At 39.3% G+C, this 144179-nt stretch overlaps 1 protein-coding gene across 1 annotated transcript; it reads right to left on the bottom strand.

Annotated features, from left to right (window-relative positions):
• Positions 1 to 53706: 53706 nt before the first annotated feature.
• LOC149300876 (CD166 antigen-like) lies at positions 53707 to 115074 on the bottom strand. The gene is made up of 17 exons (XM_089484460.1): positions 114736 to 115074; positions 90692 to 90742; positions 90497 to 90587; positions 67993 to 68093; positions 65890 to 66109; positions 64298 to 64362; positions 63740 to 63827; positions 62516 to 62698; positions 61533 to 61660; positions 60154 to 60283; positions 59555 to 59667; positions 58667 to 58799; positions 58027 to 58160; positions 57388 to 57520; positions 56870 to 56908; positions 56126 to 56231; positions 53707 to 53794 (listed from the first exon to the last, which is right to left on the bottom strand). The coding sequence occupies exons 1-17, from the start codon at positions 115072 to 115074 to the stop codon at positions 53707 to 53709; spliced, it is 2142 nt and encodes a 713-aa protein (XP_089340586.1).
• Positions 115075 to 144179: the final 29105 nt, after the last annotated feature.

Raw genomic sequence — 144179 nt, 5'->3', positions numbered from 1 at the left:
AGCACACACCATACTTTCCATACATTCACTCACAGAAGCACACACCATTCTTTCCCCTTACAGTCCCAAAGAAATGATGGTAAATGATGGTAAAATCACTTTTACAGCAAAAATAAGTCTTGCAGTAAAAATGCAAGGCGCTCCAGGGATGAGATGGTTACTCACGTACCGCACAGGCTAAATGGCTGATTTTAATAATATTTGCAGTTCATCAGGATTTCAAAAATTTGCTTCCCTCAACCGTTGGCTAAATTTAACCCCATGATCAAAGGGATAGTGGGATTAAAAATTAGTATCGGCCATTTTTAAAAAGGGAATGTGACTTTTTATAGCTATATGATCGCTGTGGTAACATTGGCTACCACAGTGATCGTTTAGCTAGAATACGTAAACTTTTTTTTTTTTTTTAAGTCAAACTACTTTATGTTTAAATAATTTAATTTGGGGGTCTCTAGGCAATTTTGATCTTTTTTTATCTGCCTTTAGAGACCCCCAAATCATTTTTTTTTTACATTTTTATTTTTTTAACTTAGTATTTTTTATTCTTATATATTATTGTTTTACAAGCTAATTACCTTTCCAACGGTATATGTTGGGGGTCTGTAGCTGCTTAGATGCCTGAGATACAGGCATCTAAGCAGCATGCCCCCATACCTCTTTAACTGACAATTGTCAGTTGTTAATAAAGTTGCGCGGTGACGTCATCGCGTCATTGCGCGAGACGTCACCGGCCGTATCGGGTGGCCCCGGTGATGCCCTTCAGTTTGAGGGGCAGATCGCCGGGGTAGGTGGTGATGGAGGTCCACAGACCTCCATCAAGGTAAGATAGTGCTAGTGACGGCATGGTGCCGTCGTTAGCACCTGACTGGGACTGCTAGCGACGGCACCATGCCGTCGTTAGCAGTCAAGGGTTTAAAGTCCCATTGCGGGACTGTCCGGGGTGGCTCCAAATTCGGTGGGGGGGCAACAGGGGGGGCAAGGAATATCCTAGGGGGGGCAATTGCCCCCCTGTAGCGACGCCACTGTGAACAATCTCTTCTATAAAGACATATTTTCCAAATTAGGCTTGTTGGTTTGGATAAAAGATGACTATATAGGGACATGATTACCATACACAAGCAGGTTAAAAATGCTATTGCTTCTCTGGGGATCATTTCTCTCATAGAACTTTAAGGATAACCTTGAGGCATCTTCAAGGGTTAGAGAAAAATTGTTCTTGTAATGCAAAGGAAAATTCTTTTTACAGTCAGCGCGGTTAAGATGTGGAATGCAGTGGCAATTTAATTTTATGGACTTTAGGTCCCTTTTTAACCTATATAACTATTATTGCCCATGTAGATCTGTTTGCATTTTCTTCCTTTGGCCATAATATCATTTCTAATACTATCAAAAGCCAGTGTACTTTTCAATTTACATATTTGCAGGTTGTTTCCCATAGCACAAAGTCATTTGTGTAATGTGGATTTATATACTAACGCTCAGGAAGCTTGAGGGACAACACTAACTTAAAGTACTCTGATCTCATCCTACAAGCTCAGATCAACAAGAAACATTCCATCATAAGCGGCTCTCAAGTTCAACTTGTATTGTCAGTCTTTCATTGTTCTTTCTGTAAGTCTATCATAAGTCTATTATAGTAAAATAGTAGTTTGTACAGTCCACTGAATGTTTTTATATGTTCCATTATACAGATGAAAGCATTGATTTGATTAATAATTGTAGGTTGTACAAAGAAAAATATGTAAAAAGGCAATGTTTTATGCCTCAGGATCTGATTACAAAGATAGAACAATTCAATTCAACTAAGGAGGATATCAGGGTGCAAATATTGATTGCTGGCTTGAATTTTACCTAGATTCCATCTTTATTTTTCTCAAATGCACTAATCGCGTCAGTCTCATAAGCCAGGATTGGGAAAGAGCCAGAACAACAACTCATCTCGTTTTGGTTCGCAATGTAAAAGGCAATTAATTCATAAATTAAATACAGATGTTGTTAATCTTTTTGTGTAGTATTTTATTTTAGTATATTGAAGAACGTTTAAAAAGTAAGGTTGGTGATTTAGGGAAAATGAGAGGCAGTCGAATGTGTCTGAAAACATATAAACTGTTGTTTCCTCTGCCTGCTCAACTTAGTGGCGTCACATAACACAACATTACATGACCCTGTGGTAGTATTTGCGAGCTGCTATAAAGAAAGGTGAGTATGTATGAATGAATCAATGCATGTTAAACTGTGGTGTTAAAGTGAGTGTATGAGTCAGATTGGTGTCAGAGTATGTGTTACACTGGCGCTCAGTCGTGAAGCGCGCACCACGGCAGATCGGGAAGACGGACGCCTCCCGCTCCCACCACAGGACTCCGGCAACAAGGTAAGTAAGGATAGGAAGAGGGAGTAGATTATGAGAAGGGGCGGGGGGGGTAGATAATGAGAAGGGGCAGGGGGGGTAGATAGTGAGAAGGGGCAGAGGGGGGAAGGCAGTGAGAAGGGGCAGAGGTGGTAGATAGTGAGAAGGGGCAGAGGGGGGAGATTTTTTTCCTTTCTTTCTTTTGGGATGGGGGCGCCAGAGGAGTAGTCCGCACAGGGCGCCGGAACACTTAAGGCCGGCTCTGCACGCATTCACTTTACCACCACAGTGTATACTCTGACACCAATCTGACTCATACACTCACTTTAACACCACAGTTTAACATGCATTGATTCATTCATACATACTCACCTTTCTTTATAGCAGCTCGCAAATACTACCACAGGGTCATGTAATGTTGTGTTATGTGGCGCCACTAAGTTGAGCAGGCAGAGGAAACAACAGCACCCCAGGATAGCCTATACCTATTAATTATTAGTGTCTTAGATTACAAAACATTTAAATTAGGCACTTATACAAGTAATATCACAAAAATCATTTTAATCCAAGTTGAAATGAATGTTTTAGCCTCACAAATACCGGCACCACACAATATAGTCAATTGAACCAATTACGTTATTGATATACAATTAATTAATCATAAATAACCAAAAATTAAAGATTAATATATTTTTTTTAAAAGCTTATAAAATCAATCATTTCTATAATTCACAACAATGTTGGTTAAAAAGTGGTAAATTGGTATGAAGCAAGGAGGTTCACAACATCTTATGGTAACTTCCACGATATTTCACAATCTCCTCCGCCTCATTTTACACTTGGAAAATTCTTACTGAGCATTTCATAGTTTTGCAATAAATTAACTAAAATCTGGTTTTCATTTTCACATTTAAAGAAATGTACAGGTTTAAGATAAGATGACTGCTTTTTATTTCATTAAAAAAAAAATATTGATTTACATTAATCCTAAAACACTTAATTTTAGCCTTGGATGAACTGCAATAAAATAAGCAGGAGTATAGCAGCGACAGCAGGACCAGATTAACCAAGAGACATATGGAGCAATTACTTTAGAGTGTGCTCTGATTGGCTGTTCAGCCTCTTTCTTCTCCACTTTCTTCACAGCAGGGGCCTCGTCTTGCATCAACCAATGAAGGGCAGCTGCTCTTCATTGGTTGATGCCAGATGAGCCCCCTGGTGGCGACCAATAGAATCACTCTTCCGGACCTTTAAAATCCTTGGGCCAAAGCTTCTGCGTATTGTTACCGCAATTAACATATCAATACCGGGGTATTCTTTATATAGAAAAGACAGAAAAGGCAAGAAAGGGGGAGGGGTGGCCCTATATGTGAAAGATAACATAAAATCTAACTTAACACAAGTTGGTGAGTCGGTTTGGGTTACAGTACAATTTGACAAAAGTAAAGGTATGATTTATAGACCTACTAGTGGAGGAAATCGCTAAAATGACAGTGAAGGGGGGTGTTATAATCATGGGTGACTTTAATTTTCCTGATGTGAACTGGAAAACCAAAGTAGTTGGTTGTGCCCAGGGTGCAGATTTTCTGAACTCCCTACTGGGATTATCTTTAAAACAAGTAGGTGAGGAGCCAACTCGTGAGGAGGCCATATTGGACTTAGTTTTCATAAATGGAGATTTGTTAACGGATATTTCTGTAGGTGAAAGTTTGGAATCTAGTGATCATCAGTCTGTGTGGTTTAATATACGAATAGTGACTCACACAACACCAAAACAAATTGGATTTTAGAAAAGCTGACTTTTCTAAAATGAGAATATGTGTAGAGGAGTCATTATCAGACTGGGGCAATTTAAATGGAGTTTAGGAGAAATGGGATTATTTAAAAGTTGTATTATTGACGATAACAGAAAATTGTATTAGGCTGGTCAGTAAGAGTAAATAAATTAAGAAACCGCTGTGGTACTCTGCAGAAGTGGCCAAAATTGTAAAAGACAAGAAGTTAGCCTTTAGTAAAAAATACCCAAAAAAAGGAAGATAGACAGATCTATAAAATTAGGCAGAAAGAAGCAAAGAAAGTTATAAGAACTGCCAAATCACATGCAGAAGAGAGAATTGCCCTGTCAGTAAAAAAGGGAGATAAAACATTTTTAGATATATAAATAAGAAAAGGAGGAGTCGGGCAACTACAGGCCAGTTAGTCTTACATCTGTAGTGGGGAAATTGATGGAAACAATGTTAAAGGAAAGGATTGTTGAACATCTGAGGTCACATGGGTTTCAAGATCAAAAACAACATGAGTTTACCTCAGGAAGATCATGCCAAACGAATCTTATTGATTTCTTTGATTTGGTGACTAAAGTAATTGATCAAGGTGGTGCAGTAGACATTGCGTACCTGGATTTTAGTAAGGCCTTTGCCACATAGAAGACTTATAAATAAACTTATTTGTGGAGGAATGTTGGCCCACTCTTCTTTACAATGTTGCTTCACTTCATTGAGGTTTGCACGCATTTGTTAATGCACAGCTCTCTTAAGGTCCCTCCATAGCAGCACCTTGATTTTTTTTCTCTTTCAGCCATTCTGTAGATTTGATGGTGTGCTAGGGATCATTGCCCTGTTGTATGACCCAATTTGGGACAAGCGTTCGCTGTTGAACTCTAGAATATATAGGGCTGTGCATTATGGCCAAACATTTCCACTTTGGCCTCATCTGTCCAAATTACATTGTTCCATAAGTCTTGTGGTTTGTCCAGATGCAATTTGGAAACCTAAGCCGTGCTGCCATGTTCTTTTTTTTTTAAAGACAAAAGGTTTTCTCCTGACAACCCTTCCAAACAAAACCCTTTCATACTTGTTCAGTCATTCTCTAATTGTACTGTAATAAGGTTTGACATGCTAACTGAGGCTTGTAAAGTCTGAGATGCAACTCTTGGGTTTTTACAATTTCTCTGAGTATTTCACAGTCTGACTTTGGGTTAAATGTGCTGGGACGTCCACTCCTGGGAAGATCGGCAAGCGTCTAGTACAGTGGTTCTCAACCCGTGTATCCTCAGGACCCACATTTGTCTTTGGTCATTAAGTCGCAACCCAAAAATAACCTCAGAAAAGATGAGGGAGTGGAAAGGCTGTCTGCGGGCTGCAGCAGGAAGAGGGGAGGAGCAATCAGAGAAAAACCTTATTCAGCTCCCACTAGGAGCAGACAGCAACCGCAAACCAATCAAGCAACTTGCTTTGCGGTCGGAGAGTAATGCTAAAGTACATGCTGGACCGGAGGCTGCCTGATGGCCCTGATTGTTGCGGCTGCGGTCCTGACAGCCTGCTGCTTGCGGATTGCCGCTGGAATGTGTAAGGCAGCCCCAGGAAAGTGAAATTTTCCTGGTATGCCTCCAGTCCGGCCCTGACCCTCCACGACCCACTGAAGACAGGGTCGCAACCCACTTTTGGGTCACGACCCATGAGTTGAGAACCACTGGTGTAGTATGTTTTCGACTTTTAAATAATCTCGCCGTAGAGTGATGGATTTAAAATTGTTTGGAAATGCTTTATAATCCTTCCCAGATTGATGGGCAGCAACAATTGCTTTTCTAAGATCATTGCTGCTGTCTTTCCTCCTTGGCATTGTGTCAGCAGACACCTGAATGGTCCAGATGAGTAAACTGCTAAAACATTGGCTTTTCTAGAGGTGGTCTCACATGCTGATGATCAATTAATCAAGGGCATTTCATTACTATGGAAGCAGTAAGGTGTACTTATTTTCTCACACATGGCTTCTCTGTGTTGGCTTTATTTTTTGTTGAATAAATCATGTGCTTTTTTTATCTCATGTGCTGTCTGAGGTTGTATTTACCTAAATTTTACACATTTTTTTTTGAGAGAGTTATCAAGCAAGATAAAGACTTATATCACAGAAACTCAACTTTATGAAGACAAATGCCTGTGGAAACAATTTATATAAATCAAAGCTGTACTTAAAACATGTTTTTTGGAAATTTCAATTAGATTTTTTATATCATTTTGTGTTATATATGGAAGCTGTGAGCTGCAATGGATGGTTAAGCATATCCTGCCTCCAGAGGTATGTTTGAGTATGAATTCCAACAGTGCATACGTAAATATTCTCTTCGGAGAATCTCACAAGCACTCCTGTGAACACATGCATGAGTTCACAGTATTTGTTCAGCCACTAAAGCTGTATCAACATTTTGGAAACAAGAAACACACCTGGAAGTATTTTTATAGTCAAAAATCTTGAGAAATCACATTTTTTCTACACATACGGCCATGTTTTTTGTTTTTAAATGGAAATACTACAAACATATTTAAAGCTACAGTTTGGGATCACAGAGGGGAGAGCAGGTTCAGGAAGCAGGCATGTTTAAAATCAGGGAGCATCAGGCAAAACATATTTCTCGAGGTGTTTGCAGATACTCCTAAATCTGGAACTGACATTAAAAGTGTAGTTCCTCTAACTAAAACTCCAGACAGTTATTGATGATTGAATATGGGGAGTGTTTGTGTACATGATTTCATATTTGTAAAACAAAGTGAAAATCCAAATATGTATGAAGATCTAAAGATGTACAGCTAATTTTACCCTGAAGCACTGTATACGTCTACAGGGATACCTGTGGCATAATACACTTGCTGTATATCTTTAGACAGCAATTCTTTACTAGCAAACTCCACAATACAGATCTTAAGAACTTCTCCTGTGCCCCATAATGCATTGTTTCAGGATACCCACTGACTGCCAGATGGAGGTTGCATGGGACATCTGGTTACCCTGCCCAGAAACAGGCCACAAGGCCATAGGGATAGACCCATCAGCACACAAAAATACATAAGAGCAGTATATGTAATGTTTGTATTGGAGGGTAAAACCTTCTCAATATTCGCTGTTACTGTAAATTAGCTTTAAAAGATTTCAAATCTGAATGTCAATGGCAATACTCATACAACTTTTTTTCCTGTGTTACCATATTTTTATTTTAACTGACACCAAACTAACAAATTGTGGATTATAAATGTGTTTTTCCTTCTCTGTGCTAGTAAATATACATTTTAAGTAAATATGAGTTTTGATTTAGATTACATTTTAGCTGTGAGATCAAACTAATAGGTTTTCATTTCAAATGAACAGCAAAATGTATTATAACAAAAAGTGCACAAAGTATTTTTTGTAATGAAAAAAATCTTTCAAGACCTTTATAACAGCCTTTGTTATACATGAACATTTTGTAATCTTTATGAATATAATATGCACCTGTTTTTCTAATGTTGGCACATGAAAATGAGTTGTGCTCTTGCACAAACAAATCCTAAGAGCACAAGAGGTTCCAACAGGAAATCTAAACAAAACCAGTGTTTTATATTCTGATCACATGTGCCAACGGTATTTGGGCAACATCCTTGTCTATTTGCCTAATCCTTCTCTGTTCCCTAATTGAAATAATCTATGTTTATATTTAACTAGAATCACTGGTTTATTCCTTAAACTATGATTTAGATATGCATTCTACATACTTAATATTGTTTAATAATTATAGCTTTCCTCTGTATTAGTTATTTTGTATTTAGGCAACAAGTGGATGTTTTTATTTAAAAACTATGTGTATATATACGTAATATAATATATTCTTAAAAGATATATATATATATGTGTGATTCATCAATATTATTGTCACAGATGGGAGTGGTGAAGTGATATATAAACCATATTTGATGTTAAAGTCTTTTGTCTGACATTGTCAGCATTTCAATCACTAAACAGAAACTCATTTTTCTTTTGCCGTTTTTCTATGCTCCATAATGGAGTGTGGTTTTAGCTGAGTGATGGTACCTTAGTGATTATTTTCCTCTATTAGGACCTTCTGTGTATCTGGATATGTCATTGTGTGTCTGGATATGTTAGTGTATGTCTGGGCATGTTAGTGTTTATGTGTCTTGGCATGTTGGTGTGTGTGCCTGGCATGTGTCTAGATTTGTCTGTGTGTGTATGTGACGGGGCCCTCCATCACTGGGACCACTGGAGAGGCCTGATCCCTTACGAAAAAATTACTGCAGTTTTTCTGAAGTAATACTGCTGTTTTTTGGACATGAAAAAACTGCAATACTGCACTTTTACTGCAGTATTACTGCACATTTACTGCATTTGTACTGCATTTGTACTTCACTGTACTGCAGTTGTACTGCAGTTATTTTTGTACGGAAGTACAAATGCAATAAAGCTGCAGTACATTGAAGTACAACTGTAGGTTTGCAATATAAAAAAAAAAGTGCAGTAAATGTATTTATTACAGTGAAGTACAAATGCAGTACAACTGCAGTAAATGTGCAGTAATACTGCATTAAAGTGCAGTATTGCAGTTTTTTCATGTCCAAAAAACAGCAGTATTACTTCAGAAAAACTGCAGTAATTTTTCGTAAGGGCGACTGCCAGCCTCCTCCCTATTGACTATGGGCCCTGGGTTTGTAAAGTCTTCTGTGGCTACCCCCAGCAGTATCATCTCATCACTGGCTGAGGGGATTATCTCCAGCAGACAGGCAGGATTTGCAACCAGGGAGTGACCACCATTGTTTTAATTTAATATCAGACCCCTCCACCCCATGGTGCATTATTATGTTGTATAAATCAGTCTTCCTTTGGTTTTACCCTACACTGAGTCTCGGCTAGTGACTGGGGAACCGGGTAAAGTGTGTTGTCCCAGGCTAAGGGAGCACAAGTGGAGGTAGTCGGTCGGACTAGCCAGCTCCGTGACAGTGTATATCTGGGTTTGTTAGTGTGTGTGCGTAAGTGTGAGTGTCTGTGTGCACATGTTTAAGTATGAGTGTTTGGTTGTGTTAATGTGTGTGTCTTGGTTTGTTAATGTGAGTAGTTATGTTGGTGAGAGTGTCTGAGTACGTTAGTGTAAGTCTCTGTGTACTTTAGAGAGGGTGTCTGGGCGTGCGTTTAGTTTGAGTGTCTGAGTATGTTAGTGTGTGTCTGCTGTGTTACCTACCCTCCCTGGTGACTATCCAATTGTGATTTCTTTTGAAATCCAATACAAGTATGAACTGGTACACTTTGAGATCAGATGGTTCAGAAGACCTAGTAAATTAGAAAACAAAGTCATTTCTGAAACATAAAATTCTCAATTGTAAAAAAAATCTAAAACTACAAAACAGAAATATATGATTATTCTGGGAGCCTTTTTGATATAACTTGGTGTTCTCTTTGCATCTGTTTTTTTATTAGTTTTAAATGCTGGTATAGTCTACAGACTCCCTCATGTTGTGTGGGAAAACACAAAAAAGCTCTAGTATTTTTAAACTGCAGACATTTTTTTAAATCTGTCTCCTTCATGGTTGAGATAGCCACAAAAGTCTTGTTATGGTTCATGCTATGAATAGTTTGTAAGATTTAGAGTTTGTTTTGTATAAATCTGGATACTGTGTAGACTTTTTTGTCATTTACATACTTAAATATTTATACACTACTTTATTTATATCTACTTATTCAAAATAGCATTGCTTACATGGAAATAGCTATCTCATTTACACAAGCTATTGTGCTGAGCCATTCAAGTTAATATATACTATATATTGTGACAAAACCTATTTTATCTGAGGGCCACAAAGTTACTTTTCGGATCTTAAAGCATGGTCCTCCAGGGCAATAAGGCTCAAGAACATCAATATTCTGGGGAACTGTTGACAGGTAAATAAAACATAAATTCTCCAAAACCAAACTCATAATATAAAGCCTAGCACCCAATCCCAAGGAAGCAATACCTCAATCAGCTCATGGATCTTCTTTCAGGTCCTCTCTTTGCCCTAGGAGCACAAGATAACTTTCTCTCCACTCAACAGTCTCCCTGATTGTGAGGTTTCAGAAAATTTACATGTCCACTTCCTGCACTTGTCTTAACACCTAATATGTGTTAAGACATGTGTGTGTTAAATATTTTCACTGTCCCCTAATGAAACAATACTACAGAATCTGCCTCTGGGGAGACTAATTAGCCCTGGACCTTTAAGACCAGTGCCCATGTGATGAGCAGTTGTATACACATGGCTGCATGTTCCGTTCTTAAGCAGGTACAGCATATGACCAAGTGTATCCATCTGCCCACCGCAGACTAAAAGACATCATAGCCAACAGCCCACTTGGCATTTATCTGCAGGGCTGGTGTTAGTGCCAAGCAAGTCAGGCATCTGTTTGGGGTGACCAACTCCTAACATGCAGAAGTCTCTCTGGTACCTGACAAAGGGTGCAATGTAAGCCTCCAAAAGAGACCCAAGGCGGCAAGACTGGTATGAGGTGAAATTTGATCTAAGGCCGCTCCTGTTTGCACAGTGAGCCAGATGTAATGCCCGACGCCGTATTATACAAAAAATAAAAACTGCAAGATTAAGACTACTTCAAACACATCTGAGATTTGTAAAAATGTAAAACATGGTTGGGATACACTGAATCTTTTTTAATCTGTATTTTGTATTCTGAATAATTGTCGCTTTGTGTTAGTTTATCATTTTAGCTGTTTGGGAACCTGCGTGTGTGTCATTTTGTGGTTTTGTTAACAAATAGTTTGAGGGTATCTGAAGACTACAACATGGTTAAATATACTAGAACACACTTTGGGCCATGGATATCACAGCATTAATTTCCTCTCTTGTAGATTGAAATGCTAACAGCTAAATTGAGTGCATTAAATGGTATTGCTGAATATCTAAATTAATTTTAGCCTGAAAACTGATATGGATTTTTTATGATCTGTGATTGTATTTAAGGCTTTTGGATAGTTCTGAACATCCTTAATAAATAGCCAACAGCATTATTATTAAAAAGGTCGCCTTAAGTGCCACGTGTCTTTACTCTAGTATGCCATTACTCTGCCCTCAAATCACATCTCTAGAAATGAGCAAATTTGAGAGTAAGCCTCTCATTAGCTGGCTTTCTATGTAATTGACAAAGTCTTGTGCTTGCTGCAAACAGGTATGGAATTTTAGCTGCACTACCTGTTCAGCCTTTCAGGAAAGTGTTAACATAGAAACATCTCAAATTGCGATTTAAGATATTTACACTTCAAAAGAAAACAAAGAACAAAAGACTTCCTTCCCACACCTTGTTATGTCTGGTCGCCCATTCCAGGACTTTGATCAAGCACCAATGTTTATCTACCGAGGGAGATACTGTGGGTGGTGTGTGGGGGATGCCACTCCTTTCTCATTCATGAAGATATTGGCTGGCTCTCAAAGTTTGTTCAGAAATTAGACTAAAATTTGGTTTACTAAAGTAGACCTGCTGAAAATTGCAATCAAAGATAATAATTTGCTTCTATTGCATATTAATCATCTATTAAAATCCATACTTCCCAGTTGTCCCTCATTTGAAGGGACAGATCCTCATTGGGAATCAAATCCATGCTCCTCTTTTATACAATCACATCTCCCTTTTCTAGACGCTTGGAATGTTTGGTGGATATGAATCTATCAACATTTTACAGCCCTAAATGTCCCAGTAATGTGTATTTAATGTGAGAAGACATGCATATAAATTTGTGTTAATCCAGTATTTTGCTTTTGTTCTGAATAACAAAATTGAAATTATACATAATGAAACTACCCTCACTGGCCACTTTATTAGGTACACCTTGTTGGACCCCCTTTTGCCATCAGAACTGCCTTCATTCTTCATGGCATTCTTTCTACAAGGTGCTGGAAACATTCCTCAGAGTTTTGGGCCATATGGACATGATGGCATCACGCAGTTGCTGCAGATTTGTCAGCTGCACATCCATGATGCGAATCTCCCACCACATCCTAAAGGTGCTCTTTTGGATTGAGATCTGGTGACTGTGGAGGCCACTGGAGTACAGTGAACTCATTGTCATGTTGAAGAAACCAGTTTGAGATGATGTGAGCTTTGTGATGTTATCCTGCTGGAAGTAGCCATCAGAAGATGGATACACTATGGTCATAAAGGGATGGACATGGCCAGCAACAATGTCGCTTTAAAAAGTAGATCAGCAGGTTCTGAAATACTCAGACCAGCCTGTCTGGCACCAACAACCATGCCGCGTTCAAAGTCACTTAAATCCCCTTTCTTCACCATTCTGATGCTCGGTTTGAACTTCAGCAAGTTGTCTTAACCACGTCTACATGCCTAAATGCATTGAGTTGCTGCCATGTGATTTGGCTGATTAGCTATTTGTGTTAACAAGCAATTGAACAGGTGTACCTAAAAATTAGCCAGTGAGTGTATTTCTCTGCAGTATGTGCTTTGAAAATGACTATTCAGCATACAGTCACTTTAGACTTTAAATTGCATTTAAAAAAAACTCTTTAGGTAATTTAACTATTGTTAACATTGTTTTATCATTCAATTCTAAGTTAATCATTTTATTATTTGAAATGGAAGTTGTCTGAAGAGTTTTATAAAAACTTTTTTTCTCTTTCAAATAGGTTGGTTTATAGTGGAATAAGTTTTACACTAGCAAAGTATAAAAATACATCTGAACTTTTCAGTAAAGTACTCTTTAGATCCTTCAAATATCAATTCCAGGATATTTTAAGCGCATGAACTTTGCATGATATAAAAATTCTTGATGGAAAGAAAACTTCTCTAATGGGTCACAAAGAAAAGCTTCCTCTCTGCATCTTATATATTAAACAAGTTTCACTCCACTTGACCGTTTGGCTTTAGGCAGATGGATTTCTATTTATGTCACTTATCATTGGCTCCCTTATACATACACACATATATATATATTCATATATAAGATTGCACTTATTTGAAATTCTGGTAGGATAATACTTGATTTAATAATACCCTAAAAGTTGTTTAAAAAAGATGATAATTTCAATATGTTTATAGGAATATTTTAGACCTTTATTGATACATATCCAAAGAATTCATAAAATATTAACAGAATGCGGCCCTTGCCCAGTCTTGGTGTCTTAGGTTTTAATGTTGCCCAACAAACAGGATTGTAAGGACCTGGTGTTGTTAGTGTCAGTCCAGTATGCAGAGGAGTCACAGTATATCCACAGAGCATCCTGCGAGATCCAAGTTCAAGTCTGGTCCAATGGTACAGTTGCAGAGGCAGATCCAGATGACAAGCAGGCATGGTACATCAAAGTAAAGGACAGACAAGCATAAAAAAAACAAAGATACAAAAGAAACATACAGGATAGCTCTAGGACCTAACACGAATGCAACAGGTAAACATGTGAAGATTAAGTTCAGATTAAGCATGTCACTACTTCACAGTACTTCACATCAGCAACTGTGATAGTTGCCTATAGAGAAATCGGTAGTTTTGGGTGTTGGGTGCAGAGGAGATCACAGATTTCACTCTTACCGACCCAACATTAAAGGAGCGCAAAGTCTGTTCCTTCAGACCTCTGCTTCAGCGCTCCCTACTGCTGTAAACCGGAGATTGATGCTGTGCACCCAGATATTATGTCATATCCCAGCACTAAAGCCACATGCACCATCAGGGACACTAAACCAGAGGTTTAAAGAAACTTCATGCTTCCACCACAGGATTTAAAGGAGAAAAAAGGAGAGATAGAAAGGTAAGATATGGGTAAAAGGAGGGGGGTAAATGAGAGCAAAAACAAAGAGGTAAGATAAAGAGAAAAGATGTGATAATGAGATAGAAGAGAGATGGAGAGAAAGGGGTAAGATAAGAGAGATAGTGACAAATAAAGAAAAGAGATAAAGAATAGGGGAAGGGTAATGAGAAAGTGAGTGTACGTTGATGTTTTAGGACAGGTGTGTCTAAGGACCAGTAAGCACATGGCTGCAAGGTCAAGTGGGAGCTAGTATGTTTGTGTGTAAGTGCATGCGTGGATCGGCATACATTTGTAAGGGCATTGTAGATGTAATGTCTATCCATAATGTTTTGGGCCTAAAGGGACTAGAATGAGTCACATGTTTAACCCCGGAGCACTATGTAGGATTGTTTTAAATAAAAACAGTTGCAGTTGGCAATGACATGTGACAGCGTGACCAAGTAACCTGCTCCATATCAGACGGAACAGAGCAGGTTACTTGGTCGCGCTGTCACATGTTACTGGCAACTGTATCCTAAACTTGAATGTGCACATTGAAGCAGTCAATGTTTCTTATATGTAGTCTTTCAAGCTCACACTATTGTAAAAGGGACAGTTTTATAACTTTGGGTACTGTCAGAAAGCCTTTCTTCTTTTGGAAGTCCCTTTGTCACTCTCCCCAGATTGTTTGCTCCTCTCTAGGTAAAATAACTGTCTGCTGTCACTGGCGGAGTCACTCATACACCCAGGAAAAAAATAGTACATATAAACAAGCAGAATCAGGTATAAAAAGACCCCCACTAAGTATCCATTATTCCACCTGTAAACCTTAAGCTTTAATCAGCCTTTTGTATAGTCTATATATAGTCTGTATAGCTTTATGTCTATTGTACACGGGGGTAAATTTCCTCACCGTATTAACTTCTACTACTTCTGTTAGAATGCTGTTCCACCACCATCTTAGTAAAGTAGCATTTCATTACATCAAAGTATAGAAATACTATGCTGCAAACACATTAGGCACGCAGATCACAAACAAACTTCTTAGTACTCACAATTCTGAACAACTACTAGCCTATCAAATAATAATAATAATAATAATAATAATAATAAAATAAATTACTCTGAATGTATGATTGTTTTGTTAGCTATTACTACATTAAAAGTATAATTTAAGTTATTTGAATAGCATGCACAAAAAGATTCATGAATAGAGTTTAATTGAATGAGAGCATTTTGTTCCTTGCAGAACAATAACATGTTCTAAGGGTTTATTATGTACTGAAATATAAAATTGTGTAAATTGTATTAATCCTGGATTAATAATACTCTTTTTCTTAAAGAAATGTGCGCAGTTGGAAAATGTGGCATCTTCTTTCCTTATATAGTAAAGTAAGTCTAGAAATACATTAAATTAATGCATAAAACTCTCCAATGCACTCAGGGGCGTTCCTAGAGTATTTGGCACCTGGGGCGGATCCTGTATGTGGCACCCCCCCCCACACACACACTTTAAAACTGCATAGCTTCTACCATTATACACCAGCGCAGACACTGAAGGTGGTACAGCATAACACTTACTGTTATCATTATATACTGAGGCAGACATTGACGGTGGTACAGCATAACACCTTTCACTATATACTGAGGCAGACATTGATGGTTGTACAGCATAACACCTACCACTATATACTGAGGCAGACAATGACGGTGGTACAACATAACGCCTATCACTATATACTGAGGCACACATTGACGGTGGTACAGCGTAATCCCTATCACTATACATTGAGCCAGACATTGACAATAGTGCAGCATAACTCCTATCACTATATACTAAGCCAAACATTGATGTGGTGTAGGTCTACCACTTCATTAGTAGTAGGGATGCACCGAAACAAATTCTGGACTGAAACCGAAAATGCAGCATTTACCTGGCCGAAACCGAATATGACCCCCCCCACCATAAAAAAAAATCTAACACTTTTATTTAAAGTAAGTAACACACCAAAATAGGACAAAACAATTAAATAACAATATTAATATATATATATATATATATATATATATATATATATATATGATTGTTAACAGCAATCACATTCCTGTCATGCCCAGGCATACGCAGATTCCAGGATGTACTCGCAGACTTGGCATGATAGGAGTATGATTGCCCTATCTACCCCTTCTCACTCCCTTTTGTCCTACCTACCCCGTCTCACTCCCTTCTCCCTATCTACCCCCTATCCCCCCGCCTCACTCCCTTCTCCCTATCTACCCCCTCCTAACGATCTACCCTCTCCCCCTTTGAAGTTCACTTACCTTTCAGGAGTCCTGCGGTGGGGGTGCAAGGCCTCTGTCTCCCAGCTCTGCCACTGTATAGAACAGTATAGAGTGATGGGAGTTATGATGTACTAGAGCATAATTATATAATGAAAAATACATTGGAAATTGTACAGCATAACACCCATCACTCTCACACACTTACCAATCCGCACATATACCAATCCACACACATACCAATCCACACACATACCAATCCACACACACACCAATCCACACACACACCAATCCACACACACACCAATCCACACATACACCAATCCACATTTATACCAATCCACACATACTAATCCACACACATACCAATCCACACACATACCAATCCACACACACCAATCCAGACATATACCAATCCAGACATATACCAATCCACACATATACTAATCCACACATACCAATCCACATACATACCAATCCACACACATACCAATCCACACATACACCAATACACACATATACCAATCCACACACATACCAATCCAGACATATACCAATCCAGACATATACCAATCCACACATATACTAATCCACACATACAAATCCACACATACCAATTCACATATATACCAATCCACATATATACCAATCCACACATACCAATCCACACATACACCAATACACACATATACCAATCAACACACATACCAATCCACACACATACCAATCCACACACATACCAATCCACACATATACTAATCCACACATACCAATCCACACATACCAATCCACACATATACTAATGCACACATACCAATCCACACATATACCAATCCACACACATACCAATCCACACACATACTAATCCACACATACCAATCCACTCTCACTCACTGAATGCTTTCCTACCTTTCCTCTTTTCTCCTTACAGCTTCTTTTCCTCCTCTTCTACAGTTCTTCTGTCTTCTTCCGGGTCAGAGGGCACGGATGGCAGTGGGCGCGGCTTCAGTGTTGTGCGCCGGGATCTGACAACAAATCCCGGCGCACAGCAGCTGTTGCCGCGCAGATCGCAAGGGAGCGATATCGGAGGTCTTTAACAGACCTCCGGCTCCCTTGAGTGATTTGGGTTGAACCCGGCTTAAAATCACTCAAGGGAGCCGGAGGTCTGTTAAAGACCTCCGATACCGCTCCCTTGCGAGCCTGCTCCTCCAGCGGCGGACATTACTGTCCGTCTCTGGAGTGGTGCCGGGTGCCGGCAAGTTGGCACCCCCCTGATGAGCGGCACCCGGTGCGGAACGCCCCCCCCCCCCCCCGCCCCCCGCTAGGTACGCTACTGAATGCACTTACCATGAAGCTTAAACCAAGAAAACCAAGAGAGCAAATTTTGTTGATCTATCTATCGATCTATATGTTATGTTATATTTGTTAAATGTAGCCTCACCAGGGAGGCTACAGTATAGTATATAAAGGAGCGACAGCACAAGGGTTAAAAATTCTTTATTTTGTGAACTTTTAAGAACTGATTGTATTCTGTACTGAATAACTTCTGTTCAGGGTTGTGTATGAAGTGTGGCCTGCAATGTCTTGTATATCCAGGCTTAATAAATAGGTTAGGAAGGATTGTACTTCTCCAAATAAAAGGTATCAAGTTGTCTGCACCCAATGTGTCAAAGAGTGATATTGTTGCTCTTTGTACCAATTTATGTACTAAAGCTTAGCAACCGCTTATTCAGCTTTGAATAACCTGGATTTTCTCTTTCCCTTTTAATACATGTAGGTTAAACAGGTGGGCTCTGGAAGCAGTATTGTATGAAATAGTATTTACAGCATGCAAGGTATAACATTTTGTTGTTTTATAGATTGGGGTTAAGAAAGTGAAGTGACTTTTAAATTGTTTAAAATGTTGTTCCAACAGTTCTGCTTAATTTAATACTTTTGTAACTAAATGCAGCATTTGTTTCAGAGACTGGCTATAAAAAGGAATGGTTTGCAAGATAAAAATAACATGAGTGACTAAAGAATCTCAATGTGTTTAGCTTGGAAGAAAGAAGATAGAGGGATGATGCAATAGGAACATTTAATTATCTTAATTAATTTTATAAAAATCATGGAAAAATATTTAAAAATGGGAGAAATGATAGAACAAGAGACCATAATCTAAAACTAGAAGTTAGTTGCAATTGTTTTGCAACCAGGTGTGTACATCTTAGAGTGTTGTGCGTTAATGTTTCTATTAATTGGGTGGGGGGGTCAAATGGAGACCTGGAGTTACTTGCCTCCCCGGTCCAGAAGGCGCAACCCTGTTGAGTCACAAAAAAGTGACACGAAGGTATAATAATCGTGCCAGTTATATTATTTAGATTTAAGTAGTGAACCACTTAGATTGAAATACGAATGGATGGCTTGCATACTCAATGAACATAATGCTTCATTTATCCACTTGTGAGATAACTCCAATCACCCTCAGCCAAGCTGATGATAGAAGTTGTAATCAACAAAAACAGTTTTAACAAAAAGCTGGCACACTTGTGAAAATGTCTCTTTTTTATTTAAACTTTGTTTGTGTATTATCATTTAACCCTTTATTTTCTGTGTGCCTATCTATCTAGCTTTATTCTGTGTGCTGTTGCATGTTGCCTGCAGGGCCGGCCGAAGACTTAACGCCGCCTGGGGCGAAGTTTAAAATGCCGCCCCCCGCCGACGCCGGGGGGAGGGTGTTACAGGGTCACCGTACCCAAGGCTGGGTACCCCTGTTTGAGGGCTGAGGAATCACCAATCAGTCCCTCATACGGATAGCGCTCAGCTATCCACGGATCATCCAGACCACCATTCGTAGCAAACCAAGAAGAACTCTCTTTATTACAAACACACAGAACTTTATACAATCTCAATGCAATGTGTACCGAACCCAACCCCCAATCCCATCAGCCACATCCCATCACAAATCCCATCAGTATACAGGGGATGTATCAGGTGAGGGGATTACAGAATACAATGAGTTCCCCCACCTGTGTTATCCCCCCTGTAGTGCGGGTGCCGTCTGGGCAGACAGGGCTGTGCTGGCTGATTAAGAGCCCCAGCCAGATTATAGGATCGTCTCTTTGAAGGCTGGGGCTGAATCCACATCAGTCTCTGGGCCGGTTACACAATAAACACAATATAATATATTACCGGGTCACGGTATACAGAACCGGACACAAAAGTGCTCCGTGACCCGGCTAAACTTCATATGAGCCAGCTAGCCTGGCCCTGTCACAGAGGGGCATTATCTACCCCCACCCACCGGTACTTACCCTTAAACAGTCCTGCGGCGAGTCTCCCTGTGCTGCCACGGTGCCGGCTTGTAATGCTGAGCGCCGGAAATTCACGTCACTTCCGGCGCTCTGCATTACAAGCCGGCACCGAGACCGAACAGGGAAACTCGCCGCAGAGGAGAGAGAGAGAGGGGCGCCGAGCGGGTAAGCGAAAACTACTCGGTGCCCCTCTCTCTCTCCTCTGCGGCGAGTTTCCCTGTTCGGTCTCGGTGCCGGCTTGTAATGCAGAGCGCCGGAAGTGACGTGCCGCCCCTTCTGAAGTGCCGCCTGGGGCAATTGCCCCAGTCAGCTCCATTGTAGGGCCGGCCCCGGTTGCCTGCCCTGTAGATTCAAAAACTATACAAAAACCTACGCATGTGGGGTATTTCTGTAACCCGGAGATGCAACTGAATACATTTATGTGGATTTCTCTGCACTTACATTCAATCTGTGAAAGCAACATGGGACATTTCTTGAAAATGGCGACTAAATCTCATTACAGCTCCCTTTTGCCAGAGATTGGTGACCAACTGGTTGCATGATAAGTGTCCAAATACTCATAATAAAATGCCATGGGTTGTCTTTGCCCCCCAAAAATATTTGTGTGGGTATTTTGAGTTGGTGGGCTGCAAATTGCCCAAAATAACACTATACATGTTGGTATTTTTTTTTTTTTTCTAATTGTAGACACTTACATTAATATATTTTGTGGTATTTTGGTAAATTGAACTGGTTTAGAAACGGAATAATATTAGAAAAAAAAGTGATTTATACTAAATGTTGGATATACCTCTAAAAATGACATCAAAAGAAAGCTCTATCTGTCCTTAAAAAAACCCCCAATATATATGTGTGTGGGTGCATGGAAACTTAAATATTAGAATCATGGTTAAGGAAAAGTAGTGTAAAAATGCTAAGAACGTCTCAGGTTTTTGGGCATAAAACACCGTTAGAAGAAGGGGTTCAACATGCATAAAATATTAACATGGCTACACTTAATCTAAGACAAGAACCAAGACAGATTATGGTTTGAGACGTTACAGTAGAAATAATGGGCATTCTAGATGGGCCGAATGTTTCTCGTCTGCTATCAAGTCCTCTGTTCCTTGACATTTATTAATGGACAAAAGCATGTCAAAGCCCCATAAATATAAAATATCATGTCAAAGATTTGAATTATTAAACGAATAGCTTGCTCTCAGAAGAGATCTGCAGCTTGATCAAATTATATGACTTTAATTCCACAGTGGTTTTAAGTCAATAAATTTGCTGAAACTCTCAACGCAGTGCATCACCAAAGATGTTGATCATTATAATAAACCCATGATTCTTATTGTTAATAGCAATATATTCAATTATTAGTATGTAAGGCTTTTTGGTAAGGACAAACTCTTAGCAATGAGGAAACCATATGATTTAATTAATATCAATAAATTAAATATTTGACAAGTAAAAAAATTAGAAAGCAGAGATCTATAATTATCTAAAACTATTGTGCAGTTATTTAAGGCCACAATGTTAAAAAAAATCATAGTAATTTAAAAAAAAGTTTATTGTTTATATATTCCTCTTTAATTTGTATTCTCTGTAGTAGAGCTATCTTTTTTTTTGCACTTATAGAACTGATTTTCTTGGTGTCATCCTGCTCTACATGATAAGTAAACTCATAGGAATTAATTCACCCAACTCAAGTAAATGGCTTTCAGTGCCCACATAGTCTAAATATATTTCTATACTTCTGGCCTTTTCATATTGATTGATTTTTTATGCTTCATCTAGTAATGTTTTCCCGTATTCAAATTTTCTCTAATAAGAGAAACTTCATGTGCTGGACACTGAGGGTTATTTTGATTAGCTTGCCATACGCTTGCGTGATTTGCACTGTGATTACATTGCAATATGTAAACGAGAGTGGGGAACTCACTACAGGTGAATTTCTAATAAAAATTAGTAAAGAATAAGAATGGAAATGACACTCTGGTACTAAACATGTTCTTTCTTACAAATCATACACTTATAGTTTTCCATTCATATATTTTTTAATGTAATATTTTTTGTATTGTGTATAAAAGTTTGATTTCTCATTCCATTGTGACATCCGATTCTGGGCCCCTGGTTAAAGTTTGTGTCTTCTGCCACTGGTCTTTGATAAGATACAAAACATCAAATAAGCTGAGATTTATAAATGTCATTTGTAGGCCAACCATGAGGCACTTTAAATGTACATAGATAAGAACATTAAACCATAAAGAATGTCATTCATGCTGCTTTAAATACCAATTTTTAAAGCCATGGTGTGCACAAAGTGGGGAATGTGATGTGTAACTGTCCCGAGTTCAGACATTCCATCCAGGTTCCAGCCATTTAAGTTCATTGGCAGCTGCAGTACCTATGGACATTTGGCAAATATTTTCCAGTTTCCTCATCTTATCTACAGTCTCTACCCACTCTGATAGTAGGGACCACTCTGTGGTCTCCTAATGAATTCTCCTATTCTTATTATTTCTGTCCATTTAGTACGTATATTTTATTTATAAAGGAATGCACAGCTCTGTGATAAAGATTATCTACAGATGTTAGTGTGGCTGTTGGACAAACTAAGGAGGACATGGAGTTGAGGGCATCTGTGTTAAATGGCCCCATCTATCGTCCCTTTGATGCGGTGAAGTTGTCCTGTCCCCTTAGCAGAAAAACACCCCCAAAGCATTATGTTTCCGCCTCCATGTATGACGATGGGGATGGTGTTCTTGGGGTCATAGGCAGCATTCCTCCTCATTCCTAGGCAAGTTGAGTTGATGCCAAATAGGTCGATTTTGGTCTCATCCGACCACAACACTTTCACCCAGTTCTCCTCTGAATCATTCAGATGTGCATTGGCAAACTTCAGGCAGACCTGTACATGTGCTTTCTTGAGCAGGGGGACCTTTCAGGTGTTGCAGGATTTCAGTCCTTCAAGGTGTAGTGTGTTACCAATTGTTTTCTTGGTGATTATGGTCCCAGATGCAAGATTGACAAGATCCTCCCGTGTAGTTCCGGGCTGATTCCTCACCATTCTCACGATCATTGAAACTCCATGAGGTGAGATCTTGCATGGAGCCCCACACCTAGGGAGATTGACAGTTATTTTGTGTTTCTTCCATTTGCAAATAATCGCACCAACTGTTGTCCACCCTGAAGAAATAATTAAGATGTTCTCTGAAGATCCAAAAATCCGACAGATATACCATAGCCATCTTTTCGACACCAAAGATTATTCTAATTTTAAATTAAATGCACACAAAAAGTGAGAGAAGGATCTAGGTATAGAAGTAGACTTAGAAACTTGGAATAGAGTAATAGTTAACTTACAAAAAAATATTAACTGTCAAAATCTTATTGAACTTCAATATAAGCTTTGACATAGATGGTACTTAGTCCCTGATAACTTACGCACATTCAATTCCTATACAAATACATGCTGGAGATTTGGTTCAGACATTTTGTAGTATGGTAAATAGCACCCTAGAGCATTTGGAAATAAATGGCATAAGGCAAGACAATATATATTTTCTCATGTTTTAATTGCAGCTAAAATAATTATAGCCAGACACTGGAAAAGTAAAAAAAAAATGCTCTTTGGATTGAGCTTAAGGCTCAAATCGAACATCAATTATATACGGAGAAAGGTATCCTTATGGGGAAATGTAATATTTAATACATTTTATAATAATAATAGTATAAGAGAAAGGAGAGAGAAAATAAGATGGAGGAGAGGTGGGGACAAAGGGGAGAGATAACAAAAAAGATGATAAGTAAAGAGGAGAGAGATAATGAGAAGGAGTTGGGATAATGAGAAGGAGGAGGGATAATGAGAAGAGGGAGATATATCGTAATGAGATATTGGGTAGATAGGGTGATATAAAGTGAAATAGGAGGAAAGATAAAGAGAAATTGAAGATACGAGATAAAGAAAATAGGAGACATTTTCCATTCTGTCTCCAAACACCTGTAGGACCTTTGGAGTTTAATTTACCAGCCAGTTTTCTCTGGCATCACAAGGCCATTAAAAACTGTAAATCTAGACTTGTGTACAGTGTGGTGTCATGTGCAGGGCCACGCATGGTATTCCAGATTTCTGTTACTTTTAGACATTCATATTGTCTAGTTTTGTCATTTTGCATAGATGGTTTCTGAAAGCACAAAAGAAATTAGGGTTTTAACTCATACAACAGGCAGAAGACATTCAATCCAGCTGAAGCTTGGATGGCTTTTTTGGGGCTGCTGGCAACTAAGCTTTGTGCTGTTGGATTTAACATGATTCAGCAACCACTTAGGATTGTACTGCTGCAGACATATTATGGATTGAATAGAGACATGTATTCATTGATTTCTGTCTATACTCATACAAGTGTTCATTTCTTATATGCAACTGCCCAATATAAATGTTCTCATTTTAAAATCACTACATCAATAAATGTCCCCAGGTAGTCCGTTTCAGAAGATAATAAATCTTGCGGAGGAAAAAAATGATTCACTTGATTTATGTTTAAAATTTCCTTTAATTGTTATCGACCTTTGCGGCCTGTTATGACTTTCAAAGTATATGTACCAGAGTCTGTCTCATGGGGAATAATGTCTGTATCCTTCAGCAGGAGATACGGCAGACCTCCAGCAAAATGATAACAAGGCCCTTTAAAATGTCACAGCAAAGTGCAGGCTTCTGCTTTCTTTCTTCTCAAAGTAAAATGTCTCAGTGTATAATCTCAGTTTTAGTTACTTCAGCTGTTTCCCATTTTCAGGTGGCGTTGAAATGTTTGTTTTATGTATCCTTGCTAACCATTTCTATTCAAGGGTGCCTGGAAACCCCTAATCTTATCATGGTTTCACTCTATCATTCTGATAAAGAGGGCTCTCAGCAGCATTGAGTATTGTGAGCTTAGGGCTGGTATATGTATAACCCATGTTATCTCAACCCTTTATTTTATGCCCCTTAAGAATTCCTCCTTAAACTTATAAACACGGTTGTATGGATGGCTATGTTGAGTCTCTACACGTCATATATGTGTGATCAAACTTAGTTGCAAAAAAAAACAACGGAGGTTCTATGACTGTAATTTCATTCAAATCCCCTTCTTATAGGGAATATTTAGTAGAAACTCTTCAGAATCTGCAGGTACTCTGCAAATTAAATGTAATAGCATACTGCTTAATTAGTAAAGGGAACATATGAACATGAGTGGTAATTCAAGCCAACGTAGCATTGAGATACAACCTTTTCATCACTTATTAAAATGTTTAATTTAATCCTATACAGACACAAGCTCCCAGCCTCTGGTTAGATTAATACATTTTAAAGCACAAATAGTGAAATTAATAGATTCTTATATTCTTTTCCACTGCCTGTCAAACCCTCATAAGTTGGTGTGGTATTGCTGTAAAATCCTAGAAATTGCACAATAAAATGTATTTTTATAAAGTTGCAAGTGGAGATTGGTCCCAGTGATATAGTTCAGCTTCCACTTCACAACATCATCAAGCTGTGTGCTGTCTCAGTGAGAGGGCAAGAGACACAGCTGCACATAAATCAATAAGTAAAAAGCAGACAGGCAGCCCGCCAGCTGCAACACAGTAGGGGAGAAGAGGCACCTCCATAATACAAGAGACTAATTACACTCAGTATTTGCATTATAAATGCAGATATGGAGCAGAGTGACAGAATAGCTACAAAACAAGATTAAAACAAAATCATAATAATAAAAATGCAATTTCTAAGAACTGGTAATCCTTGGCAAAATGTCTCTAGTCTCTTTTCTTGTTTGCAATCCATGAAATTTAAGGACTTTTCCACCTTCTCTTAATATTTCTGTAACCAAATACAAAATTAGAAATATTGTTCCTAGTACATAATTAATATAAAAAAAGAAAAAAATGCTTATAGAAGGCTGAAATAAAAGGTTTGCAGAATATGGTTATTTAGAAACATAATTTCTAACTTTGTTTAATGCCCAACGCTTTCCCAAAACATAATTCTTTAATCATGTAGACTTTTCCCTAATGTATAATTTATACTTGGAACACTTAATTGTCATGAGACATGAAAACTCTTACTGATGTGCTGGTGCCATATCAACTGAAAAAAAACAATTTGTTTTAACATTTTGTTTCAATTTAAACTACAGAGGAAATGAAACAATTGATAAGCATAATTGAGAATTCAAGTAATGTTGGCATACTGTACCTTTAATTTGAAGGACTATAGTATGCCTTGCATTTAAAATTAAATTCAGTTTGATTGTTATGACTAATTACTAATTATAAGACAAGGCATGATCAGAAGGGGTGGTTCAGTGCACACAGTGCTATAAGATGCAGGATTTCTTTATACCTCCCCAAACCCAGATATTTCCTGTTGAAATGACATTTTTCTCTTTCTCCAATACAAAGTTATATGATTTTTTTAAATATATTTTTTAGATTGTAAACTCGTTTGAGCAGGGCCCTCCTCACCAGTTATCTTTGTAAGTCAAATTGTTATGTTACATACTACTTGTTATGTCCTGTCCACCCATTGTACAGCGCTACGGAATTTGATGGCTCTATATAAAACAATAAATAATAATAATGGATATGCTATGATTCACTTCTAGGGTCAGATATCTGCTTGCCAGTGTACTGTAAGTCATGGGTCTGTTCACAGAGGGTCAAGGAGATCAGCTACTAGTGTTGATAAATAACCTTGTCACTCTCCTATAGGCTCAGACAGCATTCCACCTAATTACTAAATGGTAAAAGTAAAAAATTAACAAACCAGCCAAGGAAACAAACTGAGAATCTTTTTCGGTACCATGGGGTACAAAATGTGGTAGAAACTCAGAGATGCTGAACTCCACTTCTTGAGGATCATGGACATACTAGGATTTTACATTGGTCAGTGAAATACAATATGAGCCAGTCAAAGAAATATAAAAGCATTAGTACAGTTGTGGCTCTCTGGCTGCTAATTTAGAAGGTTATATAGTAACATAGTAACATAGTTCATAAGGTTGAAAAAAGACCAAAGTCCATCAAGTTCAACCTATATACATATTGTGTCCCTACTGTGTTGATCCAGAGGATATGTGCCCTCCAAAACAAAAGAATCAGAATCATTATTATTTTGCCACATTTTACCTTATATAATAACATTTATTAAAACCATAAGATATGTTGCTTTAAATACTTCCATACCATAACGTTTGTATAGTTATTATATTTAATAGGTTAAATAAGGGTAAATGGGCAGCCTATAGCTGGGGGAATATGTGAACAGAAGAGAGTGTTCTATCTGCTGTATTCTATTCTCCCAGTCACTTTATTGGCACAGTAACAACACAGACTATAGGAAACCAGCCAAGGCTAGTCTTGGACCTTGTTAGAATTCTAACTAAAATAGCTATGTGGTACATTTCTGAAACTTAAGTGGATCACGTTAAAGCATAGTAAAAACAAAAAGTGACCTTTTTTACAGTGTGTACACCCTCATATACATCTGATATCTATGAGCCTAGATGTGACAGGCTCTATACTTGTGAGTGTATTTCTAAAGGGGGATTATATGATATAATATCATATACCATAACATATAGCACGTGGTGTTCTGCACTATTATGGTTCCTATCTTTCCTTACATTTTAAGTGACATATGATAACCAAGATATTGAATTTTAAGATAAGTGCTTTGTTTACCCTTTTCTTGAGCACCCTCACTCTGCACTTAAATATCTTGTATTGTATCTTGTATACATGTAAAAAAGGGAAAACAAGGATTGTGTTAAACAAAGACCTGATGTTATGTAGGATTTAACCAAATTTGTCTGTGGTCAAGTGGAGTGACTACTATCGAGGTTGCACTGACCTTTATGCTTTTTGAGCAGTTTGGCTTATTCAAAGTTCTTTACACAGATAGTTTCAGATACAGCCTTTTCTCCTACGTTCTTTGTTTGTTTTAGAGATTTTGTCTGAATCCGAAAGTTGTCCTGAATCTTTTTTTATCCCAATGTCATGTGTGTTTTCACTCCTCCTAAACTTCACAACTTTTGATTGTAGTGATATAGGACTGCCTTTAAGGTAACTGTCAGTTGGAATAATAAGTATGGTACATTATTTAAATCAGGAGGTCATTTCTAAACCACCTTTAACATTCTGTTAAATTCCTAAAGTAATTTCTCAATTCCTCTTTTCATTTTGATGGAAAATCAATAAAACCTTTTAATTGGAAAATGCTACAGTGCATGTTTCTACACAAGCCAGAAAATTACCTATCACTTTGTATTTCTATCTTGGTTTTGCTTTATCGTAGTGGATTTATAATGCTACCTGCATCTATTTCATCCAAAAACTGTGTATCAGTAATACTAAGCAGATTGTCTCATATTTTGAGCAAAATAGTGTTTATTTGCTCCATAAAATAACTGCACATAAATGAGCAACATACCATCTTCCAAGACATAGTGTTATAGATCCAAAATTGGGTACTTATATGGCGAGGGACCCCTCAATACAGCTTGCATGGAGCCTTAGAATTTTCTGTTTTTAGCCATTGGGTCATGTCCAGTGTTCCCGCTAAGCTGTGCGCTTGTGCGCGCGCACATAGCTTTCAGAGGGAGCGCACACGAACAAAAACCCTACGTATAGATTTACAAACAAATTCAGCTGAAGGATTTAGGACAAGAGGGAGGCAAGCTGGCCATGAAACAAACCTCATTTTTCTGAATTCACAGGTACTTGTGTGCATGCTTCTGGATTAGTGGACCCAAAGACAAAAAGGAAGTAGGTGTTTAGCTTGGTCATTGGTTCACATTTCTTCTCTGTTGATGAGCTTTACTGAGGCAGACACGGGCTATGCCAATTTAGCCAGGTTTATTATTCTTATTATTTATTGTTTTATATAGTGCCATCATATTCTGCAGCACTGTACAATTGGTAAACAGGACATAACAAGTAGTATATAATATAACAATTCAACTTACAGAAACAAGAAGTAAAGAAAGCCCCAGGCGAGAGCATGGAGCAAGAGGGGCGCATGACTGAGGGGACGTCAGGCAGCTCTCTCTCCCGCTCCCCTTTTCCTGTTTTGCAGAAAGATCTGCTGAGTCATGCTCGGGGGGCTGTCAGTCAATGTTGACGGCCCTGAGCTGACAATGATAGGTGGGCATCATCCTACTGTGCTTAGGGGTGGGTTTCACTATATATATGGGAGCCCACCCCGTTTAGGTCACTTTTTCAATTTACCTGGAAAGCTTTCCTTGTGCTGGGGAGCTTTTCCTATTGCAATTCCTCTTTACTCTATTTGCTCTACTTGCCTGTTGGTGCGATGGCTGTTCCCAGTGTGGATGCCTTGCTTCAGGACCTACGGTCCCTATCCGGGGGTTCCAGCGATGAGTGGCTCCGGGAGCGTCTCTCCGGTATCCTGGCTGAGGCTCCTGGTCGAGTGGATGCTGCTGCTGCTGACCCTCCGGCGGGTGTCTCTTCGGCTCGTCTGCGTGTCTCCAGGCCGCCTGTGCGGCTCAGTCCCGAGCCTCACGGCGGTCAGAGGGGGCGGGCGGCTGTGAGCCGGTCTGGCGCCCCGCTGGGCCCGGCGAAGGAGAGGAACCTGAGGGCTACGAGATCTTGGCTTTCTGCGAGGCCACGACGCTCGCCTGCCCGTGCTGATCCGTTGGAGCGCTCCAGGAGCTCCGTTTCTGATGAAGACGGCGATCCGAGAGGTTCCGGTGCGGCTGCGGTGGTTCCTGAGCCGGTTGCTGAGCCTGCTGTTCGGCGCAGCGGGAGGAGAGGTCCGGCTGCTGTTCTTCTTCCGGAGGTGAGCGAGTCACGCCCCGGTGCGAGTGCCCGGGCGCCATCATCGTTGTCGGGGTCTGCCGTCGCCGGGAGCGTGGTTTCCAGCTCCAGACAGGCACTTCCGTTCCACGCTGCATCCTCCTTGACGCGCGCGGGGTCGTGTGAGCGCTATCTAGTGGCGGAACGCTCAACTTCTGTTCTGGGAGCTGAGGCTTTTGATGCTATGGGTACACCTGCTCTGTTGCGACATGGTCCTTCACCTGCGCCCGTTTCTGAGGCTACGCCTGTTGCGCCTACCTTGCACGGCACTCCGGCCGCAGGTGAGCATGTTTCCCCTTCCCTGTTTTCTTCTATTCCTTGTTCTCTGCAGTCTGTTGGGGGTGCTGTTGGGGATACTGGGGTTTCTTCTGGGGCTGCTGGGGGTGCTCCTGGCGGGTTTCGGGATTCGGCTCCAGTTTTGTCGCAGCTGTTGGCAGGTTTTGGGGAATTATTGGACAAGTGCAGGCGCCAGGTTTTGGAGGCTGCTCCTGTGGGGGCGTGGGGGTTGTATCAGCCCACGGTCTCTGCTCCAGGTGGTCTGTCTCTGTGTGCTGTGTCCTATACCTAATTTGATAGGGCGGTTCATTGGGTCCGATCGTTTGGGAAAGGGGCGCTGATGGCCAAGACCGATATTGAGTCGGCGTTCCGTTTGCTCCCTGTTCATCCTGACTGTGTTCACCTTTTGGGTTGTTCTTGGCAGGGTGGTATTTACGTTGACCGCTGTCTCTCCATGGGCTGCTCGATTTCTTGCGCCTATTTTGAAACTTTCAGCACATTCTTGGAATGGGTGGTGAAGGAGGTGTCGGGTCTCCCCTCTATCATTCACTACTTGGATGATTTTCTCTGCGTGGGTCCTGCGGATTCTCCGCAGTGTTTGCCTTTGTTGCGTTCTGTTCAGCAGGTGGCTGTGGATTTTGGGGTGCCTCTGGCGCCTGATGAAACGGAGGGCCCTTGTACTGTTTTGAGTTTCCTTGGTATTGAGTTGGACTCCGACCTGATGTTGTGTCGGCTGCCGAAGACCAAGATTGTGGAGTTACGCTTCTTGGTAGGGAGTTTTTTGGGTTTGGCTAAGGTTACTCTTCGCCAGGTTCAGTCTTTGTTGGGCAAGCTCAATTTTGCCTGTAGGGTCCTTCCTATGGGCAGGGTTTTTTCGCGCCGGTTGTCTTTGGCCACGGCCGGTGTTCGTGCTCCTCATCATTTTATCCGGTTGACTCGTTGTTTGAAGGAGGACTTACGGGTGTGGGATTCGTTTTTGAGGGATTTCAATGGGAAATCTTTGTGGTTGGGGTCCCCGGTGGCTAACAGGGACTTAGAGCTTTGGACCGATGCGTCCGGGGCTGTGGGTTTCGGGGCATATTTTCGGGGTCACTGGTGCGTGGGGTCCTGGCCGGACGGCTGGGTGTACTCCGGTCTCACTAGGAACCTGACCTTTTTGGAGCTCTTTTTGGAGGTTTGGGGGGACCTGTTGGCTAATCAGCAGGTCCGTTTTTGGTGTGATAATCTTTCTGTGGTTCAGGCGGTGAACTCCCTTACCTCCTCTTCTATTCCGGTGCTTCGGTCCTTCGTTGTTTGCAACTTAACATGTGTTTCAGGGCTGTTCATGTTCCAGGGGTTGATAACAGTGTGGCCGATGCTCTTTCTCGTTCGCAGTGGGAGCGTTTTTTTCGGCTGGCTCCGAAGGCAGACGAGGTGGATGTGGTGGCTGGGAGAGCCGGAGCTGGACAGCTCTTGTTGAGGTCGCTGGTTCCTGCTACTCGGGACTTCTATGATAAGGTCTGGGTTGACTGGGGGGAATTTTGTAGTGTGGCAGGTTCTCCTTCGGGTCCCGTGGCTAAGAGTGAGGTTTTGTTGTGGTTCATTGGGCATCTTTTCACTTTGGGTGTTTCTGTTTCTGGCTTGGACTGCAGGATGGCGGCTTTAGCCTTTCATTTTAAGGCGTCGGGGGAGCAGGATCTGACCAAAGGTTTCTTGGTGCGTCAGGCGTTACGGGGTTTTCGTCGGGGGTCTCGGGTTCGGGACTCTCGCCGTCCTATATCATATGTGCACTTGGTTGACTTGGTCAGGGTTGCTGAGTCTGTTTGTCGGTCGGGGGAAGAATTTTCTTTGTTCCACTTGCCCTTTTCGTTTGCCTTTTTTGGTGCTTTCCGTGTGGGTGAGCTTGTTAGTCCTAATAGGAGGGTCCATGGTGGTCTTCAGTTTTCGGACCTGTTTTTGGGAGAGGGCGTAGTTCAGGTTAGGATTGGTCGTTCCAAGACGGACCAGTCGGGTAGGGGCCGTTTTGTCGTTCTTCAGGCTATTCCGAGTAGCCCTGTCTGTCCTGTTTCGGCGGCTCGGGCCTTCCTAGGGATCCGCCCTGACGTCGAGGGTGCGCTCTTGGTGCATGCCCATGGTTCCCCTCTGTCCAGGTACCAGTTTACAGCGGTGTTTCGTCGATGTTTGGCGGGTGTCGGACTTTCAGTTCGGGAATATGGTACCCATTCTTTTCGTATTGGGGCTGCTACTGAGGCGGCTCGGTGGGGTCTTCAACAGGACATCATTATGCGGATTGGGCAGTGGGAGTCGTCCAGGTTTCGTTCTTATGTTCGCCCTCACTTGTTGTGATTTCTGTTGTTGTTCCCGGCTTGTGATCTTACGTGTTTTTGTTTTCTTTTAGGTTCGGGACAGTTTCTCGTGTGGATACTCATTTGTTTATTGGGCGGCGCGGAGGGCTGCTGTTCGTCCCGCGGGAAAACAGCTCGGTTTCGACCCGTCTAAGGTGGTGGTCCGATGGCTTGGTTTCCAGGGGCTGCGTTGGGACCGGGTGTCCAGGGAGCTGTCGCGCCATGTTGCGATACATGGGGTGCCCCGGATTCTGCTGCTGCATGTTGGGGGGAATGATTTGGGTCAGGTTCCTATCAGGTCCCTCATCTCTTCCATGAAGGCTGATTTTCAGCAGTTCTGGGCTGCTTATCTGCAGACGTTTGGTCTGATATCGTGCCCCGGGTTCGGTGGCGTGGGGCTAACTCTCACGCGGGGATTGATAGGGCTCGCAAGCAGGTCAATAAGACTATTTCCCGTTTGATTTCCTTTCGGGGTGGTGTCATTGTTAAGCATGTTGAGTTGGAGGGGGACCCTGCGGGTTTGTTTCGGTCGGATGGTACCCATTTGTCTGATGTTGGTCTGGACATTTGGCCGCTTAACGTCCAATCTGGTTTGGAGCGTGCGTTGTCAGTGGTGGGGGGCCAGTGAGATGCAAGGTGGTCGCACTCCCTAGCTTTGGCGGTTGGTTATCAAGCTGGCACAGAGCAAGGGTTAACCACCTTAGGTGTGTTTTGACCCGTGGTGCACAGGCCCTCGGCCTAAGTGCAGGACACTCCTTGGGCTTGTGCCTTGGTGAATCCTAGCTGTGACAATGGCTGCCGTGCAGGGGACGCCGGTGGTCTCTACGGTTTTTACGGTTTTACGCCTGTGCCAGCCGGGTTGGTAATTTACAGTTGTTGTTTACAATTTAGGGTTACGGTTTGTAGCCTTTAGATTTGGTTCACAATTGTTATATTTAAGGCTTGCACGTGTCACAAGTAAGTCGGGTGGTGCGGCACGTGCATCGCTATATTATATATTAGGTTTATATCGTGTTTACAAATAAAGTTCATTTTCTATGAATAAAGTTATTTATACCTGTGTCACGGTGTGGAAGGCGTAAAGCAGACTGCACCGTGGCCTTATTTTTCCATAGTTGACTGATAATAAAACATTATATTATTTACTTTGTGTTTGTGTATTCATTTGGGGGGGTAAAAGAGGGCGACGCATTGGCGCTACCTCAGTCATGAGGGCCCTGCTCAAATGACCCTACAAGAGGTAGCTTTAGGAGATATACTGTCTTTTTAAAGTATAGAAATTCCATTATCCTATAAAAAAGAGAGAGAGAGAGAGAATGAGATTCATGCATTAACCTTGGTTATTTTAGTATTGTTTCACTGGTCACTGTCATCCAGTGCTGATAATCAATTTGTATGTAGAAAACCGTCAATGTAAATGCAGTTTTACATTCTGCAGAATCATAACCATAATCATAACTTTCAATCTCATGCCCACACCAGATACCACATGGTATTGGGGATACCTTTTCTGCTTGTTGGTACTTGGCAGGGTAACCACATTGGCCATGTTTTCCAGGACATGTATATGTTTTTCATATTGCTGACCAGCAAAGTACTACCCTGCAGTATGTATAAACTCATAGGGAACTAATTAGTCAGTTATACATCCACCATACTGCAGGGCAGCACTTTATCTGGGCTTGTCCACAATATGTAAAAATGATAAGCATCCTGGAAAACATGGCTGATGTGGTCGCCCTAGTACTTAGTACACCACAATATAATAACCAGTGAGAAAGCTTGCTCTTTATTGTCCTTCTTTAACTTAGGAAACATCCCCAGTTACTAAAGCTATACCAGACTACATAATAAGCAAAATAAGTGTGAAAGCCACAGTTGTATGCAAAACTTTGTCCGACGGTATCATGTTAGATATTTTGTGGAGAACAGGATAACAATCTTTTCTTATATGTTTATTAAGTTGTTTTCTGGCTAATTGAGATCAATTGAGATCAATTGTTATTTTTAGCTTAAGTTTAAAAAAACACAAGTACTATTATGTGCTGTCACTATTTTCTAAGGCATATCACTTGTCACTGAACAATTTAGACATCCAAATAACTTTGATACGCAGACTTTAACAAAAGCTGGATGTCTTCTACATAAGTCCATAATTAATGTAATGTAAAACCGATTTATTTTTCAAGACAACTATTGTTTTTTTTCCTAGCCAGTTAATTTCATGTTTTTGATCCACGCTGTAAATTACATACAGGTTATTTCGCTGTGAATAGGGAGTTGTTTCTATCTTTTTTCAGCAAAATAGGGACAAATAACCAAGAATGGTGTCCTCTGTCATATCCTGCACAGACCTGTATTTTGTCACTCTAGAAAACTGACAAATTAGATTTTTATAGAAGACGGGAAATGCAGGCTTGTACCTAGCAGTCTTCTTTGGTAAATGTGGAGTTTTCTGCCTCTGCAGACAACTTATTCTCTCTACCTGATGCACAGTGTGAATTATAAGCAGCTGAAATTTTTAATTTACAGATTTCACTGTGTATTATGAAGGGGCAATTCTTGCAAGAGGAGCTTAATTGTCCCCTGTGACGTTTTCTAAACACTGGAGAAGCAGGGCCAGCTGCAGCAGTCCAGTCCACCACAGAGGAGGACTGCAGTGGTGAGAGCATGAGGTCTCTGTCCAACTGCTCCCTCGCAGCGCGGGCAATTGTTGCTGAGCACTATAATATGAAGTCATATTGACTGAAGGCCAGACTCGCCCATCAAACTGCCAGACAGAGAAGCATGATTCGTCACTTCACAGAACACATTTCCAGTGCTTTTGAGTCCAGTGGTTTACAGCACTTGATCTGACTCTTGGCATTGTACTTGGTGAAGTGAGGCTTGTACGCAGCTGTTCAGCCATGGAAACACATTCCATGAATCTCCTGCTGCACAGTTTATGTGCTGATTTTAATGCCAGTGGAAGTTTGGAACCAGGGCCGGCCCAAGGCAAAATGCCGCCTGGGGCGAATTTTAAAATGCCCCCCCCCCTTATCTACCCTTCCTCTCCCTCCGTCCCTGCCACCCCCCCTTGTACTTACCTTTCAGCAGTCCTGCGGCGAGTCTCCCTGTTCGGTCTCGGTGCCGGCTATGAGGAAACCTTCCGGCACTCAGCATTACAAGCCGGCACCGAGACCGAACAGGAAGACTCGCCGCAGAGGAGAGAGAGAGGGGCGCCGAGCGGGTACTGACAGCTTGGTAAGCGAAAACCACTCGGCGCCCCTTTCTCTCTCTTTCGCTTTAAAAAAAAAAAAAAAAAAAAAGGGCTTGGGGCGGCAAAGTGCCGCCCCTTCAAAAGTGCCGCCTGGAGCGGTTGCCCCACTCGGCTCCATTGTCGGTCCGGCCCTGTTTGGAACTCTTCAGCTATGGTAGCTGCAGAGTGTTGGCAACTTTTGCGCACCATGTGCCTCAGCACTCAGTGACCCCGCTTCGTGGCTGAGTTGCTGCTGTTCCTGAGTTGCTGCTGTGTGTGTGTTTGCATATAGTGTTGGAATGTATGAGCCAGGGAGGTGGTGCAGACATCAGAGTACTGAGCAGAGAACAAGCTGTATAGAGTAGGGGGCAGAACAATTATTTCCTGTGCTGAGGTGCGATGCACCCTGTGAACCTGGCTCAGCTGCATTCAAATTATAGAGCTTTTTCAGTGCTCAATCCTGCTTGGCTTTAAAAACATTTCCATTTATGTAAAAGAATGGGGGTGCAAAAGAATATTCCTGCCTGTGGTACCACTTGGTCTAGGACCGCCCTGGGCGCCACTTAAACGAAGGCCACCAAAACAAAGTTGAATCCAGACGTATTTAAGGTTGATTGTAGAGCAGCTACACTGAAGACTGTAGGTTATGTTAATGTGGACATATGTTTGGGTACGTTAGTGTATGTGTGGGGTATGTGAGTGTCTTGGTATGTTAGCGTGTGTCTGGGTATGTTATTGTGTGTGTTTGACAGGCTTTTGATCCGCTCCTGTCTGCAAAGCCATCGCATAGTGTCTCATGACCACGAGCTTGGCATTGTCAGGAGCCTTAGACTGTACCTTCAAGAATCATAGATATTTATTTTATATATATAAAATGATTCATGGCAATGGAAAGTCCTGTAGGTGCCATGGCATGTCCTGTGGGAGTGCAATAGCAAATCACTAGGTGCAGGGGCAAGTCTTGCGGGTGTAATGGCAAGTCAGTTTGTGAACTTGGTGATATAATCTGCACCATAATAACTAGGTGGAACTATAATAATTATACAAATTATGTGGGTTTGGCAGAGTGGGTGTGGAAAATTTTAATAAGTATTTGAGTTTTGCAAAATGTCCCTGGATTATTTTTTTTCAAATGTTGGCAACTATGTAACTATTTTTCACTTTTTTTCACACGACTGTACGTTTGTTGAAATAAAGTACACCCTCTTTGAATTTGTTATATGATATAATAGCAATCCTCTGTTCCTTAGCAGGTCTAGAATTTAGGTAAATACAAACTTAGATGAACAAAAACACCGTGTCATGATTTATTCAACAAAAATAAAGCCAAAATGGAGAAGCCACCAGTGAAAAACTAAATACACTTTATGATTCCTTAGATCATAGAACCACCTTTAGCACCAATAACTTGAAGTAATCATTTCTGTATGTCTTTATTAGTCTCTTACATTATTATTGTCCCACTTTTTTTTACAATGTTGCTTTAGTTCATTGAGGTTTTCAGGTATTTGTTTATACACAGCTCTTTTAAGGCCCCGCCACAGCATTTCAATCAGGGTGAGGTCTGGACTTTGACTGGCCCATTACAACACCTTGATTATTTTGCTTTTCAGACATTTGTTGTAGACTTGCTGGTTTGCCTGGCATCAATGTCCTTTTGTATGACTCCATATTGGCCAAGCCTTAGATGTCGGACAGCCTCACATTCGACTCTAAAATACTTTGATATAGGATAAGAGGCGGTCAACTCAATGACTATAAGGTTCCCAGGTCCCGTGGCTGCAAAATAAGCCCAAATCATCACCCCTCCACTATCGTTCTTGACAGTTGGTATGAGGTGTTTGTGCTGATATGCTGTGTTTGGTTTTTGCCAAATGTGGCACTGTGCATTATGGTCAGATGAACTTTAACATTTAACATGCTAACTGAGGCCTGTAGAGTCTTGCAACTTCTATGAGTATTGCACGGTCTAACCTTGGGGTGAATTTGCTGGAACGTCCACTTTTCAATACTCTTTCTCACTGTAGAATGATGGAATTTCAGTTGATTGGAAATGGTCTTATTACCCTTCACAGATTGATGGACAGCAACAATTGCATCTCTAAGATTATTGCTGATGTCTTTCCTCCTTGACATTGTGCTAACACACACCTGAATGCTCCAGACTACCAAACTGCTAAAAGTTTGGATTTTATAGAGGTGGCCACATTTGCTGATGATCAATTAATCAAGGAGATTTGGTTAGCAGCACCTGTCTGCTACTAAGCATCTTTTTTCCTATGGAAGCGGTAAGGTTTTGTTGAATAAATCATGACACGGTGTAATATGTCATGTGTTGTTGTTCATCCGATAATTGTATTTACCTAATTTTTAGACCTGCTAGGAAACAGATGATTGTTATGTCCAGATGTGTAAAACCATAAAATTCAAAGAGGGTGTATGTTTTTTCCCACACGTATATATGCAGACAGCTTAGAAGACTAAACTGCAAAATGTAGATAACAATATCTTGTTCACTGCTCACAATGTGGATATGCTATCATTTCAATGTACTCATTTCATATTTTTTTTTTTATTTAGTACACATTCCATACTTCAAATGTTTGTTACACTGGTGCCTTAAAACATGTTTAGGTCAGTTTCTGATGATTTAGCATTTTTTTAAATTCAGATATTTAGTGGGAGGTTCTTTACAACCTTTTACACTGTACCAAAGAAATACTTGCGGTTGTTGCAAAATGCAATAGTTTTTGTTTTTTATCGCTTTAGCATATTTGTTTCTATAGGTCTGTTTGTGATGTTTTTTTGCAGAACAATACCCATTTAACAAGGTATGCTGATCTGTCACTCTGATACTGCAAAATTGGAGAAATATGCAGGTTTGTTGGAAGACAGGCAGAGCAGGGTCTCAGTTCAGTAATGCAGTTGATGGAATGAAAGGCAATAACTTTTTATACCTTCATGCACAGCACCTACCCAAGGGAGCCAGAGTTCTTCTACACTCCTGAACCTAGGTGAAAAGTGGCAAAAATTCTGATTGCCAAGCAGTCAGTCCTAATCTTTTCTTACTTAGAGTTTGCAGCATGTCTAATGCACCGAGCTGGAAAACTGTAAATGTTACAGCAAGCTATTAACCTTACTAGTCAACCACAACCTTTCCTTTCCTATGATACTCTGCTTTTTCTTTCTTTGAAAATAATCTGTTCCCATATTTTTCCCTTTGGAGCAATTTTAGTGGAACAGGAGAGCTTTACAGATTTTAAGTGTTTACTAAAAAGCTGAAGTCATCTCCCTCTTTCCTGAGACTTTGAGAATGCTATAAACATGTTTGGCGTATAATAATTACTACAAGTACTCAAGTTATTTGAACTTTAAATACTTTATGGCTCAATTAAACAGAAGTACAGGTACCAGCGACATTTACAAATATATGCGTGGCTTTGTGAAAATGAATTCAACTAAATATGTACTTTGGTGTTTTATAAAATACACGCCACTTATATAACACACTGAATGTTCTGCAGTCAGTTTCAATTATAGTAAGCCAGCTTGTCTAATTCAATGTTATTAAAGTCATCAACATTATGCTAATGTTACCATTTGAACACTAACATTGAATGCTTTCATTTATGCACAGCGACTCTAGGGTTTTTAAGGAAACTTGTAGCGTACAGTAAAACATAGAGTTACATAAGCTTTTAAGACCTTAGAGGTGTGTTCGTCCCAAACTTTCTCTATAAAAACTGGGAGTCTGAAGTGGACAGCCATATTGAAAAACTAATAATAAACTGTCATACTCTTTATAAGCTGACATAGACTTTCATGGATTTGTGGTCTGTAAGGTATTACTGCCTCCTTCTGCTAGACCATCAACTTGATGCCAACAATCCTTTATAGCAGGGGTGTCCAAGTTTTTTCTGCAGTGGGCCACTTCATCAGAATTGTATACGTCCGAGGGCCGCACTTTTTTTTTCACTGAGAGAAAATATGGCCTTTAATAAGATATGCAGATTAAAATAAAGTAAATGACACAAAACCTTTACTTTTCCTCTCACTGATTTCTGGGCCTACAAATTCAGGATTCTGGATAAGTAAAAATGAAATAGTTCTATTTATTTTAGCGAAACTGAAAATGACCCCCCCACACACTTTTAATAAAAGTAAGTTACACACCAAAATTGTACAAAAAATTATATATTATAATTGTTAACAGCAATCTCAGGCATACCCAGATTCCAGCATGTACTGGTTGGCTGGGCCTTGTATTTTTTGTCCAATTTTAGTGTGTAACCACACTTTTATTAAAAGTAACACACCACAATTGGACAAAAAAAATCAACAAACACACTCTTTTTATACCCAGGCAACCAGTGAATGCTGGAACCTAGGCATGATGGGACTGTGGTTGCTGTTAGCAGATTGCTGTTAGCAATCACACTCCTATCATCCCAAGTCAGCCAATACATGCTGGTACAGGGTGGCTGTAAGTGCAGACCCCATACTGCTGGCAGCATCAATACACAAGGGGGGCAGCTAGCCAGGTTTCAGCATGTACTGGCTGACTTGGCATGATAGGAGTGTGATTGCTAACAGCAATCACAGTCCCATCATGCCTAGGTTCCAGCACTTACACATCCATGCTAGCACACACACACTCATTCATTCATTCACAGATTCATTCCCTCAATCAGACATTCTCATTCACACAACCTACCCCCCCCCCTTACCTGCTCTACAGCTCTCGATGCCGCTCACAGACTTCAGCAGGGGGCGCAGCCTCCCTCGTTCTCCCCACAGAGGAAGCAGAGAATAGACCCTCCCACAAGTAAGCAGCAGGGCTCTTGTGATCCTGGCTACCGATCTCACGCGGGCCGCACCTCGAGGTTCCTGGTTTAAGCTGGATCCTTGTGATTACCATTGTTCTGCTAATACAGACAGTAGGGATCTGAGTCTTTCATAGACCCTAATTTCAAAAGCCGCAAGCACTAGAAATGCTGTACTCATAGGTTTCTACTCCTTATAAATAACTGCACAATTTATAGGGAAGAAAATACACAGGGGTTCAAATACATGTCAAGGCATGCAATGTAGTAAGCCAAAATGTTCAAGGTAAAGTATGACTATCATAGTCATTATGCAGCAGTGGTAGGGGTCTACCTAACAGCCTGCTTTATTCTACATGGGAAATACTTTTTAGAATTCCACTTTTGGTGGTTTGATGTTCTGGCCTCACAGGTAAACTTTTCAACCAACAAAGACTTTTTCTTACTATCTGTACTGTTTGTAAGTAGGTAAATGACTTGATACAGTTATCTAGCAGCCATGACAGATGCACCCTAGATGTCTGGACCAGCCCCACCCAACCAATTTAACTAATTAACTAATAATAATAGTTAATTAACACGGCACCAAGAGTGGGGTTGAAAAGGCCACAACCAATTTATTTATTTAACCAAGCCGTTGCCACACAACCTAAACCAAAACTAAGGGCATTAACAGGGCAATGACTACCAAACGAAACACAATAAATAGCATAAATAATTAACATGAAAAACCGAAAACACCCATAAGCTAACCAGGTACCAGCAACACAGGGGAGGACATACCTGGATGCCCAACAACAAGCACCACTAGCTAGGAACCTACCACCGAAATGACACCAAATGCCCTCCCCCACAGCATTCACCCCCTAGATGCCTGGTAAGCTTCCACCCCTGACAGTGACAAAATTAACTGCCTAACCAACATCACAAACAATAGGGAGGGAGGGTGGTACAAACTATACGAGGTAGGGTCACACACAAAATGGCCCCTAACCTAATGACACCTACCCTTAAATAACATCCCAAAACTCCATCCCAAAACTTAAAAAAATGCTGTCAGGCCCAGCCCTACTCGGCATCAATATGTTTTGTCCTATTTTGTTTTTCCAGTGTGACATGGCAGGCTGTATATAAACAACATGTAGTACGTTTATGGAGATGAGTAGTGGGGAGAATAGGGTTGACTGTTTTAACATATCAATCTGTATTGTAACCATGTTTAAGCAAGGGCCTACTTAATATGTCCTGTTTATCCTTATGATAGTGCCATAAATGAATAAATAATACGTATTACAGACATAACATTTTTTTGTTCACTGTGGATCCAGATGTCAGGACTGAAGAAATCTTTGACAAGCCACCCCTCTAATTGATACAGAAATGTAAAGTTGTGGCCTGCCTTACCCTGCTAAAAAGTTTGTTTTTTGTTCTGTCAGCAACAGATCACAGGCCATGAAGACCAGAACCTGATTAGGTTTTTAGATACCCCACCATGAGCACCAGCAGCTCATTTCAAATAGTTTTAACTGATTACATAATTTGTGTTCACACCAACCTATGACTAACCTAAATCAAGTTTCCTTTTGTAGCTCTTGAAGCCTAGAGTCTGACACTACTGGACTACACAATGTATTATAGGAGTAGCAGGCTTTGCAGTTGGGGTCCCAACGTTCTTATTCCACAATTATCCAATGGAAATGGCTTAGCTGGTCCTGTATAATGCATAATGCAATAGTGGAGGATAGTTCACCGACGATGGTTCTTCATAATGTATAGTGACATAAAATTGGTTAAACTCAACTCTCTGTTTAGTCACTTTTTCATTGTGTTCTGAGAGCTTTGGTTAACCATGAGACAGACAATGGCTTTAGACACATTGTTTGGTTACCAAGGGGCTTCATCTGCTGTTTGCTAATATGTTATTATTAATTTAGGAATTTTTGGTGTTTTAGTTATAATTGAGCCAGGTAAGAAACAATGATTGTTTCACTTTAAAATAGCATGGATTACAACTAGATAAAATAAAACCAAATTTAGGATGTGTGTTGGTTGATATCCCTTGTGGACTGTGCATGGTAATTTTGCTTTTTGTCAGTGAAATCATGTTATTTTTAGCAGTACATTAATAAACCTAAATACATTTTGCAATGCAATGCTCACGGTTAGCACAGGAGACCAATATTGCAATATGTAAGAAAAAAAAGAGGAATTCTAATTTGTTTCTCTGTCTACCCGAAAGTTCCTCTTAAAGGGATAGAAATGTAGGGGAAATTAAAATTAAATAATTATACAAAAATGTTGTGTTTATTTGAAACTTTTCAGTTTTATTTTCTCAGCTTAGTCTAACTCTTCTAATTCTAAACATATAGAAACCAAAACTTGTCACAATTTGTAGCAAAGGTGTCACTTAACAATGTTTCATAAATAAGCACTGAAGTGTATATGCTAGGGAATAAGAAAAGTAAAACACAAGATGTTATTAAAATAAACAAGTCTGTAAAGGATTTAAATGCAATAAATCACAAATCTAAAGCTTTAGTTGAAAATGAATCTCTAAACTAGTATAAAGAATTTTGCAAACATAATAAAATTGCTAGAAAAGTCTGAAAATTAAGGGGAATTACAAAGAAAGATAAGTAAATTTTCAAGTCCCCCATTTTTGGCAAATGCCAAGTAATATAATTGCCCTTGCTTTCCCGCATTTTGAAATCAAATTGCAAGCTTATCCAGGGCAAAAGAGGGTTCTCTCTTGCCTTGCTTGTTTACTTCAATTCTACAGTACATAACACAAAGTCCCTATCAAACTCATCCATATCTGGCATTATTACAGAGAGGGTTATTCAGGGGAGAGTTGGCAGATTATTCTACACACAGCCTCCCTAGTGATTTTTTTTTTATTTTTTAGCAGGAATAGCTTGCCTGATCCCATTTAATGTATCCATGAGGAATGTTTACCCTGTTGCAGACCTTTGTATCATCTGCAACAAATATGAATTTAGAAAGTATGGGTTTCGACTAGGAGTGGCTAGCTGAGTTTGAAGATGGCCACATAGACCTGGAGTTCTAGCTCTCGTCTCTCATAGCCCTCATTCTCTCTTTACTCCTCTCCTTAATATCCTTATCTCATTTCTCCTCTCACAGTTCTCATTCTCCCTATTTCCTTCCACCTCTCACAGTCTACATTCTCCCTATATCTCTCCCCCTTTCATATTCCTCATTCTCACTGTCTCTCTCCCTTAACCTTTTGCACCCATCATTATTCCTACCTTGCTCCCTCAAAGCCCTCATTCTCTCTATCTCTCTCTCCCTCATTTTCCATATATATCTCCCCCTCTCACAGTCCTCATTCTTCTTATTTCTCGATTTATGTCTCTCCCCTTTGCACAACCTTTACTCTCCCTCCTTCTCTTACAGCACTCATTCTCCAAATATCTCCTCAGTCTCACAGCCCTCATTCTCCATATCTCTCTCCCATGTCTCTTCTTATAGCTTTAGCTACTCTCCCTTGCCTTGTATAGTGTTCTTGCAGCTCGCACTGTCTCATTTCTACTGCAGGGTCCCATAACATGTGCCTGGGGCAAGTGATGTTCTTGGTAGTAGCTGCACTCCTCTTCCTCCAAGGTCTGATAATTCATGACAGTGATTCTTGCAGCTTCTCTCTTTAACAGACCTCTCTACATACAGTTAACAAATTTAGTTTCCTGCACCTTCAGTTTGGAAGAAATTTGGAGTGGTTTTTATTCAGAACGAAATTCGTTGTCACTCAATCTCATTCACTCACTTACACTCTCGCTCAATGTATCCCTACCTTATCTGACAACCACATGTGTCTCCACTTCTCTGTTTTCTTCTCTGCAGCTCCTCTTATTTTTTCTCGGCTTCTAGTTTTTTCTCCTTCTGGCTCTCCACTGCTCCCCTGCCTTATCCTGGCCTCTTCCATGTATTTCTGCAATAGGGCAGAGCCCTGGCACATATTTTCTCCCCCCTCCAACTGGAGGAATGGGGGAGCAGTTGTCGCATGTTGCGAACTACTACACTAGGCCTAGATAACACTCCGGAGAGCCGGGACAAGCGGACCACACAGAAGATATTGACAGATATCATGAAAGATGAGCTTGTAAGAGTGGATACTAATTCATACAAATTGTGGAATTTAACAAAATAAATTAAAATTTGTAGGAATCTGAATGCACAAGTCTATTAAACACTGAAGAATTCCATTGGGACCTGGAAAAACCTGGGCCAACTGGCAGCCTCCAGAGTAATGGTGGAGAATGGATCCTGTGTTGTTACCTCCTATTAGTTACCGGCCTGTCCTGTTGTGTGTGTTTGGGTGTCGGTGTGGCGGAGCCTGTCCTGGTGTGTGTGTGTGTGTGTTTGGGTGTCGGTGTGGCAGAGCCTTTCCTGGTGTATGTGTGTGGCTGTCGGTGACAGAGCCTGTCCTGGTGTGTATGTGTTTGGGTGTGTAACGATTAGAGGAGAGACGGGTCCCGTTTACAGAATGGTGGGATATCAGGACGGGTAGTAGCAGGAGGAATAGTGGGACAACAGCAGGGAAGTTCCAATAGCATAAACAGGTCACAGTCCAAGGTCGAGGCAGGCAGCAAACAGGCAAAGTCCAAAAAGCAATCCAAAGTCAATCCAGGCGGCGATCAGAGAGTAGTCAGGAACAAAGCAGGAGTCAGGAAACCAGTAAATCAGAATATAACACACTGAGACAGCGATAACGTTTGTACCACACAAGGGCTCAGATTAGAGTGAGCAAGGGGTTTAAATTTGGTGCCAAACAGCTGCAGGCAATAATCAGCCAATCAGATAAAAAGCGGGAGGACCCGCCCCCTAGCCTGACATACGCAATTGCTGGGTATGAACCTCCAGTGCATCGAGGACGGCAGCAGAACCCTTCCAGGACCCCCCGGGAGGAGAGACAGACGCCAGGACGGCCGAGGATGGCGAAGAGGGCGATCCACGGCGGCGAGCATGGCTGGAGGACCCGACGGCGGGCACCCTCGAGGACGCCCCCACCCGAGGGAGCGGGACGTGAGACGGCAGGGTGGCAGCAGCGGAGCCCCCTGGACAGACCCGCCGGCGAAAGGTGACAGGGTGTTGGTGTGGCAGAGCCTCTCCTGGAGTGTGTATTTGGTCATCTGTTTCTTGGCACTTTACTTACTGTAGTAATAAATTTAACTATTTAATTTTTACTTATCCAGAGATAAAACATCCTCCTGAATTGGTAGTCACTTCAGAGGACAAAACTTTCTAGGCCCAGAAATCAGTGAGTGGAAAAGTAAAGGTTTTGTGTTATTTAATCTATTTCAATCTGCATATTTTATTAGAAAGGATCAGTGGCACTAAATTGTGGCTTTAGGTGTCCCATGTATGAAGACTTTTTTTAGTGTACTGATGTAATCCCAATCCCTTTTGGTCCCTTTATAGTGTACTATCTGTTTTATGCAGTACACATGGATGCAGAGGAGTTACAATTATGTTTATTCTGTCTATTTTATTTATTTCCATAAAAAGGCCAACCAAAATCCTCAGCACCAGGCCCATGATGCTCTTAATCCGCCCCTGGAGATGACACTTTCACTTAATAGATAAAATCATGCATTTAGCATTTCAACCAAGTCAAAATACATGCATAATAATCAGCAATGAAAGAGGAATGAAACAGATTATGCTTACATCCCTTCTTGCACTGGGAGACCCTCAAAGCTATATATTGTTTCACAGTGTGAAGTAGGCTGCGAGGCTAGACGCTAGGCATCACAAACTGATCTGTGGCATAGCCTCTTAATTGCTGGAAGGATCCCACTTTAATATCTCAAAGAAATACGTACAAGCCTATGTAAATATCTATCTACGTAATCAAGATCATTCACTATTGGTTACCAATTTTGTGGTTAGTTAAATAACAGGATGCTTATGCCATACTCCCTATCCTATTCTCAATCTCCCAACGTCCCAGGTTCAAGATCATGTTCAACCCTTATACCAATATGACTCAAACTATTAACCCCTTTGCATCACAATTCATTTACATACACTACACACATGGTTGACACCAAAAAGGTTAAAAGCATTAAGTGGTGCTGTGGTTTAAGACAATGGCATCATGCCCTAGGATGTCAGGCAGAATCTGGGTACAGCTGGTTAGAGAACAAGTATTTTGGTAGCCTCATCCTGGAGTATAATGTTTTCGAATCTTTCAAAATCTGACTCAGACCTACTCTTAGTGACAAAGTCCCTCAGGTTAGTATTTTAAACTTCTACGGAGAATGTGTTCTCAAATCTCTCCTCTTCTTCTCACTTCTTGTCTTTTTGCACTTCAGAATGTGCTTGTTCTTTAAACTCTATTTCGGCTTCCCGATCATGCTGTGCTCCTTTCTTATCCTGTAATCTTCCTGTTCGGTGAGCACAGCAGCAAGTATTGTAGTTACCACGATGAATAGAGTATAAAATAGAACTGTGAAGTACACTCAAAAAATAATTTATTAGAAAAAGCCAATAAAATGCTTACATTTAAAACATTTTAACATGTTTTCATCAAAATGTAGCTAGCTTGCTTTCACCACAGATGGCTGACTTTATCAAAGTTTTACTTTCCTACGGGATTCCCAAAATTACTATATACATTCAATTTGTTAACTCACTACATTAAACCTTTAAAGTCCTATTTAAATAAAATCTTTTAAATTATACCTTCTAAGTTGTTCTAAATAATAATAATTTACCTGTTAATAATAGTAATAAAATATAGCACAATAAGCTATTAAATATCTTAACCCTAAAATTCAGAGCTTAACCTACTTGTTTTAACCTTTATTGAGTTCCTTAGATGTTTAGTCACTTTAGGAAGAGTTGACAGTAGAGTCTGCAGGAGAGTTCCTTCACTAGCGAACAATAGTGAGCTTTTTTTGCAGGAGGAGCATGGTTGGGCCTATATAATGTATGGCTAAAGAAGTGAGATTTCACCTTATACATTGAATTATGCATTATACAGGTCCAGGTATGCCCTTCATACTGGAGATACTTGCTAGATCTGGCTCTTAATTAATAGTGATGTGTGTTAAAACACAACTAATCCCTTTGTGTCTCTGCAGGGACGTCATGTAAGTTGCAAGCTGACAGTTTGCTTGGACCTTTTACCCAATGTAAAATGACCGATCTAATGTGACGTCTGATGTGACATCACCCGTCTCAGGAAATATTTGATGATACAAGTGTCCATCTATAAACTGTATGTCCTACTACGCATTCCAGTGCATAGAATTTTGCTCATTCAATTAAGCAATGTTATCCAGATTGTGCTACTAAATCGTCTGGATGAAAAAAGATGAAGAACAGAAGCCTGAAAGTTTTGGCCCTGTATGGATCTGCTCTTCATGAATTGTTGCTATATACCGTATTTCCCCATGTATAAGACGCAACTTAATTTTGGGGCCTGAAATGTGAAAAAAAAATGTATTACATAGTTATTGAACTCAAGTTTTATTTATCATAAAATTCATACTCATCATCCTCATCACTCCCATCCATTAACTGCCCCTAAATTAACCATAAAAACCCCATCAAACATAACGGCCCCCGAATTAACCCTAAAGACCCCATCAACCATAATGGCCCCTGAATTAACCCTAAAGACCCCATCAACCATAATGGCCCCTAAATTAACCCTAAACACCCCATTAACCATAACTGCCCCTAAATTAACCCTAAACACCTCCCCTAACTTTCAGCAGCCCAAATATATATTTTTTTTTACTTACTGTTAGATGAGCTGCTGGGCCATGTGGATGCTATCAGGAAAGGGGCGGGGCCAATCTTCAGTGTGACTGCAGGAAGGGACTGGGAAGTAGTAACCGCAATCTACAACCACTGTATAAAACGTACCTAGTTTTTAGACCCCAGATTTTTCGAAAAAAGGTGCATCTTATACATGGGGAAATACGGTACATCTCACAAGTAACATCAATAAGAGTGTATGTCTGTTGTGTGAAGATCTTTTAGCTCTCCAGACCCTTTTTAAATTGTTATATTTTGTATCATGTAATCACAGCTAATATGAGAATTTGTGTGTACGAAACAGATTTTTGAAACTTAAATCTAAGTTTGCTTGTAGCGTCAAAAAGCTCTCCAGCTGTTTGCTGAATTACCACTCCCTTTATCCTTAGAAATAATAAAAAATAAAAAACACTAAACACTCTTTGTTGCTCCAAATTTAAAAAAAAAATGTTGGTGGATTGTAAAAGAAAATGAAATAAAAGCTTTAGTAAGCGCCTTTGAGCATGGTACTTATCGCCTTTTAAGTCAATCGTTAGCAATGTGTTATTTCTTAAGCCCTTTTTAACCACTGTATAGTGCTGTAGAACATGATGGAGCTTTATAAACCAATTTATAAAACAATATAAAGGGAAAACATTGGCAAAGCAACTAGCTCAAAATCCACAGAGCAAACTAAGCCTCAGAGCGCAGGACATTTTCCTGAACCCAGAGTGTATTAGAAGGTTACGTTTGGAATGGATATAGAGGAAAAAAAAAATATTGCTTGAGACGCCATCAACTATATTACAATACAACTATAAAATACACTCATATGAAAGTGAAAAGAGGGAGACTTTAAAAAACATTGATGTCCCCATGACATTATAACATCTAGTTACAAGTAGGGCTGCAACAACTAATCGATAAAATCGATTAGTTGAATCGGTTTTATGGAATATAAGATGAGGGTTTTTTATTCCAGAGCAAATGCCAGACAGGAGGATCCGCTGCAGTGCTGCAGGGGACCTGGATCCTCCTCTCTGGCAGCCGGTGGGCTTCACATGACCTTCCGGTGCTCAGTCATAGAAGCTACCGCAAAAGTGCCGGCCAGCAGCAGAGGTTGTCTACGCACATCACGCAGACGTTTACCAGCTACCCCTTCTAGACTCCAAGTCTGGATCATGGAGGGTAAGTCGGGGGGGGGGGGGGGGTTGTTGCAGAGTGGCATATCTGGGTATAAGGCATATCAGGGGCACAGTGGCATATCGGGGGGTATAAGGCTTATCAGAGGGCACTATGGCATACAGAGGGTATGAGGCATATCTGGGAGGCAGTGTTGAAAGCCTGGGCTCAGATGTGCATAACTGGGGTTGTCAGGTTGGGAAATAAAAACAAGAAATGCATTTTTCTAAAAGTTTTTTTTATTCTGTCGTTTGTTTTTAACATCCAGTTTGTTCATTTAATTATTTTAAATAAAAGAAAAATGTACATTATTTTTTAAGGTAATTAATAGATTCATTTAAAAAAATAAAATCGGCCAACTAATCGATTATGAAAATAATTGTTAGTTGCAGCCCTAGCTACAAGTGAGATCCTTGAGGTCAATAAAGACCACAAAGTGATTCAAAACTAAAAAAAGAACCCCCAATAAAAAAAAAAAAAATTGGAGGGTGCAATTTTAAAACGGAGCTTCCTGTCCCAGACAAATGTTAAAAAAAAATAAAATAAAAAAAATAAAAAGAAAAAAGGCTATGCATTTTTCATACGGAGTATTATTCTACCTCGGGGATGTTTGCTGGTCCTATATAAGTTTGTTTTTTTCTTCTTCAACAGTGACACCTAACTTGTGGAAGCAACCCCAAGAAAGATTGCAAAAATGTTTATGTTCTGCTTCAGTTTATACTATTTAACATATTACTCATACTAAATGATGGGCTATACATAAACAAATAGCATCAATTAAAGTCCCTTTGGTCACTGGGAAAACAACGTATAATATGTGTGGCCACGGTAAACATAAAAAAGGTGTGGTCTTTAGCAGTAGGTTGGGGAAATCCTGACCACAAAAGGGTTAATACACATTGTTCATTAATGGGGTTGTGTGAGAGACTAAACAGTGCCCATAACATACTAACATTCAATAAGCATCTGTTTAGAGAGCTTGAAAATCAAACATCTTCCTGCATAATTGAAGAGACTGCTGATTAGGAGGTTACATTCAATTACAAAGTTTACACTTAAAGTGAAACCTATCATGCCTTTCGTTGATTAGTAGGGTTTCCAGAAAAAAATGATCAAATTTTAAATTGCAAAACCAGAAACTCTACTTTAACTGCAAAAATTTATGTTTTAATTAGCATAACTCTTTAGTTGCACAGGTCAAAAGGAAGGAAATTGTCGTTTTAGTTGCTGTTAGTGTTCGGGTTTATTTAAAAAAAAAAAAAAAAAAAAGATTTGAAAAATGTAGTTCTGTATGATATAATATTGTTAACCATGTCTAGCATTGATGATACAAAGACTGCTTAAATTTAACAGATCATACTATTATAATGCAGTGGAAAATGTCATTTGTTTAATCCATGTCAGTACTCTGCAGTAGGTTGATATTAAAAAATCTGTAATTACTGCCCAGACACTACAGCATTCACACATTTCTAAGTAACAGTTTTTTAACCACTTCAGTAATATTGGTAGCTGTAATTTGCACCACACTTAAAATTAATTTAGTAGGAGTGATCTTCTCTCAGTTCTCTGTAACAGAGACAGTGAAGGCAAAATTACACAGGCGAACACCCATTATTCCACCATCTGATTAGACTCAAATGTGAAAACATTTTTATATGCACTCTTTTTCATGATATATTAACTGTGTAGCTACAATACAGGAACACATTTATCTACACATTAGAACCATATCTTACTGACAAAATATGGCTGAACATGGATTTGGGCATCCCCTTCTTTGATACGGATTCAACAAATCTCTTTATTTCAGAATAATCTGGAGAGGGTGATTTGCAAGCTTTTGGATTTTTGTTTCCTTAGTTTCTTTTTGCAGCTTCACAATTCTTTTCTAGCTTAAACTCTGTTTAGAGCATGTTGATAGTCGGCTATGACCAGATACATACCACAACACGTTGCAGAGCTGGAATCAACAGCCCTTAGCTCTAACCTTCCAAACCACTTTAGCATTAGAATGTTAAACCCTGGTGAATATGTTTGGTCCAATAGATACTCTTAAATTCAACAAACCTTTTGTTAACCTACACACACATTATATATATATATATATATATATATATATATATATATATTATATATATATTCCACAGTAAGGACAGCAGGTTTTACCTGAATTGAATCCATTGCAAACACAAATACAGACACATGCATGCATGCATGCATATACACACACACACACACACACTGCTGCCTACACTTTTAGTGACAGTTCATTTTAAATAGCTAAAAGTGCACGTGTTTTGTAATGTTCATCACCTAAATCACTAAATGTACAATACACATAAAAAGCAGTAACTTTGAAATAAAAACGCAGTTGCAAAAGAGAAAATTTTTTTTTTTGTTTTTAAATCCAAAAAGTAATCTGTGACAATCGTTCAACATTTCTGCTTTGCATTTCCTGAGACCACCACACACGCGCACACATTGACTTTTTTTTTTTTTTTTGCAGTAAATACATATTTTACATTCTTTGAAAACAAAGTGGATTTGCGAGAACTAATAAACCTCACAATACTGTATTTACTCATGATGCTGTTGCCAAGCACTTGTAATACCAAGTTTAGGCATATGGAATCTATATTTTATAAAGTTACAAATTTCAAATATAACAAAAAATACTTCGGTATTTTATTGTTTGTTTCATGGTCGATAAATTATGTACCAATTAACACAAAATGTTGTGAAGGTGCATACATTATCTGTAGTGGTTAATACAAAAAATTAAATAAAAAAAACTTCATCCTTGCTACGCACTGCGAAGCAGATGCCACAATAATGAAAGTGGTTAAGGTCAGAGTGTTAAACTGTTTTGTGCTGCCAGTTGTTAACATGTATTTATTTACATGGGCTTATGGGGTGCAGCTGAAAAACAGCCCAACAGTCTTCTCTAGGGAGTCAGAATACATTCTATTGCCTCCAACAAAGGGAAGTAGATAAAACTAGATATACTTTCTAGGGGTGCTGAAATATTCATATTTAATGACCCAATGCTTCCTACTAAATTCCTGAATATGAAGGAATGTGGTTCCCAGCTAAACATGTTGCTGCCCATGGATTTCTAGATGCACCACTTAATTTTAATTTATAGGTAAACATATGAGCAACACAGGTCTTTATAGCAGCAACGTAACTTGCAGACTATTACAAATCATTTATAGCATAAGCGTTCAGCTACAAAACAACTTTACTACTACTTTTTTTTTTTTTTTTACACAAATACGTATTTGTGATTTGGCCAATTACTGTTGTCGATTGTCATGGAGACGTTCAATTAGTGATTTTGCCATATTTTTAGAAAATATGAAATACAAAGACAAAACAATTAAAGATAAAGAATGGAAAATAAAAATGGCATTCACTTAATTTACCCTTAAAATATAATTTTATGTAAATAACTTTCAATGTACCATTTACTGATGACAAGGAAATAATGAGGGTAATAAATTAGATGGGAAAAGCTGCAAAGGCTTCTATAGGACAAAATTTTACGTTTGTAGTTATATGTATATTTTTGCAATTGATATCTGCCAAATAATGTCTCTGTAAGGCAGTAGGAAAAAACAAAAAGCAAAACCGTAATGGTTTAATCTGGTTCTAGGAACCCACTTCTAATTAAGTTGATTAACTGAAGCTTAGATTTTAGTAAATGCAATTAAAAGCATCCCTTCAATGATCACAAAACAACATTTTTTTTTATACATTGCAACTCATTCCCTTGCAAAGTTTTACTGGTAGCAAACAGAATTAGAAACGTATCTGAATATTGAACAGCATCATAAAAAATAATAACATTATGCTATACATTAGAGTAACAGCATCTCTCAGAACAAAGCCTTACAGTGTATAAAAATAGCTACGTAAAAAAAAAAATACATAAAAGGCAAACAAAACAAATCCTCAGTGCAGACATTTACATAAAAAATAACAGAACACAACATGGTAAGCTATCATGGCTGTTGGAACAGTTTTTGTTGATCCATTACGGAGATATTTTTCCTTGTAATCCTGTGATGACTTGGTACAAATATATATATTACTCGAACCATGGATAGTCCCAGCTTCTTCCTATAATCCATAATTACAATCCACATTCATGCTTCAAACTGGTCATTATGGTTCCCTGCAAAACATAATATTTTTAACAGACATATTATTTTAGTTATAGGAGGCTTACAACAGCGGTGCAAATCATTTGTAAAGTTGCCTATTTAAAAATCATAACATATGGTTAGCAAAAATAAAGGAAATTTCCACTGATTAGTAAAATAACATTTATTTTTACACTTCACAGCACATCTTGGTCATATCTACATCAAAACAGAATTTTGTGCACACTGTCCATATTGAATATGGGCAGCAACTAGGCCTTACTTAGAAGGCCAGCAAGTGTTGTACATGTATGCCAAATCTGGTTTAGCCACACACCTTATCATATCCACAATCTGAACAGAGAAACCAAACAGCAAGACTGGAAATTTTCAGTAATCTTGCTAATTTTTAACAAATTAATTTACCAATAGAAGTTAAATGGTTTGTCCCTACATGTAAAAAAAGCAATAGCCCCACAAATGCATCCAAGTTAAAAACAATGTTTAAATGCTGAGGTATGTCTTGGTTGTGGATTTTCACATTCACCCCGGTGGTTTGGAATCTAAAGTTTGTCGTTACGTACTACAAAGATGTCTGGATAGCAGCGACTTGGCAATGCAAACTCACCTTCGGTACTTCACAACTGGCGCTATTTCTTAGGCTTCTGATTTGTGATTGTTTTCTTCCAGCTTTTTGTTTTCTTCAGTGTTACCAAGTTCTTTGCCTACATGTTTTGAAGCCGAGCTAAACAAAAAAATTGCAATGATCAGGATAAAGGGAAAAAAAGACACACACACACACACACTTCTAAAGCAAATCAATTTAACCCAGAAGTAAGATAAACATTCCCTCATGACTCCATTGGCAGTCATAATAATCCCTCATCATTCCAATGTAAAACATGACGCTTTAGCGACAAGGAAAAGTTCTCTTTATACATTCATCAATATCAACATCCCTCTATAGCTACCTCTCTGTCGCAATCATTGTTTCGGGCATAAAAACAGAACTGCAGTATAAGCAGGTGACAAATACGACAAACATATAGGAACAAATCTTTTAAATGTGATGACAGATCAATAATCCACACTTCCACGCAATTTGAAGGAAAGATGCTCCAACGAGGTAGGCCATGCTTTATTAAGTCATCACATACTAAAAGCAATCTACAGTGTTTGAAGTAATAAAAAGTAGATTTTCATGCGTTCATTTTTATTTGCTAAAAACACTTTGTTTTATCACTTCTGAATTCAAGCTTTACATAAAAGAAACCATTAAAACCGTGCATGCTGACAGCGGGAGGGTTTTTAGTAGACATATGTTATTAAAAGTCAAGAAGGTAATTGCTTTGAATCAATGTGTGCTGCTGGCTTTGGCAAGGTTCAGCACTATTCCTAGGACGCTTGCCTACTGCTATGCGATTCTTTTTATAGGCTACCATACATAGAGCTAAGAAGGACTTAAGCCAAGCCAGCAGTTGGTCTCAGAAAAGGGCTACTGTGTTATCGATGGGACTCTAAGCCATTTATGTTAACACCTCCCTCAAAATTGACAGTGCAGTCCCAAAACTACTGAAGATCAGTGTATATTCAAGTATTCATGCCAGATAAAAAAAATGCAGGCACAGAATAAAAGGCATCATTTCAAGAATATTAGACAAAAGGATACCATTGAGAGAATGTGATGAAAATTCCACACTCCAATGTTTCTTTTTGGCTTGAGAGAACATGAAAAAATGGGATTGTTTTGAACATGAAATTTCACTTAGGACATGCATAAAACACAAACAAGACACTACATAATAATGTGTCCCATGGGGCAGAAAATGAGAAAGCCTGCTACAAGTATATGACAAAGGCTCTAAAACGCTCCAACAGGCAACAGAAAGGTAACTGTTAATGCATGCAAGTGATTTTAACAAAAGGGCAACATATATTTTCTACAATTGTTCTTGCTTTTTTGGCTGCCTATTAGGACTTAAGCAGAGTGTACTAGTAATGATAAAACCAACTATATATTCAGTATAAACTCCGTCAGTAACAAAAAGGTGCACAATGCAATCATCGCAAATGCCAAAGACCTTGAAGCAGCCAGAAATCATCAAGCCAGGAATGTCTGAAGTGCTGCTTGGAATTTCAGGTTCAACAGGAAAATCTGCTTTACTGTACATTATACAGACATTAAACGTTAAATTGTATTTAATTGTGCCATCTTGTTCCAGTTTAGATATAGCAAACTTGTGTTAATCACATCTTAAGTGATTTTATATACCGTAACATCTAGACTGAGGATAGTCTTTAAATTAGCTAAGTAGAGCACTTGAGGTCCATTATTGCCCTCAGGAATGAAATCACATATGTTGGATCAGTACACAAAAACAAGGCAGCCCCAGGAACAATACAACAGATGCATTTTTTCCAGCAGTAAAGTATTAAAAGGGACACATTATACATGTTGTATTGTCAGCGTGATTCTTGAAAGGGAAAGAGAGCTGACTATGTATTAATACATTTTCTTCTACCTGATGGGATTTCTAATCTGGTTATTTTCCTACTGTAATACAAGTTATCCTCACAATGATCAAGATTCCCAAACTAGAACTGACCCACATTCAAAATAATTTTAATACAAATACCAATTGATATAAAAACCATTACGTTCCTCTTGTAAGTGACAGACATGTAATACTAGCATATAAACATCCACCTTCTCCCAACATCAAATACTTAACGTAGTAAGGGAAATTGAACATGCATGTGATATACGTATAGCGATCCTGAATCTAAAGTAAGACCAAAGACTGATTACGGTTTCAGTCTTTACCTAGGAAAAATGGGCAGACTAGATTGCTCATATAGTTCTTATCTGCTGTAAAATTCTATGTTTCAAACCATCACCTCCATTATAAAATAGATTTTCCCTCTTGACCCCATGAACAAAGATGTTAGCGATCTGTTGATCTTTTCTTTTTTCCTACTGCCCTCACTTTGGTTGCCTAGTGTTAATTCAAGCACAAATTTCTACTGAACAAAAGAAAAATGCAAATGAAAAACATCAAACTGAATTTCAATTTACCTTGATCTCTTCATGTAAAGCCAATAAGCTAATCCAGCCACAAGAGCAGCCAGCAGCAGGCCAACGACAATTCCCACAATGAGTTTTGCATGGTCGTTATTGTCTTCTATAAAACAAATGTTTTTGTAAGTAATAAACCTATAGACATCTTGGATTCCTTTGCATTTATCACATATATAATGGCTTGTACATTACTTCAACACATTAAGCACTCATGCTCCGTCCTACTTGGGACAAGCACAACATGCCCAAAATATGTGCAACCAAAATGAATGAAATGAGATGAGGAGGACTGACATTTGCTTCATATCACTATTGCATACAGTTGATTCCCTATGACTTCTCAATATTATAAGCCACCAATTAGAAATAATATTGGAATCAAAAAAATCTTAGCCCCAAGTTCTCTAGGTTTTAGGTTTCTTTTTGTTTTTTGCTTCTGGGCCAAAGATTTCACAGCTGTTTTGCAGAAAAGCTTGGTTTAGACATGGCTCCTTCTGTTACATTTTAACTTCCAAACATTGGTTTCTTCAGTTTAAGAGATGTAATAGTATTTTGCTTTAGCTTCCAAAGATGGTATTGCATAAACATAATATCTAATAAATTATGTATTGCTTAAGACAACCCTAAATCATAATGTTCTTCATAAGATTCCTGTTGTTCCCAGGGGAAAACCCATAGAAAAATTGCTTAGAGGAAAAGAGAGCTGGAGAGGCCAGTTGAAAACCTTACTCTACTACTTACCACTTCTACCATTAGGCTCATCTCGATCTACGATGTTGACTGAAATGAAAAATTGAAAATGGAAATTAAAAACACTATTTTTGGTGATGGGTGCATTAGAAAATCCTTCACCGCATACCTCAGAGCAAAGGTGGAATTTAGAGTTTTGGTCTAATTTTGGATTACGTATATTAAGGTTTGCTTTCCCTAAATTTCCACAACACTCTGTTGAGTGTTCACCACCAAGCAAATCAATAAAAACCTCTCCAGTATCCATAGCATGGGGTAAGGCAGTATGCATGTAGTTGCTGTGCGACAGTGAATGAAGCATTGCCTTCCTACAGCTCTATGACGCTGAGGCAGGACAAAGTTTGACAAAAGCACCAATGGAACAGAGTATGGGGCAACGGCAAAAATACAGACAAAGGAGCACAGCACAATTTGCAAGGTAAAATACAGGGCGTAGTGGTTTCAGTGATATATACAGGATATGATGAACACGTATTATGGTTTCAGACCTCTGTGTATAATTCACTTACTAGCTGAGACGTTCAAAAAGCGGACTTCTTTTCCAAGCTTGTTTTCTGCACTGCAAACTACAGTTACATTCTCCTCTGGTGAGATGATAATTTTGGCCGAATACTTCCCGTTACTCAAAGTTGTTTCTTCTGTCTATCGGAGATGAGAAATTGAGAAATACATTTTGTATGCCATCTTGTATTACTCCTGTTCGAAAAATACTCAAGTGCTTTTGCCTTGTTAGTACTTTCTACATATATATAATTACAATACACAGCCGGTTTTTGCCGTCCTTTATACCACAAAAGAGAAAAACATTTAAAACTGAGAAATCCGTAGGGTTATAACCAATTTCTTCTATACTTGCCACAGAAACGGACCAAATAGCAAAGCAAAACATGCATGCAAAACACAATTTACATGTCCCTGTAAACTGCCACTCAACTAGCTATGCTTGTACAATACAGAAACATTTTTCCCTATGCAAAGCAGACAATTGCGATTGCAAGATTACAACTGTAGAACCTTTGTGCTCTAGTAGCTTGTGGCTTTGTTGAGTGGAAAGCCTAAAGATTATGCCAACAGCTATGTATAACTTGGCAATGACTAAAAGGAAAATACATGTTTTTCTAGGCCACATATATAAGAAATGAACTTACTTTGTTTAAGAAGCCTCCGTTGCCATTACTGGTACACTGCACTTCTGGTTTTGGAAAGCCTTCTACCTCGTATGTGATAGTTTTAGTCTTCCCATCAGAGTTGGCTTTCTTTGACAATTTAAGACGTGGATTTCCTTAAAAGGAAAAAAAAAAAGTTCAATATGAACTGTTTGAAGTTTCCAGTCCTCACTGATTTTGGACAGCACTCTGCTACGTGATAGAGGATGAAATCAAGTAGAGGGGTACTAAAGCTGTTGTGCTGTGAGCCTAATAAAAGGTTAAGAGACTTCAGAAATGTTTGATGTTGAATAAGGAATGGCTGTGAAACTCTTATAAATGCTTGAAAATAAACCGAACATGTTCAATGCTTTTTGGTTATGCTAAAGTTTAAAGTATAATTAAAGAGATGACTGTACAAAACAAATTATTATTGTATAGCCCAACAGGACTATTGTCAGATTATAGTTTTTGAAGTAATATTGAAAAAATAGTTGGATAATCCTATTGTGCAGATGGGGCTTGCGCTTGATCACCATATGCAAAAATAGCCATGACTAACAGCAACATATACCATAAGCCTTAAAACTGAAAAATGGAGTGTGTAAAAACTAAAATATGGTAGATTAAGGACATTGCTCACCTTCAACAGTAAGTCTGAGGGTCTCTTTTTTCCTAAGCCCATCAACTTCCAAAAGGTACGTTTCACATTCATACAACCCAGAATCTTGATATTGCAAGTTTTTAAATGACGGCTGAGGGAGGATTTTGTGATTCTGTTAAAAAGTATCAAGGAAAAGAAGAGATGGGTTAAATAGTGATAAAATATTGTAAATACTATTGTGTGTCATTCTACATCACATTGGACACTTTGAACTAAACAAATTAAGCAGTAGTCACAGATATGAGGCTGGATTAAAGACCAAAGAGAAATCCCATGCAAATAACAATCCTCCCAAAATCTGGAATGAAAGAAATTAGCTAATTTACAGTAAGATTTATAACCTTTTTTCCATTGCAATTTACAGCAGATTTATCTCATTAAATCTAGCCCACTGCATAATTGTACAAAAGTGGCATGAAATGCAGCGCTTATAAATGCCAAAGAATCAAAAATAGAAATATAATTTTCCTGATATAAAAAGTGTCCGCTTAGTAAGTAACGGATTGCCAGGAAAGTTGCACTTGCAGCTCACTGACTTCAAGATACATTAGGAAAAGCCAAGTCTAGTGATTTTCTCCTGCAAGAACATCTTGCCTGACCCTGCCTAAGACATGGTTACACCAGGGTGATTAAGTTAAATCACCAACTGAACTATGCATTATAGTTGAACAAGTTGAACACTCTCCCTGACAACTTTGCTTTAGTAAATAAACCCCCGGGTGATTTTATACCTGAAAATGTATATTTAATATTTGTAAAAACTATGAAAGTGTTTAGGCGGACATATTTTTAGTAACAGACAACTGTTTTTCAGAAATGTCATTTTCAGATCAACAGAACTTGGAAAAGGGTTAGTCAAACACTTACCTTCAACCAAGTGACAGAAACATTTTTGCTAGCAGATGGGATACACGATACAGAAAGTGCCTCTCCAACCTTTTTGGTGACCTCGCCACTGGGTGTCATAGACAAATCTAGATCTGGAAGGTAAAATACAGTATGTCAGGATTAGAAAAAGTAAAGACTTTTTGGCACATCAAAGGCTTTGAAAAGGCAGAAATCAGACAATAGTTAAGTAGTTAGCAGATTTTTTTCCCTGTGACAATTGTCCCCAGCAAAAATTATGAACTAGACACATTTTCCAAAATTAAGGAATTATTTCTGGGAGACATTTGGGCATTCATCGGTACTAGTGACTGTATTTCTAATGCTGCATTCGTTAACAGAAAAGTGTTAACCTTAGCAGATGTAAGTAGGGCTACTACTAATTAATCATATTGTTAAACCAAAGAGTGTTAAGCTGATACCACCTGAAGGTTGGCACCAATGTGAAAAGTGTTCCTTTTCATTATTTTCTTGACAGACTGAAATACATGCAATTAAATATACAGACAGCACATCATTAAGATTGAGAAAAGAGTGGATTGTATAGCAAGCCTCGTCAGAAACAATTGAAAGTTACTTACAGTGCACAGTTACTGTTGTTGATGCAATCATATTTTTATTTAACAAGGAACATTTATAATCCCCTGACGCATTTCTTCTTATGTCTATTATAGGGTACGCACTTGAACCAATTATTCCTTCATCATGGCCCTTTGTATGAGAAAAATACAAACATGGAAATAAGATAACATGGCATGAGACATAAAACTCAAACAGCTACGGATCCTTGAATAAAAACAGCTGGCAAAAATAAGCATAATTACTGTATTTGCTCAATTATAAGACAAGGTATTTTTAAGAGCAAATGCACTGGTAGAAGTCTAGGGAAGCACTGGTAAGTCAGGGGGAGGGTAAAAGTGGCATATGCGGGGTATAAGGGCTTTCTGGAGGCAGAGTGGCATATAGGGGGTTAAAAGGAATACCAGGGAGGAGCGTGGCATATAGAGGGTTAAAAGGAATACCAGGGAGGCAGAGTGGCATATAGGGGGTATAAGGCATTTCGGGGGGGCAGAATGGCATATAAGGGGGTAAAAGGCATATCTGGGGGGGCTATGTGCATAACTGGGGGCAGGTTGGCAAATAAAAGGAAATAAAAAATGCATTTTTCTCAATCATAGTTTTTATTAAATATGAAAATAGTTTACATGTGAATATTTACTAGTAAAACTTTTTTCATATAGGGTAGTCTTATATTCAGGGTCTTTTTTTTCCTAAATTAATATTCCAATTTGGGGGGGGGGTCGTCTTATAATCAGAGTCGCAGTTATGCATTTCAAATAATGTACAGATCACCAAGGGTGATGAAAGAGGACACATTGTAAGTTAATTTGGTCATCCTACTTATATAGGTATTGTGTAACCATAATATGGGACCCACACTTATTGGTTCACAGACCTGGAAAAATATCTCCAACAAGTAGAAAAGGTTACCATAGAAGAAATTGTGCTATTCAAATTAAAACATTGGATTAAAGTACTCAATGCCCTCATTTAATAAATGCTAATTTAAATAGTCTGTTGCATAAAGGAACAGCACGTGCCTCCACTTCACTTACACTGGCACCCTAGGTAAAAGGCAAATGTCGATACCATGCACTCCTGACTTTGGGTCATTCACTGAAATAATGCCGTCAGGAATCAGCTGACTGGTAAGTAACAAATGAATGTTTCCCAAAGAATTCTAGCTTGAATCAAGGACTGCTGACATAATAAAGCTGATACTGCCGAAACAAGTACAGGAGGTCTGCAACATGTTGGAGTAGTCCTCAGATGTTTATAATGATCCTTTAACACACCTAACAGAACTTATTTAGTGCATAAGGCAGCAATATTTTACAATTCATTGGGCACTGCCTCTTGTATAATAATGTATAAATGCACAACAATGCTTTAGACTTACGGGAGGGTAAAACAAAAACTCTTGTGGAGGAGGATTGCCATTTCCTATACATTTCAGAGTGATGTTATCACCTTCCTTTACTGTGTTTCTTGGCGAGTGTACTTGAATTGTCACCTTCTCTGTAGGGTCTGTAAAAAGAATGGGGGGGGGGAAACAACTGTCAATTACACACTTGTCTTCTACATACTATACAATTTAAACCAGTGAATTATTCACAGGTTTCACATTAAGTGGGGCAAGGTAATTGCCTTAATGCATCCTTTATAAATAGGTTGCAGTTAATGGGTGCTTACTATACCGAGAACTGTTCCTAATTAAAAGTGCTACAAAATAAACTCTATAATATAAAACCATATAACTTCAGCAAAATGTTTTAACGGAACATTTTCATCCAAACAGCAGAACCCATTACTATTTTCACTACAAAGGACCGGTAGGAACAATTAAACGGTGGGAGTTTCATCAAGCAGGATTTTAACAGCATTACTTTATATATAGATTAAAACCATCTACTGTTTACAGAACAAAAAAATACAAATAGACTACTTAGACCAAGGTCTTCAGGGCATGAACCTGCTTTCCTAATGGATTCTTACATATTATGCCCTATGATGAACGTATGACTGCTGTAGTTACTGTAGATAGAACTGGACAACAATGCTTCAATGGGTACTTTACATGTGCATTCAATTACAAAGATGTCTAATACAGAAGAAAAAACGTAAAAAAAAAACTGCTCTAAGATAATTTTTTATCTAGACTGTTACATTGCAAATTGCAAACAAAGTAATGATCCTGCCAAACAACTGCCCACAGGTAAAGACAAAGACAAAAGCACAAAACAAAAGACATTTTAAATTAAAAAAATATCTGCATTTTGATGAAAAAAAGAACGTAAATTGTCTCAAATTAAACAATATGCTGAGCACACATTGGATATTGCTTAGCTTTGTTCAAATTACATAAATCAGTGTGTCACTTACAATAGATATCGAAAATTGCCAAGTCAGATTCAGTAGATATTTGTCCGTTTGGCATGTGATAGGTGACTGCACAGGTAAACTCTGCATCAATGTCGTCCTTTGTTGCCATGTACTGTAGTGATGATTGCACACTATGAAGTCCACTTGTTGCATTTCTCTCTTTTGTTGACTGTATAACCACAACTGATGGAAAAAAGAGGAAAAGAGGTTATTATAAGGTTGTTTTTTCCCCTTTTATTCATTAGTACACGTTTCATACAAAATTAGCCCTTTAAGGACAAGCTTTTTTTTTTTTTTAACTCTTCATGACCATGTCTGTTTTAACATTTTTGCAGTGCTCGTGGTGGTATTTTTTGTGTGTTTTTTTTCCCCCACACACATTCTGCTTTAGGTATGAGTTTACAGCTCTTGGTATATGTCACTGGCAAACAAAAACCCCAATACGTGTTCATCTCCTGAGTACAGTGATGCGACATGCATAGATTTGTTGAGTTGTTTGGGGGGCTAAAAGGTAACGTTTGGGAGCTGCGCATTTTGTGTTTTTAAATTTTGACAGTTGGTCAGTCTGCACTAATGTCCTATTACATATAACAGTTTTATTTCAACTTTTATATATATATATATATATATATATATATATATATATATATATATATATATATATATATATATATATATATATATATTTTACTAATTGCATTGTGATTAGTAAGCGGGGCTCTATTGACCTGCATGATTGAATGCAGAGAACAGACTCTCTTGCATTTTAAATGCACAAAACGTGTTCAACCAAATATGTCTCATGATTACTACTGCGCATTCATGGTGCATTCCTTGCCAGCTAGCAACATCTCTTGCAAACATGATACACCCCCTGATTCATAGGTGCAGAAAGCTTATCTTTTGATTTCAATGGGAGTGTTTTTCTGCCAGATTTAAGTAGCCAAAACTGATGCAAAACACTTAAGACAGCAGGTGCTTATTTTAAAGGGAAACTCCAATAGCCCATACTTAATGTTAAATTACACAAAACAAGTATTCGCCAGTTTGTATGTATGTATCTATGTATGCATTATCGAAAACCATAAACATGCTTTTTACAGGCTTTATAATATATATCTGGCGAGGGATATAGACTGATGCAAATAACGAAAATAAGAATTATTAAAGAAGCTTGGGTAATTGACAAAAATGGGACAAAATGCTTAAAATCAATAATACTACCTCCATCCCGTGGTTCAAGGACTTTGCCATTTCTGTACCACGTAATATTGCCATCTGGATAGCTATCTTTTGAAACACATTCTCCAACCTGAATACAAAAGAAATGTTTGTTTGGTATTCAGTGTATATTATAAAGATTCGAGTCTTGACCCGGAAAATGGGACAAGCGGTGCTTCACCTGGAGATCTCCGGGTCAAACCCAGAGAGTTCACAGATATAAAATATAGTATTACACAACTTATTCTTACATGCAATACATCTATAACAAATTTTCAGTTTTTCAATTTTAAGACTGTTTGCCATTAAATAAATTGGTATTTATTTTAGGCCTTTTACTTTATTGGCCTGAATATGCCCCTTGCCACAATGATTTATCATTAATAAAACAAATGTGTGGTATACGCAAACTTCACTGAAATCTGTGCAAATCAGACCTTTACTTTAATTTGAGTGACTTCATTAAATATTTATTATAGATTCAAAAAATGTGGGCAGGAGCACCAACATTTCAATTCACAGATTTGTTTTTAGGGAAACTATTTAGTCCACTTGACTGACCTTGTTCAGTTTTCCTGTTTCCAAAAATATTGGTTGGTTTAGAATTTCAGGTTTGGAAGAAGGTTCTGTAAGAATGAAAAAGTAGAAAAGTTTCATATCATTCCTTACAGTGCAGTATGAGTTTGTACACTGGGAATCACACCAATAGTTATTTTAGTTTATTTAAATGCACATTATATAGTAAACATATCTACAGTGCTATGAAAAAAAATTTGCCCCTTCCGGATGTCTCCTGTTTTTGCTAGTCGAATGTTTCAGATAAACTAATTTTAATATAAGACAAGGAGAACATGAGTAAACACAAAATGCAGCTTTTAAACGATGATTTCATTTATTGAAGACAAAGAGTTAATCAAAACCTATATAACCCATGTAAAAAAGTAACTGCCCCCTAAACATAACAACTGGTTGTGCCATCCTTGAAGGGCAACAACTGCAATCAAAACTTTTTGTGTTTTTTTTTTTTTTGGTCAGCCGTGGTTCTTGCCTTTCAAATCTCCCATGGGTACCTTTTTTACATAGTTGAATGGTGAACACTGGCCTTAACTGAGGCCTGTAGTCATTGATTGGTAGGCCAGCCACTCCTGTGAAGGTTCATCACTGTTTCAAGTTCATCTGTGGTTCACTGGAGTCCCAGAACCTTAGAAACCTTTGTAACGCTTTTCAGACTGATAGATATCAATGACTTGGTTTCTCATCTGTTGATTTTCTTTAGATTGTGGCATCATACACTGATTTTTGAGACCTTTTAGCCTTCCTATACTTTGCAAGACAGGTTCTATAAAACCGATTCTTAGATTCCACAGGGCTGGCAGTAATCACGCGTATAGTAAAATTGGTTGATTTTTTCACATAGGGCCAAGTAGGGTTGGGTTGCTATTTTTTCCTTCTATACATTAAATCATTTCGTGTTAACTCAGGTTATCTTCGTCTAATATTAAAATTAGTTTGATTATTTGAATCACTTAACTGGGACAAATATTCAAGAATAGAAGAAATTGAGAAGGGGCAAATACATTTTCATAGCACTTGACATTTTATACATTGGATATATACTACTATAGCTAACAAGAACCAGCATCAACCTTTCAGTTTTAAACATTTTCTTTTTAACATTGCAAAATTTGCTATCAACACAGCATATAGTAAAGATTTTCCACCAATCAACATTGGCATTTATTATGTAAAACACTAAACAGTGAGTAATATGAAAACCTCATGGTGCGTACCATGCAGTACAAAAGAAAACCTTCATAAACGGCCCTTTTTCTGCTTTTGTCAATGCGAACTATTTCATTGACACAATTCACCCCATTGTCCCTGATGTACTATGAGAAACAAGCACTTGCATGTAGTTGAATACTAAAATAAATTGAAGATCTCTAACAGGATCTCTCAAAGTATTATAAAGTCATATAAAGTAACAGCTAATGAAATGGTTTGAATGATTCATTTTTGTAATTATGTGCCGACATGATATATTTTACTATTTAGTAGGTTATGCTACTTAAGCAATGGTTCTTTAACATACAGCTGCACATGTAGTTAAGCTTTGAATAAAGAATCATAAATTTGGCATAATATATACTCACTGAATACTTTGACTACTGTTGGCTCTTCAAAAACATTGTCGGCTGTTATAAGCATGCATACAAATCTCTTTTCGTCACTGATTCTGGCACCAGAGATGAACAAGGTATAGTTCTCAGACAAGTTTAGACGTCCGTTGTACTCTGGAACATCATCAAAACTAAACTTGTTTTTTACAGCAGACCGAGAAGCTACAAATACAGCTGTTCCATCGTTTTTTTCCTAAAAAACCCAAATCAAACAAAAAAAAGGTTATTTTACAGAACACAGATTTAACAGTTTTTTTTTGTTGTTTTAAGCTAGCTAGCTTTAATTATATTGACTAAACTCATAATAGCTCTAGGTCTGCTGAACTCTGGTGTGATAGCTACATTTTTATATGTTGCATTAAACAAATATTCTAGTTTCTTAGTCCACTAAAGAGCTCTGAAAGTGGTGTGTGTCTTTTCCCCAAAATCTAACATTTTACAGTTGAAATACTTTACAACTGCGTGAAAAGTGGGAGATTGATGATTTTGAAGTAGCCTTGGTTCAGAAACACACACTTTTGCCGATTGGTTTTGGAACACTAAAAACAGCTAAAAATCCCATATGTTGTGCTTGGTATACACAGGTGTGAGTGTGTGTGTGTGTGTGCACACGTATATACACACACATATTATATATATATATATATATATATATACACACACACACACACATACATATGCACACACACCAACTGACACTTGCATTTACACTCAGTACATATTCAATACAAATGTTTCTTCAGTATCCATCTAAATCATAAAATATCATACATAACGATAGAATCAGTAGTATCTTGTTCAAATCAGTGGAGTTGTTTTAATGTTAAATATAGCACATAACTGCCACTGATGCTGGGCATGCACTATTTATTTAACAATGCCAAGCCCAAAGTATATACAACCCCCCGCCAAATAGGTCCTTCCAGGATCACAAGTGTAAATAACCAACACAAGATAAACACCCAAATTCTATGTAGATAAATATCTAAAATTTACAAAAAATTACCACCAAGGGGATATTTGTTTCTTTATAAAACCACTGATCAACTGCGTTCACGGTTTAACCCAATTAAGTCCGATTATGGACTGTGTTATTTTCATTTGGCGCAGCCGGGCTGTATCCCTGTCTCTGTCCTGCCCCTGTATAGGTACTGCTTTCAAACTAAAAAACCTAAGGGAAGCTGGTGAAGTGGTGGCATTATTTTTCTCCTTGTCTCTGTCTATTATTTTTAACACATTATGTAAAAATTTGCACAAGAACACAAGACAATATATACAACAAAAGCCATGGAACAACTAATACACATTTGTAAAAGTCGCTCTTTTTATCTATCTACGAAGGGTTAACCCACTTTGAAGCCAAGTTTCCTTTGGAGGCAAGGTTCTGTGATCACTGTGGAATAGCTGATCTCACAAATTAGTTTGTCTTTTAAATGCTTGACTAGGGCATAAAGGTAAATATTTTTAGTTTGAGTTCTTCGGCATTACGCATACTGGCTTATGCGAGGGTCAGTTCGTGTTTATTACTTTGTTGCACACCTATTTCTATATATAAATGTACAGAACCGCTTTCAGTATAAAAAAGCCAACATGCTTAAGGGGTTAATGATTATTTCTGATTTGTTTGTTTGTTTTACTAGCATTAGTCCTCCTTGGTTACAAAAAGCAAAGATGCGCATTGTCATGCCTAGCTGAGCTCTGTAAAGTGTTACATTAGAAAGTTCCATAATCTGACTTAATTTTTGGTGCAGTCACAAAGGATTGCAGAATAATGCTAGTATGCCGAATGAAAGAAACATCCAGCGCAGTTTGAATTAAATTTATCACAAAAGAAAAAGAAGTGTCTGCGCAAAAAACCCTCCAAATGTATATGCCGACAACAGGGCTCCGCTCAGTTAACATTGTACCTCTAAAGACAAAAAACAATGATAATCATGTAAAATTGCTTTAAACAATATGAATAAGGTGTATGAATTGAGCTGTTGCAATTTATGCATTGGCTGTTTTACACCCAAAAGGAAAATGTTAACGCGTGGATATCTGATAAAAAACCCCCCCCAAAAACCCAGTACTTACGTATTTCCATTTTCCAAACAGAAGACCTTCAACTATGTCTTGTCCGCAAGGTATAGCAATAGTTTCTCCGTAAACCGCACTTGCCGTATGCAAGCCAAAACCTAAAAAAAACAAAACAATATAGAACATAAAATGATAGACTACAAAAGGTCTTAGAGTACAACTGGTGAGATGACTAAGGACGTTCTTTCATGCGTTTATCGTGATGCATATTAAGTTTCACTTGATGTGTTTTCCTTTTGAAAACTAATATGAATTCTACATGCTGAAGGGCCCATCTATAAGGCATCACTGAAGAAGTTCTATCAATACGGTTCTGAACATGTGAAATAGCCAATATGGAAACCAAGTGTGCTGTAAGTGCTGCATTGTTAAATTCTCTTGGTTAATTCTAAGAAGGGCAATTGGTTTGATAAATGCTTCCCGCCATAAAGTCCCATGGCTGAAAGGGGAAATCATACTCAACTTTAAGGGAAGCTGCAGCTCCGGAGCTGCCCTCTCCATTTAAAAGCAATGCACATGCTTTCTGCACATGGGTCTCAATAAACCCCCTGGAACCCTGGAGTGTTGCTTTAAATATTAGATTTTATTTTTGTTTGAATTTAATAAACCTTTAAAGATGTATCTGCAGATTGAAATAAATACACACTATGCCTATATTAATTATATATTTATTTCAACTTCTTCACGAACATTACTGAGCACCACTGTTTGACAAGCATTACTGTATTTGTGAATTGCGTGAGGAAAATACTATATTTAGAACATGTCCCAAAAAACTAGAATTCTCCTGTCAAAACGCCTGTCTACATTTTGGTAATCACTATTCACTTGTCTGGGTTGAATTGTCAATGACAATTAGGTGCAGGAAAAAAATAAAAAAAAAAAAAAAAATGTATAATAATGCATTTCTAAGCCTGTGATTAACTTAAATTTATTCAGATATTAGAAAATAATTATTTCTTCATCGCTTAAATTCTTTAATTCATGCATATTTTCCCCCTAATTCTTGTACATGGCATAAAGTAAACACAACTACCACAGCGGTACAACTGAAATGCATGACCGATAGGACCAGACACCTGATACACAGATATATACACATATACATACACATACTAGGCCTAAGGTATAAATAAAATGATCTGAAGGATGTGGCAACCAAAACAATATGCAAATTGGCACCAACATAAAGAACTCATATATATGTATACGACGCGTAACCGCGACAAAGCTTGTTCCATATCCAGAAAATATTCACTTTTTGTTCTATTAACTACGATGCATCCTTGCAACGATCCAGATTTTTTCTTGGCCACAGATCTACGTTTTTTTGGCTTCTTATATGTATGTAAAAGTAGGTATATAACACTGTTTATGTGTAAGCTGATTGTAAAAGTAAATTCTTTTAGAATCAATGGCAACATTTCAAACATTGCACAAACACATTCATAATGATTTCAGATCACATTAAGTAAATGGGAAAAGCCAAAGAACAATTAATGGTCTAGTCACGTTATATTGGCACAACAATCTTTCAGTAAGACAGGTACTACTAAAACTTCATACCTGAAGGCAACCTTTTTAGTTAGCATCAAACTTCTAATTATAAGTTATTATAAATAAAAAAAAAAAGAATCCTTCAAGTAATTTAGGGTTCGAGGTGTAAAGGCCTTCACTGTTTTGGATGCTTTCCAATAAAGCCTTTCTTCAATTGTTGAACTGCTCCAAATTATATGAATATAAATGTACGTGCACGGAGAGAGAAATAAGACACACGACACACTCTGGGTCAGGTCCAAAATCACTCTGGTTTATTACTTTTGTGTTATAGGTTATATAGTGTCCAAAACACGTACTTAACACGTACATCACAACAATTGGTTAAATCCTTGCATAATCTGCATCAAAGGAGACAAAACCATACATGACAAAAACATGTATATACGCTGATCCAAGGGGTTTGTTTGCAAGTTAAAAGTCAGTCCTGTAATTATTATTATCCTTTGTAATAAGGGTATACGGACTAGTTGTATTTCCCAAGATATAAATACAACATATAAACTTTACACGTAAACAGAAGCTGCTTAATACAACTTATAGCATATCTGTTTTGTGTATATATATATATATATATATATATATATATATATATATATATATATATATATATCTCATTCTCTTATTCAAGAATATTTGGGAACGTTATCCATACACCGTTAGTAGAAGCGTTCCCTGCAAGATTTCCTTATAGCAAATACTATGATTTTAATGCCTTAAGGTTTTAATTGGCATGAAAACATGTTCACGTAGGGTTACATGTTACACATGTAGTTAACTGAATATGTAAGATTATCAAGAGATGTAATATTTGCAATAAATTACCATGTTTTCTGAAATCTACCACAAGAACAAGCACATAGGGATTCTTATTAAAACCCTTGGCTCATGTCATGCGTATCCTATTATCAGGATATTATTATAGCATTTCTCTCCATTAAGGGTTTTTTTTAATTGTTTGCAGTCATAGCTTTTGCTTCCAAACTAAAGTTTGTATGTTTTCCCAATTACCATAACTTTCAAGAAATTTGTTTACAAAAATTAACTGACCTTATGCATAATTTTTTTCCCCTATATTGATGTTTTCTCCATTTGTCTTCCAAAAGCTGCCTTAACCAATTAGAAACCTACCCAGTTGACACCCTTTGGACTGCTGTTCCTTGCATTTAGTAAAATATAATAAAGGATGCAGACAAATTTAAGATGAATGCCACCTGCTGGTCCAGCAACTCCAATGTGACACTTTGTCTAGATTCTGAAATGTTAACACACATGCACAAGAAGAGTATTGCCTCCTTAGAAATGCATCCTTTAGGGCATCAGTAGTTAATAGTTAATTGTCCACACTGCATTATGTGTTTCTAGTCTTGGTACTATAGTTATAAAACTCTGAATGCAGTGGGTTGTTGTTTTTTTGGTTTTTTTTTTTTTTTTTTTTTTTTTACTATCACCTTCTGTAATTGTTGGCAGTGTGTTTAATTTAATTGGGGGGGAAAGGGTCTTATTTCTGTTACAGAGTAGGAGATTAGGAAACCATTGTCTGTGCTTCTTTATTACGATGAGGCGATAGCTTAAAAAAAAACACCCAAAAAACAAAAAAACATACTGGTTCAAAATGACCATGTTCTTCCAAACATATATTTCTGCATGTAAAAAGAGCCCCAGAAAGCTCGAGGATATGATGATAAAGAAGAGTTGCAAATCAAGGACCAAGCAAAGAACGTTGAGTGGTTCAGTACCTGGAGACAATTAAGAAGATGTAAGGGATGCAGTGTTGAGGGATCTGGAAGCTATGGTTGGATGTTTGAATTCTGTGGTTAAAGAGGAACTATCACACTACAGCTCTTACCATAGCTCGATGTATTACCGTTTATGGATTAGGTTGTTTTTTTGTACGTTTGTTAATGCATTAGGTTTAAAACGGGGGAGTTTACTTTATATAACATACTATACAAGTAAAGAGATGGCAAATTAGCATAACAATTTACCGTCATTTATCTTGCTTCCCTAGCTCTTCAGGACAAAGTTGGCTTGAACCATTTAACAACCATCAGCAAACTCAGTGGGTAGGGGTAACCAGACATTTGACTTACATAGATTTTTTTTTTTTTAACCATAACGAACTACAACATTTCGCATGTGGCAAAGATAACAGAAATGCTTTATTAAAGTGGCACTCTTATGATTTAGGAAAAGATTTATATTATTCATCTGCACACTTAAAACAACCTTTTACTTGTCACAAGCACAATTGTGTGGAGTTTGTTTTTAGCTTGGCAAACCTTCAAACTCAGGAAAGACCTCTAGATATTCTCTAAATGAAATGCTGAGGCAGATAAGTATAGTGGCTCTGAAGAAATTTATTTTGTCTTCCCAATTGGAAAACCATCGACTGTTTATCAACTGAAATTTATAAAACTGTAAAAAAAAAAATGCTTCAAGTTATCACACGTTGACAAAAAATATAAATCAGTCTCTTACTTTCCAGTCATCCACAACAACTCTATCAACCCCCTCCGTGCCCAGCTTTCTTTTCCATTATAATATAAATAAGCTATTGGTATGGCGGGTGCCCAGTCTCTATGGGGCATATATTACTGTGTGGGAAAAGGACTCGTCAAGGACAAACATTTTAGAAAATTCAATACCAGCTCCTAACCGTCAAATCATTTTTGCCGTATCCAATTTCAAACTGTATAATGTTCCCATCCACGATATTCTCACTGCTGTGGATAAATCAAATACTAAGTGTGTCTTAGAGTTCATTACTTTGTTTCTGTTTAATTTCATCAGGAGCGAGTCGATGTTCTTGTCTCAAAATTCAACAGCAGCAGTGATTCAGCAGCGTGCTACATTGGAGATTGTCTATATACACGCTGACCAAATTATATATCAACATGGAATGTAGTTGTGGGGAAAACTATCTGGCCCTGCGGTTTTTCTGCATTTTTACACAATGCTTTTGGTCAGATTATTTGGGGGTTTGCAGTAAAATAGAGAGAGTCTCAGAGAACAAAGCTTGTGTCCTTTGCTTCATGTGCCCCCTATAAGGGGTAGAGGTTTGAAGACCTTGCTAAACAACCAGGCCTGATTTGGGACATCACTGAATTTACAGTAAACCTGACTAATGATTGTCAAGCCATTAGAGAGAAGTTGTCTGTGCACAAGGCTCCAAAACCACACTACGCCACTTTCCAAAATCATTTTGAACACCTCTGTGAGATTGTGGATGCATTTCAGTCTGGGAAGGATTGCAAAGTAATTTATAATTCTCTGGGGTGACATCAAAACCCCTGTCAAAGCAAACATTGACCAAACTGGGAAGATTTGGGAAAACACCTGACAAGAATCTCTAACAGCAAGGTATTAAATCATCCAGATCTGCAGACACCCCCTGCCTCATCTTTTTACAACTCCACCGCTAAGAAGATACTTGGCAAACACTGGATTCATGGCAGAACATCTTGAATGCTCAATCCAAAAAAATGGTATTCTGGATTAAATGTTTTAATGACAAAAGTACATTTTAGCATGGACAAATTTAATTTTATGTATTAAAATTATAATTTGTGCAGGTCACAGGAAGATGGAAAGGAGGCATTAACAGTTGTGCAAACATATGGTAAAGAGAAAACTAAAAGCCCTATATCACCTGAAAATAAAAAAAAATAAAAAAAAAAAAGGAAAGGAAGAGGTTAAGTGGTTTTCCATGGAGAAGCGGGCCAAATTGTCTCCATAATGCCACGAGAGTTATTGCTGCTAAGGATAAAAACTGCTTTAATTTGAAATTAAGCTAGCGTTGTTGTATAGTGCATAGAAAAATTAACAGCACCATTTAACACCGCCCTTGCTTTTGGAATACAATTTCATTTAAAAATGCCATGAACGTTTATGTCAAACACTTCTATTTCCGCTAGAAAACAACAACCAAATTTCATTAAGGTCCTCAAATATAAAATTATGGAGAAACTATTAAAATAAATTCAAAATTAAATCGAACAAAACTTGGCTATAGATTATGATTTTGTTTAGTACGTCTTTAAATATTAATATAAGTGAGGGGGTTCCATTACAGAGAAAACATGGCTATGTAACTCCCATGAGTGGCATTCCATTCATAACCCCGAGTAGCAGACTGCTTGGATACACACCAGCATCCACAGACTAGCCAGTATTTCACTTATCATTAATAACACACAAGCACTTTACAAGAGACACATAATGGAAGGCTGAGCACTTTACAAATGGCAAGGTGCAACTGGTAGTGCCTTTGTGGGAAAGGAAAAGAAAAGAAAAAAAGACAGTAATCACTCATAGAAGCAAGGTATTTTTAAGCGTCCCTAGCCCGTATACATTAGTTGAATATATGAAGCAACCCAAGCTTACACCTGAACTGCTTATCCTACATTTACAGTTTTATGGAATAGTGCAGATTAAAATGATAAAAAATATAAAACATTATGCATTATAAATCTTTTGTGTATACCAGGGGACCACAAATATCTGCATCAATATTTCGCCCCATTGTTATCCACCCCATCTACACTGCTGTATTTAACCCTTTGATAACCAAACACACCATTAGAAACATCATTCCTAGTTCTGTTTTGGGTGTTGACATAGAAACGGAAAAGGTTTCTTGAAACATTTGTGTTGCTTTTAAGAATAAACAAAAGTTTGGTTGGACCAAACCACTTTCTTTAAGGAAGATGTTTATATCCTGAAACTTCACTTCTCGGACAGCTCTGAGCAGACTAGGAAACACACCAGCGTTAGCTCACACCGAAACATCATTGTACCCAGACTCGGCCAAGTCTGAGGGGTTTTGTAGTATTGGCTTCAGTAAGCCATTGCTCAGAATTTTGAGTTGGATTGCAATTTTCATTATAACTCCTATAATGCAAGCACTCCACAATTAAAACTGTTATTATATATTAAGTAAAATGATCAGTACAAAGCAGACACATTAAAAGGCAACCTTTCCAAGCATAGCTTCCTCATATATGTTTAAGGCACACACTTGATTTGTATGTCAGACTCATTATTTCAGCTTCTTTCTTACCCCAGGTTATATGACTAATCATACCTTGCATCTAGGACAAACATTGAGGCATGAGAGAGAGAAAGCACTGTGGTGCCAAAAGAACACAAATCTCTTTGATTATTTGTTCCTTACCTTGGGTAACCACTGAAATTACATTATGAAACTGACATGTGAACAAAAGTAAATACGTAGACAGCGAAACCTACGATCAGACTAAGGGGGAGTCATAACACCCCCCCCCCAAAATCACATAAGTTACTAATGCTAGATATGATTTATTTGTTCACAAAGGATTTACAAAGAAGGTATAGCTCTTTTGTATGGAGTTAACAATGCATCCTTTACAAAACTGGAATATTTGGGAACAGACAAAGGTCAACGGTGACCAGTATAGCAAAACACCTATGTCACATAGGTCACCCATGAGTAGACAGGACTGTGTGTGGTACAGCCGTGGTAGGGCATTGTAAAGCTATGCTTTTTCCTTCCCAATATTAACCAGCTGTTTCTCTAGCAAACTGTATAAGTAATACTATAAGCGTCACCTGCTCCCTTCTCGCATCCATTTTTATTCTCTCTCTTAACTACCTGAGCCAGATAAAAACATTCAGCAAAACGAAGGGCAAACACAACAAAAAAGATCAGTAATATATTTCTAACAGTCTTTTGAGCATTTTGCCTTTGTTTTTGTTTTGTTTTTTTAAAACCCAAATGCTAGAGATGCCCTAAGGCTCTATCTTATAACTAAATGGTAACACCGATGATGTCATGGTGACACCTCGGGGTTCCTTAAAATATTTGTGTGTGTGATCAGCAGCAAAGAGATCATCGGAGAACCCAGCTGGTCTACCAACATCTTTTGCATGTCTTACTACAGCTTACTATACACGTGACATAACGTTTAAAAATGTGGTTAATACAGAATTGTAGCACCATTAAGGTTACAAAACTCAAATACAGCTCATTTAACTGTGTCAAGTAAACATTCCAATTACTCCTTTAATTATGGCTGCTAAGGACCACAGAATCGTGTTAACTGCTTAAGAAGAGCAGCCATTAATGTCTCCTCAGTTCCATGGCATCATAGCAGCACTATACATAATATGAAGCAGCTGTCAAGTCAACAAGTAAAACTAAATGAGATCTATTTATCACATTCAGTACTAGCACGACAGATATACTGTCAGGTTTAATTGTTAGAATACCTAATATTTTAAGTATAATGCGCTGTTGCCGTGTTTCTTAAGCCAATATCATCAGGCCCCAAATATTTGGCACTTGGGGTAATTGTAGGGAAGACAAAGGAACAACAAAAAAAACAAAACACAAAAGCAGTGGAACGAAGCTGAAAAACAAACTTTCTACTAAGGGTACTTGATTAGAAAAGACAGAAACAATGAATAATGTTATTCGGAAATCGCATTTGTCTACTCGCTTGCCATGCTAATTGGATAATAAGCATGAATAAAAGGTGAACATTCCAAGAAGCAACATGATCAGCAAAACTATTTTAATCCTTTCACCATTATCAAGAGTTTATTTTGGTTGCATATCATACGTTGAGTTTTAGTGTGTTCTTAACGGAACAAATTCCAGAACGCAGATAAACCTATCATAACGCTGATATAATTGGCATAACTTCACATAGCACTCTTTGTCCTAATCAGTTTATGGCTAAAGGTGTAAATAACGTAAACAAAAATTCAAATAAAAAAACTAAAATCTGGGATGTCACCTTGACACGTTGCCTAATGTACTGTTTAATAGACCTTTGGAAGCATTCACTTATAGGACCACATGCGCCCAAGGTTAACACTTTACCATAGGACTTACTGTTACCAAAACAGTCAACGCAGAAGAACACAAGAAGTAAGATGATCAATTATATGCGCAACAGCTAGCTTCCATGCCTCGAGTTACACATTAAAGGCACTCTGAATCATTTTATGGAGCTGCACAATCCAGGTGGTCTTTTAGAAATAATACAGCACAGAAATAATGCAGAGCAGCTTTTTGCTTTAGATGTGAAGAGTCTACAAAAACATTTCAAACAGCGGTGTCCAACTTGTCCGGGGTGAGCGGAGAAGAGATATACGTTTGTTTGAACAAACCTATTAAAAACAATGATGTAACATGACAGACTGTTAGACCAGAGACAGGCTTACAGACCAAAAGCATGTCCTTAAATGGGCCACACACAAGACCATGAAATGTCATAACGTATATAACTAATGTAAAACAAGGACGCATGTGATAAAATTGATCATTCTATGGTTTGTGACTTTTACTAAGTTTGCATTACATCCATTTTAAAAAGATATTTTTACACGTACGTAAGGCAGGAACCTCTTGTGCCACGAAAGATTTAAGTCTTATTGTACAAATGTCCATTAAAGATAAACAAACTATTTATTAGTTATGTTGAGTTTTCTTCCGTATTTGATGTACTTCTTCCAGTGGAACAGACACTGAACATTTAAATGCAATTTATTTTAAGAAAAAGTACGAAAATATAAAACATACTGGTGAATATACCTTAGTTTTTATGCCTCTTTTGCAAAATACCTTACATCACATAAGAGTATGTCCATATACATCTACTAATGGGCAAACCTGGGACTGTGGTTGTCTCATACATTGAAGTTGACCCATTACAACTTGTCCATTGCAGGAAATCAGAGCTGTGTAATGTTCTTCCTAATGTCTTGTCATTCGGCTAGGATTACTTTTATTGTGTGAAGAATGCGTGTTTCTAGAAAGTTGTTCACCCCAGTAGCAAACATCAGGACATGGAACACACAGTGTGGTTATCATCCAAACTCATTGCAGTGTTTTCACTATTAACACATGGGCTGCATGTACAGCTTTGGACAAATTCATCGTTTGTCATTGAAAAAGATTATGCAAGTTAACATCCGATCGCCACTACTGAAATAATAAGGAGAATAAAGGAACACTACAATATGCTTAATCAAAGTATGATTCTGGTACATGTGCGTTCAAACTAGGTCAAGGTGAAACCAGGCCTGAAGATCAGCACTATGGCAGAAAAGGTGATCCAAAATAAATACCGTAAATTGTATCGCTGCAGAAAATATATGCTAGTATATACTAAATACATGCAGAATTTTAGGTAGTATAAGACAAGATGCACACACACACATATATATATATATATATATATATATATATTATATATATATATATAATGCATGTACACGGAAAAGCATAAAAAGCAAATAAAGAAAACTTGTGTGAGTTTCTAAGCAATGTTGACAAGAAAAAGTGGATAAATAATAGTTCCTGGTTCCCATTCAATCTCTCTCCATACATATCGATTCAATTACTCCGATGTGACATGTATTAAACCTAATTGACTAAATCATTCAAAACCTACACTATCTGTGAAGTAAAAATGTCAACAGACATGCCCTGGGTGCTGTCTTCACACCAACAGACATTCTCTTTTATCAGGGGAGGAAAATGCCAGCCACACAGATGTGGAATTTATTTGCTTAAATTAATCATTTATAATCCAGAACCAAGGACCTTAGCGAGATTTTTCGTCATGCAGACACTAACAACACATAACACACTCGAACGCTTGGCGTGCGGAAATAGACAAAAATATGTTGCTTATGCTGTCGAGCGGCACATAAGTCACAGCAAAATTATGCAATGTTTTCAGTACTAGAAATGACTGGTTTTACTGCATATATCCTGTACTGAGTGCCACATTTCATCAAATCTTTGGAAAGGAACCTTATTGCACTACTAGCTGTATATACCAGCAAACAGCACACCATTTCTGCAGATTGATATAAATTATATATATATATATATATATATATATATATATATATATATATATATATATATATAGATATGATATATATATATATAAACCTATTATGTCTGTGCACTTCTTAGATGCAGTAGGCCTGCCCAAAATCCAGAAATGGAATCAGGTCTACGTGACATTGTGTTTAACTTCAAAGTTGGTGGAGAGGTCTAATATATATAGCTGACAAGGCACTGAAATAGTTTGCTCATTATTGAGGGGGTCCCAATCAAACATTTTCTGAGTTAATTTAAGGAAAATAACCCTGTCAAAATATTGAATAAATATTCTATATCCAAGATGTTCTACCCGGATTAGCGCCCTGGGTAATTTCTAATCATTTTCTCTCACTTGCAAAGACTTAACAAATTAAAGTCCCCGTCCATCTACTGATGTTTTAGTTAAATCTGCCACGTTACTACACAGTGTTGAATTTTAATCTCTACATTTCAGCTAAATTGTAGTGACATATTTGTCACAGTTAATTACCGAGGCATTGTAATAGAATACCTTTCCACCGCCAGAGCTTGACTGCTGCACGCACTTTAACTGCTCCCCTACTAAGGGATATGAAACATAAGCCGGCGAGAGACTCCATATCTCAGAACCTGTTATGCTTCACTGGGCTTCAATAAAGGAAGATCTCGCCCTAAAATATAAATAGCCCTGGGACTTGTGTAAACCCAGCTAGCTCCTTTATGAAAAATAAAAGACGACAGTATTACGGATTAAATATTGACCGCTGGACAATGGCATGGTCCCACATAGCTAGTCCTCGTCAAAGACCAAAGAACAGTAAGCCAATAATAAATAACGTTCCATATGAACCGACAACAGAAACCCACAGCTCACACGTTGTAAACAAATACTGGTATATACAATAAAAATACATCATGTGGACAGAACTAGGCCGATGCTTTTTTTATGAGGCTAACTAGTGCCAAAGCTAAGAATGTATGATTTTAATATGACTTAGAATGGACAAATCACCGGCAAAGAGAAAAACATTCAGATGTGCTTACATGTCATTGCTTGCATGGAAATACTTTCTTATCACAGTGACCTCAAATACAGCAAAAGCGCTTCAATGCAGCAGTCAAGCTTTGAATTCTCTTTGATGGCACTGGACGGCTTTAATATGTTTAATACTGCTTTAATACGTGACTGGATCTTTCAACAGATGTAAAAACGGAGACATCTTCATTTAGACTAAGCAGAATAGATTAATTTAATACTGCGACAATGAAAACATATGAAGGCATGTTTAACAACCTGTAAAAGCACATGCCATGCTAGGAGCCTCCACAGGTTGGCACTGTTATAACAAGAACAATATTGCAGATTCTCACAAAGCTTGTGTTCTTGTGATGGAGTTAAAACGGTTTTGACCAAAGAAAACTTCATGAAGTCAAGAGTTGTTGGTAGAACACATTTATCTTCATAAAAACAGCAAAGCACCCTTTTCTAGTTCTATATTGAACACAAGCTAAACTATACGGACAATTTTGTGTCGAATGGGTCATACACAGTTTTTATGGGACTGACTAAAAGCATCTGAAATAACCCATACAGACACTGGGCTAGTGCAAGGGAATACAGCTTGCAAATGGCTTTACGGTACTCTAGAGATGAATGCGGCTGTTACGTTCTGAAATAAAATTGTTTTATGGCCCACTAGTACTGACAGTTGGAGACGTGGGAGGAGGGGGAACGAGCAACAACCATATAGCCCCAAATCTCGTTGCTACTATGCATTTTGGGGGGGGGGGTTACAGCCACACCCTTTAAAGAAATATGCTCGATCTGTAAATGGCAGATATAAGATAGGAGTTTTCTTTACCAACTTTACTATTTATTTTATATAGCGCCATCATACCCCGCAGTGCTGTACAACAGGTATATCAGTTTATCTTAATCTATCAATTCTAATTTTGCCATACCCTTTGAGTGTAAGAAGCTCTGCATAATTTATTGGCGCCCAAGAAAATATTGATAAAAATGATGATGTACATTTATATTAGCTTAAATTCACATCTTGTGTATGGCTTGGGCCGCCATACATGAGCACTCACATTTGAAAATCAATATTCCGCCTTGACTTCAGGTGCTAGTTACTGAACCTGAAAAACTGCTTCAGCGAACAGTTTCTATTTCCGTTGGTCTTTTGTTTTAATAACTCTTGTGGTTTGGAACGACCAGGGAAAAGAAAGGTAAATAACTTACGTGGTGGGGAAAGCAAATGTTAGGGCTCAGGCAGCTAGAACAGAACATGGGAGAGAGAAAAAAAATCTACAAAGCTATTACACCCAAAGAATGCTCAAACACATTCATCTTAATATTACAATAGAACAAGACTAAAATGAGTATAATAAGTACAAACAGCATTTCAGGTTCTTACAGAAAACTGAAGCCTCTATGAGATCACGCAAAAAAAGCTGCCAATTTTGTTTTCTGATAAAGCTTTCTAATTCTCTCACATTCAGGACCAAATACAAACGTGAGTCACTTGCAGGCTGCGCTGAAAGCAAATTATTTGAGATCTATATCCACCACACGCAGTCTACTCAGTTCTAACACATCCAATCAGTGACCTTCCTTAGGGATCCAAAGCCTTATCAAAAAAAATCTCAAGTAGTGCGGATTCCGCTTTCAAAAGGTTAAATCCAGACGAAGGAAACAGTATAAAAGAAAATACTTATATACAAATATTAGCTGTTACCAAACTGACACTAACAATACTAAAGACACTGGGACTAATGTGCTCATAAGGGCCATACTTGAGCCTTTGTAACAAATGCAGATCTGCATTAATCATTAGTAGAGGGGACACACTGCACTTTGAAACAAAATTTTGGGGAAGGAGGGGCCATACTTGGGTGGTAACAGCAGAACAAAGGCTTCGTATGTTGACTCCTCTTTGGGTGTCCTGGGAAGCCTTCTCATGTACATTGAAGTGAAACAGGATCCTGCTGGTATGTACAATTCATCACTCCTGCAGGATAGCAGCTTGAGGCTAGAGAAGCATTTCAATGACCTAGACTTCCAACAGGTTGTGTGCGCAGGGTAATACAAGTGGCTACACTGGGGGGCTCTACACTCTTAATTATCTGAAGCTGAAACCCATGTAAAATAACACGCAGCTCTGCATCCATCAATACAAAATGGCATCTCCTGTTATGATCTCATAACTAAAGTGCAGAAAAAAACAAGTTATAATAATAAAATGAAAACGTGCGTATAGCAGTGGTCATAAACACAAATCAGCCTTTACACAACAGGTGGACTTCAGATCTAAAAACAAAAACGCCGGTGTATCCAATATAGCTTCACAGTAAGCCCAGTATCGGAAAGATCCAAAAGGAAGCGATGCCTAGCAGCACAGACTGGCACGGGGACTGTCCACAGAGCCAACATTAACATTGCCCATACTATTACTAAGTATGGGCTACTAGATCCCAACCTCACTCAAAAAGCATGATTAATGTAAATGCACGCTGGACACGGAGTACCGCCATGAGGCATAATCTACCTGCAAAGTGCAGGCACAGCCCCTGTCATTATAGGCATGGAGGGTACATACCTGTCCTCAGGATGGCCGCACACAGCACACACACGCTCAGGAGGCTCCCTGCACTTGCTGCCATGACCCAGCTTCTTCTTATTCCAGCCGAGAGGAGAGATGCCCGGTCCCGCCGGGGATTACAATAGGAGGAAAGGACAGTGGAGGGCACCAGCGGCTCCCGCCCGGGTATCACCTGGCTCCGTGCCCCGTGGTATCGCCTCAGACACGATGTACCCACCAGGCGCCCTTTTCCCGGGCTGTACGCGTTTAAAAAAAAAACCTCACAGAGGTACGTGATTAAAAACCAGAGCCACAAGGACAGAAACAAGTCCGGGGGATCCGATGGTAATGTGGGGGGTGGAAGCCTTATCCCCGGTACACAAACTTGGAGTCGGGAGAAGTTAGCGGAGTCCCGCGTCTGAGCTCGTTTACTAACAGGACAAGTTAAAAGACTCTCCCGGGAGGATGGCTAACACGGAATCAAAGGCAGTCCTCGCAGGTGCTCCACAGCTGGGTGTCCACACAAGAAAGCTCCGTTCCCTTTGCCGCCGGTCCCTCAGACTGACTCTCCAATCTGTTGGCTCTGCTACTCCCCCCTCCTCTCTAACCAACAACTAAGCGAGCCAACCCTTGCGCGCTCACGAGCCAGGCGCGCACCACTGGCTACTGTTTTTGCGTGCGTGCACGCGCTCAAGTTGAAAGAGAACACACCTGCCCAGGTGCCTTCACACACGCGCCACTAGGGATAAGGCTAGTTACATTGATTATTACATGCTTTTATATAACTAATGCAAAACGTATACTGTACATACGCTACGGACAGGTCTACAGGGTGACTTAATTAACACTTTAATTATAAGGGTCACTCCACTATTGCTATACAGTCAGTGTTGGATTTTTTTTCAGCATATTGCAAGTACATGTTTAGTATTGAGAGCCTCATGTGCAGGGCAGCTGGAGTGCACGCGCAATTCGAGCAGGTGCTTCCCGCTGTCCTCCTCGCGGCGCTGCAGGACCTCAAGTATATCGAAGCGCAATCTAGAGGGAAACGTGCACGAGCGCGCGGGCTAGCGCCAACCACCTGCTTTCACAATGGGACAGTCCCGCGCGCGTCACGCCCACAGAAGGAGAGATAACTTTGTTTGGAGGGGAGGGGTAAATTCGGTTGGGTGTGAAATTCCAGTGATGGGTATGTGGATGGTACGGGAAGGCTGCGGTATGAGCAAGGAGAGGCTATTGGGTAGGGAGAGTATGCATAATGTGTAAACAAAGTGGTTGCATGGTGAGTTGTGTCCAAGTACACGGTGTGTGTTTGGAAGGATCGTATAGCTAAGCGATCTAGACAAGCACTGGGTTCATGTACAAGATAAAAGTGTGAAGGGCGCAGGGTTTAGCTCATGTTCACATACACTAACGTAACGTGGCTGCGCAGGGGTTAATCATGGCGCACTAGCCCGCAGTGAGCATATGATGTGACTGTGCCCCCAGGGTAGTAGCATGCTGATGCCCGATCTCCAGGTCATGTTGCCCGCCAGCTGCCCACTTAATGGCATATGAGCTGAAACACTAAACGGTCGCAACAGGTGCTTCGGCGGGAGAAGCCGGCGGGTTGGATTGTAAAGCAGCATATGCAGTTTCCGCGATCCGGCTGGGCTACATCTGGAGTCACCTTCCCCATGTGATGTGATGCGCCCACCTCCTGCCGCGCCGATCTCTCACTCGAGTCTCCGGAGACACCGGGCGGCCAAGCTCTCCTCCCTCCTGCGGTATAACAGTCTATGTTTATTTCACCGAACAAGGATGGGCACATTCCTGAGATCTGACACGCAGCCCAACGGCGAGATCACGATCGTTACTGCACCTCTGTAATTCCATGTTATTACTTTCCAGCAGGACACTGCAGCGGAGGCGGAACCTACCAGGCGTTTCACACCCGACATTGAACGCTGATTTCTATAGATTTTCTAAAAGAAAGTCCCTACTGCTTCACACGGAGATCTGTTCTTGTTAGAAAATTTGGTCTTTTGTGTCAAATTGGAATAATTGTGAACTTCCTGGTTGCTTATTTTTACACATTCCTGATAAGTACATAAAATCAGTGCCTTTAAGTCTACATTCAGTAAATCACAAAATGTCTATTATTTTTGGATTTCTAAGAGTGATTGGGCATGACCTTGCTTCCAGTTCATTGAGGGTTTCTTCCATGGGTAGGTTTTACTGTATTGAGCGCAAAAAAACAATCATAGAGTTTTTATTATTATCATTTTTATAGCACCATCATATTCTGTAGCGCTGAACAGTGGGTAAACAGGACATAACAAATAATATGTAACGTAACAATTTGACTTACAGAAACAACAGGTGAGGAGGGCCTTGCTCAAAGAGCTTACAATCTAGAGTTTCTCCCAATTATTGGTAACCCATCTTTCACTCCGAGGCAAGTTTGCTTAAGCTATTTTAAATGAATCCTGCGCCAGTCTCTATTACTGCCATACACGACTGGACCGGGGCCAACGATGTGGCGCTGGCACTTAAAGGCCAACGGCCATATAATAACATAAACGTGGTCGACGGCTGCGCTTTACATTTTTATACTTGTCTAGCATGCGGGTGGGCGTATTCAGCCAGTGGCCTCCCAATCCAGTACCCTATTTGCCGCTGGAGTGGCAGATCTGGTGCATTTAGGTGTGTCAGATGGCCAGCGTGGGCCTGCTTCCCAATATGGAAGACATGAATCTGATCGATACACATTTGTTCTTCACAACCATTCAACAGTTTGTCCATCGTTCACCAAAATCTAGCACAATGATTACGCATAAATCTATACTTCGGAGCATATACTAGAAGTTGTTTCATTGTTTATCATCAAAGCTAGAGACCCTTAACTAAGGCCTACTCTCCACTCTTATGTACAAGTAGGGTAGACTTCCTCTTTACCTTATTACCTTTAATGTTAGTAGAGACTGGCTATTTTGGTATGGTATCTATGTCACTATAATTTCCCTGTGACTCACACACACGCGGCTGGGGCGATGATAAGCACACAGCCATCTAGTTTCACTTTCAGAAGGCTGGGGACAGGGAAATGAGATCATATGAAATTCTCATCAACATGGGACTTTTTCGTGATACATTTTGAAGGGAGGAAAAAATATGCCACATACAAATACCAAACCACTTAGCAGAATCGGGTTAAATATTAGTGTTACTTTTGTTGTTTGTTGCTGCAGTCGTGCAACCATAACGCAATTAGTAAATTGAAATTATAGGCACTGTAGCATGGAAAAATCTGTTTTGTGAATTTCTAGGAAATGGTCCAATTATACCACACCTCTCTGTATCTGAGGCTGTGAGAGAGGAGAGAAATATGGCAAAGAACTGAATTCTTTTTATAATGATGATAAAAATAATGACCCTGCTTGTAGACTGGGATGAAGTCTTAAGTATTCCACAGCTTCTAAATATACAAAGAATATCATCCATTTTCCCATGTGGGCAATATGTGTTGTCATTTATTGTTAAGAACATATTTTATGTATCAGCATTTTGGCCTGCTAGATCATCCCTTTGCGGGCATTGATTTGCTACCACTGTTGGTTGTTGTGGGGGTGCAGATCGAGCTAAAATTATCTCAAATATTGGATATACTGTAACTATCTGTCCTCCATTATCTTTTTTGTGAGTTTTTTTGTGGGAACCATGGGGGTTGGCCGTGCTGTACCCCCGAAGGGGAAAATACTGTTGGTTACACCGGTTTTGCTGGCTTTGGTATCTGATCACCGGGTTGGGCAAGTACATATATTTAGAGTATTGACTGATAAAGTGTTGTCTGGACAGTGGCCTGTTTTTTTTTGGTATGTAACTGAAACATCAGTAGTCTGTCACAAATAAATCAGTGTACTTTGAAAAGTATTTGTCCAAGAGACCTGAAGAAGAGAATATAACTCTCGAAAGCTTGTCTTTTAAATATTATGTTAGTCCTATAAAAAAAGGTATCACCGCATACTCTGCAATACTCTGATTTTTTTGACATATATATATATATATATATATATATAAATATATATATATATATATATATATATATATATATATAAATATAGCCTTTGTTCTACTTGTTTTAAAGCTTCACTTGTAAGTAGAATCGAAACCACATTTCCAAGCTTCCGCAAATCGTTTTTCGCGTATAGCCCTGTTTGAAAATTCAGCCATTTGTCTTGACTATGTGTTTGATTTGATCTTATACAAACAATTGTGCTTTTTACTGCCACAAGCAGGGCAGGCCCTCTTCCCTAATTCAGACACAGAGCTGCAGGAATTTCCAGATATTCTTCCTGAATGATAAAGTGGTTTTAGCTCAAGCCACAGGGGAAGATATTACACAGCGAAAATAATTTCCAGGGGAAATTACAGGACGGTAAGGGACAAAACATAGGTCCAGCATTGTATTGTTTACCTAAAAATAGCCATATTAAAAGTTGAACGTTAAACTCTTTGTAATGTTTTTTTTTTTTTTCAAGTTTTCAATTTTACTCTTTTTAAAGAGTGGCAGGAAAGCGCTCCCACTAAAATCAATATAACTCCTGCCAACAATGTTTCGCCGAGCCAGCACTGGAGCTGATTGGCGGTAAGTATACCACGTCCAGGGAGATATATTTGGCCAAACACATCTCCTGCACTGCAAACAGCTGGGAAGGTAGGGAAAGGGGCAAATGCATTTGCAAAAGGGGCGCCCAAAAGTGTAAAGGGGCCACGCAGTTATCATATGAATTAAAGTGCATATAATAACTGGAGTGCCAATTTAATTACATATTTATTAAACACTATGTACTATTACAGCCATCTAAAAAGTGATAGGAATTGCAGAAAAAGGCACAGAGGGAACATGACATTGTTGCCATTTGGGGGGCCAGCAAAAAATCAAGTCACCCTGGGACCTCCACCACACTAGGGATTGCCCTGATTACAATGTACTCTAATAGTCATTCTTTGTTGGTGGGATTGCGTGAGGCACTGGAACGTCCCTTTAACGTTATATGTATTGTACTTGTTAGCCTATTTTCATAGAGAAAACTAAGGGGTAGTAGAAGCATTATTAAACACTCATCTACAGACACCAGACAAGCCAGAAGGCTTGTTTTTCCCTCAGAAATCTCATGGTGCTGCCACAACCACAAGGGATTCTGGGTAGGCACATGTAACTAAGGTTGCAATTATCACCTGTTGCGTCTATATCCACTTTATACATGGATCCCTTGAAACTAATTGCCCGCTGTACAGGACAGCCTTTAGACAAAACGACCCCCTTAATTTTAGTGGAAGGGTTTTCCATCACCTTCACCCACCATAACTTATGTAATCATAGAGAAAACAAAATGGCAGCAAAGAACAGAATATATTAAAATTCTCTACTGGTGATACTTTTAGTATTCACAGCATTCCTTTTGCCATTCTGTGTATCTTTAGAATTTTCGTTAATAATTGTAATCTAAACTTTGAATGTTAGGCCACAAGCCCAGTCTGAACATATTCAAGCGTTTCACAATATCCTTAACTTTTTTTTTGCAGTATAATGGTTTTGAAAAAGGGAGAACTGTAAGATGTCATATGTCTTTTGGTTGTTTTCCAAGTGATACAAAGCCCATCCTCGGCCACACATTTTTGTGGACATAAATAAGATGTGACAAAGGAGTCTGAGAACATTCAGCGAAGGACAATTAACGAAAAGGCCTGTTCATTTGAGAAACTATAGACCTATTATCATATTGCTGCATTTTTCATCTAGCATTATTTCCTCGTTGGTTTTTATGATCAAACAATAGTGCTTTGAAGTTTGCCTGGTTACTGTGGCACTCGATTTCAGAAACGCCCTTGTTTCCACAGAAGCAGGACATATATTTTATTATGACATCTCCTGCAGGTGTGTTTGGTGGGAAAACCAAGGCTTTGTTTGAACCGTTACCGCCGAAAAACCAATAAGACCGTCACAAACCAGTACAGCGGCCATGTGGCTTTTCCTTTACACAAACTTAAATATAAAGTAGGCTATCTTTTATTATTTTGGGGATCTTTTATAGGGATATTAGTGCTTCCACAGGTAGTGAGGATAATATTATTAAATTTATATTTACCATGGTTTGATAAATCTACATTAGAGCAGATTTCCATATTACCCAATTGCCTTATTATTGTACCATGCCACAATGTACTTTTTTTTTCTTCAGAAAAACACATGTGCCTATAGCCATATTAAAATATATTCAAAGTACCTAGTAACTGTAAAGGCAAATGCGTATTCTAATCTATATAACACTTTTAGAAGTTTAGGCTTTGTTTTAAATTCACGCTATTATGCTATGTATTGTAAAATAGGCAGACTATAGACTATAAATGGGCAGATTAGATAGCAGCCAGAATGGTTTTTATCTGCCACCAAATTCTTCTTTCTTAATTGATCCTAAAGGCCGCCGACTTATTTTCCCGTACCACGTATGCGGGAAGATGTTTTGACCATCGTTACCACTAGCGACCAAAATTAAAATGGATAAAAAAGTAAATATTCATAGAAATGCATGGTCCATTGAATAATTATATATCATGTGTACAGCCTTCCAGAGAAGGAGCAATAAGTTAAGCATGCATGGGGTAGGCATAAGTCTATTTTTGAAGGTAAGACAAATCCAAGAACAAATGTGGTTTTTAGTAGATAGTTTAGATGGGCAAACTGTTCTATTCTGCTGTCAAATTGCATGTTTCTTTGAATAAAAGGAACTATGTATGTAGTAGTTTCTGTAGCAGTACATATAAATACAATGTGAAGAATCACTTTGTATGATAATAGATGTATCTTTGTAGGTTTCTTGTTTTGGCGGAGGGGCAGAATGGGACTGTACAAAGCAATGCAGTTTATTCTGTCTTTATAGGGTTAAGTACAAATAGAAACAGTGTGAACAGCTGGATAGTGGGAATGAAGGATAACAATGCACTTTGCGAGTTTCCAACCCTTCTGGGGCAACTGAAAAGGAATGCCTTATCAGATCGGTGCATTAATAGATAATAACAGAACACTATTGTGATGTATCATCAGCATTATTGTTTGTGGCTAAGGCCATGATAATTGTGTTCTGAATAGAGATTCACTTTGGCAGCATTCTTGTAAGTGCAAGGTAATGGTCTCAAACTGCAGGAGGTCACATCTTTCTTGATTGTAACTCATTATATGTACCTTACTGGTTTTTTTTTTTGTTCTCTTCTTTTCTTTACAAAAAAAGGCATTTCTTCAAGAAGTAAATCCCAGCTGCACTAGCAGTTTTACAGTTTTGCAGTAGGCATAAAGCACAGATGAATGCAGCATTTAACGTGACTCTATGGGCCTGTTTGTATGGTAAATAAGAAGGTTGCATTACAAAGCCAAGCTTGCCAAGTGTCAGTTACATTTACGGAGCTAGAAGGACTAGTTGTAGATTCGAACGGGGGGAGGGGGAGAAATGAGTAGTAATTTAAAACTCAATTCCTGAGAAACAGCAAAAGCACATTAATTGCTTTCCAGCTGATAATTGCATTTTATAAGCTATTTCTGAAATTGATAGAGTATTATGCAACAGATTTCTTGTCATGTTCACTCGAAAAGAGAACAAAAAAAAGTAAATAACCATAGTCACATGACAAGTATATTTTTTAACAAATGAATGACATATAATTTTGGATAATTTAATATCTGCCTTTGGAATGTTATTAGAAAAGTGTCGAGTTGCTTGAAGACGCAGGTGGATAATAACTCAGAATATAGAATGTGCTACTGCTTACACTGATTTAGTAACATCAGTTCATATATATTGTTTAAAGTGGTACCTATATTCTCTTAATTACTAATAATTATAATTGTTTGAAAGATGCAGGGAGCTTAAATTAATATGGTCCTCTAAATCAGGAACATTCTGCCAACTTGGCACAGTTCTCCATAATATTAATGGGAGTTCTCAGTTTTAACTAGCTCATTGGACGGTGGGGCTATAGGAAACCTGAAGGCCAAATAGGGCTAATTTAATAACTTGGGCTGTGTTATAGAGGGACTAATATTTGATATGCTTCTATATATGCATATGCAAGTCAAGCCTACAATCTTCTTGATCGGCTGATACCTGAGATAGGGAGCTGAGAGACCAGGTTAGCTTCCGTAGGCAGTAGGGGGAACTTTATGGCTTGCTGTTCTCCATCTGTTGTGGCCTAAACATCCAGCATGTTTAATCAGTCATTGTGATGTAGTGCATTGCAGATGAAACTGCAGTGGTAAAACCATTTTTTGACAATGGGTTTTTTTTTCAATAAAGTAGGAATTCACTACATATTATGATGGCCAACCATAATGAGTATCATAATGCATTATTCATTTGGGGAGATTTCTTGAAACAATCTATGTCTGAATAACAGGGGTCCAAGCAGCTGCCCTGGTTTCCCCTGGAGAATCCTGGAATTAAGTAGTATGCATCACAGTTACCTGTATCCTGGTTTTTAAGTGCTCCACGTAGGCGTGTACATAGTGCAACTTGATCTCTACAGTGAATTATGTTATTGCAGTGTGCCAGACGCTAATCGTAAAAAATACAGGACATTTTTAATGGATAAAAAGCAGTATTTCGGTAATACAGACTGCATATCTGAAAGACACAGTGCCTGTCTTCTTAGCACTGACCTTTTTCATTTTAAGGCCATAAAAGTCATTGATTTTAAGTGAAGCATGTTGCTAGGTAAAAAAAAATAAAAGGAAAAGGAGTGCACCAGCTAGAATTCTTGTCTGGGTTCCTTGTGGTCTACTTCTGATCCTGCTTCTCATTGATTTAGTTATTGATTATCCAGGGCCAACCAATGCTCTTTTTACAAGAGAAGTTCACAAGATTGACCCTTCATAATGCATAATTCTCTTCAACCATCATTTTCTACATACAACATGCTCAACATGATTATTCTTTAAGGACCAAATTTACTGAAAATAACCTTGGGTTTCTAATTCCTTAAAAATATCATTATGGGGCTTTCACTGAGGACTTTTCTGTGCCATTGCAAGATGGTTCACTGACTAGGGGCCAACTGGAAATTATTGCTCAATTGGTATACATAATTTATACACAAAAAATAATAAATGCAAGTAACTTCAAGTTTACATCATGTGGAAATGTTTTAATATGTTTAAGGGCCTGGCTTGCCTTTTAATTTATAAATGTGCTGCATTTTCACATTATGACAAAACACAGACACATTTTGGACAACAGTGACATTTTAAAAGTGAATATACAAAGCATGCATTGCATTAGCAAAGCTTAAAGTGGGACATTTATCAAATGAAGACAGTATCGACATTTCTTCATATGCGAAGATAGTGATAGTTGTTTTGAAAATTAATTGCGTTTTTATGAAGTTTATCAAACTCTTAAGATTTTAAGCAACCAGTGCCAAGTATAATTGTTTTATATCTTCTACTCTGGGACCAATTATGAATGTTGCCAAGGCCTTCTTTAGTTGTTATTAGAAAACAGGCCTCACCCTTTTTGTTATAGCGGCAATTTGTTTACCCCACATCGGTTCCACTTAGCATTATAATAGCACGAGTACAGATTTTCTGTAGTACACACCCTAAAGAATTCAGAAGTGTCTGGCTGTGCCTTTCTATACAGCAAACTCAGACAGGAATTTAAACAGCTATGCATAGCTACGTTGCCCCTTGCTCTCACAAGTGGAGGCCCTTTTTTCCCCCCCAAGTTTTGTAGAATTTGCATCTCACAATGCTCTTACCTTTGAACTTTTCAAAGTAACCACTCATCTGTTATTCTAAATTATTGAAAATTAACACTTGTGTAAAACTGCCTTTCCAGTGTACTTAAAAAAAAATCTTTATTACAGCATATAACCTATTGTCTAACATTTTTTTACTTGCCATAAAACGTCTTTGTCCTTGGACCTTGTCTTTTTCTCATGTCCAGGATAGCCTTATACCTATTTTATGCATGCTTAAATTCTCTCACTGTGTTAACCACTACCGCTTTTGCAAGAAATTATCATCAGTAAACTTGGCCCTTAAAGAATAAATCTCCTTGCCATCAGGTCATATATTCATACTTAAGAATTGTTATTAAAAAAAGTAAAAATTGATTATATACAAAACAGAAAAAAATGTGCAACTCCTACTGTAGTCTGCTAGCGAGGGTGTGCTGTTTCCGCAGGCAGGAATTTGCTCTGTTTGTTCTTATATATCAGAAGAATTAAACTGTATCAATAAATCAATGTGTTGTGGCAGGAAGCTACACATTGTATAAATATAATTCACTAAGCCCATTTTTGATTAATATTAGTTTTTACAGGGCAATAGGTGGTTACATTGTATTGTAACCTGACTCTTGGTTGTAGAAACAGGTCCAGCTGGTGAAGGATTCTTAATTGTTATGGGAGATTGCCCATCTGCCTAAAATGGTTCTTAAACCAATTGAAAAGAGACATCTTAGGCAGTCTAGGCTTTTAGCTGATTTTCTCCAGTTCTACAATTTACACTGTATTGATCTGGCTTTTATCATAATTTTGGTGCCAGATGGCAGCCATATGTTAGACTAAATTGATATTTGGTATTTTTCTTTACGTTAGCCTTTTTTGTAATCGTGTACCCCATATTTAGGTATATTAACAAAATAGACCTTAATATACCATTTTTTAAATTTTAATTGTATCCATAGGTGGTTCATGACCCATAATGCTGGTGTTGAGTTCTGACATAAGGAGTCCTTTTAATTCATTATTAGTTTTAAAAACACCTACTTAGTTTGACCACTTAAAAACCTGCTGACTGGACTGTTTAGTTGATAAGATCACTTTTTAAACCGGAATCCCTCTTGGTTTTTTTTACATATACAACCCCAATATGCTATGAGACCGCAAGCACATTTCCAGTCTAGAAAGGTGTCAGACTGGTTAAACAAAAAACTAATCCCATAGCTCCTGAGCCTATCATATAGGGGAGGTGGAAGGCCCTGTGAATGTACAAGGGAGAGAAAACATAATTAAAATGGGACACTCCGCTATCAAATGCATTAAAGTACCGTATTTGCTCGATTATAAGACGACCCCCCAAAGACCCCCCAAAATCTGAATATTAACTTAGGGAAAAAAAGAAAAAGCCTGAATATAAGACGACCCTAAAGGGCACTGTGGCCCATGATATGCCTTTTAACCCTCTATATGCCACTGTGCCCCATGGTATGCCTTTTGACCCCCTATGTGCCACTCCAGAAATGCCTTATACCCCTATATCCCATTCTGGCATTTAGGGGGTTAAAATGCATATTATGGGGCAGAGTGGCATATAGGGAGGTATAAGGCATTCCAGGAGGCAGAGTGGCATGAAGGGAGTTAAAAGGCATTGTACAGAGCACTCTGCCTCCAGAAATGCCTTATACCCCTATATGCCACTCTGGCATTTAGGGGGTTAAAAGGCATATTATGGGGCAGAGTGGCATATAGGGAGGTATAAGGCATTTCAGGAGGAAGAGTGCTCTATTAAATGCCCCCTTAACGCCACTCTGCCTCCTGAAATGCCTTATACCTCCCTATATGCCACTCTGCCCCATAATATGCCTTTTAACCCCCTAAGTGCCAGAGTGGCATATAGGGGTATAAGGCATTCCAGAAATGCCCTATGCCCCCATTTAACACACACACGCACACACACACACTTACCGGTGCTTCCAATTTCCTGCTGTATTGCCGGGGCAGCGGGTTGACGTCTCCTTCCGCTGCAGCCGGAAGGAGGTGGAGTTGGCAGTGGGGGTTTGTCTGCGTCCGTCGCGCATACCTTCCCCGGCGGGGAAGGAATGCGCGACGGACACAGACAACCCCCGCTGCTAGCCACACCTCCTTCCGGCTGCAGCGGACGTTGTCTACGCGGATCGCGTAGACGTCAACCCGCTGCCCCGGCAATACAGCAGGAAGCACCGGTAAGTGGGTGGGGAGAGACAGGAGGATCCAGGTGCCCTGCAGCGGTGCGGGGGATCTGGATCTTAGTCTCATAATCAGACCTCTATTTGAGGTCTGATTAGAAGACGACCACGATTAGAAGACGACCTTGTCTTATAATCGAGCAAATACGGTACATACAATGACCAGAGTGTCCCTTTAAGCATAGATAATTTCCTTTAAAAATCAACTCTATCCATTTAAAACAAAAATCCACTCTTTACTACATTAGGACTTATCTAACACCTATGCTTTTCTATTGTGATGAAAATCCTTTCAAGCAAACCCATTGCAGACCCGAAGAGCTTACTATCTAATCCGAAGCACTATGGTTTGGGTACATTATTTATATAATTCGTGGTTGTTTTTTTGGTATCTGTCTTGTCCTATTCATTTTTCAAAGTAAAATGTGAGTCAGAATAAAAATAAGAAACACAAGAACAGCGCTGTGCAGGAGGTTATATAATATTTTTTAAAGCATGCTTCATTTATTACAGTACTGCTGTGTACAATAAAGATCGTCAGATAAACGCAAATACAGTGCAAAGTCAGAAACGTCGGTTGTAGGTATTTGAACACAATGAGGTAAACACATATCAGCCTCTCTGGTTTTCAACAGCCTCTGGCCCTGAGGTTTGGACACTTTGTCGCCTCATTGAAAAAGTGATGAAGAGAAGGAAATTACAAGTAAAATTTTATTAAGGACATAAGCTCTGCTCTCTCCACAGGAAATTGAATTCAGAGTAATCTTCCCCGAGACAAGCTGTCCTGTCCACTCCTTTTAATACATTACATTGCCTTCGTTTTTTCTTTTGTCTGGGATTGGGCATAGGTATATATATATATATATATATATATATATATATATAACATCCAAAAATAGTTACCGGCACTCCAGGGACTTCTTTAAATAATCACTCCAGAAACTGCAGTTTCCTAATCAACGTTTCAGTCTGTTTATTAGACTTTCATACATATATATATGTAATGAAACCTTTAAAAAAAAAAAAAGGAATATACTATTGACATAACTGAATGCATGCTCCAGCATGTAAGAATACACACAGAGAATTTGGCTATGGGTCAGTGACTCTTTCTCCTGCTGCTTTGTTATTTCAATGCAAAACATACAGTTAATTCTTCCTTGCAGCAATATACGTGAGGGTATGTTTCATTCATGGAACTAGAAGGTCACGGTGAAAAGGTTTCAGGCTTCTTCACCAACCATTGTAACAAGTGTGTGAACTAATGCTGAGAAAGTGTGCCTTATGAGAGCCTCTAATTTGGAATGTAAGGACAGAAGGGCATTAAATAGGGAGCCAGTGACCCATACTGAACCCTACACATCCTGGCTGCATCACTTGAATTATCCTGAAGAAATATCGGCCGTCTGGATGCATGTAAGCAATTAAAGCACCCTAGCAAAATATTAACACAAGCCCTTTTCTACTTCATTTATATTTTATTTCCCCTTTGAAATGTACCATTACACAAGTGGAAGCACTTAGTATTTCCCTAGAGACTAAGGGAGCCCTTGCTGGATATTAAGCAAAGAAAGACAAAGAATGCTTTGTATGTAAGATTAGATGATTAGAAAATGGTGTATTCTCAACTCAAATACATTTAACAACATTTGTGTACAATTTACAAAGTAAAATTGTCAAAATTAAATGTTTTGTTTTGTTTTTTAATTTCCACCTGTATCTTTTTATATTTATAGAAAATTTAGAAGCATGACATCCCTGAATCACATAAAAAGGAATAAGAAACAACACACCAAATTGTATGACAAAACAGTAAGCATTGCTGGTGCTCATGTATGTACCCACAGCCCATTAAAAATGGCAAGGGAAACTTCATATACGAATATATTGTTAAAACAGAGCAAACAAAATAAAATGCAGTCCCAACAACAAAGTATTCATATTAATGTAGTTTGTGAGTACTTTAGTATGCATTCTTTAAAATGTAAAAGAAAAAAAAAACTTTTTGGACACAAACACCTCCTAGGTGGTCTGATGTTTTGAGCCACTGACTGGCTCCTTTTTTTCACATGGGGAGACTCACAACCCTAGCTGAGCCAGATTGAGTAAACCACGTGGCAGGAGATGAGTTCTACCTAACAGATCTCCTATAAGCCAATTCGCAGTATAGTGTGGAAAAGGGGCAAATGCATATTGGGAGAGGGATTTTGCGGAATACATCCATCCATTTTAAAAGGGGACCACATGAAAATTTTAAAGGCCCACTCAACTATGATATACATTAAAATGTATATGAAGACTTGACTGTCCCCTTAAATATTCTAGGCAGAGACACACCGATAAGGATACAAGAACAAACAGTAAAACATAAGTTGCAAATAACCAAAGCTCACAGTATAATAAGATGAAGGGATACCACAGCTCTCAGGAGGAGGCAAAAGTTGGCACATGGCAAGGAGGATGTGTTTCGGGGGGAGCATAATTGAAATGGGACACTTAGCTATCATATGCATTAAAGTACATATGATGACCATAGAGTACCTTTAAGCACACTCCGTCTTGTTGATCCTATAGAGCGCTAATGATATCTGCTTGTTGGAATTTGTCGGCAATTATTACCAGGCATGTGCATAGTGTTTGTTATTACACCACTGGTTGTCCAAAATTGTTCTGTGCATTCCTGTGCTTTATAATAGAACACAAACTGAGCTATTACTAATTTCACATAATTGTATTTTTCCAGAACCAGTTATTTAAATCAAAATGTGGCTATATATACAGAGTGGGCTGTTCAACATGATAGTTCCCAGGAGAAACCAAGCATGTAACTGGGAGAGGTCTATCACAGATATACAGAGGCTGGTTTTTAACAATAATTTTTATATCGTTTATTATAAAACAAAATCAACAGGCATCCTGGAGATGTATTAGGCTCAAACTTTTTTTTCATGCATGTTATTTAAGTATATGTGTAGTCTTCTTGAAGGAAAAGATCACCATAGGGTTACATTTCTCAAATGTGTAGTGTAACATTTTTTGCAGAACCCTCATAGCCTGGGGTAAAACATCTGCAATAGGTATTTCATTCTGTTCACAAAACATGCTTTATTTAGTATAGGCTATAATAAGGTATGTTGCAGCAGCAGTTTTATATTTGCTAAAAAGCACATTAGGCATTTTCTTTGCCTCAGTATTTAGTCACTCTTAAACCTTTCAATGTCCCTTACAGGACAGTTATTGGAGCAGGCAGAAAACTATAAGAGAAATGACACAAGTAAACAGGCAAACAGCCTGAAATGCAATAGGAGCATTGAGAACAGAAGATAAAGGAGATACAAATGGAGGCCTCTGGAGTAGAGAGAATTAATATACTATCTCAAGACAGCTTAAGATAAGATATGTGTCTGCACTGGTGGTAAACACACCACAGATACAACAACCAGTAGCTTTTGTGTACTTAGCTCTTTTGACTCCTATTGTGTATTTTTTATATAGATAGTCCCCAACATTGAGTATATAAAAAATAAATTGCATAATAATAATGAAATAAAAATTAGAAGGTAGGAATTAGCATAACACATGAATCACATAACATAGTTTACATAAAAACAAATAATGTGATAATAAACAAAATGGTCAATAACCCAACAGTCCACCCTCTAGGTCGCTTTAGGCCCCATAGCCAGTGCCATTGGATTTAACAAGTGCATTGTTAAGTGGAAAATAATGTTCAGAAGTCCATGTGAATAGAGCAGACTGCACACAGGCTATCAATGTATATGGTCCGTAGCCACAAATTGCTATTACTCAGCTTTTATCTCGTCCTTGAAGGGTCTGCTGTGAATCGTGTACACTTGTTCAAATAATGTAATATTCCATTCAAGCCAGGATATATGGTTAACAAAATATTTCACTTGATTCATCAGGAGTAAAAGAAATAAATAAGTGTTTAAGACTCAATCATAAAAGTAGCTTTTAATAATTTTAACAACAGTATCTTTAAAACATTGTTTTCAACTTCTATGGTTCCATTCCCAGGGATCATTTTTATATATATATATTAAAAATGCTGAAAATAAAAAAGGTTACCTATTTTGGTCACATAAAACACATTCTTTGGCAGTCTCATAAGCAAAACTAAAATGAAGTGTCTTATTTGTATATATTTTTTCAATTGAAATAATCTGTATTTAATATTGTATATTAATACAGCATAGATATATACTGTTAGATAATTGAGTTAATTAATTTATGATAATTTAATATAAATAGTTAATGTCTGGTTCATAATCTAGTGTTATATGGATACATAATCCGGTGTACATAATATCTGTTTAATCTTGAATATTGTATCTCTGTTGACATTTTCACTGGATATAGGAGGTCACTGTCACACCTAGTACATCAGTGCTACATTTGCACAGATGTCCTTAAGGGATTCAAATGTTACATTTTAATAAACCAACCCAAAGTTTATCCTTACTAACAAAATACATGTGGGAGGTTTACATATTAACTAAGTTGTTCTGACCTTATTAATGAGGTCACCTTGTTGTATTCATCATGGGAATCTATGATAACCCACTCCCAAATGAATGAGCCTTGTCATTATGAGACTTGATGGGCCATATTGTCTACCTTCTTTTTAAGCGAAAATTAGCTGAGACTTTTTTTTTTGTTTACAGACCAACCTCTTTGTGATTATTAAGCAAATATTTATTCTGCAGCTGAATGGAAATGTTGATCCCCTGACACAAAGGTAGCATTCAAAGTGTAATCACACCTCCAGTCAATGGAAGCGTTGTAATACATGCATGCAAGTCACAGTGTTCATTTTCAACCACTTGTGAAAGTCCTTAATGATTTAGAAATAGTTAATAGCTTAGTACAATTTTGCTCCAAAACACTAATTGCAAAAAACAGCAGAAATTCTGGAAATGAGCCCATTACATGAGCAGTACAATGAAATATGATAACTTTTGTAAATATATATATATTTATTTTTTTTAAAAAGGCTAATGCATTGCTTTAACATCTGTCTGTAATGTTCAACTTAAGACTCTTGAGTAGACATGAGACTGGTTTATATATAATAAAGCATATTTACATATCAAGTAGTAAATGGGCCACTGTGAATGCCATATTTTTCTCTTCATTTTTTTCATAGCATTAAAAAAGCCTTTATTAAAAACATTAGCCTAAAGTACTGTTCCATTAGCATAGTCAAGGCATTCATCAGATAAAGAATGTCTCTGTGTAATGTATTCATTTTGGAAAAAAATGCTCTGTACTGCAGCGAGCCGTCCATAGGTGGTGTTTTACTGTTATGTATTAAGTAGTTTTGGAATACACAGAACTAAAATTGTATTACAGATCTGGAAGTAGAAGTTCCAGTCATTAACCTGATACGTAAACAAGGAAAATATCATTAATCAAGTAGCACTGGGACAAAAAAAAACATGAAAGCCACTCAACTTTGTATATTTTTGTATGGTGAGAATGGAGCAGAGAGAACTATGCAGAATTACCCATGCTGAGGCTGTAAAAAGTGGTTTATTCTTGGCAGAAAAGGTACCTGGTCATCCAAATCTGGGCTGCCTCCCAACACTCTCTGAGCCTCTGTCCCCCAGTTGCTGTCTTCTGCAGCTAAGTATGTTTGATGTCACTAATATTCAATTTACTGTGTCGCGTATATACTGATTCATCTATGCATAATTAACCAGCCAAGCATCAGAAATCTATAAGCAGAGAAAGGAATTCAACTACTATCCTTGTCACTCTGCTAACTAAGAAGAGTTACTAGTAAAGCATGGGAAAAAATTAATAGTGGACCATTCCCACACACCACCATATATTAGAAGGAGGTGTGATGGCCAATCAAACTATTATATTGAAAACCGAGATTATTAAACACCAAGTCATGTGGGCTTAAATAAACAATACTTCTGCTGGATTCCGTAACAGAATTGTGATGGCAGCACCTATCCATCAGTTGCACAAGATTATCTGGCTTTGTGTGGACTTCCATTGGCTTTTTTTCATTAGACTCTGCATTTTCTTACCCCTATAGACTTAATCTGTTAAATCATCTAAATTTGAATCTAAGTATTACCAGTCTAGCTGGGCGAAGTCATCTATGATGATTGCTGCTTGCATATGAATGGATTTTCAGTTGGTGGTGTATCATGCTGTCTCTCCACTGATGTGATTTTAGTGGCCCATGGTTGCTTCCACCTCTCAAGGAGGGATAGTCTCTCTCTGGGACCCAAAACCCTCAGTCATTTGTTTTGAGCAGTTTAGAATGTGTAAGAACATATTACAGATCTACAGCCCTAAATGCTTGTAACAATGTGAATAAATACAACACTAAATGTGTTTATAAATCAGATTTTCTAAAAATGTTTTACATTTCAGGTCCCAAAGTCATATAAAAAGTCTTGTGAAAGTATCATGTACTTGGTACGTCTCTAAGCACATCCTAAAACAAAATTGTCCTATGGCCATTGCAAATCTTAGAAGTATGTGCTTCTCTGTAAGTGGCTGATGGGGACCTGCCAGTTATGGTGGAAGCTGATGCCTAAAATCTGTCACTTGGTCTTTGGTGAAGAGTGCTGATATCCTTCCTTTACTAGATGCTATTATTCTGTCCTTTAATAAACTAAAAGAAACAAAAGATAACATTAAATTTAACTGAATTTAACTGAATTTTAAAATGCTTGTTTACAAATGATCTTCCAGTATTCTACAGATAAAAATAAATACTTGTTTTTTTATATAACCCTTTGCATGTTTGACTATTCCATATTCATAGCATTTAGTCTTTAGTTGTCACTAAATGAATTACTTCCGTAGGCCAGTTTATATTACTCTAGAGAAAAGGCAATAAAAGGAACTAAAAATCACCAATAATCAATTAAAGGTAAGAAGGCATTGCTCTATTGATTTTTGCTGAGAAAGGCATACCATCAAGCACCATATCCCAAGATCAATACTTGTAAATATCATAAATTTAGTAGTTACTGTAAAACAAGACTGCATGACAATAGCATACATTTAAAGGTAGAAAGGTCAAAACGTATTTCTCATGATAGATAACTTCGGTTATGGTAGCGGTTACATACATTTTTTTTTCCAGTGCGGAAAATTATATATAGAAAATATTTGTGGTACTGTGCAAAAATATGGAAACAAGAAATATGAAAAAAATAGACAATTCTACTTCTTTCAGTTACATGAGTGGTGCGAAAAAAAGATGTGCAATATGGTAAAAATAGCAATGATAATATGATTTACATATTATGAGTGAACTGTTCAGTTAAATCTTTACACTGAAAGAAAGTAATTGGTCTACCTTGAAGGTAGACAAAAGTGGAGTGCCTTTGTACAAAGATAGCAAGATCACATAACACCACTAATTTGTTAAAATGTAAGTGTAACATGGTTATTGAAGATGGCATCTTTACTGAAAGTAAAAATGTTTCATTCAGACTATTCGATTATTTTCATTTAATAGGAGTAAATGTCATGATGTAGTCCAAATTGTATTAGGCATACATATGGGATTGCTACTATTCTCTTACAACGAAAAGGTATGATATCAATATGTCTTCTATATGGGTTGCATGAGTACAACTGGCAGTGTTGCCCTCCCAAGCTTTTGTGTATTATATTAATTGACTGTAGGCAGTGGTGTATTTACATGATGTCATGTCTGTCTCTCAGCACAGACCTCTATATTGTAAACGAACTGGTAACAAGGTAGATCAGACCAACTGGCCCACATAAGTCTAATTATCTAAAAAATAGCTATTGTTTTGATAAAATATTTTAGGGGCTAGCATACAGATCTGAACACATATTCTCAACAAGATATTTAAAAGTCTGTTTACTGTAAATTGTGTGCCAAATAACAAAAAAACTTCTTATAGCATAATAGGCAAAACACAAGCATTTTAATAGAAACAAGAAATTACTCACAGAAACGGTTATCCGGCTCCCCAAAGATAGGGAGAGACAATCACTGTCAATGAGGCTAATTTGAGGTGTCTAGGTACAGAAACATGTATATTATTATCCAATGTGTTTTAGCTTGGATTTTTGTGGAGCTTTCACATCGAAAAAGAGAATTTGACAAATCATTTGGCCCATCTAGTCAGTGTTTTCCTTGTGTAAAGACTCTGGTTCTCTCACCCTCAATGACTCTTTGTGCCTTTTTTATTCCACTGTTTCACTGTGGACATACTTCCACAAATGGGCGAAGCCTCTGGACACACTCTCTCCCCAATTGGCAGAACGGGGAGGAGGCTGTCCCTGTGGCTCCACCTTTTTGCAGAAGTGCACAGAAAGGCCTGAATAATGCAGATAGATTTCTGGAGAATGCTTCTTCTTAGTGAATTTGTCTTCATTAATACAGCCTTCCAGTGAACTTAACAAAATGGCGGCGCATCTAGACACTCCCTCTCCCCTGATTGGAGGAACATGACAGAGAATTAATCAGAGTGTAGAAAAACGTGAGTGAGAGTGTGACATAGTTTGAAAGAGCACTAGAGGGTGAATGAGTGTAAGTGATAATGTATTTTGTTTCCGAATGTAAAATGCCCTCCGATTTTTTACGGAAACAAAATATGTTGTCTAACAACAAAGGGACCTAAAACAAAAGCAAAATTTTGTCTAAATTGTTGTAGGTGCATTTGCACCAGTCTAGTCTATGGTCTTGACCAAGATTCAGGATAGTTTGATTCCTATGCCATGTATGTTTAAATTCTCTCATTGTATTAGCCTCCACCATTTCTGATGGGAGACTGTTCCATTTATCTGCCACCCTCTCGGTAATGATCAAGTATATATATTTTATATACATAGATAAACATAGGACTTTACATCATAAATTGACCTTCATCCTCTCCTTCAATCTTTAACCATTTTAGTTTCAGTACCTAAATAACTTCACTTAATGCCTTATATCTTTTACCTGATAAAAAAGGCACATATTCACTTTTATCATTCAATACTTTGTTGGAACCATTCCATTTCCATTTCCTATTCTAATTACTGTCAAACCACATAATTCAACTTCACATTCTATAGTATTTGATCTGTTGTGCCTGCAGCAGCGAGCTTCATGTTTCCTACTCATTGCACACCTATTAACATCTTTCTACCACTCTTTATATTGCATTCCTATGGTTTTAAATTTTGGTTCTCATACATTAGGACATCCATGTACTAACCAAACTGAATTTATCTGCATATTTATTATAACTTCCATTGTTTCCTCCTTATGTGTTTTAAATGTTTTCTCCATACCATTACTTCCTTACTTCCCCATTCAGCTCATTCCATTGGCCAAAATACATTTTACTCAATACACAAAATGCAACTATTCAGGAAAATGTCAGCTAACTCAATAAAACTGTCTACTTTCCAAGCAAAATTACTCCCAATGAATGCTAAACCTTTTGTGTATTGATCCATAATGCTACAAGTTGCTCTAAAAATCCCACATACAGGACCCACCATTACCTGCGTTCCCTGTCTGCATTTCTTATGCACAAGGCTTTTTATCCTAGAAATGAAGCAACCAAGTATGCTGATAGAATTTAAGACTCTTTAAAAAAAATGGACCAATAGGTGGACACTTTTATTGTCAAAATATCAAAATATCAGATACAAAGAAAAGTACAGCATGTGCAGCAAAGATGCATAACCTCTTATTTAACCTCTTCAATCCCAGGGGTTTTTGGTACCTCAAGTCCCGAAGCAATTTTGCGATACGTCGGTTCAGCGATTATTCTCTTTTCCTGTGAATAGTGTACCCATGTAAACTATATATTGTTTTTTCAAGGACAGATAGAGCTTTCTTTTGATACCATAGTTGGATGATTAGCTGAAAATTTAAAATGAGAAATTTAGTAAAAACTAGAGAAAATGAGAAAAAAAACACCTCTGAATCCTCACAAAATTAGGTAAAGTGATGGAAAATCCCCTCCGATTCAGGTGTCCTGATTTCATAAATACCTAATTTATATAGATTTTCAATACTTTTCCAGCACTTATAGGGAACATACTAGAAGGTGTACATTTTTTGTAGAATTTTTATGCTTATGAGTTAACGGGTTTGGGGGTTGTGAACGGGGGCAGGAGGGTTATGCTGGGTAGATGTTATGCTAGAGCAATTGGATGTAAGGTTTTTTATTTTTATTATTATTATTATTATTTTTTTTATATATTTTTTAAAATTTTTTATTTTTTTTGTATTTTTTTGTATTTTTTAATATATATATATTTTTAAATGGTTAGAGGTCCTCTTAGGGACCTCTTGAACATGTTATTAATAACTTTATTATTTTTTTTATTATTATTATTTTAATGATTTTTTTATTATTATTTTTTTTAAATGACTAAACGGTTTTTTTCTTCGTTTTCTGTTTCAGCATGGGAGGAGGGTGAGAAACATGGTTTCCCCACAGACTTGCATAGAGATCGCAGCGTCTGTGCCTCATCGGAGGACAGGATATCCCCTGATGAACTTACGGGTTACGTTAGCAGTGACGCAACCCGGAAGGGAATGCCCGATCTGCTTCTGCTGTCAGGGGGAGTCCAGGCTGTCCCTGCCGCTGCAAGAAGGGCTGGACATACCGGTATGTCCGTAGGGGATTCTTGTGATGCATTTTTTGGACATACCGGCACGTCCATAGGGGAGTGAAGGGGTTAAATATTACTTTTTTTTCAAGAGATACTGTATACAAAAGTAATATTGTGTTTGTGTAACTGTAGATAAGTATACTACGGTGCCACAGTCCTATCAAAGTAATTGATACAAGATTAAGTGAAATAGTTTATAATAACGTAAATTGGCTTTTTTGAATGGTACTTTTGTATTCAGTGATTGCTTGTTACTCTTCGCTGCCTTTATATATAATAAGAAAACCATACAGCTGAAATACAAGTGATTAAATGTGATTTTTTTTTTATATGGTGGCATATTTTTCTGTGTGCCGAACAATGCGAACCCTGGGGTCTGAAATTAGTGTTTCCGTAGATAACTCTACTCCTGCTCTTTGAACAGCGCAGGTGGAGCTGTAATCTTTCCTATCGGAAAAATGTTCTGTCACTCTAAAAATGTTCCTGTTTCTTCATTGACTTGTGACAGCCTGCCCATGGCTGCACATTGAGTCTTGCTATGCCTATTAGGAGAGTTACCTTGAAATGAAGTCTTGTGCCCTTAGGTATAAAATATGGAAATAAATCGAGTGCGATAAAAATGCCATCATTGCAAGTTGGATGGAAATATTTGTGATAGAAGATGCAGATACTCAGATACACAAATAGCAGATAATAAGAGATTCTTAATAATAATGTACCTTAAAATCATAAAAACTGTTTATGATAGAAAATAGGATCTACTATAAAAATTCTGAAATGAAAACAGACCACAATAAACCTGTGTTTGGTGCTAAAAAATATGCAGTGACCAGCTACATTGATATTGGTAAAAATATATATTCTGAGCTTAAGATTTAAAATAATATGTAATATGAAGTTCATTTTCCAGCATACTTTCTACAAGATGCTGGAAACATTCCTCTGAGATTTTGGTCCATATGTACTTGATAGCATCAAACAGTTGCGACAGATTTGTCGCCTACACATCCATGATGCAAAACTCCCATTCTGCCACATCCCAAAGGTGCTCTATTGGATTCAGATCTGGTTACTGTAGAGGCCATTGGAGTACAGTGAACTTATTGTCATGTTCAAGAAACCAGTTTGAGATGATGTGAGCTTTGTGACATGGTGCATTATCCTGCTGCAAGTAACCATCAGAAGATGGGTACATTGTGGTCATTAAGGGATGGACATAGTCAGCAACAATACTCAGGTAGGCTGTCGCGTTTAAACGATGCTCAATTGGTACTAAGGGGCCCAAAGTGTGCCAAGAAAATGTCCCCCACACCATTATACCACCAACCACCAGCAAGAACCATTGACACAAGGCAGGATGGATCCATGCTTTCATGTTGTTTATGCCAAACTCTGGCCCTGCGATCTGAATGTCGCAGCTGGAATTGAGACTCATCAGACCAGGTGTCACGCGCGCCGCCGTCCCTACCTCTGACGCCAGGGCTGCCACGCCTGGTCCCGACTACTCCGCGGCGGTCCCCGCCGGGCGCACACGGCAATGTCGCGGTCCCACCTCCTCCTCGTCGGTTAGGGTCGCGTCTACTGTCCGTGGACGCGCCGGCGCGTCCCCCGCGCGTGCCGAAGGGGACGCAGGTATGACACGGCGTAGGTCCGCATCTGGCGTACCGCAGCGTACGCAAAATACGCAGCGTACGCAGCCTGTGCGGTGTACGCAACGTACGCATCGTACGTAGAATACGCTGCACAGCTGTTGGTATCACTCACCTATTTAAACACCACTTTTCTCTCCTGTAGTCACCCGTTCAAAGTGTTATGCTTTCTGGGTGTGCTGATTACTCCATATTATCTCGATTTCCTTGTGTACCGACCATTGCCTGTTTTTTGACTACGATTCCTGCTGCCTGCCCACAACCTCGGACCTGTTTAACCGTTTTGCTCCTATCCTGCCTGCCTCGACCTCGGATACGTTTGACACCGCTGCCTGCCTTTGCCCTTTTGATTACGGACTGTATACTGGACTTCTCTACAGTGCTTATCTGCATAGTAGGATCCTTCCTCTCTCCCTGACCCCGTGACACCAGGCAACGTTCTTCTCATCTTCCTTTGTCCAATTTTGGTGCGCTTCTGCTTCAAGGTTCGACGTGTTGCACATTTAGAGATGGTATTCTGCATACCTTGGTTGTAAGGAGTAGTTATTTGAGTTACTGTTGCCCTTCTGTCATCTCGAACCAGTCTGCCCATTCTCCTCTGACCTCTGACATCAACAAGGCATTTTCATCCACACAACTGCCACTCATATTTTCTCTTTTTCAGACCATTCTCTGTAAACACTAGAGATGGTTGTGCGTGAAAATCCCAGTAGATCAGCAGTTTCTGAAATACTCAGACCAGCCCTTCTGGCACCAACAACAATCCCACTTTCAAATCCCCTTCTTCACCATTCTGATGCTCACTGTGAACTTCAACAAGTTGTCTTGACTACGTCTACATGACTAAATGCGTTGAGCTGCTGCCATGTGATTGGCTGATTAGCTATTTGTGTCAACAAGCAATTGAACAGGTGTACCTAATAAAGTATAGAATATATATATATATATATATATATATATATATATTCCTTTCATGCACACCAGAGCAGGGTTGTTTTTAGACATGCCTATATGCTTCAAGTTCCATTCATGATTAATAACCTACTGTGTTGAAATATGATAAAATTGTTATATTGTAAAGGCCCCTGAGTGCTGTATCTTTATCTACTGCTGCTTGTAAAACCTGCTCTTCTCAATATAGGTTTAGTGACTATATACATCATATCACAACCTTTCCACATACACTACAAGTGATTGTTTGCATGTGATATGTTAACTTTAAAGCACCAAGAATCAATGTAAATAAATACATTTTAAAAAGCAGATACAACTTGTCTAATTATTTCTTAAATGTCCTTTTTTATTAATTCAGAATTATTTTTATTTGGCCTATGACACATGGATCTTTCTGATGGCAGATCTGGGTAGTTATGTATAGCATTTTATCCACAAAAATGTTCCCTCTGCTTTATTCGTTCCAACAGTGATCAAATCCCAATTATAGTCAAAGGTACCGTGGGAAAGTAAAGTACTTGCAGTGCAGCACTGCTAAAAATGTTTGCCTGTTTAGCGGCTGTAAAATGGTCAGAAATAAATACATGTTAAATAAATAAAAGAGGCTGAAATTTTTATATAACAGACTCAGTTAATTTTAAAATGAAATTTAAATTAGCATAATTATACCAATCCAATCCAGCAGTAACATGTTTATTCAAGAAAGTCTATTATTAATGGCCAAGTAATCCTTGGTTAGATCCCATCATATACAGTAGAAGCGCTGCTGAATGGCACTCTCCAAGACTAATCCACTCCAAGTCTCCTTTCTAGTCCACCATATTCTTTTATGTATATTGGAGTCCTTTGTGCATTACCACTAACTGTTCAGCTGGCATACATGCTTCTCACCATCAAAGTATGTGAATTGAGCTTTCTCTCATTTCAATTGGAAGCCCACCTCCCATTGATTGTGAACTGTACATTATTATTATTTATTGTTTATATAGCGCCATCAAATTCTGTAGCGCTGTACAATGGGTAGATAGGACATAACAAGTAGTATGTAACATAACAGTTTGACTTACAGAGACAACAGATGAGGAGGGCCCTGCTCAAACAAGTTTACAATCTAGAGGGAGTTAGGGTGTATTACACAATAGGTACAAGTGCAGTTGTTAGGGATGGACCAGCCACACTAGTGTAAGTTTTGTAGTATAGGGACTAGGAGAGGTGAACTAAAGGAATATGGGGGGTGTTAATGTGCAATATTATAAGCATCCTTAAAGAAGTGGGTTTTGAGGGATTTTTTGAAGGATCGAAGGCACGGGGAGAGACGGATAGGCCGGGGGAGAGCAATCTTGTAAGATAGGAGAGGCTAGACGGAGATCACTGGATGGCCAGAGAGACCGGTGTAGTGTATTTAGAGAGGAAGATAAGTCTGGCAGCAGCATTCATGGTTGATTGTAGAGGGGGGAGACCAGCTAAGACAGAGTTACAATAATCAAGATGGGAGATGATAAGGGCATGGACAAGAGCCTTAGTGGCATGCTGTGTTAGGAAGGGATGGATGCTGGCAACGTTTTTTAGATGGAGATGACAGTTTTTAGAGACAGACTGAAAGACAGCGAGCATAAGGAGACGGAGAGATGATTAACCATTAACATTGAGGGAAATTAATGGGCGAATCTTAGCATTGGAGGGAGGGAAGATAAGAAGTTTGGTTTTAGAGAAATTGAGTTTCAGGAAACGTGCAGACATCCAGGTAGAGACAGATGCAAGGCAGTTAGTTACATGATCTAAGACAGAGGGAGAGAGATCAGGGAAGGATAGAGAGATCTGGGTGGCATCAGCATACAGGTGGTATTGAAAGCCAAAGGATGAGATTAGTTTGCCGAGCGAGGTGAAGTGTAAAAAGAGAACAGAAGGAGTCCTTGAAATGAGCCTTGGGGTACCCCGACTGAGAGGGGGAGGGGAAGTGAAGAGAAAGGAGGGAATAGGACTTGTGTGAGCAGAGAGATTGCTGGGAGTGAGGGGAGGTGGGGGAAAGGGAGGAGGTGAAGTTAAGAAGATTGCAGGGAGCCTCCAAGTTCATTTGTCTTTCCTTGTTGTCCTTTCTTGGTAAACTCCCAAACAGTGGCACTTAGGAAAATTGGCACTTGGGGTGGAAAGTGGCACACCAATGGAATGTGGCCTGTGTCTCTAAGAGGCTTGCACATGGGTGGGAAGTGTACCCCTGCTGCTTCACTATAAGCAGGAAGCTAAACTAAAAGAGGAAAATTCTGGAAAACACATTGCTCCCATGCAAAATGGAATCTAATATGCATTTAAATGTGTGGTGTTTTCCTTTAATGGATATGAAAATCAATGGCGGCTCAGGTTAAGGTAAAACTCACTGTATGAAAAGTGAATTTACAGAATATTTCTCACAGGGGGTTGATGTAGGTAGTGCAGGAAAAACTTGAAAGGCAAGGGGTGACAGATTCATCAGACTGTCTTAAAGCTGTTGGGATTCCTCATTTTACTAAAAAGAAGCCTAGGAATGGCAAGTAACATCGTAAGGGAAGTGAAACTACTTTTTTCTGCACAATGCAGATATAGTGACTCCTGTTACAACCTTCCTTTAAGATGTGTATATACTACACCACAGAAATACACAACTAAGTACGGGTAGATTTAGTTTCATTAAGACACTCCAGGGCCCCTAGGCAAGTCTTTGCATACACACACACACCCATACAGATGCATACATAGCAAGTCTTACTACCTGACAGAGACCTGCCTGCATTTACACTGCATGTGGAAGAATCTGCAGTGCTTTAAGCTCCTGTCTCACAGTTCCAGATACATTGTACTTGATGTGGATTATGCATCAAGTCAAGAAAGCCCAGTGCTTAGGAGTCCCTAGACATGTGCCATGTGTGCCTAATTAATAATATGGCATTGGGTAGATTTCCATATAAGACTCCCTTGGCTACTGTTTACAGAATAGGGCTATGTAAAGTAGTAAAACGAGCATTCATGCAAAATAAAATGGAAGAATGAGTCAGATCTAAATGTACTTGCTCTGCTGTGTAAGAAATCATTTTCATGCTTTTTTTCATTTTCCCCCATATATATTCACAGTTTAGGCCTGAATGCAATCAGAGTGCTAGGAGCATGTGTTTTAATCACATGACAAAACTTAGATGGTCTTCCTTAGAATGCTAGTGTATCATATGAATGGTCCAATATGATTCTTAAAATACATATATTGCCCATATATAGTAACAACTTATACCCTAAGTGTAAAGGGTATAAAAACTCATGCTTAGAAGGTCTCTTTATCCTCCATCTTTTCAAGCATACAGAGCCTACAGAACCTACAACTATCGTCTCAATACAATTTGTCTTTAATTAGTGCTGTATGTTTACTGTGTTTTAACAAATAAACCTATTTAAGAAGACTTAGAAGCTGTGGTCTTGATTGCTCTTTGTTCATGGAAAAGTTTAGATATTTAAGACAAACAAATATCTAATATGCAGCATTACACTAAACTCACTGAGCTGGTTGTGCTGTCTACTGAGAAAAGGTGGCAATAGTCCTTTGCCCAATCATGCACAAGGGGCTACAGGCAGAGCTTGCCCCAAAGTATGTGTGTGTGTGGGACATACAGGGTTTGTGGAGCAAGGGGCAAGCAAGGATAACAGTCTTCCTCTCCCTTGTGGTCTCTACTTTCTTGAGAGAAGTAAAGTATTTGGCATGTAAATTAAAATCTTCAAATAATTAAAAGTGATACATTTAGATGGAGTTTGGTAAACCGCATATCAGCCATGATTTGCAGAACACATCTAATCTCAACATATAGCTTATCAGCACAGGTAAAGTGATAGCATGCAGGACATGAGATTTATAACTTGGTAACATTCCACAGACCATTTGGCCCCAATATTCTACCCATTCCCCTAGTGTTAAGATAAAGACACGTCTTAGTGCAAAGTACCGTACAAGGACTGGTCAGTAATATGCATACCTGAGAAAATTTGCTCTGAAAAAAAAACTTGTCTTATAATCGAGCAAATACAGTATATTGCTATTTCAAAAACTTTTTTTTAAAATCTGGTCCTACTACCCCCATGTCCTATTTGGGACATCATTGAAGTTGGTCAGTTCAATTTACCCCCATAAAGCCATATATGTTTGAAAACTAGACACCAAAGGGAATTTAAAATGCTAGCATTTTAACTCTTTCCATGCCAGAATTCTACCCATGCATGGATTTGTTGGCTTTTGGGGGGCTATGAGGCCACATTTGAGAAGTGTGTAATTTTTTAAATTGGAATTTTGACATGTGGTCATCCTGCTACAATGTGTTATTTGGGACATCTTTGAAGCTGGCCAAATCCATTTACCCCATCAAATCATATATTTATGAAAACTAGACACCCTAATGCCAGTATTTTAACTCTTTCCATGCAAGGATTTATGTGACAATACAGTGCTAATTTTATGACTTGCCATAAAAACATGTTTATATAGATTTTTTGGGGGGATTTTTTTATATATTTTGATGGAACTGGATGGCTACCCTGATAGTGACATCAGTGTGAAATTATTTTCACATTTTACTACATTTTTATTTTTTAAAACTATTATTTTTATTTTATTAGACTAATCACATTGTGATTAGCAGTCACAGTGTGCCCTGGGGTGGGTATTCAGTGTCGCTGAATGCCTCGATATCGAGGTATTTAAACAGCACCGTTTAAGCTGACGCCATACTTAATATGGCATATGTTGACGCTCCGTGGAGCAATCAGAAGGGGCCCCAGCTGCAGATTTCAGTGTTGCTAAATGCCTTGAAATTGGGAGAAGAAAGCGATCTTAGAGTTTAAACTTATGACGTGACAGGCACGTCAATTTTCACCGACAGGATGCTTTTCAGTGACGCGAATTGTTGTCAAGGGGTTAAAATAAATTATTGTGTATGGGCTTTTTTTAGAGAGGGAAGATGTGTTAGACCTACCCTAACTGGCCCATAAAGCTCTACAATCAGCACAGACCTCCATTGTAGCTCTCTGAAGCTGAGTGCCACAAGGTGGCTCTTTGGACACACTCCTCAAAAAAGTTGCCCCGATGTGTTGTGTGGGTGTGCATATGTGGTTGCTACTGAAAGGGTTATAGGTACAGTCTAATGTTCCATACAGCCCACTTAGCAAAATATTTTTATTAAAGTATTTGTCAAGTACTACAATATGCAATATCGACCTAACCCATCTCCTTCAGCATAAAAATAGGGGGTGGGGTGAGGAAAGGGAAAAAGAGTAAATGCACATAGGGATTCTCAAGTCTATAAGCCTTTACATGCAAATTACCTAAAACATTATTTTAAAATGTGACACTCAGCTGTCAAATGAATTAAAGTGCATATTATGGCTGGGGTGTACCTTTAATTCAATTTTAAAATAAATAACTCTTTGACATTATGAAGCACCACAATTAAAAGAAAGGATTTCAACCCCAGCTCTGTTAATGAGGCGGAATGCTCCCCTTTTACATGTTAAGACCGAAGCTGGTGAACTCATTAAGTCTTCCATTTAGTATATGTGACCTTGTTAACACATCAGGGCTTGCTTTTTGTACCATGGCTATGCTACTTTTATTGCCTTCTATCCAGATGAAAGGTGAACAAGACGTAAGTATTCATCTGAATCACATACTTATTAATTTGTTTATTCATTTATAGCCACCCACCAAAATGGAATGCAGGCATTATTTGTAGTCATTGGAAAATAATCCCAAAGCATTGAGGCATTCACACCGCTGACATTAAATTATGCCAATACATATATCTTCCTAGTCTCTATGAATATGGAAAGAGAAAAAAAACCTGCATGCATACAGATATGTTAACCAATGCACATGCTTAAGTCATGCAAGGCGTTTAGCATTACATAAATAAAACATTAATTTAGAGAATTCAGAGACAGAGGAAAAAACTAAAAATTAATAAGTCATTTATTATCTGAACAGTAGAGAATGCAAGCTCCAGACATATTTTCAAACACACTGTTCTGAAAATTAGAGCATTTGCACTCAACTAGATTTATGAGAGATTATTAAAAGCTATTCTTGTACATATAAGGTATAAGTGGTGCAATAATCATTATTAGTATTACCGGTATATTTTATTTATAGATTGTATTGCAATGTGGGGAAAACACGTAATTAAGAATAGCAAAAAAACAATATTTAGAATTAGTAATAAGAAATACTGGTACAAGAGGGGAAGAGGGCCTTGTTCTTAAGCTCACAATCTAATAATTAATTAAGCCAAATTAGTTTGCTGATATTAATGCTGAAAGGTTCACTGAAGCAGCAAATTAGCAATAACACTCTTTATTGAATACACCTTATTTGTGGGTAACATACATAGTAACTCTCCAGGTTTGAACCAGAGAACTTGGCTGAGGCCTTGCTTCCACAATCTTTCTTTCTCTGGAGTGGTGTTTGGCCACCTCCACTCCCTGCCAACTTCTTTTCCACTCCTAAGCCACTAATAAGGGCTAGCTCTGCCCTTACGTATGACAAACACCACAATTAACCGACCCTGAAAAGTTTCCTTGCATGGTGACATATCTGCTAACTAGTCAACATAACCTATGTTATATCTGTGGTATATATTTTACTATTTTTTTATAACTTAAAACGAGCAGGATCTGTTACTGTTTCCATGGGAAACAGCTAAAAATAAGAAAAGAAAATATGATTAGAAAGTACCATAAAATGCTGTTATATATCCTAAGCTAAAATTATCTTGTTTCTGTTTTTTGTATGGTATAATAATATTATACACCATTTCACAAGAAATTAATATGAATGGTTTTAAAATATTTTTTCCTTAACGTTACAAGGCCAGTATTATGGTAAATCTATATTCCCTTTAACACTAAGTACTCCCAAGTGCCCTTCTTTATTAAGATTAATGCTATAAACCCCAAAGCCCCTCTTTCATCTGCTAATGTTCCACTTTTCTAGGAGCTTGTTTAGTGGGCATGAGTGCGTCATATTTTTTAACAGTCCTAAAATTCTAAATAATGTGTACAAAAACATTAGAAAATATGCACATAAGATGCTCTATTCTTCATGTAAATGCATAATTTAGACTAATTAGTACCTATCAGTAAGTCTCTAGTGTTAATAGAATGCTGTCCCATAATAATACTTCTAAACATCCCCACCAAAACAAAATTATCCCTCTTTGTCAATTTGAAATGTCAGGAGTTTTGGATCTCTCTGACTTAAATTCTATAGACTGATATTGGATTTAGACTGATCATTTTTCGGATTGGCCATCATATGTACTCAATAGCTGATGCAGACCACCATGCACAAGTGTGAAAAATGATCCCATTGATTTAAATTGGAGCACTTCCCTGTCACTGGTTGGCTGTCGATGCAGTGGAATGTTGGACCATGGAAAGGGGGTTCTGCTGCAGCTCTGGATTTACAGCTTCTTTCTGTTACGGTTCCGGGTCCCGGCCGGTACCGGCAAGAGTTTGCCAGTACACGGCAAACTCCGGGATCCCGGGCTACATCCTCGGATCCCGGCAAACACAGGCAAGCCGAGGCCTGTGAACGCCGGGTTCCGAGGTCGCGGGTCGCAGTCTCGGTTCCCGGCAAACGCAGGCGAGCCGATGCCTGCGAGCGCCGGACGCCGAGATCGTGTGACACTGACTCGGATCCCGGCAGACACAGGCAAGCCGATGCCTGTGAACGCCGGGCGCTGAGGTCTAGTGTCACTGACACGGATCTCGGCAGACACAGGCAGGCGGATGCCTGTGTTCCTCCGAGATCCGGGGCATATAGGGTTTCCTCCGGGGATCATCTTTCCACGCTGCAGCAGCCAGCCTGCAGCAGTGGAGATCACCGGAGTCGGGCACTTACCTCCTCTCGGTCTCTTCGCGGCAGGAGCGTTTCGTTGCCACGCAACTGGAGGCGTGGTTTGGATGGCCGGCTAGAGCTTCTCGATGACGTCATCTCAGGGGCGGGGTTAGGTTCTGGCGCCAGATTTAAAAGTCAGGAAGTTCTCTAGCTAGTTACCCTGTTGTGGTCTTTATGCTCGGTTGTGTTTTGTGTTACTTCCAGCTAATTTTTGACCCTTTGCTTGCCTGACCTTTCTTTGCCTGCCGATTTTGTACTGTGCCTTGCTGATCTTATTGCTGAACCACGGATTGTCTGACTACCCTCTCTGGATCTCGACCACGGCTTGTCTGATTACCCTCTCTGGATCTTGACCACGGCTTGTCTGACTACCCTCTCTGGATCTCGACCACGGCTTACCTGACTACCCTCTCTGGATCTCGACCACGGCTTACCTCTCCGGATCTCGACCACGGCTCGTTGGGTTCCTGTGTCCGTATCCTGGTTCGGCTTTCCAGTCTCTGCTAAGCTTGTCACCTTGTACCACCAACTCCGTATCTTCTACCTATACCTACCTTATCTGGCCTCCTTGCTGTTGGGATCGTCTAAATCCTGGGGTGCTGCTGCCAGGGGCTCCTCCTTTGGTCGTAGTGTTCCAGGTGGAATAACTTCCGCGGTGAGTGCCAGTGTAGGGAGGTCGTGACAGTACAACAGGGTCATGGATCCATCGGTGTTGCACAAGGTTCTGTCCTCTCATGATCAGAGATTGGAATCTCATGAATCCAGATTTAAATCTTTGCAAGACACCCTGGAGCAGATGGCGCATGCTGTTCAAGTTTTGGTATCCCGTTCTGACGCCGGCTCAGCTGGTACGTCTTCGGGGGCCGCTTCATCATCCACACCGGCTTCTGCGCCTCCAGATGCTGTTCCCATGTCGTCTCTTGTGAAGTTACCGGCTCCTAACAGGTACAGTGGTGATCCTGAATCCTGTCGGGGATTTTTGAATCAATGCTCCATCCAGTTTGAGATCTCTCCACATATGTTCACTTCGGAAAAGGCCAAAGTTGGATACGTGATTTCGTTACTCTCCGGTAAAGCCCTGGCCTGGGCTTCCCCGTTATGGGAAAGGGACTCTCCCATGATTTACAACTGCAGTTCGTTTATATCTGCCTTCCGTAAAACTTTCGACGTCCCAGGAAAGGCCGCTACAGCCTCCTTATCTCTGCTACATTCTGTTCAGGGGTCTCGTTCTGTGGCTGAATACGCCATAGAATTTAAAACTATTGCAGCAGAGGTTAATTGGTCTAATGAAGCTTTGATTGCGGCTTTTTATGATGGACTTTCGGAGAGGTTAAAGGATGAGTTATCCACTAGAGACCATCCTGATGAATTGGAAGATTTTGTTTCCTTGGCTCTCAAGCTAGACAACCGGATGAGAGAAAGACAAACACAAAGAACCAGAAGATGGGAGAAGAATTCCTATCGGTTGCCTCAAGTTGTTCCCACCACTAGTCCTTCTACTCCAGTTCCCTTTCCAGAGGAACCTATGCAATTAGGAGCTACTAAGTTAAACCCTGCCGAGAGGAATCGTCGCAGAATGGAGGGACTTTGTTTCTACTGTGGCGGCAAGGGTCACTTTGTCCGATCCTGTCCTATTCGGCCGGAAAACTATCGCACCCAGTCCAAGTGAAGGAGCCTGGGCTGGGTTAAATCTCTCGTGCTCCTGATTTCAAAAATAAAGACTGTGTTCTCCTCCCTATTACTTTAGAATGGAACAAGGTTAAGATTTCTACCGAAGCTATGCTGGATTCGGGGGCTGCTGGGTCATTTATTGATCTCGCCTTCGTTCTCTCTCACCAGATTCCATTGTGCAAGATTTTTCCACCTATTGCTATCACGGCCATTGATGGCCAGCCTCTCCATCCGTCTTTCATCACACAACAAACTACTCCATTGCTACTTTCGGTGGGATTACTGCATCAAGAAACCTTGACCTTTCATGTCATTTCGTCTCCTCGATGTCCGGTCATTCTGGGTCTGCCGTGGTTAAAGTCGCATAACCCCTCCATTAATTGGCAGTCGGGGGACATTATTGCGTGGGGCTCGTCGTGTTCATGTCACTGTCTCTCCTCGGTTATTTCTCAGAACAACTCCATCTCTGCTATTTCCACGTCTACCATACCCTGTGCTTATCAAGCATTCAAAGATGTTTTTGACAAGAGTCAGGCGGAGGTTCTTCCTCCTCACCGCCCGTACGACTGCCCTATTGACATTCTTCCAGGTACCATACCTCCTAGAGGACGTACTTATCCTCTATCGTTACCAGAATCTAAAGCTTTGGAAGAATATATTAAAGATAATCTTAAGAGGGGGTTCATTAGGAAATCTAATTCACCGGCGGGAGCAGGATTTTTCTTTATTGAAAAAAAAGATGGTGGACTGAGACCCTGCATTGATTATAGGGGTCTTAACCGTATTACCATTAAGAACAAATATCCGCTGCCTCTCATTCCCGAATTATTCGATCGTCTCCGAGGATCTACCATATTTACCAAACTGGACCTCAGAGGAGCCTATAATTTGATCCGTATTCGCGAGGGGCATGAATGGAAGACTGCATTCAACACACGTATGGGGCATTATGAATACACTGTTATGCCTTTTGGATTGTGCAATGCACCAGCAGTGTTTCAAGAATTTATTAATGACATTTTTCGGGATATCACGTTGCAATTTGTCATCGTATATTTAGATGACATCCTAATTCATTCCTCGGATTTACAATCTCACCGTAAACATGTTCGTATCGTGTTACAGCGGTTACGTCAGAATTTACTTTATGCTAAACTCGAGAAATGTGTTTTTGAAGTTCCCAAAGTCTCCTTTTTAGGATTCATAATCTCGGCCTCAGGATTCGAAATGGATCCCAAGAAACTTTCGGCTATCTCGGATTGGCCGCAACCCCAGGCTTTAAAACCCCTTCAAAGATTTCTCGGGTTTGCCAATTATTACAGAAAATTCATTCGAGACTTCTCCAAGATTGTGGCTCCACTCACCAGCCTGACAAAAAAGGGGGCTAACTGTAAGCTATGGTCGGAAGAAGCGGTTCAAGCTTTTGATAAACTGAAACTTGCCTTCGCCTCAGCTCCAGTCTTAAGACACCCAGATGTATCTAAACCTTTCATTATTGAAGTGGATGCTTCGGAGATTGGAGTAGGTGCGGTGCTTTCCCAAAGAAGGGAGTTTAACGACAAGCTTCATCCATGTGCTTATTTTTCAAAAAAATTCTCTCCGGCAGAAATCAATTACGATGTAGGTAATCATGAACTGCTGGGTATAATCATGGCCTTACAAGAGTGGAGGCATTTATTAGAGGGGGCTAGGAATCCCATCACTATTTTGACAGACCATAAAAATTTAGAATATCTCAGCTCAGCGAAAAGACTGAACCCGCGGCAAGCTAGATGGTCTTTATTCCTCTCTAGATTCCAGTTCATAATTTCCTACCGGCCGGGTTCCAAGAATATTAAAGCGGATGCTCTTTCACGTCAGTTTCTTAATGACTCTGATAGTAAGCCGGCTCTAGAACCTATGATTGCGCCCTCTCACATTGTGGCATCAGTTACTACCCAGCTATCCTCGCCTATGGTTTCTCGAATTCTCAAAGCCCAAGAAAGAGCCTTTGTTCACAGTAAATGGCCTATGGACACTTTGTGTGTTCCTGTCTCTGAGAGAGAGAATGTGTTAACCTGGGCGCATGCATCTAAATCCTCGGGACATCCCTGTGCTCGTCGTACTCAGGAAGCTATAGGACGACATTTCTGGTGGCCTACTTTGGGGAAGGATTGTAGGGATTTTGTTGCTGCGTGTGTTCCCTGTGCCACTGCTAAGAGCATTCATACTAAACCTGCAGGTTTGCTTCAGCCCCTGCCAATCCCATCTCGCCCTTGGTCCAATCTAGCTATGGATTTTATTGTAGAACTTCCCGTGTCTGCAGGGAACACTGTTATTCTAGTAGTTACCGACCGTTTCTCGAAGATGGCCCATTTCGTTCCCCTTCCCAAGTTACCCTCGGCTCCTGAACTAGTTCCTATTTTTGTTAAAGAGATTATTCGGCTTCATGGTCTTCCGCAACAAATTGTCTCCGATAGGGGAGTTCAATTTACTGCTTTGTTTTGGAAATCTTTCTGTAAGTCCCTAAATATCTCGTTAGCTTTTTCCTCTGCATACCACCCGCAATCGAATGGGATTTCGGAAAGAACTAATCAATCCCTTGAACAATTCCTCCGGGTATTTATTAATGATCATCAAGATAACTGGACACAACTGTTGCCTTGGGCAGAATTTGCTAGAAATAACTCGTCATGAAGCCTCTAAATTGTCCCCGTTCTTTTGTAATTATGGATTTCATCCCACGATGTTACCGCACTCCTTTACACCTACTCTAGTACCTGCAGTGGATCTTTACATCTCTCAATTACCTGCTCTTTGGGACTCTGTCCAGCTATCATTATCTAGGGCGGCTAATTGGTATAAATGTCAGGCTGATCGCCGTCGCAGGTTAGGTCCCTCTTATTTATTAGGAGATAGGGTATGGTTATCAACTAGAAATTTTAAACTCAAAGTCCCTTCGATGAAACTGGCTCCCCGATATATCGGTCCTTTCCGTATTTCTCGTAAGATTAACCCAGTCACTTATGAATTACTCCTCCCTTCTTCGTTGAGAATGCTTAAACCTCTTGTGTGTAATAAATTTACCAAATATACTCCTCGTCCCAAATCCGTTTTTATTGATTCCCAAGAGGAATATGAAATCCAGTCCATTCTAGATTCCAAGAAACTACGTAATTCTGTTCTTTACCTTGTTCATTGGAAAGGATATGGTCCTGAGGAACGATCTTGGATCCATTCTAGAGACCTTCATGCCCCCACGTTGCTTAAAAAATTCCATGAGAAATTTCCCCATAAACCTGGTTATTTTCGGCCTACGGCCGGCCATCGAGCGGGGGGTACTGTTACGGTTCCGGGTCCCGGCCGGTACCGGCAAGAGTTTGCCAGTACACGGCAAACTCCGGGATCCCGGGCTACATCCTCGGATCCCGGCAAACACAGGCAAGCCGAGGCCTGTGAACGCCGGGTTCCGAGGTCGCGGGTCGCAGTCTCGGTTCCCGGCAAACGCAGGCGAGCCGATGCCTGCGAGCGCCGGACGCCGAGATCGTGTGACACTGACTCGGATCCCGGCAGACACAGGCAAGCCGATGCCTGTGAACGCCGGGCGCTGAGGTCTAGTGTCACTGACACGGATCTCGGCAGACACAGGCAGGCGGATGCCTGTGTTCCTCCGAGATCCGGGGCATATAGGGTTTCCTCCGGGGATCATCTTTCCACGCTGCAGCAGCCAGCCTGCAGCAGTGGAGATCACCGGAGTCGGGCACTTACCTCCTCTCGGTCTCTTCGCGGCAGGAGCGTTTCGTTGCCACGCAACTGGAGGCGTGGTTTGGATGGCCGGCTAGAGCTTCTCGATGACGTCATCTCAGGGGCGGGGTTAGGTTCTGGCGCCAGATTTAAAAGTCAGGAAGTTCTCTAGCTAGTTACCCTGTTGTGGTCTTTATGCTCGGTTGTGTTTTGTGTTACTTCCAGCTAATTTTTGACCCTTTGCTTGCCTGACCTTTCTTTGCCTGCCGATTTTGTACTGTGCCTTGCTGATCTTATTGCTGAACCACGGATTGTCTGACTACCCTCTCTGGATCTCGACCACGGCTTGTCTGACTACCCTCTCTGGATCTCGACCACGGCTTGTCTGACTACCCTCTCTGGATCTCGACCACGGCTTACCTGACTACCCTCTCTGGATCTCGACCACGGCTTACCTCTCCGGATCTCGACCACGGCTCGTTGGGTTCCTGTGTCCGTATCCTGGTTCGGCTTTCCAGTCTCTGCTAAGCCTGTCACCTTGTACCACCAACTCCGTATCTTCTACCTATACCTACCTTATCTGGCCTCCTTGCTGTTGGGATCGTCTAAATCCTGGGGTGCTGCTGCCAGGGGCTCCTCCTTTGGTCGTAGTGTTCCAGGTGGAATAACTTCCGCGGTGAGTGCCAGTGTAGGGAGGTCGTGACACTTTCTTAGGTAAGTCATTTTTTATGCAGGTTAGGTGAATGTATTTGTTTAGGGGGCTTGCTTGGACACTTAATTGTCCCTTTAATATATGAAAGGAATGAATGCTTGTGTACAAAATGTGAAGTCTACCAGTTTATTATTTTCAATTATATAATTAATAGGAAGGGAGAGAGTTCCTGTTGCTTTGCAAAAGTGGACCATGCAATATGGACCTTTCTTCCTAAATGGGAAGAACAGAAGAGCTGTTGAAGAAAGCCCTTAGGAATGAGAGACATTTGACCTGCTATTTATACTGTTGCACTTTACAGGGTTACTAAGTTCACCTACAATAGGTGATAAATTGTTCATTGCCATTCGGCATTTGTCATACTCCTGTAGGCTAATTAGCATGACATTGGCCAAGTAGTCAGTGATATATTGAGCTCATGTAGATTCCTATCACTTTTTATTAGTGGAATGTGCATTGTTATTTCTGGTTTCATAGGAAGTTTTTGTCTTTCTTTTACTTTGTATCCTTTCAGGGGCAGAAATCTATAAAAACGTATCCATACAATAAAAATGGTAACAAGATTAACCAAGGAGCCATGCATATAATGCACATGGATCTGAGAGCACCACTTATACTCACACCAAACACTTTATATATTTCAGTTTGATGGCTAATAAAGAAATGCAGCAAGTAAGACATTTTACTTTTAACTTTTTTCCAGTTGAATAAAAGTGGGTTGTTGATGTATGAACATTCTGACAGTGTTGGTGCTAATTCCATTGCTGCAGATGATAGCTTACCCTGAACTAATACTGACCTCACATGCAGGTCTGTCTGGCTGCAAGGAAGTGTCTGGTGTATTTATCTATGCCACTAATTGAAACTTTGTATAAACATTTCAATGGAGGTGTTTAGCAGCTCTGCTCTGGCTCTGTAGAAATAGGTCTGTTTGGTTATCTAAATGAACATTGGGAACACTGTGTAAATATTTTAAATAAGTATAAGGCAGCCAAAAATTGGCAGTAAGTAACTGCTGGACAATTTCTATAAGCTCTCTAACGCTCACTGGCATGAAACATTTTTTTAATTGGTTTATAATCACTGATTAAGTACTTATTATACAATGTTAACAGATTAATATGTGAATCATTTACATTTTAACCCTTAGTTCATTTATTAGATTCACAAATACAATATAATACACTTTGCATTTCAGATATATCCCGCTCGTAATTGGATTGTTGTGCTGTCTAAAAGACATGCTATATATAGTAGTGATTTGTATTAAGGATTCAGTGTAACATGTTTATCTTTCACAGACGGTATCTGTTAGTCTAGAGACAGCTCTGATGGATTAATAAATCTCTGGTTCAAAATAGACTGTACCTGAGAGGAATGAATAAAATTTACACCATTGTTAAAGTGAAGGTTGTATATTGTTTTTATTGGTTTTCTCCTTGTGAGTGGTACCAAAAACATAGAACATATATCTAAAAATTATGTTTTGTGTGTAAAGATGCAAATGGCATGTTTCCTTTCTAAATAAAGAATATTTCCTTTTAAAGAATAAATTACGAGATTATGACTCCAAGTTTCTTCTATTATGAAGAATAATAGCAGAATCATCCTTAACAAGAATTTCACAGGGAAATATATGCTCCACATCCAGCATGTCAGTATACAGTAAAGTAAATAATAAAATTATTGACTAAAGTTATTCAGAAACCAATGGTCTTTGGTGGGCTGGTAACTTCCACATGTAGAATATAGACTTCGAGAGGCCAGTATATAGGCTACTGGTTGGACCACCTACGATCACCTATACATGAGGAGTACTTTGTTTTTTCTGTTCTGCTTTCCAAGGAGAACTGTCTGTCAAAAAATAGCAAGAATTTGATAGAATGGGAACTGAAACAGATAAAGTAGGAAGTGACCCAAATCATTGTAAATTCCATTTTTCATAGACAAAAATGACCTTTTCAGTGTCATGAGAGTAAAAAAAGCACAGAAATGCAATTCATGTTTACATTTATGGTATTAAAATCATAACCATAATAAATAATGACTTACACAGAATTATTACAATGCAAATTTAAAACAGCTCTTGACAAAAACAGCTGCTAAAACTAGCCTGTCTTCTGCCCTGAACATATAGGACATACCACAATAGGACAAGGGCCAGCAATAAAGGTTTCAGCATCAATAAATTAATTTGATAACCTATGTGAGTTTATTCATTAATAGGTCCAGGGGTCAGGTGAGATAAGGGTTAATTCAACTAAGGGCCCATGCCCTTGCATGTTAGCAACAACTTGCATACCGTATTTGTTCGATTATAAGACGACCCCCCAAAATCTGAATATTAATTTATGAAAAAAAGAAAAAGCCTGAATATAAGACGACCCTATAAGAAAAAAGTTTTACCAGTAAATGTTAATTCATATAAACTATGTGAACTATTGTTTGTTAATAAAAGCTATGATTGAGAAAAATATTTTGTTTTTGTTTTTATTTCCTTTTTTTCAACCTGCCCCCCCCCAGTTATGCACATCTGCCCCCAGGCTTGCCACTCTGCCCCAGAAATGCCTTATACCCTCTAAATGCCACTGTGCCCCATGATAAGCCTTTTAACCCTCTATATGCCACTGTGCCACATGATATGCCTTTTGACCCCCCTATGTGCCACTCTGCCTCCAGAATTGCCGACCCCGATTATAAAACGAGGGGTTTTTTTCAGAGCATTTGCTCTGGAAAAAACCTTGTCTTATAATCGGGCAAATACGGTATTTATGTTCATGCATATTCAGGATTGCAACTGCGACCGGGCCTGACACTCTGTGGACACTTACACTCACTGACATACCTGTTGCGGCACAGAGAGTGTAGAGATAATCCGATCTGACGATCTCTCAGAGTCTCTCCTTGCATGCTGTGTCTATCTTATCCAGCAGACAGGAAATGACATCACATCCACTTCCAACATGGAGAGAGTATAAGAGATCATCAGATCGGATGATCTCTACCCTTTTTGTGCTGCTAGCTACGGTTATGGCTTAAATGGGCAGACCATTAGTCACAGAGTGGCGCGCCTGGTCACAGTTGCAACCCCTGTAACCATAATTGTTACACTCCTGAGCACTGCCATCTTCCCTGCACCATGGCTGATGCGGCAGGAGGTAATAAAATAATTTATATTAATTAATTAATAATAGTTCACAACTATACTCCCCTTATCCAGTAGGAGATGGTGGAGTTAATTCATAAAAAATACCTATGGGGAGGCACAAACCCCGTCCTGTGCCTCCCCTCACCCCTCATTCGGTTTCCTGTGGGATAGTTGATTTAAATGTAAACCAATATTGGCAGGTTTATCCATCAAGATGGGCTGAGCTGCCTTTGCACAATGCATAATTCAGTGAATGAGGACACTTTACAGAAATCTCACTAATCTGCTTTAGACATGGCCACCCAAGTTATTCTTGGAGTAAAAGCTGACTAAGGGGATTGGCCCTTTATAATGTAAAAAATATGCAGTGAGATTAAACTAAAGCTCTCAGCAAATGCTCCTGCCACTTCCTTCTTTGTAAATAAACCTAATTGGGATCTCACCTGACAATTGTTTTTAAATGCTACCCCATTTCACTTTACTTGAGATTTGATATACTTTCGACCCGCCTTGTTCACTGACCACCCTTCCATGTCTGTTCTTGCTCCGCTTTCTAACCTGACTTGTCTTTTAGTTTATGAACCTCTTCTACCTAACCCAGTCACGGGCCATCCGACATCAAGCTTGTTTTACTCTCTCTGATCCCTTTGTCACTTGAATCTTTCTGTCTCTGAGCCATAACAAAAAAACCTACCGTTCCAGCTATTATTGGTAACTTTATTGACTACCAGCTGACCAACCATCGATTATTTTGAACTCGCCTACCTCCTCTACTTAGAAATATTATTTTTATACATAAAAAAAGAAACACATAATGGAATTATATTTCAATGGGTAAAATCATGGGTTAGATCAATATACGTAGGGGAGTTTAAAATATATAAAACAAGGCCAAGGCCGAAGTAAGGATTTATGCCTTATGGCCAGTGGCGTCGCTACAGGGGGGCAAGGGGGGGCAATTGCCCCCCCTAGGATATTCCTTGCCCCCCCTGTTGCCCCCCCACCAAATTTGGAGCCACCCAGGACAGTCCCGCAATGGGACTTTAACCCCTTGACTGCTAACGACGGCATGGTGCCGTCGCTAGCAGTCACAGTCAGGTGCTAACAACGGCACCATGCCGTCACTAGCACTACCCTACCTTGATGGAGGTCTGTGGACCTCCATCACCACCTACCCCAGCTATCTGCCCCTCAAACTGAAGGGCATCACCGGGGCCACCCGATCCGGCCGGTGACGTCTCGCGCAATGACGCGATGACGTCACCGCGCAACTTTATTAACAACTGACAATTGTCAGTTAAAGAGGTATGGGGGCATGCTGCTTAGATGCCTGTATCTCAGACACCCAACATATACCGTTGGAAAGGTAATTACCTCACCTTTCCAACGGTATATAGCTTGTAAAAAAAAGAATAAAAAATACTAAGTTAAAAAAATTAAAATGTAAAAAATGTAAAAAAAAATGATTTGGGGGTCTCTAAAGGCAGATAAAATTAAATTATTTAAACATAAAGTAGTTTAACTTTAAAAAAAAATAAAGTTTAAGAATTCTAGCTAAATGATCACTGTGGTAGCCAATGTTACCACAGAGATCATATAGCTATAAAAAGTCACATTCCCTTTTTAAAAATGGCCGATACTAATTTTTAATCCCACAATCCCTTTGATCATGGGGTTAAATTTAGCCAACGGATGAGGGAAGCAAATTTTTGAAATCCTGATGAACTGCAAATATTATTAAAATCAGCCATTTAGCCTGTGCGGTACGTGAGTAACCAATCTCATCCCTGCAGCGCCTTGCATTTTTATTGCAAGACTTATTTTTGCTGTAAAAGTGTTTTTTTTCTCTCCCTTTACCATCATTTCTTTGGGATTGTAAAGGGAAAGAATGGTGTGTGCTTCTGTGAGTGAATGGAGATATGAAAGGCGTGTGAATGGTCAGTAATTAGGGTTGAAGCCTTGACGTGGCATTACTGCTCACGTAAGAAGTTAAATTATGGCACAAAAAGTACACATTTGCAAGAACTACACCCCTTGGCACATCAAATGAGGGGCAGTATAAACCTGGAGTGCGCAAGACACAAATGAACATGTTGCTATGGTTAGAAAAAACATATTTTCTAGCCAAAGCGACATATTCCATCATTATTTGTGCACTCAACTTTTGTCCTAGAAATACGTGTAGCCCCTCATTTGAAGCTCCAAGGGGCGTAGTTTCTTAAAATGGATGAATTGTCCGAATGAGGGAGAACATGCGTTAATATGTGGATGAATTGTGTGAATGAGGGAGAGCATGAGTTAATATGTGGATAAACTGTCTGAATGAGGGAGAGAATGAGTTAATGTGTGGATGAATTGTCTGAATGAGGGAGAGCATGAGTTAATATGTGGATGATTTGTCTGAATGAGGGAGAGCATGAGTTAATGTGTTTGTGTGTATCATAGATGTATAATTGTGGAAGGGCAAAGGTGGCACTAGCAGGATGTTTGAGCCTTGGGGACCAAGATGGCACAGGCAGGGTGTATATGGGACAAAGATGGCAAATCTTATGTGTGTTATCTGGGTGCTGGCCAGGTTCTATGTGGGCAGTGTGGACGCCAGGGCTGGCTTTGGGGTTTGCAACCTGTGATCTGTGCCTGTAATTTAGGGGGTTTTAAATATACTTTTAATGCTGTGTTTTTATGTGAATTCCAATTGATCTACACCTGCAAAGCTGGGTTTCTGTGTTATTCTGTAGATCCATATCTGCTATGCTATGTTTCCATACATTATTTATGTATACTTCCAAATACAGGGTTTGTATGTCTTGTTCAGTTGATTAATACCTGCAATGCTGTTTCCTTGTATTTATTTGATCTATACCTGCAATGCTACGTTTCATATATTATTATTGTATACCTGCAAATACAGGATTTGTATGTCTGATTCTGTTGATTTGATATATACCTTCAATGCTGAGATCACAAGTGAATTTCAATTGATCTATACATGCAAAGCTCGGTTTGTGTGTTAATGTGTTGATCTATACCTGCTATCGGCAGCAGGGTCTAATATTTATATATATATTTATATATATATTGGCAGCAGGGACTAATATTAATATATATATATCGGCAACTGGGGCTAATATTAATATATATGGGCAGCAGGGGCTCATATATATATACATATCAGCAGCAGGATCTAATATTAGGCCCTGAAATCATTTAGTGCAAAAGTTAAGGTATTGTGTTGTTTAAAGGATTTCAAGGATTAGTCATACTAAATTGTGGCTTCAGGCTTCCCATGTTGAATGATCAAGTATTGTATTGTCCAATAACAAAAGTATCATTCCATAGCACATTACTTTTGGCAATATATATATATGTTTTTTCAGTGGTATGATTTAATGGTGGAAATTATTAATGCCCCCCCAGTTTGACTGTGGTATCTTGTGTGCCCCCCCCTATATATTGTTTCTAGAGTCGCCACTGCTTATGGCAGGTAGAAAAAATTGAGTAGATGGGCTAAAAAGCTCTTACACCCAATTAATCTATGTTTGTAATACAGTATACGTATTTACAGTAGCGTACCTAGCGGGGGGCGGGGCGGTCCGCACCGTGTGCCGCTCATCAGGGGGGTGCCAACTTGCTGGCACCCGGCACCCCTCCAGAGACGGACAGTAATGTCCGCCGCTAGAGGAGAAGGCTCGCAATTCCACCGGCTTAAAATCATTCAAGGGAGCCGGAGGTCTGTTAAAGACCTCCGATACCGCTCCCTCGCGATCCGCGCGGCAACTGCTGCTGTGCGCCAGGGTTTCTTGTCAGATCCCGGCGCACAACACTGAAGCCGCGCCCACCGCCGTCCGTGCTCTCTGAACCGGAAGAGGAGCAAAGAGGATGAAAAGGAGCTGACTGCTGTAAGAAGAAAAGAGGAAAGGTAGGAAATCTTTCAGTGAGAGTGGATTGGTATGTGTGGATTGGTATGTGTGGATTGTTATGTGTGGAATCTGTGGATTGGTAAATGTGGATTGGTAAATGTGGATTGGTATGTGTGGAATCTGTGGATTGGTAAATGTGGATTGGTAAATGTGGATTGGTATGTGTGGAATCTGTGGATTGGTATGTGTGGATTGGTATGTGTGGATTGGTATGTGTGGAATCTGTGGATTGGTATGTGTGGAATCTGTGGAATGGTAATATTATGATGGGGTCAGGTGAGGAAACCAGTACGCAGGGATAGGGGTGATGTGTATAGCCTAATATAGGCAAAGTCCAACAACATGTACCAGAACGAGAGCAGCCAGGTAGCAAGCGAGGTCTGGCAACAGGTATCAAGTCCAGAGTATCCAGGTATCAGGCAGGATATGGCAACAGGTATCAAGTAAGCGTAGTCAGGTAGCAAGCAAAGTTCGGGAACAGGTATCAGGTAAGAGTAATCAGGTAACATGCAGGGTCCGGCAACAGGTATCAGGTAATAAGTAATCATCAAGGACAAGGTAACACAGGGAGCTCAACCGTTAAAACAACCGAGCACTGAATGAGTGTCAGTGCTCGGCTTTTAAATGTGCCGCTTCCCCAGACCCCGCCCCCTGCAGTGCCTGTGTCCAATGGACATTCCGGCGTCTCCATGGAGGAATGAGAGAGGAAGGGGGGCGTGACGTGCAGCACCATGCACGTCCTTCTTTCTGTGGCGGTTCGTTGTTACGAACCGCCGTACTCGGACACCGTGAGGCATCGGTGCCGTAGCGATCCGGCTCGTCAGGGGGACCGAGGATGTAGGAGGACCGAGGAGGTAAGTGCCAGGTACCCGCTAGTCGCGGTTAGTCGGGAGACATGCTGCGCACGGGGCCGTGACAGGTAAGTGTGGATTGGTAAGTGTGGATTGGTAAATGTGTGAGAGTGATTGGTGTTATGCTGTACCATTTCCAATGTCTTTTTCATTATATAATTATGCTCTAAAGTACATCATAACTCCCATCACTCTATGCTGTTCCATACAGTGGCAGAGCTGGGAGACAGAGGCCTTGCACCCCCACCGCAGGACTCCTGAAAGGTAAATGAACTTCAAAGGGGGAGAGGGTAGATAGTTAGGAGGGGGTAGAAGGGGTAGATAGGGCAGAAGAGGGTGAGTATGGGTAGATAGGGAGAAAGGAGGGTAGCAAGAATATTTAAATAAAGAGTCAGAATGAGAGAGCGAAAATGAATGGATTAATGTGTGGATGAATTGTGTGAATGAGTGAGAGAATTAATGAATTTGTGAGAATGCATCAATGAATATGTGTAAATAATTTGTGTGAAAGAATAAATTTTGTGTGAATGAAAGTGACTTAGTGAATGACTGTAAAAGTGTTTGTGTTAATCATAGGTGTATAGTTTATTTGTCAAAAAGGCAAAGATGGTATAAGCAGGGTGTTTATGGGACAAAAATGGCACAGGCAGGGTGTTTATGGGACAAAGATGGCACAGGTAGCGTGTTTATGGGACAAAGATGGCGTACACTCGGCTGTTTGGGAACAATCCTGACTCATGCTGGGCTGTTTGGAGGCAAAGATGGCACGTCCTATGTGTGTGTAATTTGGGTGCTGGTCAGGTTCTATGTGGGCAATGCGGACGCTGTTTTTTTTGGAGGGTTATTAAAGAAAGCACTATTATATGTTCAGTAAATGTTATTTAAACGTGTTTATTTTACTTATACGTTATTAATTTATTTTTTCAGATTTCTTGTTGTTTACAGTTGACATACAGTTTACAAATTGGTGCAATAAATATTCTTGCCAACATAATTTTGTAGATGTCTTTACATTTGGGGGGGGTGCCACTTACAGGATCTGCCCCGGTAGCCAAATACTCTAGGTACGCCCCTGCGTATTTATTATTTATAGTAAAATTGAACCTGTCACTTGTTTTAAAATGGATTTCCTTAATCCTTCACATAGACCCCCCAAAACACCATCTCCTTCATAAACATAATACCAAAGTATATTGGTTATATTTACTTCTAATTCCAAGCAGATATTGTTAGTTCACCTGCAGGTTCAGTCAGATTGAACTAAATTACATACACATTCATAGAGCCTGATTCTTTCTGCATCTTTTCAATTTTAAACTCATCCATGACAGCACCTGCAGCTCACTCAAATGGCCCCATGCTAATCTAATGTATGACAGGGTCAGCTAGAGGAGGTTAAAAGAAGGGTTTTAATGCATACAAGCAAATAACTGCCTGGGGCCTACATCCACTACAACATGAAACATATGCTAACATCCTCTCATGAGTTTGTTATCAAGATACTGTGGAATTCTACGGGAATTCTGAGGAGGCAGGTGCCTGTCTGAATTAAGTTGTGAATATCGAAAATAAAGCTTTGGTTTATTGCTAGTAGGTGAAGTTCCCTACAATAGTTATGAGACAGATGCGGCATTATATTTGAGCACTGATTTATTTAAATTGATTGATGTGGTTTCCGGTGTTCATAACCATCCGCATACCTGGGGCTTGACATTTATGTCATTACATCATAATGTTAACTATCAATGCTTCAATATTTTTCTTTATTCGGATTAGAAACCAGGACAGTGTTATTAACCCTGCTAACCCTTATTAAAAACATAATTTTTCTTTCATTTTATTCTTCCTTGTTTTTGTTCCATATTATATTTTTGTACACAATTAAAATGTTTGTTGCCCATGAGAAATCTATCAAATCAAAAAAGTTTCAACTTAATGGGGTCTACTCACCAAACTGCAAGCGCTTGCGAGTTGGCAAAAAAATGCAAGCCTGCCACAGCAAACTCAGATTAGTTGGACAATATTCACTAAAGCCAATTTACATACACACAAGCAAAAAACATGACTCTAATACAATAAGCTATAGAGGAGTTGTGTGTATGAATGTAGATGCAAGCTGTAAAAGCAAGCAATTTGCAGCTTTTATTAACCAGCTGGTGTTGGCCAAAAAACATCTTGACGACCCCAAGACTTTTGGATAATATTTGTGGACTGATGAGACAAGCAAGCAAGACTGGGACACAAGCAAGTCCCCTCTGAATTGCTCAAAAGAAACAAACTAAAGGTTATGAAGTGGCCTAGTCAAAGTCCGATTAAGCTGCTGTGGCTTGACCTGAAAGTCGCATTTTGTCTTATATTAAAATTAGTTGGATGATGGGAAATATTTAAATGTGACAAATGAAAAAAATAGAACAAATCAGTGGCAAATACTTTTTAACACCACTGTACCTCCTCATAGGCTATACAATTTTTTAACCCCTTAAGCCCCAGGGTTATTTTACAATGTTTGTGCTACAGGGCCAGAGCAATTTGTATGTTGTTATGTCTTTATTCAACTATGATTTCCCATTATCGAAAAAAGCAATTTTTTCACATTCATCTATACAAATTTTACATAGCCAGTGCCAAAAATATTTAGGTATTTGTCATAATTTAAGAAACTACACATATACCTGGTATTTTCATTCATTTTGCTAGTTACAGGGCTAAATATGAAACGTGTATCAAACTAGATTTTTAAAAATATGGTATTCTGGGAGTTTGGCACCAAAAGCGGCTAGAAAACGTGCTGAACAAAACGATATATATATATTTTAAAATTTTTTACCAGGGTCATTTTAAGACTTTGTATTTAACCATTTTAACACCAAACATTGTACTAAAACTTAGGATGCTTTTTTATATATATAAACATTGCAGTATTTCAGCAGATTTCTTTCTCAGGGTATTTGCAAGTACTGAAACAACATATTCTATTTAGCAACACCTCTAAGTAAAGCAATACCCCACATGCTTGGGTGTGGCATATTTTTCAGATGTTACAGGGTTAAAACTGGAACATGCGCATTACGGTGTTAAAACCTGGAATTTTGACAGGTCGTTTTGCTGGGTCCATGTCTCATTTGAATTTAAGTTCAAGGCACCTCGCTTATCTTTTTAAGTTGCCTATTGCAACAACATATCTAATGGAAACACAGGAGTTTTTTGCTCTACCTTTTCACATTGGGCTATCTGGAACAAGAAAATTACATGGCCACAAGGCACCCCCAAATCATGAGAGAGCAAAGTGGTTTCACTATTTGTTTTACAGTTGAATAAGGTGAACTATATGTTCCCTCAGACGTTCAAAGACGCCCCACTTACTTTACTAGGTAGCTCATTGCAAACACAAACCTAACAGAAATACAGAATTTGTTCCCCCCCCCCAACATTTCCATGTCAGGCACATTTTGGGATGGGTGCTGCCTGCTGGGATACCTGGAACAAGAAAGAAACTGACTTCTTACATAGATACCACATATGTGCTATGTCAATGTTACATTGTCACAAGAGACCCCCAAACCAAATGTCCTGGGGAGCCTAGTCAAGACAGATTAAATAACATAAACAACAGAAAAATAGACATAAACTGAATAAATAGGAATTAGTAATCTAATCAAGTGCAAAGAGGCTTCAACTTTTTTACAACTGAACCAGAAAGGCACACATCATGACATTTATGGGTAAAACTACCCATAAATGTCAAAATAACCCCCATGAACGATGTATATTCCCAAGGGCCTCAAAGACAAACGATTTACCTTTCTAAGTTGACCACCACAAATCTAACTGGACCATGGGATATCGAGGTTTTTGTCCTCTGCCTTTTTACAATATCTAGATTTCTTTTTTTCTTGTACACATGGCATTGTTTTTGCTGAGTTTCTTCCTTTGGTTTGGGGGCAAGTTTTATAAAAATGTTTTGGTGTTTCTCCTTTTGTGGTTTTGGGGCAAATATGTCAAAATCTGTTTTGATGTCTCAAAACTGACTAGCACACAAGTAATTAACATAAATACTTAGTGAACATATCTAGCGGTTATTTTAGGGGTTGCAGCAACAGGGTCCTGTTAGTGGATAGTGTTAGTTACAGTTAGATGTTAGGTTACAGTTAGTGTATCTGTAAGATTGAACGCTGATCAGTGACCTGATGTGTACAATTTAGTCACTTAGAAGTTAAGTGATCAGTGATAAACCTAAAGTGTCAATGAAAAGTAATCAGGTAGTAATAATTAATGACATATTCAAAAAAAAAATATATATACATATATTTCTTATTCATAATAGCCCTTTACCAAAAGGGCTTGTCATTACCTTTGGGTTGTGCAACACTTTGCGGATATGTCTAATCATCTAATTTCAATTACTATTTTGATGGCATTCACATTCGCCCCTCTGACCATGTGAAAGCCATTCTCTCGAGGCTTTGCAGATATAATTTGTATTCTTAAACTAGCAAAATGTGAATATGAATACAATAATCTTTTTGGGATGGATGGTCTCTGCTTCTTAGATTTGGCTAATTGTTACCAGAGATGTATTTCTCTAAGATTGCCACACCAATTCTTCCATTAACTTTAAAAGAAGTTAGTTCTAAAAATTGGTCCTTGGCTGCCTTTAATCTCCTTAAAAAAAACATTTACTTTCATACCCCTGCTGTCACATCTTTACTCTGGATTTGAACTTCTGAACTTCTGGAGTTGCCCTCTTTCAAAAAAAATTCCAAGACCAATAAAGTCCATGCTGTTTTCCCCCCAAACCTAAACATTTAAACAATAAACATTTGGGTTTTTTAAACAGTGAATTACCTTATGTTATTCTTACATATTACTAATACCTCAAGTATCAGGAAGGGACTAGGCATGTGATTTACTCAAAGAACAGATAGGCTTTATTGTTTTCATGAGTCATTTTTCACATAGTGCAAATGTGAAAAAAATACCAATCCCACATGGTAAAACAAAAGATAAATAATACAATTCTTTACAATCCTAGTAGTTGCAAAAAACATTCCTCTCAATGCTTAGGATATCGATCTGCAGGGCTTGGGACGCATGTACATAGAAAAAATAATAATACAAAACAATAGTGTGGTATGTATGGATTCAGTGAATTACACTCAAAAATGTATGGTGAGAGAAAAGCCCATCAAGGATTGCAATAAGATTATTAATAAGGTATGCAGAATACCATATCTGAACATGTCAAACCTTGAAGCAGATGAGCTGCAGCAGCAGAAGACTACATTGGGTGCCACTCCTGTAAGCTAAGAACAGGAAACTGAGGCCACAATTCACACAGGCTCACCAAAATTGGACAATGGAAGACTGGAAGAACATTGCCTGACGAGTCTTGATTCCAGCTGCGACATTCAGATGGCAGGGTCAGACTTTGGCGTAAACAACATGAGCGCATGGATCCATCCTGCCTTGTAACGGTTCTGGCTGGTGGTGGTGGTGTAATAGTGTGGGGGACATTTTCTTGGCACACTTTGGACCCCTTAGTACCAATTGAGCAACAGTTAAACACGACAGCCTACCTGAGTATTGTTAATTACCATGTCCATCCCTTTATGACCACAGCTTACCCATCTTCTGATTTCTTGAACATGACAATGAGTCCACTGTACTCCAATGGCCTACATAGTCACCAGATCTCAGTCCAATAGAGCACCTTTGGCATGTGGTGGAACAGGAGATTTGCATCATGGATGTGCAGCCAACAAATCTGCAGTAACTGAAGGATGACATCATGTCCATATGGACCAAAATCTCAGAGGAAGGTTTCCAGAACCTTGTAGAAAGTATGCCACGAAGAATGAAGGGAGTTCTGAAGGCAAAAGAGGGTCCAACCCAGTACTATCAAGGTGTACCTAATAAAGTGGACAGTGAGTGTACATGTATGCCTTTTATAAGTGTCTGATTAACACAAAATAGATTTGCAGTAAAGTTGTGTTTTCAGTCCTCTTACTTATTTTTTATTATGAGGGTTCGAGCCGGTTCTGCATATTGTATAATTTGATTGGCGAGAAGTACGTTGAACAAAATCTCACCAATTTAACTATACATTACAGGGCTGACCAAGCACTTACTACAGTAAAAGCTCACTGGGGTTGGACCTTCATAATCTATAACGAAGACACCTCTGCTGACAGCAATCTGTTAGTTAATAGATCCTTTAGTCGTGGATAAAAAAAAACATTCATCATCATCCGCCATGTTTGGCTCTTTATGCTGAATTTATGCGTGCCCTCTCTTAAATTTGTTCCAAATTTTTTGAGGGAACATTCAGAATTTCTGCCCAAATCAATTCCAAAAGCTATTGGTTAGATTTACGCAAAAACATTAAAATATCCCAGGTATTTCATATTTCTCTTATGATACCAATGTTTTATCACCATTTGGCCTCTCTGCCCTGACCCTTTGACATATTTATTGACTTTAAGATGGTGTTCTTTTTAGTGCTTTCGCTTTAAGTGTAACAGTCCTGGTTGTCATGGAACCTGGTGGCTCAAATGAAGGGCTACGTAACTCTTGTTGACAGAAACCCTACACTATTTGTTGATGCCTTTAGTTACAGAAATTAGGAGTAAGAAGAAAATCTTCATGTAAAGAGGCTGGCTTGCAATGTTTGTGAAAGTGTTACAACCCAAGTTAATTTAGTATAAATTATGTAGCTGAAATGATTTTACAACCATTATCAATTGAATGGAATTTATTTAAGACAATATACTATTATATAGAAAATAGAAGGTCTATACATAAAACAATATTGTACTGCATGTTTCTTTTAGTTTTTCGATTAACATTTATTATTTTCACTCAACATAAGAGGCTTCTTTTAAGAAGACAGAAAGAAATACTCGCAGGAGAGATGTGGAATATATCTGATAATTTTAAGTCTATCAAAAGAAACACAAAACTGCTGATTGCAAATTCCCTGAGACTTTTTTCGTTTCAACATACAATAAACAATTAAAGAAGTTTGTACGCTTAAAATATAGATCATTATTTCTCACAATACAACCCTTTAATTACATATTTTTTTCTCTTTTTTTGTATTTGCACTTGGAAACATAATTTGCATTCAGCTGTTCTACACCTGTTTTCCAGATTACATTTACATGTTATATAATGTATATGTAAGGATTTTTAATAGAGAGAATTACATTTGTGTTAAAAAAAAACACCCTATCAAAGCTTTTAAATTGGCAGTAGTCTTCTTCCCAGTGGTCTGGAAAACAAAGAGCCTTTCAGCAAAATAAGTAGTGTTTCAATCATACCCATGGCCACAGGTATATAAAATCAAGCACCTAGCTATGAATTCTGCATCTACAAATATCTGTAAAAATGGGTCATTCTGAAGAGCTCAGTGAATTCAAGAGTGGTACTGTGATAGGATGCCTTTGCAATAAGTCAGTTCCTGAAATTTCATCCCTGCTAGATATTCCACAGTCAACTGTAAGTGGTATTACTGGAAACTGAATGAACAGCAGCAACTCAGCCACGAAGCGGAAGACCACGTAAAGTCACAGAGCGGGGTCACAGAGTGCTGAGGCACATGTTGCGTAAATGTTGCCAACGCTCTGCTGATTCCTTAGCTAAAGCGTTCCAAATTTGTATTGGCATTAATATCAGGACCAAAACTGTGCGATAAGAGCTTCATAGAAATGGGTTTCCATGACGGAGCAGCTGCATGCAAGCCTTACATCACCAAGTACAATGCCAAGTGCCGCATTGAGTGGTGTAAAGTATTCTGGAGCAGTGGAAATGTGTTGTGTGGAGTGACGAATCACACTTCTTTGTTTTGTAGTCTGATGGGCGAGTCAGGGTTTGGCAGATGCCAAGAGAAAGTTACCTGCCTGACTACGTTGTGCCAACTGTACTGTTTGGTGGAGGAGGGATAATGGTCTGGCGCTGTTTTTCAGGGGTTGGACTAGGCGTTTTACTTTCAGTGAATGTAAAATGCTTCAGTATACCAAGACATTTATGGATAATGCTATGCTTCCAACTTTGTGGGAATAGTTTGAGGTTGGGCCTTTTCTATTTCATCATGACTGTGCCCAAGTATACAAAGCAAGGTCCATAAAGACCTGGGTGGATGAGTTTGGTGTGGAAGAACTTGACTGGTCAGCATTGACCCCTGACCTCAACCCCATCAAACACCTTTGGGATGAACTGGAACGGATATTGCAAGCCAGATTGGACTAAGATAAAAGAGGTAGAACAATTACAAATGCTTAATTTGCGGCTTGCTTAAAACACTTTATTACAGAAATTGTTAGAATTGTTTTAAAAAACAACTGTACAGTATTTTTGAAAACAATTTTTGTAGGACTCCCTTTCTTAATGGAAGTCTTATGTGTACAGGTAACACACAACCTTTTGGTGAGAGGAGACTGTTGTATTGATCAGCTCAAGAGTTAATCAGCAGTCTCCACTGCCCTAACCTAGGTGCATGGCTGGCATTGAGAGCACATTTTGCCAGCTGAGTACCCTGTAAACATAACATCCATTGGATACATTTAGGGTTTTCATCTGTTGCTGAGCTGTTTTTTGGAACTCTTTGAAAGGCTGCATTTAGGGACATGGCTAGGGTATCACTAGGGTTGTGGTCTTTGTTTCCAGGTGACAGCTAACATTTTAAAGAGCAGAGAAAGAGTGTCAGAGGTGAGGTCCATACCGCAATGACCCAGAGCACTTAATGATGGTATTCAGGAGTTATTGCGCAGTAGCAGAATTGAACAGGGCCTGGTTCAAGGCAACTGCCCTCTCCCGAGTGTTGAGCACCTAGGGTAGTGCAGCCACATACCACATAAAGCACAACACTGAAGGAAATACAGCAAAGGGGAACCTGTAGCGAGGACATGCTTTACATGTGTGTTCCAGGGACCTGCTAAGGCTTCTCAGTTCTCCCCCTGTGAAATGCACACCAACATGGTCACTGGCCTAGCATTTCCTGGGACATTAACAGGTAAATCCAGAACCCATGACCCATCTTTTTATTCTAGGACTATCCAGGTGAAACCCTGAAAACTCCCTATTTAATGAAAAGCGTTCAATATGTTTTCTCCTAAAGGGACGCTTCAGTTATGATATGTGCTTTAATACAAATGATAGCTGAGGTTGCTTTCAATTTATATTGTTTGCCCCTTGCAAATGCATGTGGGTATTCTGCCTGAATCCCTTCATGTGCACTTGCCCCTTTTCCCTCCCCCAGCTATTTTAGGCCAAACACATCTCCATCACTCACTCTGTGACACTCTGGGCAAGGGTCTAATGAGACCCCCCCATGCACACGCATGGAAAGCACTCCCATTGATTTGAATGACGCAGCGTGACGTGGCGTGAAATGTTGAGTAGTTCCGCTCCATAAGACCAGTTACTCCTATAAACAGGTATCAAAAGGTAAAGCTTTGGATTGGCTTAATGCTAATACATTAGTTCTTATAGTAGCTCATGTCTAATGTGAAAGCACTGCTTACATCTAATGTAAATTCGTACTAGATACGGTTGATGAATAAGCAAAATGAAACAAAAAGCCTGACAATCCTGCTTTCATTAGCCATTTACTAACAGTACCACTGTGCTGGAAAATGGCATTAATCCTTGCATCAATAAAAATTCCGATTTAATACAAGGAGAACATTAGGCTAAATGGACTTGACATATCTGGAGTTCCAGGACAATATAAGAACTCTAATGAATTGTATTGATCATTGAAGTGCAAGGTCCCCTATTCCCACAATACTAATAGAGGCAGCTATTTATTTTATTTTTGTCATTTTTAGCACATAATGGGTTCTATTATGAAGTTTATTTCTAAGTCAAGAGTTCAGAGTATTTGGTTTATAGAAAAGAATAAAACTCATAATATTGTGTATTTGAATTTAAACCTGTTATTTAAAACATGCATTTTGATAAATTATTTTAAATCACATTACAAGGACTACTACGCTATAATATTAAATTTTGATATTCATTAAATACTTTAATATGTATTTATTTCTGTAAGGCATAACCATGTGCATTCATACAGGAATAGCTCACAAAAAATACATACACACATGCAGATCCAAGCTTTTATTTGCATACTATCTCGTTTTATGTAGCTGGGGAACCCAACACATTTGTTTTTCCTTGCAAGCGGAGAGCCATGCATCTTCCACACTTACTGCCTGTAGCATGTGACTACAGAAGAAGTTTCTTACTGGCAAATCATGTCACATAACAGGAAGTAGGAAGCTCACTTTGCCATCACTGATAATTGGACAGCAATAGAGTCTGTCATTTTCCCTGACAGGAGATAGAACTGATGCTCCCACCTTATCCAACATCCAAGTACGGCATCCCAGTGGTGTAGTGCAGGCAAATACATAAATTACACTGCAGCAAGTACCTCACCTTTACTGCCACCCAATTAACAAATCCTATCCTTCATTGTGCTTTTGCCAACTGGATACAACCGGCCACGTGCTGTGAAAGCGTAGTGTGCAGCTTCACATTTGTTATTTTGCAAAAGGCCCAGTCAGCTTTTCTTACCCAGTCTGGCCAAGGTGACAGTTACAGCTTATTTTTGTTTTAATTTTATTTCATTTTTGCCCCCCCATAGTAATTTTATATTTTAAGATGTTGTTCCACATAGATGTTTTTTCCCCAAACCTTTCCATTTATATACAGTAAGTATGTAGTATAAAGTTATGCATCCTAAATAAACTTTTTCTACCCTTCGTGACAAGGGTTTTCTTCTTTTACATTTATTGTGCCCACACAAATTACATATACATATATATATATATATATATATATACACTGCTCAAAATAATAAAGGGAACACTTAAACAACACAATGTAACTCGAAGTCAATCACACTTCTGTGAAATCACACTGTCCACTCAGGAAGCAACACTGATGGACAATCAATTTCACATGCTGTTGTGCAAATGGAACAGACAACAGGTGGAAATTATAGGCAATTAGCAAGACACCCCCAATAAAGGAGTGGTTCTGCAGGTGGTGACCACAGACCACTTCTCGGTTCCTATGCTTCCTGGCTGATGTTTTGGTCACTTTTGAATGCTGGCGGTGCTTTCACTCTAGTGGTAGTATGAGACGGAGTCTACAACCCACACAAGTGGCTCAGGTAGTGCAGCTCATCCAGGATGGCACATCAATGCGGGCTGTGGCAAGAAGGTTTGCTGTGTCTGTCAGCGTAGTGTCCAGAGCATGGAGGCGCTACCAGGAGACAGGCCAATACATCAGGAGACGTGGAGGAGGCCATAGGAGCGCAACAACCCAGCAGCAGGACCGCTACCTCCGCCTTTGTGCAAGGAGGAGCACTGCCAGAGCCCTGCAAAATGACCTCCAGCAGGCCACAAATGTGCATGTGTCCACTCAAACGGTCAGAAACAGACTCCATTAGGGTGGTATGAGGGCCCGACGTCCACAGGTGGGGGTTGTGCTTACAGCCCAACACCGTGCAGGACGTTTGGCATTTGCCAGAGAACACCAGGATTGGCATATTCGCCACTGGCGCCCTGTGCTCTTCACAGATGAAAGCAGGTTCACACTGAGCACATGTGACAGACGTGACAGAGTCTTGAGACGCCGTGGAGAACGTTTTGCTGCCTGCAACATCCTCCAGCATGACCGATTTGGCGGTGGGTCAGTAATGGTGTGGGGTGTCATTTCTTTGGGGGGCCACACACCCTCCATGTGCTTGCCAGAGTTAGCCTGACTGCCATTAGGTACCGAGATGAGATCCTCAGACCCCTTGTGAGACCATATGCTGGTGCGGTTGGCCCTGGGTTCCTCCTAATGCAAGACAATGCTAGAACTCCTGTGGCTGGAGTGTGTCAGCAGTTCCTGCAAGAGGAAGGCATTGATGCTATGGACTGGCCCGCCCGTTCCCCAGACCTGAATCCGATTGAGCACACCTGGGACATCATGTCTCGCTCCATCCACCAATGCCACGTTGCACCACAGACTGTCCAGGAGTTGGCGGATTCTTTAGTCCAGGTCTGGGAGGACATCCCTCGGGAGACCATCCGCAACCTCATCAGGAGCATGCCCAGGCGTTGTAGGGAGGTCATACGGGCACATGGAGGCCACACACACTACTGAGCCTCATTGTGACTTGTTTTAAGGACATTACATCAAAGTTGGATCAGCCTGTAGTGTGGTTTTCCATTTTGATTTTGAGTGTGACTCCATATCCAGACCTCCATGGGTTGATAAATTTGATTTCCATTAAGAATTTTTGTGTGATTTTGTTGTCAGCACATTCAACTATGTAAAGATGAAAGTATGTCATACGATTAGTTCATTAATTCAGATCTAGGATGTGTAATCAGGGGAGGGCTGGCAGCCTAAGGCCTGGGGGGCAAGTCAAGTCCAGTGGCCCATTGTGCCACCGAATCAGCCCATCTTTTCCTGATTTTCTAACACATATTGATTATAAAAATATAAATATGATTCAAATGTGGTTTAACATAAGTAAATTTAATAGCAACAAAGGATAGTAAAAAAAACCGCAAAACCTAATGCCCCCCTGATGCTCAGCCAGGTAAATGTCCCCCATGATACTGACTGAGAATTATGGGACGTATAGTACACAGCAGCAGGGAAAGTGTTTTTAAGGCTAATATGAGTACCCTACCAGGATCAAGTGGGCCCATACACTCTCAAATATTAATTCCCTGGAAGAGCTGATTGGGGACAGAGCTGACACATGGGAGCTGAATGTGGACAGTAATGACATGGGGGGCTAAATGGGGACAGAGGTGACACTGGAGAGTTGAATGGGGACAGTAATGACATGGGGGCTGAATGGGGACAGAGGTGACACTGGAGAGCTGAATGGGGACAGTAATGACATGGGGGGCTAAATGGGGACAGAGGTGACACTGGAGAGCTGAATGGGGACAGTAATGACATGGGGGGCTGAATGGGGACAGAGGTGACACTGGAGAGCTGAATGGAGACAGTAATGACATGGGGGGCTGAACGGGGACAGGTGACACTGGAGAGCTGAATGGGGACAGTAATGACAAGGGGGGCTGAATGGGGACAGAGGTGACACTGGGGAGCTGAATGGGGACAGTAATGACATGGGGGGCTGAATGGGGACAGAGGTTACACTGGAGAGTTGAATGGGGACAGTAATGACACTGGGAGGGGCTGATTGTGGACAGAGGTGACACCGGGAGGGTATGATTGGGGACACAGGTAACACTGGGGAGCTGAATGTGGACAGCAATGACATGGGGGTGCTGAATGCAGACAAAGGTGACACTGGGAGAGGCTGATTGGGGACAGAGGTGATACTAGAGAGCTGAATAGGGACAGCAATGACATGGGGGGGCTGAAAGGGGACAGAAGTGACACTGGGAGGGGCTGATTGGGGACAGAGGTGAAACTGGAGAGCTGAATGGGGACAGTAATGAAATGGGGGGCTGATTGGGGACAGAGGTGACACTGGTTGGGGCTGATGGGGACAGCAATGACATGGGGAGCTGAAAGGGGACAGAGGTGACACTTGGAGGGGCTGATTGGGGACGGAGGTGACACTACCGTTTTTTTGGGTTTTTTTTAACGAATACAATAAAATAATATATAATTTGTACAAATATAGATTTAATAACCTTGTACATCTTCCACTTCTTCGTGTAGACCTCCGTTCCCTGGTAGCTGCAGACTGCCGTTTTTTACGTACTGACATCCGGTGCTCCAGCAGTCTGAGTGCGAGGGGGCGGAGCTTTCACCCCTGACGCTGCTCCCATCACTATGTGGCCAATCTAATCTAAACGGCCGATGCGTGCTGCTGATGCCAGCGGCCGGAGCTTCTTTAATACTTTTTTTCTTTAAATTTATTATGGAAAGCCAATCCGGCTTGCCATATTAAATAAATAAAAAAAAATATTAAAGTAGCGCCGGCCGGCGGCATCAGCAGCACGCATCGGCCGTTTGGATTAGATTGGCCGCATAGTGACGGGAGCAGCATGAGGGGTGAAAGCTCCGTGCGAGGGGGCGGAGCGTTCAACCCTCACGCTGGCATTGCTCCCATCACTAGGCGGCCGTCGCACACGGCCGCTGGGTGCTGATGCTGCTGGCCGCCGCTGGTTTAATACCTTTTTTTAAATTTAATATGACAAGCCGGATAAGTATTATAGTAGCGCCGGCCACTGGCATCAGCACCCAGCGGCCGTTTAGATTAGATTTTGGGCAGCCTGGGGGGCAATTGCCCCCCTGCCCCCCGGCCCAGCCCGCCCCTGTGTGTAATCTTAGTGTTCCCTTTAATTTTTGGAGCAGTGTATAATCCTGGGTTTTCAGGACAAACATGGCTTCCTTAAGATACATTTTGATTATTGACCGCGTTATAAGCTCATTTAACCCCATGACATCCGAGCCACATCAAGTTTCATTAACTGACTGTTTTTTAGTGACATGCCCAGCACATCAATTTTTGTTAAGTGAGCGGGCACTGAAGGGGTTAATGTTTGCCTGAAGCCTTTGTTGATGCCTCACCTGCCTCCATGCTGTTTCTACTGTCAACTGTGAATGACAGAGGCTGCAGACACACAATAACCCCTTGAGTGCCAGCCCAGCAATAGAGGGGTTAATGTGTGCCGCAGCCTCTGACATTCTTAATAAATAATGTATGTGTTATCTGATATTCTTGTGTGCTGCTGCATGTATATTCAGGTTTATTGTTATGTTTATGATGTGATGTATGCAAATCCATTTAATTCCTCACATAAAATATGTACGTAATGGACTTGTAATGAGTTGTGCTTGTGTTCAGGTGTGGTGCTGTGCTTGAAATCAGATGTGTGCAAATATGTTTTTGCACTTACATAAAATGTGCATGTATTGTGCTTGTGATGAGGTCTGCAGCTGTCCTTGTGTTTTAAAACTTACCTATCAGAAGTAAAGCTGCTTTCTTCTTGTAAAGCTGCCTCTGTAGCTCTATCCTGGTAATTGCTTTCT

Source organism: Sceloporus occidentalis, unplaced genomic scaffold (assembly GCF_023333645.1).
Source record: "Sceloporus occidentalis isolate IW3139 unplaced genomic scaffold, rSceOcc1.0.p SCAF_22, whole genome shotgun sequence".
NCBI classification, from domain to species: Eukaryota; Metazoa; Chordata; class Lepidosauria; order Squamata; family Phrynosomatidae; genus Sceloporus; species Sceloporus occidentalis.
Note: the sequence above shows the minus strand (reverse complement) of the source record. Positions and strands in the feature narration are given on the sequence as shown.

Bases quoted from the DNA above. Each gene is read 5' to 3' on its own strand.
- LOC149300876 (XM_089484460.1), bottom strand. From the start codon at position 115,074: ATGATCCCCGGAGGAAACCCTATATGCCCCGGATCTCGGAGGAACACA. The intron at 58,161-58,666 runs GTGAGCAATGTC...TTTCCTTTTAAG, and splicing joins CCTCAGACTTACTGTTGAAG to GAAATCCACGTCTTAAATTG. The intron at 57,521-58,026 runs GTAAGTTCATTT...CATCTCCGATAG, and splicing joins ACGGAGGCTTCTTAAACAAA to ACAGAAGAAACAACTTTGAG.